We start from the raw sequence: 144179 nt of genomic DNA, 5'->3' as shown, positions 1-144179 counted from the left end.
GTTTGTCTGTATGTGATTTACCGGGCTCCTAACAGAGATAAGAAGGACCTCAAAAGAGAAAATTTGTTTTTCTTAGTTGCTATAAGGGATAAACAGCTAAAATTAATGCTCTTTTTAGTGCCAATAAAAGGGGGATAAATTTAAAAAACTTTAGCCCGAAACAACCCGACTGACGTCATTTGAGATCATTATTCTTATATGACGTCATTCAGGATAAATCGGCCAAAAGTTTTTAATTTATCCCTTTTTTAAAGGCACTATAAAGAACTTCTTTCAATATGTTTCTAGAACACTGAGCATCTACTTGACAACTTACTTTGTCTGTGTGATTAATCACTCTACATATGGATAAGGTTATCCTTGTTGTTAATACTCTGTCAGTACAATACCATTACTAATTGTATCTTATAAGCTTAATAGTGTAAACAAGTATGTTAAGATGCGACATGAGGTCTTTATTTGGAAGAAGATTAAAGTCCCTTAACAGATTTTGACGTCAAACGATAAAATAACTAATGAGAGGCCAGCATGAATTTTACCATTGGTCAATTACAGTGTATACTGGCCTCTCATTGGCTATTCTATCGTATGGTGTCATAATCTGTTGAGGGACTTTAATCATCTTCTTTATTTGATTACATGCTCGCTCTTCTAACTTCTTTAATTATCTGTCTTTCAGTTCAACAATAACGCTTACTATTACTGATAATTACTTAACAGAGCTGGATCTTTAAATCATTTCAATGGTGCGCCAAATCGGGGTGCGCTGAATTTCAGTTAATCACAGCGCGGCATTTCGTAAAATGCTGTGCTCTCATTGGTGGAAAGTTGGCTCACCCCGATTTGGCGCACCATTGAAATGATTTAAAGATCCAGCTCTGTGTAAAGTCCAAAATTAGCTAAACATCCCTTAACTCCCCCCCCCCTTTGATGTCATTGAGGTTTAGAGTTTTATTTCTCTTAAAGTAACTGTAGAGCACTGGAACCCTCGCCCCTTATTTGTAGAACAAAATTGAATACAATGCAATGGGGGAAATATTTTCCCCCTAGGCCTAACCTTAGAGTGGGACCCTAACCCTGCGAGGCCTATGCCTGCAGGGCCATAAAGAAATAAACAGACAAAGGGTAAACTACTCATCTATATTTTCAATTTACTAAAAAAAGGTAGATTTATTAATCGCTCAACAGTCACTTTCATGGAATACACCACTTTTTTTCTAATTTTGGCAATAGATAAAAATAGGAAGACTAAATAAATCTATTTATTTTTTTATCTTCTTTTTATATTTGATGTACCTGTGTAATTCCATAATCTTGTATTAATCTAATTATTTGTCTGTTGGTAAATACACAATAATCATTTATCGCATTGTATTAGAGACAGTTTTCTGCGGATATTAAAATTAAAAATAAAAACTAGCATTAATTTAATGATTTTTATTTTGATATTCGTGAAAAATTGTCTGAAATTCAATTCTATACATGATTTTTCAGTATGGCTGAGAACCGGTTTGAATTCATACTTGAAATCTATTTATTTTACTTTATCTTCTTTTTACATTTGATGTACTTATGCGTAAATTCTTAATCTTGTAATATTAATCTAATTATTTGTCTGTACATATAAATACATAAATGTATTTCAAGTAACAAATGTTAGTAACATGCAACTAATTGATCATATTTTTTATGTAAATATGTTTACAACAAGAACAAACAAATCAGAAACAAGATAAAACATTATTTTTTTATAGATTTGCAGTGATTTTCATATTTTTAGTTGCTTCTCTTTGATGTCATGGGAACTGAAAATTCAATATTTTTGATAATTTTTAAAGACTTGCTATGATTTTAATGTTATACCTTACAGTTTCAGGTTATGTTTTTTAATACTAGGAATCTTTTAACATAATATTTATATACAGCATCGTGCTATAGGCAGCATTCTGCGGATATTAAGATAAAAAATATAAGATCCTAAACCAATTATGTCACAAAACTGATATTAATTTTAAGATTTTATTTTAACATTCATGGAAATTTGTGTGTAATATGAGGCTATACAGGATTTTTCAGTATGGCTGAGAACTGGTTCAGAGGATATTAATGGAAAATGATTTCAAAGTTCTAATAATAATTTTAGAAAATTGTGTGTATTAAATAAAATAAAAGTAATGCAACACAGTCTGGTTGACACTCTATTTGAGGCCTTTTTTTACAGGTATCGTCAGCTGCAGCCACTAAAACCAACAAACCATTGAAGTCTTCACTTCATACATCGAAGTGTAGACTAGGGTTGGGCCGGATATCCGGCCATTTTCAATATCCGGCCGGATACCGGATATTGAAACTATCCGGCCGGATATCCGGCGATATAATATTTTATATTTTACAACAAACATTTCTGCTTTTTTAATTATAAATGGCTGTAATTTTCTCATTATTGAAGATAGAAGAACAATTTTTTCTGAATATGTTTATCTTTATGTAAATTTTATATTAGAAATCTCAAAACAAAAATTTTGGTGGGGGCAGCAGTACTTGGCAGCTGCCAGCTGCAAACTGGCGGTCAGCAGGTAAACAGCAACGGATTTTTATGAAATTGTAATATGTCATGAAGACATATAAAAAGCCTAAGTTTAAAATTTGAAGTCTTCAAGTCAAAAATTGCTGTCACAGGAACCGTTTAAAGATTTCTGGAGACCTGGAGGTTCAGGACTTGCAGGACTATACCTGGAACCTGAAATCGACTTGAACACCTATATTTCACATGAGGATGTACGACTATAGAATATTTAAGTATTTGATAACATGAAATGATGAAATGCTTTGTTTAAGTAAAAAAAATGTTTTTACTTTTTATCTGAATGACCTTGCCAGGTTTGCTGTCATCCTGTGCCCGCCAGGAAGGAGGTATTCAAAAAATTCCAACTGTCAGTTATGTGTCATACCCATATTTCAAAAGTCACTTAGTTATAGCCCTCGAACTTTTATACACAGAAAATGCACAGGGGGGGGGGGGGGCATCCTCCAACAGGGGTTAATATTACAGATTTGGGGTAGTAATATTTTATTAGATTAATTGCTTAGAAGAAAGATCATTTAATAGTTACATAATTTTTAAGTTTTAACCTAAATCCTTATAATAAAGTAATAGGATGTCTATCTGTTTGTCTGTACTGAAGGATCTTGCTAACTGCTGAACCGATTGGGTACTCCTTTACAGGGTAGCTTCTCATAGGCCCTGGGAAGGTTTATAACTATTTTGGGGGAGGGTACCACCACTCCCCAAGAGAAATCGCCCCTATAAAAAAATACCCCCTCAAAAAAAATATTTTTATTTAATTTTTCAACTAAATAAAAATATTTGCCGGTTATCCGGCGTTGGCCGGATATCCGGTATCCGGCCAAAAAACTATCCGGCCCAACCCTAGACTGTAGACTCATATTTAAGAATGTCTTAGATAGTCCAAAATGTATAAAATCTACATTTTACTGAAAAGGTTAGATTTTGATAACATGATCTCAATGGCGTTCCATGGTAGCCATAGAAATCTATGAGTAGTATTGCTTAGTATTTATAATAATGTCAATCTAAATGTTAATGAGGTAAACTATTTTATGGTCAGTTCGTTCGGCAAGTAGGGGGGAGGGGGGATATTGTTGTTTTAGCCCGCTACAAGATTCACTTTATTGGAGTACATGATAATCTGGTGTAAGATCCATGTAATAATAAATCTATATATCCAACGATCCCTTCTGAGTTTTAAAGATATTGGAAAATAAAGTTGACATAAATGTGTCTAACCTTCAATCCAGCAGTCTAGTCTGGAAGATGGTTAAAGTCCCTTCTTAGATTATGATGTCATACGATAGAATAACTAATGAGAGGCCAGCATAAATTTTACCATTGGTCAATTACATTGTATACTGGTCTCTCATTGGCTATTCTATCGTATGACGTCATAATTTGTGGAGGGACTTTAATCATCTTCCTGGTCTGGGCCAAGGCCCACTGAGAATAAAACATTTCAATATAAAAACTAATATATTTTTAGAACTGTTACACAGGGAGGGAAGAGTTACATCGGTACCCAAAGTTATATAACCACATTGGGCCCAAAAACTACGAGTACTTAAATTTTGATTGATTTTGTCAAAACTAGCAGTGTCCAAACTTTTCTAACAATTTTTAAATCTATAGAATGGGTAATTAGGCTATCTATCATCAAAGGGGATGAATATCAAATTATCGTTCATTGTCTTACACCTTAGAACCCCTCACTGTTTTTGGTATACAAAATGTTTGAAAGCGAGCCTTCATTATAATTAGGGTCAGTACGTCCGTAACAGTTAGCTCTTTTCGTCAATTTCAACAGGTTAGAATTGTAATATCTATTTCAAACTTTGCATAATAATTCATTAAACAGTTAGGTATGATTTAAAAAGCAACTATATAATCGTTACCAGAAAGTTAGTCCATTTGAAACTTGGTGATTTTTTACTTTTTTGACAACAAATTTTTGTATGTTAGAATTATCCGATTCATCTGATTTTTTGAATACTGATTCGGGATTCCTATTACAACAAGGTACAAAATCATAAGCAAAGCATCTCTATTATCAAGTCCTAAAAATGTAAGTATGTCCTTAAACATTATCTTGTATTTAAGTATTTTTTCAACAAATTTACTTACAATTTTGTTTCTACTTTTATACATTTATATTCTGATTATATAGTTAAGAGCTTCACGTTTATTGTCCTCCTTGTTGGTATAAAAATTTTCCTACTATTTTCCATTAGTTTGCTAAAATAAACACTTTTACGATTTTTTGCTGAGAAAAGTTTTAAAATCTGCAAATTTCTTTTTGCAAACATTAAACTTAATGTGAATCCTTTCTTCACTTAAAATTATCATATTTTTCAAAATATAATTTTGTCAGTAAAAAGAAAACAAATAGAAATGATATGAAACATTTTGAAACACGATAGCTTAACCCATTCGTACCCGCACGTCAATAAAACTACGTTAAAGTAGCCTCTGTTTAGATGGCTGTAAAAACTGACTGGGATGATATATTTAAAAAATGAAAATAGATGTTGAAAGATTATTGCTATCACTTTCATTTTAAAAAGTAAAAATATTAAAATAATAAAAAACTAATTAAAATTTTAATGTTTTAATGAAGGGCTATATCAAAAATTGAAAATTGAGAGGGTAATAATTTTCATAGCCATAAATCAACCAAAAGATATGGTGTTTTTACAAATTTTCTTAAATATTCCATTTATTAATAATTAAAACTTGTAGCTTTTTAAAAAAATAGTAAGGGATTCTTAAAATTTTACGGAGAAAAAAGTGTTTGAAAAAGTTACGTAAGTATTATTTCGCATGGCTTAATAGTAGTAGTAATATGCATAGTAAATATATAAATCCCCCAGAAATTATGCCCTAAAATCATGTTAAGGGTGTTTGGTCAGTTCTTAAATATTTATCATTTTTAAAATGGTAACTCATCTTTTTAAAATAATTTCATCTAAAAAATATTCTTTAATGCAAATACATTTAAAAAAATGTAGATTATTAATTTTTACTATCATGTTTTTTATAATACTTCACCATCAAAAAAATAAGTTTGATTTAAAAAATCGAACCTTCAATTGTAAAATAGTTAGAAAGAGGGTCAAAGTGAAGAACAATGATGACAATATTCATAAGCAGCGAAGACAAACAAATCATACAGTGACAAACAGACAATGTGAGAAAGTTTATCATGTTCAGTATTCATAAAAACATGAAAAGAGAAGGAAAAAATTTAAAAAAACAGATAGAAAGATGATGGAAACTTTAAGAATTACAGTTTCTTAATGATAGACGAACGGACATATATAATTATAGAGTAGCTGCACCACTATTTATATAGTAGCTATGCTTCGCTAGTAATAAAACAGGAAGGACAGACATAGTGATAAGTTGGAAAAAGGGATAGTTAAATGACCTAGTCTCATGATATTAATCTAAAAAAAAAACATAATAAGACTAATATAAAGAATATAAATAATATATTTCTATGAAGTTAGAAAACAACTTTCCTTCATATACCTGATACCTAAAAGTTATAATTGTTTTTTACAAAAAAAAATCCAACACTCCAAACCATTTTATGTGTACACCATTTAGATTTATAGATATTTTCATGCTATACTGAGCTCTATGTCAATGATTTTCCGGATAAATAATTTTTCTCAAAAACATATCTCTTTATCCCTAGATAAACAGGAAATAGGATTGGTCAAGTTAAGATATAGTTTTACAGAGATGTGATAAATTAATTGGATGTATAATGGTGTGGGGGGGGGGGCGGTTTTTTTTCATAAAAGGATTAATTTTATGGTCAAGGATATAATGGGAGGGGTCATATATAAGCTGATAAAACAAAATGACCGGAAGTGCATAGTTGGGCGTTCTTTGACATCTTGAATACTCTGGGTGAAAATTTAGGGCAGGACATCAAACAAACTTATTTCTGATTGGTTGAAATCATTGTCATATGTTCTGGTAAAATCCTCGCGCATTTGTGAAACCGTGTGATAGGAAAGGATTTAGTAATGTGTTCTATATTTTGTAAATTGAATAGGGTATAAGAGAAGTAATTAATAAGCCTTACTAATTTGTATATGTTTTGGCAGGAAATAAAGGTATTGATCAGAATATTTTTTTATTAGACATAGAAAGATAAAAACATTGTACAGAAACAAGGGAATACTTTAAGAAGAAAAAAATTTGGGTGGTTTTGGGCTACTTTTCTACCACCTTCCTATCCTGTTAGAGACAGAGTCCTAGATGCTAGGGGCGAAATCGTTAGTAATCTAATAAGAAATAATATTTGAAAGCATTTTCATATTTTGTTATATATATAATTTAAGTAAAATAACTTTTCTTTTGAATTAAGAAAAACAAATAAAGTTTTCTATCAATTTTAGTACCTAAAGTCAGTTATTTCCTATCATCTGATAATGGGGTAGGGTGTGGCCAAACGTAAATTTATTGACGTGGTCATATTTTCTGTCATAGTGGTCATAATAAAAAAATTTCTTTTGATTTGTATCCAAATCATCCATAGTAAGTAGGGTATTTCAAAAAAAGTTTTAATTTTCAATTAAAACGTGGGGTGGATATTAATGGGAATAATTGAAGTGAAAATAGGGGGAAATGGGATTTTTTGTTGTTTCTTACTTTATGTCAGAATTGTTTATATTAGATACTGGGTAGCCCTGGTGGTATAGGCTCCGCAGGAGTAACGCCAATGGAGGGGTCGGGAAAAAACTAAGCCTTTCTCTATTTTCAATTTATTATCAGTTTTGATGCCCGACAGGGACTTTGTTGAAAATACTTATTTTTAGAATAACTTCCCTAGTTTGCATTAAACCATACTTACTTTTTTGTATTAGCATAAAATCATTTAGACTGAAGAGGGTGCCATGTTCACTGAAATATATTTCATATTATTAATTATTAAAAAAGGTGTTTAATTTGGAACAAAATTATTATATTTTATATGGGATCCTTCAGTTTAATAGTATTATTTTCAGTTTTTGCAGTAATCAACTTCGCTTTCATTAAATTTGAACATTCTTGTTTATAATGTAACATAAATTGTAAATGTCTCAAGTTAGATGGCAGAGAAGAAAAGTTTAAGAAATTTTGTTTTAAACTGTCAATAGAGTTGACATGTTAATGTTTCCTTTTAAAGTTGCGAATACAAAATTTATTTGGGATCATTTTATAAACTTATACTGTACAAATAAGTTTAAGAGATATGGAGAATGGGGGGGGGGGCGGGGGAGGTGGTGTAGGGTATGTAATCCATCTCCCCCCTCTATAACTCTCTTGGACCTAAAAACAATAAAAGAATAACTTCAATTTTTAAAAACCCAATAGAAAATGGATACCCCCCTCTTAAAAAAAACTCTTCAACATTTCATAAAAAGTAAAAAGAATTATATATAAATCCCTTAATTTTAATAAATCAGGTATACTATGACCTTTTAAATCCCATATCTAAGATATATGTTTGCTAATTGGATAATTTTAGAGTAGTTGAGTTCCTTATTCGAAGGGCGTGCATTCCACTCTAGGCTAGGGACGAAACCAGGGGCGTCCAAGCTTTTTTTTTTGGGGGGGGGTAAAATTTTTTAAGGGGGGGGGGGGTAATTTGTTTTGGTGGGGGGGGGGGGGGTAAAATGGCGCGCGAAACGCGCCACAAATTTTTTTACCCCACCCAAAATTTTTACCCCCATGGTAGGGGTAAATTAAATGGGGGGGGGGGGGTAATCCCCACTTTACCCCCCCCCCTTGGACGTCTATGGACGGAACCACACTAATGTATATGAATTGTAATGAAACTACTTGAGAAATTGCCACTATAAAATATCTTACATTACATTATTGTTTAATCTTTATTTAAAGTTAAACAATTTAGAAATTAATTTTAAATTGAAAGGAACTGTGGCATACCCTTGGGAGGATGTAGGGAAAGGCATACATGTACTCTCCAATAGATGTAGAATATACCTGTATAATATATTATGATCGGGTAAAAATGTAGTCAATTTAGCTTGATTGTTATCTATTGGTCAATTTGTTCATTCAGTAGGATGAGAATTTATTATCTTTGGAGGGGAGGGGATGGAAGTGAGAAAACTTTATCTTAGCCCGCTGTGTGTTTCACTTTATTAGAGAATAGAATATCTGATGTAAGATCCAAGTAATACTTTATTTTAAAATTCTAATTTAATAAATTCAAAAAGATTTTAATTTATTTTAGGTTCGTATTCTAATATATAAAGTAGTAAGATATTTTTTGTTTGTAGCTTAAGATTTTAAAAACTACTGAACTGATCGAGTTGTCCATTTTAGGAAGCTTCACCTATTTCTGGGCTGGTCTTAAGCTATTTTTATGCGAATTTCTACTCTTAGAATACAGAGCCTTATTGTTTTTTAAAGCATTGGGTAGCGGAGGCTTATGTGATGGTTAAATAATGGGCGTGGCTGAGGAAGCTACGCGGCTAAATTGCATTTGTTGGCAGTGGCTTCGTGGTTGATTTATGAGGCTTCCAAGGACGTCACCGAAACTGTCCCAATTTTGTATAACTTTTGCGGAACAAGTTCCAATTACGTCATATTTTTCTTTCCCGAAAAAGGGAGGGGGGGAAGAAAATCTCTTCAAAAGAGATGGGGAAAACCCCCTTTTCTCCCATCTCTTTTTTCTTCCCCACTTCCCTTTTTTTTCTTTCCCCCTTCTCTTTTTCGGGAAAGAAAAATATGACGTAATTGGAACTTGTTCCGCAAAAGTTATACAAAATTGGGACAGTTTCGGTGACGTCCTTCCAAGCCCTGCAGCATAGCATCCATAATCTTCTGGTTTAGTTATGTGTTACCTGGAACTTTTTGTCTGCTAGTTTTTATTGATTAATTTTAGTAAGTTTAGATTGATATAGTAGTAAATAGTTAACAGCATTTATGTACCTCTGCACCAAAAAAATGAAATTTTAAAGTTGCGTTGGTTCTCCTCAATACCAAAGACAACTAAAAATATGTAGTGTACCTCTACCAATTAGAAATTAATTATTACAAAGCGGAATAAATGTCTCTATACCATGGCTCAAGGGGGGGACAGATTAAAAGATATAAGATACGCTTTCAGTGTTTCTACTAAGTTATATAGAACTCACATTGTGTGAGGTGAAGTTATAAGCTGAGAGTAGGGACAACAATATTCTTCTTACAGCGAAGCTCAGAGCTCCTATGTGTTTCTACTCGGATTCTTACACAGCCTCCACACACACACACACACACACACACACACACACTCACACACACACACACACAAGAGGAAAGGAAATAGAGAAAAATATAGAAGTGGTGTAAGGGATTATATTGGTTGAGGAAGTGAGAGAGAGAGATAGAGAGTGAAAGAGAGAGAAAGAAAGAGAGAGAGAGAGAGAGAGAGAGAGAGAGAGAGAGAGTGAGAGATAGAGAGAGAGAGAGAGAGGAAGTGAATTATTGTATAGTATAGTATTGACCCGTGATTCAACCACACCTCTGTGTAACATACAAAAAACATTTTCATCAACAGTTTTTACATTATAAAAATCATCTGATTTTTCAAAAAGATTTCAGGTAAAAGATTTTTATGACATAGTTTTAGAATAGTAATATAAAATTTTATAAAAGTAAAGCATATGGCTTTAATATAAAATAATTTGTCAAGTAAGAAACTACTATCATGTGCTTGTTATAGTATTTTTTTCCTCATACATGAACAAAGTTTTTTTTTCTTCCCAAGTACACCAAGTTAGTTGCACTCTAGTGTCATAAATTTGATAGATACTATCATACTTATACTTGATGCCATTTGCAATGCAATGCTGAAATGCTTCCAGTAAAGTTATACTTAGAAATTCAATATTGCATTGGGTTTGGTCAAACTTGAGGGGTTTTAGTCAAATTTCATAATCAATTTCATGTGATTTCATAATTTGACATTCAAACTAATTATTAATAATAAAAATTTTAAGTAAAGTGTTGATTAAAAAAGAAAAAATATTAATTTATTCTATAGGGATTTAAAATTATTACAGCTAGTTAAAGTAATTATTTTATAAATTAAATTGTATGATTAGAGAATTAAATATATTTTATTCCTTATTATAAAAGAACACATCCTGAAATCCTGTAAAAATGTTGACCAATTTGGTTGTGATTTTTAGAAACGCTTCATACATGAAATACGATTTTTAAAGCATTTATAAACCCAACAGTTCAAATGTCGAACTTGAAAAGGGTAGGGGTTATTGTACAAGTATTCTTTCTTCAAATTAAAGTAAAACTCCAACCTTAATAACTTTATTTCTCTTTATGAGATTGTAAAGAATAATTTTTGTTGTTTATATGTTTCAACTTTAATAATGACAAAGAAACTTTATATAATATCTTTCCTAGCTAAGCAAGATTAATATTTATTTATAACATAAAACAACAGTAATATTAAAAAACTTTTTAGACCAAGCATTAATCCTCAAAAACTTTTTATTGTATTTTTTTCTAGTTTTCTTAACCAATATATAATATATTTTTTGAAGAATTGATAAATAGTCTAATTTCATGCTTAAAGAAACATACATAAAACAGACGAACTATCTTTGGAGCTATCCGTTACTAATACGAACACATTCCTAATTATAGAATTTTGAATTTTAAAATATAAATACTCCTTAATGAGTCACACAATAATAAAACCATTTCCTATTATATAAAGTAGTAAGTTTTTTTGTCTGAAGCTAAAGATCACAGGTTTATACTTTTCAGGGAAATTTATAAATTTCTTAGGGTGGTTTTAAGCTATTTTCTTTATCTCGTCCTTCCTTAAAGGATAAGAGCAAAGCAACTAGTATCTTCTTATAGAACAAGCCTAAATAATGAATATTTATAAATATGTATGTAAAGTTTTAACCTTGGAATTGTGGAATTGTATCTTTTATTGAAGACTTTCATATAATAGGAAAGTTGCATGTTTTTACCAGACCAAGAATGATCATGATAAAAGTGATTGGTAAAAAGTATTACTTGGACTCCCAAATTTTCTTGCTGGAAAAAAAATCAATGAAAAAGGGATTAGTAGCTTTCGCGTAAGATTCCAGTCAAATGCGCTTATCATGTCAAACTGTTTTTAAATATGCGCTCAATTATACTATGCAGCTTTTGGTAACATTAGGAACAGTTAGACTTAATAAGCGCATTTGACTCGAAGCTTGCTAAAGCTACTATTCCCTATTTGCTGAATGTTGTAAAATGCTGTTGTTCTATATTTATTGACAGACCAGCACATCTCTGTCCTGGATTATCATTTGTTAAAAGCATATGGAGAACTCGATCGGTCCAGTAGTATAGATACATTAAGCTACAGACAAAAAAATGACCACTTAACATATACAATAAGATGATATCAGTTGTCTCAATTTATTTTTCACATTATTGTTTCTTAAAATAATGCAATTGAAATTATCTCGTTTACTATATAAATCAAATACATATAATGTATGTAATTGGTTTTCTTTTCATATTTGCGTGTTATGACCGTATAAAGTATTTTTTAAAGCGAAGCTTTTCCATAATTAGGGTCGGTCCGTCCGTCAGTCCAGAACGGAAAGTCTTCTTTGTTACTTTAGGCATTTTAGAATTGTCATATCGATTTCAAACTTTGCATGGTGATTCCTGTAGTAGTTAGGTCCTTAAATATTATTCTGTTTTTAGTCAGTTTTTCAACAAATTTACTCTTAATTTTGTACATTAATATTCTGATTATTCAGTTATGATACTCTACAAGTGTTAATGTTCGTTTGTCCTACCGTTCGCTTCGATTTATGGATGTTGTCATCCTTGTTTCTCTAACCATTATTAAATATAATGTAAAGTAATCCATTATGTTTGGAAAGGAAATTAATTAGAAATATTAGAACATAATTATGACAGTTCAATTGAATTATTTTTAATTAAAAGTTAATATATATTGAAAAGAGTTTAAAAGAATATAATTCATTTTCTTTTTGTGTCAATGTTATTATCATTAATTAAAATGAATTGATTTTTTTTCATTTTAAATTAGAAAAGTCTTAATAAATTTTGATAAACTAAAGGTTTGTGTACTTGCAATATATTCATCTAAATTTCCGAAAATCTATATAGATGTCTCTGAAAAGCATAAACTAATTAAAAATATTTAAAATAGAAATATATAATCTCACGATTATATAGACACCTTCCTTTAAAACATGAGTTCAAATACTAACAACTCATCAAATAAAAATACTTTCAATGAAATAAAAAAAATGTCTAAATATATATTGCAATACACCCAGACATTTAAAAGAGATTTTTCTTTTCAATTTAACAAATCTCAAAAAATCTAGTTTTAAAAGAACTTAAAAGATACATTTATGCAACTTACTTCATTGCTTTAGAATCGTAGCTACTCTATGATTTTGGACAGAAGTTTTAAAAGAATTGAAATTTTTTGTCTTCAAAATTACTAAACAAATACTACCAATTTTAAAACATGTCTAAACTTATATATTTCACTTGTTGTAATGTATAAGTGTACCGAAATTGTGGCGTTGCTACAAAAGACCAACGCCTACAAAAGACCAACTCTACAAAAGACCAACGCCTACAAAAGACCAAGACTACAAAAGACCAACGCCTACAAAAGACCAACAAATGTATATTGTTATATAAACATCAAATAAAGGTCATGGCCGCAGCGCTCGGCCGGCCCCCTGGCCTGCCTAGCCGCGGGCGCTCGGCCCCCTAGCCTATAACCTAACCTAACATAACATAAAAATAGTAAAAACAATAATAAAAATTGTAAAAATCTTCCAACCACTTTTTGTAAAATCCACGAAACTCTAAACCACCTATGTATTAACAGTTGAGGATATTTTTCTTAAATAAATGTCCTGGGGCTAACATAGGTTAGGTTAGGTTATAGGCTAGGGGGCCGAGCGTCCGCGGCTAGGCAGGTCAGGTACACCATTTGCAGTAATAGACCTTTCAGCTCTACGATTTTTTGTAGGCGTTGGTCTTTTGTAGGCGTTGGTCTTTTGTAGAACCGACTAGTTGGTCTTTTGTGGCAACGCCGAAATTGTTGTGAGCGTTTTAATTTTGATCTTCTGATCAAAATTTTACTTGTTATAAAAGATAATAATGGTATATCAGTATCGCTTCGAAACCGATTAATATCCGGTGGATTAGAATTGGTTCTCAGCCATACTGAAAAATGCTGTATAGCATCGTATTATATCTAGTTTTTCTACGAATCTAAAAATGTACTATCATACTGTTTAATCTTATAATTGTTCATTTTTTATATCCGCGGAAAGCTGTTTATAATACGATGCAATAAATAATTAATAAATTATTAGAAATTGCTAATTACTCGAAACTTAAGTTGTTTGGCATAATTTTGAATTTATATTTCAGGAAAATCTACCAAACATGACGTCATAAATCCACCAATCAATAGATAAACGTGTGCGTGCGCGTGACAGCGTGTGTTATGGTTGTTCCAGCTGCCGCCGCCAGGGGTCAGCAGTGCATAGAATTGTGATGACCGGTCTAGTGGCCGGTCGCAGAGCAAGAACTCCTGAAGTTGATATCCTGGAGAGGTAGGTTATACACAATTTTTAAAAGCGAAGCTTTTCTATAGTTAGGGTCGGTCCGTACGTCCGTCACCGAGAGATAGCTTTTTTCGTTAATTTAGGCATGTTAGAATTGTCCTATCGACAGTTATTCAGTTCTAAAACTATATTAGTGTTAATGTTCGTTTGTCCTACTGTTTCAGTGCTTCGCTTTTATGGATGTTGTCATCCTTGTTATATTAAAGGACACAGCATAAAGTGGCACCAAAAAATGACGTCATACGATAAAACAACCTATCAGATGCCAGTATAAATTTTACTATTGTGCAATTACAGTGTATACTGGCCTCTCATTGGTCAATTTTATAGAATGACGTCATTTTTTTGGGGTAAGGGGGTCTGTGCTTGCTTGTCCCTTTAAAGGAAATCGGCGAACTTTTTACTTGGTTATTTAATCTGCAAAAAAACCGTTATTTTTAATTCTTTAAAGTATAAAAATGATTATCTTTAGAGTAAAAATAAGAATAATTCGCATTATTTAATTCCTAATAAATCCCTAATTAAGTTTTATAAGTAGTTGTTAAATAACATAAAACGTACTGTACACAAAAACGCAAAAAAAAAAATAGTTTTTGTCAGACTAATAAATCTTACTGTATTTTGTTATTAGATTTTTTTATTTAAAGTTATATTTATAAGCTGGAAAGGTTTAACTTGTAATATTTAAAAATAGAAATTATCTCTTTCAGCAAAGCTACTCTGCAAGTCTTTGGTGCTTGTTTCACTATTCTTAAACTTATCTATTTAGTATTTTATTTTATTTATTAATGGAAGGAAGGAAACCAGGCTTCTAAAAAAAGTAAGTATTAGTAGATTGTTCCAAAGGGAAAACTGGAGAAATCTAAAAAATCAAATAGACCTTATTATATTTTAGCATTGTTTAAAAATCTTTGTTGTACTTACAACCATTTTGATGTATACTATTGAAATGGATAATAGAATACGTGGATATATATTGGCAGGGGAAAATTTGTCGTCAATTTGAGTTGCTAATATGGATCTCACTTATTGATCAGTTCCTACAATCAGTAGAAGGGGAGGGGATGGGTAGAGAGGGTGGATGGGGAGCATCATTATTTTAGCCAGCTGCAAGTATTACTTTATTAGAGTACATGTAAATCTAGGGTTGCATCCTAGAAATTATCATTTTTTTCATACAATATCTTTACATGAAAATGATCAAATAAGCAACAATTAGAACAAATAAGAAAAAGATAAATCTAGAAACTGGATAAAATAGATTGTATAGTCTGCAGATAAAAAGAAAAGTGGCCAAAACATTCATTGGAAATCGAAGTAATATTGCACAAGCTCATATCACAGACATGGATCATATATTAAATTTTCTTCAATTCTTGTGCGTGATATTATTGCTTTGATTGCTTAAAAAGGTTGAAGGTAAGGGAATCGTAGTTGTCTATAGTGCCCTAGCAAAATGAGGATAAATGTCACTGTTTTTGGCCTACCTGTTCAATTGACGTCAGGAAATACCCCATACCCCATCTCTTTTCTAGAGGATTTCTTTCTCCTTCACTTTCTCTTTCCCTCTACTAAGACATCAATAGAATAGGTAGGCCAAAAAAACGGTGACATCTATCCCAAAGAAATCGATCTAAATTGTAATTCGCCTTAGATTTTGATCAATTTAATCTTCTTAGGCTTGTATTCAATTTTAACCTTTTCTCACCTTATTTACACATCAATTCTTAAGTGGTGTCTAAAAATGAATTCTTAAAAACTATAGAAACATATCATGATTGAGATAAATTCTAACTGCTGATAATATTTCCATGTACCTTGTTTGATATATTGATATAAGCTCTGTCTGACTCAAAATATATAATAGTGTGTATTTTATAATGGTTCACTAATGTATTCTAGTAATTACTAAAATTATAACCATTTGCTTATTTCTATTTCTTAAGAGATGGTTAGTTAACAGTATACTTTAATTAAAGATAGAAACGTTTCTTTTTTCACTTGTCGCGTGTCTATTATCAACCAAATAGGGTATAGTCCTTTTCGTGGCAACGCCTCATAAGGGGCGTATTTTCACAGTAGCTTTGGAGAGGTTATATTAGGTTAGGTTAGGTTAAGTGATTGCCCGCAGGGGCTAGAAATAGGAGAAAAACTACTGTTAAAATACGACGAAACGCCCCTTAAGAGGCGTTGCCACGAAGTTTACTATACCCAACAAAACTTGTAGATCAAAAGATTTTAGAGTAAATTTTAGGATATACAATTGACTATTTTGACTTAACTCTTTGCCCTTTCTAACTGAAAATAAAACTGAATAAACATTTTATAATTGTTCAGGTTTCTCCGAGTAACTGGTTGGACGGGGGAGGAGGATGCTCCACAGGGGAGTTATCAGGGCGAGGACTTTTCACCACAGCATGGCGACCATGACCGAGGCTTCTCCTCACACTACCATGTCGACCATGAATTCAACAAATATTCACATCTTCCATCATCATCATCTCACAATCTGCAGCGGGCCGGCAGCCTGCGGCAAGATTACCGGCCAGACGCGACAAGCCAGGTAGCCCGGCTAGTCGGGGCCGCCAGGCTGGACCGTCAGAGCTTACGGTGTACCCGGCGGAAGGATCGAGAAAGTGTTCGCCAAGAATTAGCAACAATTGACCAGGAAGACCTTCAGCTTTGTTTTGTCAATGAGATTGCCTCCGATGATGAGGGTGGGGAGGAATCAAGTTCTGGTGCTAGCAGCCATCATCATGATGACATCAGCCTGGTGGGGGAGCAGATTGCTCGCATGAATATTTCTGAGAAGGCTGGCCAAATCATAGTGCCTATTTATGGGAAGAGGATTGAACTGGATGAATGGTCTATAGGTCAGTATTATCTGCATATTTTTATAAATGGATGTAGAATATACGTTTATAGTATAACAGGTGTATGATGTCGTCAATTTAGGTTGCTAACATGGACGTATTGGTCAGTTCGTTCATCCAGTAGGCGAAAGGGGATGGGGGGTTTCATTATTTTAGCCAGCAAAAATCTTCAACACCAACATACAGAAAAACAATATATTTTGTTTCAATAATGATCATACATTTTGTTCTAATTTTGTACTTCTATTCAGTCCAAATATGTCTTATACATAAACGTCTTAGGTGAAATCAAAAGCATTGCCTACCGCGTCTAATTTTCTGTCAATTCTAATGTCGTCTTTGATATTTAGGTGGTCACTCCTCTGGACAAAGTAGTGATATACAATCTCCATACTCGTCTTCTGGCGAGAGTTTGGGCTCTGATGGCGGACCTGAACAAGTCTTTAGAGATAATCTTATGTCTTACCAGGTTGGATTTTGTTTTATAGCGTCACATCGGCTTATATGATTCCTGGGGCAATTGAGGCAGAGAGGGAGGGGGGAAGTCGACCCTCACTTTCAATTTTAGTTTAAAATAGAAAATTTAAATCTAAAAAAAAACATCTTTGGACATGTAAATCACACTGCACTGCAAAAGGTAACCATATCTTCCCAGCGGTTATCAAGATCTTAACAAATAAACTTGATAGTAACAGAATAGCTACTCTTCAAGTTAATAATGGGTCGGTTGTCTTAAAGTTGGTTTCAATCAGATGTCCACAGGGATAGTTAGTTTGATTTTTCTTAAAGATTATTTTAAGTATTTTCTGAAGAAATATTTATCATGATAATGATGTCATATTCTTAATTTTTAAATGCCAAGTATTCATGAAGAAAGTTCATCATTACATCATGCATCATGTCTCATTGAAAGAGACAATGCCCGATAAATTAATGTACATCCCCAATGATGATAATAAAATTACCCCTTCTGTATTAAAATCAATGGTTGAAACGTTTGAATACTTAACGTGATAAACAAACCAATGAATATTCTTTGCAGTCCCCAAAGTTGTCAACCAATAAGAAACGTCGGTATAAAACTTTGGGGACTAGTGTAATAAACAGCTCATTGTCTCCTCTCTCTCTGACTGATCATATCTAGAATTTTGACTTGAGCAACTTTTCAAATAAACAATTAACAAGGATCAATTGTGACCAATTTTGACAAAGCTCTCAATAAGAAATAAAAGTAGTTTCTCAATGCTACGCTCTTTTTGCTTAATTTTTCAGTAATTGAGTGTTACCAATCGTGTCTCCTTGTGGACAAAGACCAAATTGCTGCAAAATTGTGTCAAAAATCATCCATGTGACGTCATAAAAATAAGGGATTTTCCATCTATTTTTAAGGGGTTTTCTTTCCCAGTTCTCCTCTAATCTCCCTCATTTTTATGACGTTACGTGGATGATTTTTGACACAATTTTGCAGCAATATGGTCTTTGTCTTCTTGTGAACTACTTATATTATGTTATATAATAGAATAAAAAAATTTTAAAATGTATGTACTATGTCCATCTGTATTCAGGACAAAACACAATGATGCAAAGAAATTTCACATAAAGTACCTAATTGAGCACTGATACCCTCCTCTTCTTTCTTAGTTTTTCTTCCTTGTTTATTACTTAAGAACAGGTTAGGCTAGGTAATATTTGGTACTAAGTAGTCCTGCAGGGTTCAGGCAACACAGGATTGGGCCAAGTAGGGTTAGGTATAAAAAAAAATTTTTTCTTCTCTTTATTATCAATTTAATTCAAAAGAAGGAGAGGGGGGGGAGGAGTATCAGTTATCAGTGTTCAGGACAGAAATTTCGGGAATAGTCCTTTTCGTGGCAACACCCCTTAATAATGAATACATAGATACAGACGATTTACGTAAGTAATAATTCAATTAAATTTAATAAAAATTCTTATCTAATATTCCAAATAGTTTAAAGAGAAAAGTTCTCTAGATTTATTATCTAAATACCAAAGAAAAATTTAACTAGTAAGAAATTATTGGATTCTAAGGAATAATTAGTTTTAAATTTTAAACTAGATTAAAGAAGTTGTTTCTTGATATTAATATAATTAATGTTTTTATTATATTGTCTTCAAAACCGTAGTTTTTTTTGTATGGTTGGCTGGTTACTAAGAGAAATCTAATCAAAAATCTTTTACACTAAAGTTCCTTTTTAAGTCTATATCCAAATTTGTATTTAAATATTGTGATTTTATACTTTTTTTTGTGTAAAACTGCAATAAAAACTAAGCTTTCTGGATTAATTGGATTTAAAAAGGTACTTTAAATTTAATTTGGTAACAATTGAGAATTTCCAAAAATTGTTTAACGAGAAGTGTTTGACTTTTGAAAATGTTGACATTTTATTAAAAAGTTTCAAAAAAATTTCACTAGGAAAAAATATTCTTATCCTGCTATTTTTTCTTCAAACTGATAAAAATGAAAACAACAAGGCAAACTCTTTTTAAATAAAAATTCAAATTTTGCTTACCTAAAACTGTTTTTTTTGTTCAGCGAGACGCCCGCAGGGGTCTGATGGAGGCCAAGCTATTAGCCAAACAGAAAATGAGGAACGAGAGAACCCCAAAGATATTAAATGACAACCTACTCTCGTTGGTTGGTCTAAAGGTAAGATTTCGTAAAAATTTAAATATTTGTACAAATATAATTTTTTGATAAGGAGATGAATTGAGCCGATAGGAGGTTGAATTCTTTGAAACCATTTTAGAGATATTTCGCTTCAAGCTAATTAACTTACTTCTTTTTATAATTGACTTTCACCTTTCCCATCAACTAATTGGGACGGTTTCGTCCCTCCCTCAAAAATAGCCTTAAACCAACTATTATTGTCTATAAAAAGATTAAATTCATTCGGTTCGTTCCCAGAGATCTAAAGGGATAAAACAATGACCGATAAATTAATGGACATCCCCAATAATTATGCACAAAACTACATACTCCTTATGTAGATTAAAATTAGTCGTTGAAACGTGTGAACACTTAACTGAATTTAGCAACCAATAAAAATTCCCCCCAAAAGTCCCCAAAGTTGTTAAGCCAACGAATAAGAAAAAACTTTTGGGACCAGTTTAATAAACATCCCATTGCCCCCTTTCTCTTTAGTTCGTCCCACTTTCTTTTGATTATGAAAAATAATACCCTGCCTATTAATCATCTAGCATATTCTTAATTCTATCAAACGCTTTGTTTTATTCCAACTGTTACTAATGTTGCTATTGTCTGGATACTTGCAAGTTTTATTCTATTTTCAAAACAAAAACTTGGAAAACAAAAAGAGATCATTAAACAACTTGAACCATGAAAAGGAATTGTTTAAACAATTTCTACAGCTAGCCTCAACTAGGGTTGGGCCGGATATCTGGTCAACGTTCGATATCCGGAAATTTACCGGATATTATGCCGGATATCCGGAATCCGGATAGTTTCAATATCCGGTATCCGGATAGTTTCAATATCCGGTATCTGGATAGTTTCAATATCCGGTATCCGGATAGTTTCAATATCCGGTATCCGGATAGATTCAATATCAGGTATCCGGCCAGATATTGAAAATGGCCGGATATCCGGCAAAACCCTAGCCTTAACACAAAAGAGGGAATTTGTGCGATGATAAATCACATAAAAACATTCAACAGGCGTCGAACAAAATCAAATATTTCATAAAAAGGATAATTTATTATAGATTTATTTAATATTTTCGTGAGTAAAAAAAATACTTTTTACTTGAAAAAATGCATTTTTTTGCTTAAATACCATTTGCGTCATTAAATATAAAATTTTAAAGTATCTTTAAGTATTATTAATGATCTTTACGACTAAAACTAATAATTTAAAAGATTTCTTAAGCTTAACTACTTTTATTTGATTCTATTATAATTGTTACATTTCATAAAAGCCCTTTTTTTCCCAAATTGATGCGGCCTTTCTAAAATGCAACCTCCATCTCGCCTTGCAGAATTATTGATATCATAAATTTAATATACTGCATTTCATAGATATATATTGATGAATTAATCTTCTTATTTTTTCAACATTTTTTTACAAACAAAATATGTTATACACTTTGTTCGATTACGTCATATACAAAATATTTTAAAGTCTAAACAAACTCAAAGCTAATCCTAATAATAAAGATGCTGGTCTGTACCGAAAGATCTCGCTAACCGCTGAACCAATCGAGGTTTCCTTAACAGGGTAGCTTCTCCTAGGTCCCGGGAAGGTTTTTAACTATTTTGAGGAAGAGTACCACCACCCTCCCCAGAAAAATCGACAAAAATAGAAAAAATAAAATAATGCCGCCCTGCGGACATTTTTGCAGTTAGCTTGAAACACCAACATTTACCTAACCTAAAATAACATACCAAAAGCTAGTTTAAAAAACGATGAAAACCTTTACTTCGTTTTCTTTCCATGATCTACATTTTATACTTTTGAAAATATCAACAATAAAAAACTGAACTTTTCAAAAAAAAATTATATATCTTTTTTACTGAGCCACCCTGTACTTTGGTTTGTTGAAAAGTGCACTCTTCCACTCTCCTATATTATTATTATACACACTTGAACAGCAGTGATGCAATAGGATAACACATAAACCTTGGAAGGGATTTATTTTAGTGTGCTTACAACAGATATATAGTATAGATGTATATACAGACAACTACCTCTCTTCCTTTTTCAAAGACCTCTTTCGTCTGCTTCTAAACAATTTATTGCTACTTGGCTGTGTTAAAATAAGCAATACCATTATTTCCAATGACCCAATAGAAAGGTTGCACAAGGTGGTTGCGATGGAGAGATACAGTTATTTAACCCTTTCTCCCTCTAGTGTTTTACTCTAATGTGCCTACACAGATATTTAGTAGACAGATATATCATAAATGTCAATTATATTATGTAATATTGTTCAACTAAAAAGTTTTATATTACATTAGTAAAATAAATTTATATCCTATAATATAAAGTAGTAAGTTTTTTTGTCTGTAACATAAGATTTCGACAACTACTAAACCGAGTTTTGTATTTTAGGGAAGCTTGACGTAGGTCCTGGTGTAGTTTTAGGCTATTTTAATTCTAGATTTAAGTTTTAGATATTTTTTTATGAATAGTTACAATTTAATTAGTAGAACAAATAAGAATGGAAGATTGAATCAATAAGCTACTTTAACGCTTACCTTAAAGCTAGACTTGCAATATCATATCAAACAAATGTAAACAAATTTTATTTAATAGAATGCTTTCAAATCTAATCTATTATCTAAAATTCGCCCCTTGCACTTCCCCCCTTAAACTTTTTACAAACAATCCACGTGTATAGAGAAGCTTTGCTTAAAACAACAATAAAAGTCCTCCTAAACTTAGAGTCTAAAAACTTTTCTAATAAATTATATTTTGTCTTTTTTGTCTAATCATATCTGTGCAGCTAAAGTCTACATAAAATGATTGATCGGTAGATTAAATAGTGACAAATTATACTTTGAAAACCTTGCTCTAATAGTGCAGCAAATAGTGTTTCTTAAAATCATATACAAATAAATAAATTTTTGATTATATAACAGATATCAGAATGAAAGAATAAAGGGAAGTTACACTTTCTATTATTGATTAAAATTAAATAATTTTGTATCTTATTATCTATTTTAATTCTGTTTGTTGTATATCTGGGATCCTTAAGAATATAATATAATGTGATTACTAAAAAAAATATCACTTTTTTTTTAAAATTTATTAATGAAGATAATTTTGAATCAAAGGCAGAATGTAACACTCTAAAACCTGGTTCTGTGAAATTGGTCTTGACTTTATCGTTTTGCACCAGGTTAGCAAAGAAATAAGGACATTAAATCAGAAAAATTACCCAGAAACACTTAGAAAGATTTTTCTCGTATTCATTCGAAACCGAGGACGATATCCGGTGGATTAGAACCGGTTCTCTTCCATACGAAAAAACTATGTCTAGCATCGTATTATATCTAATTTTCTACGAATATAAAAATGTACAATCATAAGATTAAAACCATTTTTTTAGCCCGTGTCTTTGGCATCTCGGGGCTAAAAAACTGGTTTTATTCTTATAATTGTACATTTTATATCCGCGGAAAGCCGTTTATAATAAGATGCGGGAAATAAGAACAGCTGATAGGCACGTGATTTATAGACATACTTCAGCTGAAAGCCAAACACGCAGCCTTCTAGATTTTTTTTAGCCGCTAGTAGGTCAAAACTTAAAAAAAATATTTTTAACCATTTTTCAATAACACGAAACCAAGCCAATAAAAAACCTATATTTTAATAATTTAGTTAACTAAAACATTACATGATACAAATGTATTTAAAGTCAATCTCTGTCCCGGGACTATAGCAGGCCAGGGCTGTACTAGCTCTACACAGATTTTAAATATATTTTACTGCATTAAACTGAAGGCCATTTTATTACATGCAGTCTTACAAATTCAGGGTTGGGATTTGGCGCTAAACGAATAAGTAATTTGCCTCCAACTTTTCTTCAAAAAATAATATTTTCTGCAATACAAAAAGAAATGCAGTTATGTTATGATCATTTTTGACTACAAAGAAAGTTTGATGAAAAATATTATTACAGGAGAAAATTGTCGTCAATTTAGGTTGCAATTTCCATTTGCATTTATTGGTCGGGCCGTTTATCCAGTAGGAGGGGAGGGGATGGGGTAAGGAAGGGGGATGGGGGAGATCGTTATTTCAGCCCGCTACAGAGTTTACTTTATTATTATAATGAAATGGTGTAAGATAATAAATCCATTCCTATATTCCTGTCTTTCCTATCTTTACAAATACATTGTTGTAAACATTTTGTTTTTTTTATATCATTTTATTTGGAGAAAAGCTTCTCATTAATTTTTTTTGTCATTAGGTCATTCAATTTTGTAAATCTTTTTAAAAATCGTTAAAAGCAAAAGATTGTAAAATAGCTTAACCATACCAAATGTAATAAAATACCATGTTTAGACATGAAATTATTCTTTAGGGCTCGGCAGTGACGCGTCAGCTGCCTTTAAGTCACAGGGAAATCAACCTTTTTTTAATTTAAAAAAAAAGCTGGAAGTCAAAACTTGACTTTAATATAGCAATTTTTAAAATTTTATACGGCTATAAATTAAAGACTTAATTGCGGCTGTAGCGTGGGTGCCGAGCCCTATTGTTCTTATTCCAACAAATCTAACGGGATCTCTTTTTTCAGGTGACATCCAAGTTGAACCGGCGGATCCTGACAGGCCTGACAACTGGACAACTCAACGTTATTCTAAATGACTTTCTAGGCAATTTTACCAAATCTTTTATTTTAAATGGATGACACTTTATCAGAAAACTGCGAAGCTTATACACATTTTTACTTTCGTCATAATCGTCTATTTTCTTTCTTTGTATTGAAAAGAATTAATATTATCTGAAAGTCGTATAAACTCATTTCAAATAAGGTATTACTACCCTAAAATTTAGCATAAAACACCATTTATAAGACAATGGCCGATAGATTTATGTACATCTTCAGTGTTAAAACACAAAATTACCCCTTCTGTACATTACAATTATTGAAGAAACGTTTGGACACTCAACTTAATATTAAAAACGTTACCTCAGGTAAAAATAATTTCACATAAAGTCTTGATAATGTCATAGCAATGAAATGTATGTACTATTTTATCCCAATGTATTATATAATTGAATTATTTAGTGCATTGTTCATACTTTTATTTTATGGGAAAAAAGTGCTTAGCTGTCAATATTTAAGCTTATTATATCCTTAAAAAGATATAAAAGTATACATGCGATTCTTCTGGTAAATTTAGCATAAATTGTTTTTGAAAAACATTTATTATTTGGCCTCAACACGAAATTTGTAATGGCCATGTCCTTGATTTTAGTTTTGCAGTTTTAATTTTAGCAAAGAACTATAAACAGAAATAAATACATAATTCAATAGAAATCAAATATTGGAAAAATACACAAATTGCAATTGGGGCCATATTGAAAACAAAAAGCACTAAAAGATGGATTTTAATCTTTAATAATGTTTTACTCTGACCACACCAAAAGAGAAGTTAAAAATGGTACCTGCTGCTGTTGTGTTAGGCGCTTGACAATAAAAATAGGTATATGGGGAATGCCTTGGTTCGTAAAAAGGTGCAACTCATTACAATGCACAGTTATGATTTTTAGACAAAGGTCGTATAATTAAAGGGTTGGTTGTTTGATTGATTTTAAACAACATAACATCCTTTATTGGGCGTTAGAGTTTCGCATCCCATTACGAGTAGATGTCTTAAAATCGTAGTAGAAGCCCGCCTCAACAAGTATTGCAGTAGGTACCAAGATTTTGGAATTTATAATTTACAATAACAGAGAATTTTATGTTTTTAACCTTGCCCTATCGTGGTACATACTACATACAAAATAATATTACGTTTAAAAAATAAATTGGATTTATTTTACAGAATAAGCTTAAATTTTGCACCAATAAAAGGAATTTGTCCAATTAAATGGTGTATATTCAAAATTTAAAATTTATCCTGCTTTTTACCTTTTTAATTTAAAATCTAAGATTTAAATTTTTAGTATTTGAATACTTTAATTACGAAATGTAAAATATTTTAGATTTTATCTAAATTAAACTGGACGAATTAACCATTTATTTGAAACTTTGATAAGTTTTAAAACTTTGATCAGCGATCCATAATTTGGGAGACAGATTTGCTGAAAGTTTAAATAGGTTACTCTAAAACAAGGATGACAACATCCATAAAAGCGAAGCTCTGAAACGGTAGGACAAACGAACATTAACACTGAGTGTCAGAACTGAAAAATTAAAATATAAATGTAGGAAATTCAAACAAAATTGTGGGTAAATTTCTTGAAAAATTGCACAAACACAGGATAATGTTAAAAGACATACTTATATTCTTAGGACTTGATTATAGAGATGCTTCGCTAATATCATTGTATTTTGTTGTCTTAGGAATCATTATTCCAAAAATCAGTTTAACCGGATCATTAGATCACATTAAAATTTGTTGTTAAAAAGTTAAAACCAACATGTCTAAAATGGACGTAAGGATATTCTGGTAACGATTATAGAGTTGTTATGCTTTCTAAATCGTACCTAACTGTTATAGGAATCACCATGCACAGTTTGAAATCGATAGGACGATAAACATTACAGCTATTCGTTACAGATGTACGGACAAATGAACCGACCTTGATTATAGAAAAGCTTCGTTTAAAAAAAAAACATTAAAGGACAAATCAATTTTGAAGAAAATCTGTGAAACCTAAATAGCTGTTGTTCGATATTGCATTACGATTCCAGACCAAATTAGACCAAGGACAAATCCATTAACACTTTACACAACAAAACATTACAGCCACTGCACAGTGGGGCAGAGTTAAGGATAAAAATCATTTCGCGAATTGCCGCCAGGTTGAATTTGTTCAGTTTCCAAAGACATATTTTTATAGCCAGTTTCCTGATTAAGAATTGGAAAACATGACAAATCCGTTAAAGTAAGTTTGAATTGAACAGATACTTATCATCATACAATAGCTAGAAATCCCTTTATGTTCATATTAAGTTATTTTTGAGAGTCCTTGAAGATCCTTTGAGGTTTAAGTTAAAATATTTCCTTGGCCCTAAAAAACTTTTTATACTATAATGAACACTTAAATAAATAAATTCTACAGTTTTTTTTAATTTGCCCCACTGTGCAGAGTATAGTATAGCCACTTCAACACAACACGGCCAATTTTCTTCTTTTTAACAACTTATTTACCAGCCAATCATTAGCTTTACCACGACATAAAATAGTTTGGTGTTCCAACAAATAGTTTTCTTTGTTGTTATGGGATAATTATTGTATTCTTTCACTTACTTTGTTTTTATTTTAAAATCAGAAATTATCTGTATGTATTGAAATATCTATGTATAGAATTTTATAAAATAGATTGGTATATCTGGTCATTGTCCTGGAAAGGAACCGAAGTAGCGGGTTTCGTCGTATTTTCACATTAGCTTTTTAAGGTTATTTTAGGTAAGGTAAATGTTAATGATTGCCCCGCAGTGTTAGAGCCCCCCACAGATGCTAGAAATAGGAGGAAAGCTACTGTGAAAATACGATGAAACCCGCTACTTCGTTTTCTTTCCATGATCCGAACCATTTAGTCCATAAAATAAATGAAAATTTTATTTGTTTATTGAAACATAAAACCAATAATTGTTTTATTATAGAGTTCCGCAGTTAAAGGCAGCACATGAAGCTTTCAACGGGTGAGGCTCCCTGGTATGAATCCTTTTATTAGAAATAAAAATCTAATGCATTTTATATATCATATTACAGCAATTCATTTTTATTCTAAGTAAAATAACCATCATAAAAACTCTAACTTTTGCTGTAAAAATATTGTATTGTGTGATTCGTGCCAACTAAAACTATATTGGAAACTTTTATTAAAAGCAAAGCTTTTCTATAATTAGAGATGGTCCCTCCGGCACGGATAGCTTTTTTTCGTTAATCTAGGCATGTTAGAATTATCCTATCGATTTCACACTTTGCATGTTGATTCCTGTTGTAGATGAGTACGATTTAGAAAGCGTAGCAACTCTATAATCATTACCAGAATGTCCGTACGTCCATTTTAAACATGTTGATTCTTTTACTTCTTTAACAACAAATTTTTATATAATCCAATTATCCGATTGATCTGATTTGGTATATTGATTCCTTGGTCAACAAAGTAAAATATTATAAGCGAAGCAACTTAATATCAAGTCCTAAAAATGTAAGTATATCCATAAACATTATCCTGTATCAAGCAATTTTTCAACAAATTTACTTACAATTTTGCTTTGACTCTAATACAATTATAATCTGATTATTCAGTTCTGACACTATACAGTTGTTAATTTTGTTCTACCATTTCAGTACTTTTATGGATGGTGTCATCCTTGTTTTATATTCATGATAGAAATAAAACGAGGAAAACTGATAAAATATCCAATAATAACGGATCTCATTTAACTAAAAACACTTTTTTTCTCACTTATTTAAAAGAATTTCATAATTAATTGCTCTTTGCTAACAAGACAAAGCCCAAATTGTGTCAAAAGTCATCCATTAGACGTCATAAAAATGACGGATTATCCATCTCTTTTTGGGAGGTTTTCTTTCCCACTTCTCCTCTCATCTCCATCATTTTTATGACGTCACATGGATCATTTTTGGCACAATTTTGACACAATTTGGGCTTTGTCTGCTAACAAGCTTGATAATTGTTTGATACAGTGAATGGCAACCTTACACAACCTTTTAATGTTTAGCCTCGCTTCAATAAAAAATGCTTATGCAACAAAATATAAGAAAGAGTATAGAGAGTTAAGAATACCAATAGCTTTTTATAAAAATATATTTCTTCGGTCTATTCTAAGATTTACATTTAAAATATATTAGATCAAACAAAAATATAATAAATTGCAGTTTTAGTACTTTTTTTCTTGTAAAATTGTTACAACTTAGCTGGACAAAGTGTCTCAAAAATGAACCATGTGACGTCATAAAAATGAGGGAAATGAGAGGAAAAGTGGGAAAGAAAACCCCTGAAAAAAGATGGATAATCCCTCATTTTGATGACGTCACAAGGTTGATTTTTTGAGGGAATTTGTCCAGCTACGTTACAACACTTCAATAACATTTTGAGCAGACAAGTAAAAGGCAGTTCTATTCCAACTACTTTTGTACCTTAAGAGCGTTACAAATTTTACACAAAAAATTTAAATTTCTTTTGCCTAAAATGACAGTTTTCAATTCTTAAGCTTTATTCTACGGACAAAGTTTTATCTGATTTATCACCTAAAAAATCTTCAATAGCTATCATTATAATTGCAAATATAAAATTATTCAGTTTATTTGATATTATCCTTTTCGACCGGCGGAAAACTTAGGAAAAAATAATATATTACGGATGATCTACCCCTTACATCCCTTGTGTAAAGTAACTGTTCTCTGTTTGTTTTTGTTAAAAGTTTACTTTTTACTAGGGTTAGGCCGGATATCCGGCCATTTTCAATATCCGGATACCGGATATCCAGTAATTTGCCAGATATCGAAGGTTGTCCAGAAATCCGGCCGGATACCGGACATCCGGTATAAGAAATCAGTAGGATATCCGGTACCCGTAATAAAAGTATCTGGCTCAACCCTACTTTTTACCTGGATTGCTACTACCAAACACATTACTTTTTATTTCATAAATTTTCTTTTACCAACTTTTGCAAAACATTTTTTGTAGCAAATCATTTCTATAATTTAGTCATATTAGTATCGTCAAATCAATTTAAATTTTAATAAAAATTTAAGCTAATTTTACAATGCTAATGAGAAGATCAACTATATAAGAAAGAATTTGAAGACAGACAGACTGACAGACAGACAGACAGACAGACATACAGACAGACGGACAGACTGATAGACGGATAGACGGACAAACAGACAAACAGACCGTTAGACAGACAAACAGACAGACAGTCATGATTCTACTTTGTATCATAGATATAAAAACGGCTTTAAAAAACTCATCTGATTAATTCTAAATTTTCCCTTAAACTTAACTTTCTTTGCTTTAAGGAGACAAAGCCCAAATTGTGTCAAAATTGTGACAAAAATAATCCACGTGACGTCATAAAAATAAGGGATTATCCATCTCTTTTTCAGTGGTTTTCTTTCCTACTTCTCCTCGTATCTCCCTCATTTTTATGACGTCACGTGGCTGATTTTTTAATGACTTTTGAGATAAGAGGAGAAGTGGGAAAAAAAACCCTAAAAAGGAGATGGATAAACCCTGATTTTTATGACGTCACATGGATGTTTTTTTGACACAAGTTGGGCTATGTCCTTTAGGGATGTTGTCAACCTTGCTTTGTTATTAAAAAGAGTTTTAAAAGTTTTATAAATTATGTATGTATTTAAGCTTCATAATATAACAACAAGTAAAAGAATTTTAATAATTCAATTTTTTTTGCTTCATATGCAGGAATAGGACATTGAAAAATAATTCCCCTCCCCCCTCAAATTCTGACTTATATCATGCAGGTATAGCCATACAGTTTGGCTTCTAATCCAGTTTTTGTCCAATGGATATGAGCTGGTTCTGAGCCTTAATAACAAATCATGTATCGTTTTGTATTATATTGATTTTCCACGAATAACAAAATAATGATTATGAAATTAACACGATTTTCGTTTTAATTTTTCATTTTACAATCCGCGAAAAGCTGTCTGTAATATACTTAAATGAATATTGTGTAACAGCTCTGCAGAAGCAGACTATCTTATATAATGTACAATAAGAGATATAAGTTTTCCGGAATTTTAATGTAGGGAGTAGATTTGAAATCTGCATCAAATTTTAAGGATTTTTTATAAAATTCGTTTTTTGTAAAATTCTTTATCTAAAAGCGAAAATACATTTTAAGTTAATTAATTTTGACCAATAGGATAGGTGGATTTTAAACTACCTGCGCTCTAATTGGTTGAATGATGTACGACATCCAATCAGAGCGCAGATTTTTTAAATCCACCAATCACAGATGCCAAAATTAATTAACTTAATTTGTATTTCCGCTTTTAGATAAAGAATTATACAAAAAACGAATTTTATAAAAAATCCTCAAAATTTGATGCAGATTTCAAATCTACTCCCTACATTACAATTCCGGAAAACTTATATCTCTTAATGTACAAAGATAATTAATTATAAGAAATAATAATATATTAGCTAAATATATTAGGATATACAGACTTTTACACACATTTGGAGAATGGCTTTGAAACCGATTAATATCCGTTGGATTAGAACCGGTTCTCAATTATTCTGAAAAATCATGTATAGCATCAAATTACAGACAATGTTCTACGAATATTAAAATAAAAATTATAAAATATTATTTTTGTTAACCCTTACAAAAATGGTTGTAATCTTATAATTTTTCATTTTAATATCCACGGAAAACTGTCTATGATACTCTGCTATAAATAACTATTACTGTATGCTGTCAGACCAAATTATTATCTTTCCTAAGAGATTACATTTTCTATGTATGTGTGTATATTCTTTAGTCTGACATTGATGAATAACAGACAAGACACAAGCATGCCATATTACGGGGATCGTCAGTCGCCACATTCGATATATAAGGGATCGCTAACCAATTATTTTTGTCTTACTTTTAAAACTTTTTACAAATGCGGTCGAAAATGATCTATGTGACGTCATAAAAATGAAGGATATTTATTGTCTGTATATACATCTATACTATAGATCTGTTATATGTTCCTTTATGATTGGCAATAGTTACAATTAAAAAATATCTTCAAAAATTGTATTATTTATGAAACTTTTGTACATAAAAAAATGCTTAATATTTTTACAATCGCAGCTTCTCTATGACTAGGATTTGATCTTGGATCCGTCCGTCAAATATATTCAAGTTAAAGGAGAATCTTTCTTCGTTAATTTTGACTGTTTTTTTTAAATACATCCGCTGTAACCCGTGGTCGGATCACCTTCCTTTCTAGATCAGAAAATAAATGTAAAAGTATAGATATATAATCTAGACAACTACCTGGCCCAAGAGGTTGAGATCCTTTTCATCTGCTAGTAGATTACTTTCTGCTTGGCTGTGTTTATATTAAATTTCCGATGATATTAGTTGAATTGCTGATGCCCCCTCTAATATTTTACGTTAATGATCAGAACACAAACACAGACATACACGCTTACAGTAGCTTTGCTTTTGTCTCACTAATTCAAATTAATCTTTCATTGACTAAAAATGTAAAATTTTCGACAACTTTTTTGCTCCGCTACTCAAGACATACTTTTTCTTTCTCATCTAATAGGATTTATTTATTTGACATTCCATATCTCTAATCAACAATAACATTCCATATAAAATATTTGGATCTACTGCAGTTCACGGTAAAATATTGCTGGTAACGAATATTTATGATTTTTAAAGGCTGCTAGCTGCCAAACGGCTGAACGTAAAGATCATGCCCGCACACTGTTTTAAGCAGCATAAGAAGGCCTACAAATAATCTGTTATAGCCATAAATCAATAATGCATAATTATCTCGCAGTGCAGTGAAATGCTCGAAAAAAGGCCTATTTTACGCGTTTTTTCTTCAGTGAAGATTTCCCTGTGCATCATTGGATCTTGGCTATTCCAGATTATTTGTAGGCCTTCTTATACCGCTTAAAATGGTGTGCGGGTATGATCTGTACGTTCAGCTGTTTGGCAGCTAGCAGCTTTTAAAATTCATAGATTTTTGGCAATATTCGTTACCAGCAATATTTTACCGTGAACTGCAGTAGATCCAAATATTTATTACGAATCTTATTATGCTGACTTTTTTTTATTATTTTAGAGAATTAAGTAAATCTTGAAAGCTGTAATATAAAGTATTTACATATTTTCATACACTTTGATATTATCAAAGCGTTTAATATGTACCTACTTTTATTTAACATGAAAATATTCTGATTCTATGGAACGATTTATGTTATACTCTTATAATATTAAATGGTGCTATCTTACAATTTGGCTGTCGAACACTGTACCATGGATTATTTTTGACACAATTTTAACACAATTTGGGCTTTGTCTAAAAAAACAGCTACTTTATGATTTATAATATGTGGTGTGTACACAATAAAATATCAAGTCACAGCTAGATCAATATTTGCTCATTTTCTAGCTATTCAAATAAATATATCATCAACACTTATTCATGCAATTGGCGCATAAAAGATATTACTAATATATTGGTGTATGTGTATTATGATACATTATCTCAAATAAATACCATAAATATACATAATATATTATTTTATAAATAGGCGAAATGAAAGGTTTCGTGACCACCGATATAAACAAGGAAAGTTTTGTCCGTATCCAGAGTGATTTAATGAGATTTCATGAGTTTTAATAGAAATTTAGAATTGTCCTAGGGCAGGTTTTCAGCTAATTAGCTACTTTACAAAAAGTAATGGTTTAAGTTGAAATTTAATTAATATTTATTAAAATAGTCAAAGTAAATATTGTCAAATGATTTGGTTTAAAATACTATTTCGATATTATGGCAGCAACGATTACTTTAATCAAAGCCATAAAGTCGACATAAACTTTTAAATATCGATATAATGCTAACAGTTGTTCTGACTGTGTCCCTAGTACACCATCTAAAAATTATAGATTACAAATGGATTTATTATTACTTGGATCTTACACCAGATTATCATGAATTCTAATTAGTGAAACTTATAGCTGGCTAATACAAGGATACCCGTCCACCCACTCCTCTCGTACTGGATGAAAGAACAGACCAATAAATTAAGTCCATGTTAGCAACCTAAATTAACGAAATTTTTTCCCCTGTCATAATATTCACGTGAATTCTACATCCATTAGATTACACAAAGCAGTTAATTGGTAACATAACACATACAAGAGTTACAAAAATACGTTCAATTATTTTATATTTTTCCATCCAATTACTAGAATTACAAGATTTGGTAATTTGTTCAGCTCAAATTGAGAATCTAAATGAAACACTAATGAAAGAATTGCTTCTCAGGTTAGAGTTTTTTTTTTATATTTTCCAGTATGTCTCCGAAACCAATTATTTCCGCTTTAAAAATTATGTATCGTATCGTATTATATCCAGTTTTCTACAAATATAAAAATGTACAATCATAATGTTAAAACCAGTTTTGTTAGTCCGCGCTTTCGGCATCTCAGCGCTAACAAAATTAGTTTTGATTTTTAATTGTTAATTTTTCATCCGCGGAAAGCTGTTTATATATAATTATAATCTTTCAAAAATTAATTAATCGTTTTCTTCATAAAATGCAATTTAAAAAAAAAAGATTTACATAGTTACATATATTGTTTAAGATTTAGTAAGTGAGAGCAAACTTTATAAAACACATTTTGCGTGTCAAAGAAACGGGAATGATTTTGGGGCAAGAAACCTCCGAAATTACCATTCTATTATAAAGTAGTAAGCTTTTTTTGTCTGTAGAAAAGGAACTCGCCAACGAATCTTCGTACAGGTCCAGGGAAGGTTTTAAAGTATTTTGGGGAAGGTTATCACTACCCTGCCAATAAAAAATTTTCACTCCCCCACCCCCCTCAAACAAAACTCAAACTGAAAAGTGTGGTAGTTCGAATATCCCTTCTCACCTTAAGTACCCCTTCAAGCTTCTAGGGGCGTGGCAGCTAGTAATAAATATTTTAATAAAATCTTTTTTTCTTTTAGAGATGAAAGACTTATGGAACAAGATGCAATGCTGACAGATATTCAAGATCTAGCAGAGTTCACAAAGCTGTAGGGACCAAGGAATACGACATTCAACCAAAATTGGAACAATACTGCAGACATTTGAATTATACCATAGTAGGAAAAGAATATCAGGACATTTCTGGTATAATTCAAGGAAATCTAGATGAAGTGAGTTGAAAAAGAACATACATTTCAGAATCTAATCTCAAAAAGTATTATTCAATAAATTAAAGTGCTTTTTATTTTTAAATTTTCAGCTTTTAAATAATGAAAATTTTAGAAACATTTCTTGATAAGTTTTTAGGAAAATATTAAAAATAAAATATAGATATTCAAATAACAGATTTACTCAAAATATTATGTAATATACAAAGTAAAATGTTCTTCTATAAAATCTAGAATATTTGATAAATTCTCATCTTCTCATATTTAAATATTTTACACAATACACAGAAATAAAAAATAAAATCATTTTCATATAAATTAGTTTTAACACTTTTTAATGTCAACTATAATGTTCCCTTTTTTTGAGATTTTAGTCTTTACTTTCATTTGTTATTTGTATCACTATGATTTGTCTAGAAAATAATGGATATAGAATACGTGGATAGTGTGATGATTTCTAACTTCCAGCTGGCTAATAAAACAATAACATCTAACCACCCCATAAATTTATCCTTATCCCTCCTACGGGAGGAACTAACTGACCAATATATGAGGACTATCAAAGCAACATAAATTAATGAAATGATTTCCCCTGTCATAATATCAACGTTTTCTATATCCATTTAGTCAATTTAAGATTACTATTTTCCACTGGCCATATAGATAAATCTGAGACGGCGAAAAATGGCATTAAAAAAAATACCAATGAGAGGCGAGTATAGATCTTTCCGTCGTTGGTCAATTACAATTTACACTTGCCTCTCATTGGACAACTTTATTTAATGACGTCATTTTTTTGGGTGCCATTTTGCTGATAAAAGTTTCGTTGACACTTTAAGTAAAAAAGTAAAACAACTAGCATTTATACCATAAAATCCATTTCAATTGGATTATGCACTAATTGTCCATCTTTAAGTGTCAATTTTTATTTCTAAATCTGAAATTGCCAAGATGATATCTATACTAAAAGAAGGGATCATGGAAAGAAAACGAAGTTGCTGGTTTCAAAGTAGCTTTCCTCCTATTTCTAGCCCCTGCGCGGGGGGCTCTAGTCCTGCGAGGCAATTTTTAACATTCACTTAAACTAACCTAACCTAAAAATAGGCTTTCAAAAGCTAGTGTGAAAATACGATGAAACCCACAACTTCGTTTTCTTTTCATGACCCAAAGAAGAAAAGTTGTTTTAAGGAAAAAAGTATTTTCAACTTTGATTTATTTTGTAAATTGGACCAAAAATTAATATTTAATTTCAAATTCTAACTAGCAACTCAATCTAAAAATATCTTAAAGTTTTGTTATGTTGTACAGAAGCTCTTTATAGTGCCTATAAAAATAAAGTCATTACCAAATGACCTATGATAGGCTAATACACAGATTAAATTACCAATGGCAGGCCAATATGCATTCTCATTGACCAATGGTAGGCCAGTATGACGTCATTTTTACAGGCACTAAAAAAGATTCTATTGTAAAATTTTTCTTTCTTTTTTGATTGTCATCATTATACTCCGTGGATGTAATATTTTAATTACATCATGATGTGATAAAAATTCTCACTTAATCTAAATATGTGTATTCTTCATCATATATTTATGCATTATAAAGCTATCTTTAATTTTTTACCAAATTTTCGAAATTTAAAGAAAATAATTCTTGTTGAAATTTTAGCATATACAAGTTATAGGATAATAAAATCCATGGGTAGCGAAGAATAAAGCAAATAATGTGATAAAATATAGAATACTATAAAACAGTGGCGTGAACAGGGTTTAAACAGACAAGAAGTGGTGTGTATTTATAATGCCACGGGGTGTTTATCCATCCCTTTAACTTTGCAAAGGAGGTTAGATATTACCCCTTTTTACCCTCTCGCACACCTCTCATATGGAAGCTTATTATGGTACTTTAATTATTCAGAAATGTTCTCGAAATTAAAAAAAAAACCACCCCACTAATTCCGTTGACTTACGTCATTTAAAATAATGTCTTTACCGATCTACAGACCAGTAAAACTATAAAGATTATAGAGTAGATTTGCTAAATATGTTGCTCAAAAGAATACATTTAATATCATTTCATGCAACTAAAAAAAAAAGTAAAATTTTGGGACATTTTTTATGAAAGTAAAAGACGCAACTTTTATTAATGAAAGAATGCTTATATTATGTTATTTATAAAGTCTATAAAATATATTTATTGAAATTAATAAAACTATTCTCCATAAAAATTGTTCTGCTATCAAGTTTACTATAAATAAATGTGCCATAGAGTTCATTTCTTCTTATTTTCTGTACTAAGCTTTTTTGGATGTTTTCAAAGTCCCCCCCCCCCTTCCTTATTTTTTAATTAAGGGGAGGGGGGCGTGTTTTTTCTCCCATATTCCTGACCCTTTGGACTCTTTAACCCGGCGGTACGGTGCTAAGTTTTAAATTGGCACGCGAAGCGCGTAGATTTTTTGAAAAATATATTTCAGTCTATAATAACTAGGGGGCTAAAAAATTGTTCATGTCCCCTGTCTGATAAAGAATTTCCGGCTAAAAGTAAGTCAAAGTTATATTTGGCCTGGATGACCCTTCCAGGTTTGCCCGCCAGAATGGAGATATTAAAAAAATTTAAATTCTAGTAATGTTTCATACCTATATGTTAAAAAGGCACATATTTACAGCCCCCTATCTTTCACGCACAAAATATGAGAACCGCCACCACTCCGCTCCGCCGACCGCTACGGGTTGAAAAACAGATCTATAGTATAGATGTATATACAACTACCTCCCTTCCTTTTTCAAAGAACTCTTATGTCTGCTTTTTAATTATTTCCTGTTTCTTGGCTGTGTTAATATAAGCGACACCATTGTTTGATTTTCAATGACCCAATAGAAAGGTTGCACAATGCGGTTGCGATGGGGAGATACAGTTATTTAAACTTTGCTCCCTCTAGTGTTTTACTCTAATTTGTAAACAATTACTCTATGCAAACTGTTAACGTTTTTCCTTTAACCCTTTATCTAGATGGTCCATCTTCCACAATAGACGTACTATATCTAGATGGTCCATCTGTTTCCACAATAGACATACTATATCTAGATGGTCCATATAACTTCCACAATAGACGTATTATATCTAGATGGTCCATCTGTTTCCACAATAGACATACTATATCTAGATGGTCCATCTTCCACAATAGACGTACTATATCTAGATGGTCCATCTGTTTCCACAATAGACATACTATATCTAGATGTTCCATCTGTTCCACAATAGACATACTATATCTAGATGGTCCATCTTCCACAATAGACATACTATATCTATGTAGTTGGTCCATCTTCCACAATAGACATACTATATCTAGATGGTCCATCTTCCACTATAGACATACTATATCTAGTTGTTCCATTTTATCCTTCAACAATAGAGATACTATATCTAGATGTTCTATCTTATCCTTCCACAATAGACATACTATATCTAGATGGTCCATCTGTTCCACAATAGACATACTATATCTAGATGGTCCATCTGTTCCACAATAGACATACTATATCTAGATGGTCCGTCTGTTTCCACAATAGACATACTATATCTAGATGGTCCATCTAACTCAATTATAATCATCAAACTTAAAGAAATTCGAAAGCTCTATCCTTTGAAATTTAACTATTTATAGCTGACTTAAAATACATGTTTTTTATCGAGAAATTGATATAATTTAACCTAGCAAAGCTTTATTATGAGTGATGCAACTATATAGCTGACTCATTATGTAAACAAAACGAAAAAAAAACTGCCATTTCTCACTAAAATCTGTAGACTTTCTATCCAACAGTTGTACCTCCATTAGAGTAAAACACTAGAGGGAGAAAGGTTTAAATAACTGTATCTCCCTATCGCAACCACCTTGTGCAACCTTTCTATTGGATAATTGAAAATCAAACAATGGTGTCGCTTATATTAACACAGCCAAGTAGTAGAAAATAATTTAGAAGCAGATGAAGAAGGTCTTTGAAAAAATAAGGGAGGTAGTTGTCTGTTACATCTATACTATAGATATGTTGTCCTCCACAGTTATGTGTCTATATATTATATCTACTCTTTCCACATAGACAATCTACGATCAACTGAAAATTGATTGCCCATTTGTTCCCTAATTTCCGAAGTTGTACGACAGATAACCCAACTATTGCCAAAGCTATTTTCAGCTACTCCGGTCAAAGCGATGTAACGTACAAACGATTTATACATTATACATTTAAATTTAAATTTTTCAAATTTTGATTTTTTTTAGTTTGAAGTTTTTTAGTCAGTAGTAAATATTGAGATAGGATGAGGAAACACCGAGGAAACTTGTGTACACAATCGGCAACTCAAATTCAACTGACCGACAATCTACATCAAATACTTTTAGTGGATGAACTGAAATTAGTTTCCGAATGTGAACACATTTTCCTAGGTGTTTCCCAAACCTATCTTAATATTTGCTACTAGCTAAAAAACCTTCAAACTTCAAAAAAAAATCAAAATTTGAATGTATTAACGATTTATACATTATACATTCAAAGTTTTAATTTTTCAAATTTTGATTTTTTTTTGGAAGTTTAAAGGTTTTTTAGCTAGTAGCAAATATTGAGATAGGATTGGGAAACACCTAGGAAAATGTGTTCACATTCGGAAACTAATTTCAGTTCACCTTTTAGTGGATTTAGAGACCACGAATATACAAATGTATAGGGATTCAGCATCTGATGAAAAAAAGGTAAAAAAGAATTTTACCATCGGTCAATATAAATGAATACTGGCCTATCATTGGTCATTTGTATTGAATGACGTCATTTTTCATAAGCTGCTTTTATATTTGATTAAGACCTCTGAGGAAGGTTGACACGAATACATTTTTAGAAGGCTGACAACAAATCCTTTGATTTAACTACCTTTGTTTTACAGCCCTTCTTTTCATGTAATAGGTTGCGTCAACTTGTGCTCAGTTAATTTCCTTTCTTGATTAAAAACGATTATTAAAGTATTAATAGTACTTTTATATACTAGACAAACCACTTAAGAAAAAGAATATACGGCAGTGAGATCCTGTGCCGACTTTCAATTGGTTCTTTGAATATCAACCAATGGCGTCAGAAATATAAACACAGCTAAGCAATTCGTAAGCCCACGAAAAAGGTCCTCACCACTTGGGCCAGGTAGTTGTCTGGGTTGTACATTTATTGACAACTTTCAAACAACATCTTAACAACTAGAAGACACATTACACATTAAACCAATTTAACAAGAATATTAAAAACTCATATAAATACCTATCCCTTTACCCATGGCACAAATATATGTAACAAGTTCATATTTTTATCCCTTTATCCCTGCCACAAATATATGTAACAAGGTCATATTTTTATCCCTTTATCCCTGGCACAAATATATGTAACAAGGTCATATTTTTATCCCTTTATCCCTGGCACAAATATATGTAACAAGGTCATATTTTTATCCCTTTATCCCTGGCACAAATATATGTAACAAGGTCATATTTTTATCCCTTTATCCCTGGCACAAATATATGTAACAAGGTCATATTTTTATTCTGCTCATGAATATAAAATTGTGAAAACAACATCTCACACAGAGAGTCACAACTCAAAAGATTATTTTTTTTGTGATGTAGAGTTAATTAGAACAAGAATAGATACATACATAAACTCTGTGAAATTGTACGTAACTTTAATAACCTGGCCAAACGCCTTACAGACAACCAATCCTTTTGTTTGCAAGACTTTTGTCTGGAAGTCTTACAATGAGTTTATAGCTAAGGCATTTCCCATACTCTTACTATTAATATCACGCACCTAAGATAGCAGCAGTAGGAACCCTGATTAACGTCCTCGGTTTCGGGCCGAGAATAAAACATCTTTACCCAGGCCGTTCAATGTGGGGCTAAAGGGGGGATTAGCCCCCCCCCCCCAATGAAAAAAATGAATTTAGGGGGAAATATTTTTCATAATTAACTAAGAAGTATCAGAGACTTTTTCACTCAGTGAATTTATGATACATAGATAGATTAAACTTTAACTTTGTTTGTTCTCTTCAAATGTCAATTAAGATTGGTATTTGTACTTTTGTGAGATTCTATTATGTATGTACTAAGTATCTGTATTGTCTTTAGAAAATAAAATAAAAACTGAGACATCTCTGTATCGGGTTTTTATTCATTCATCCTGGAAAACAAAAAAGTAAATTGGAGAAGAAAATAACTACATACAAATATAATACATATTTATTTTTTTAAGCAAAAAATCTCCTGGACGGTTTTCTGAATATTTTTTAAGAGGCTATGTAGTCGCGATGTAGAAAGTGTAAGTTGATAATAAGGTATTTCTATCATGCATACATTTTACTTTATATAGTTTTAAAAAGAAAAAAGTAACACAAAATAGTATTTGGGGGGGGGGGGGGTTCCAGTGGTGATCTCTCTTGGGAGTGTGAAGGTGCCCAGACCAAAATATTTCTAAACCTTTCCAGGATCAATGAGAAGCTTCACTGTAAAGAAAACAATATATCAGTCTAGGACACCATGGAAACTGTCCCAATTTTGTATAACTTTTGCGGAACATGTTCCAGTTACGTCATATTTTTCTTTCCCGAAAAAGGGAAGGGGGGAAGAAAATCTCTTCAAAAGAGATGGGGAAAACTCTCTTTTCTCCCATCTCTTTTTTCTTCCCCCCTTCCCTTTTTTTCTTTCCCCCTTCTCTTTTTCGGGAAAGAAAAATATGACGTAACTGGAACATGTTCCGCAAAAGTTATACAAAATTGGGACAGTTTCCATGGTGTCTCAGTCTAGCGGTTAGCGAGATACTTAGGTACACATATATTTTGTTTTATAAAAGGACAATAAGCAATGTAATACACAAGCTGCTGTAACTTGTTGAGAGAGAGAGAGAGAGAGAGAGAGAGAGAGAGAGAGAGAGAGAGAGAGAGAGAGAGAGAGAGAGAGAGAGAGAGAGAGAGAGAGAGAGAGAGAGAGAGAGAGAGAGAGAGAGAGAGAGAGAGAGAGAGAGAGGAGAGAGAGAGAGAGAGAGAGAGAGAGAGAGAGAAGGAAGAGGGAGAAAAAAGGGATGTGAAGAGTTTTTAAAAGTTTAACAGGTCAAGTCGTAGAAATAATGTGATGTGGCTATTTACATTATATACCACCTTCTTCAATAGTAAACTTTCTTCAGTTTCCATGTTAACTGACTTTGGACCTCCTAATCAAATAACTACAGACAAAATCCTTAAAGCTTAGGTTTGGGGTTCCCCAAGCCTTACATATATTTGAGATTAAGGAAAACTTAACTATACATATAATTTTAATGATTTTAGCAGGTAAAAGAGGAAGTTTGTCTGATATTTACGGGGACATTTTTGTTAAGAATTGAAATATCTATTATTTAACGCTATTCTGATAATAATATTATAATTATACACTATTGTTGAGTAGTTTTGTATATGGATTGCCAAATGTTTTAATCTAATAAGGTATTTCTATCATGCATACATTTTAACAATCAAGAGAAAGTCAATTGCAGAAATTAAGGGGGGGGGGCAGGATTCAAAGTACTAATTAAGTTAAGTGGGAAAATGCGAATATGTAGAAAGGGGAATTTAATATTTACACTATTGTAGTAGTAGTACTGCCTTAATAATATTGATTATACAAATTTCATCAAATTTTTAGTATTTAGATCATTACTACATAGTAAAGGTGACCATAAATATGTGAAAATTGATAAAAAAAAGACTATTATATTAAATAAAATTATTCTTATAATATGTGAATTGTTTTCAGTTATATAGTATTTGATCCTAATTATAACTGTTTTTTAAGATAATTAGTTGTAAATATGTTATTTTTTAAAAGCGAAGCTTTTCTATAATTAGGGTCGGTCCGTCCGTCCGTCCGTCACGGTTAGCTCTTTTCGTTAATTTAGACATGTTAGAATTATCCTATCGAGTTCAAACTTTGCATGGTGATTCCTGTAGTAGTTAGGTACTATTTAGAAAGCGTAGCAAATCTAGTCATTACAAGGTACAATGTTATAAGCGAAGCATCTCTATAATCAAGTCCTAAAAATTTAAGTATGTCCTTAGACAATATTATGTATTTAGGCAGTTTTGCATCAAATTTACTTACTCATACTTATGCAATAATAATCTGCTTATTCAGTTCTGAAACTCTAATAGTGTTAATGTTCGTTTGTTCTTCAATTTCAGAGCTTCGCTTTTATGGATGTGGTCATCCTTGTTTTTCTCATAGTTTTGAACTAATAATACAGATTAATGTGTGCACAGAAATTTGCCAAAAAGACCCCACTACCGTTCTAAACTGGAAGATGTCTTTACTTATATACCACTGTTTTTTCTTGCGAAGTGACTTGATAATTGTTTTTTCCTCCATCCTTGTACCATGCAGTACATCCTTGTACTGTACATGCAGTACATCCTTGTACTGTACATGCAGTACATCCTTGTACCGTACATACCGTACATCCTTGTACCGTACATGCAGTACATCCTTGTACCATACATGCAGTACATCTGTGTTCTGTACATGCAGTACAACCTTGTATCATACATGCAGTACATCCTTGATCTGTACATACCGTACATCCTTGTACCGTACATGCAGTACATCCTTGTACCATACATGCAGTACATCCTTGTACCATACATACCGTACATCCTTGTACCGTACATGCAGTACATCCTTGTACTTACATGCAGTACATCCGTGTTCTGTACATGCAGTACAACCTTGTATCATACATGCAGTACATCCTTGATCTGTACATGCAGTACATCCTTGATCTGTACATGCAGTACATCCTTGATCTGTACATGCAGTACATCATTTAATATATGAATGAAAAACAGTGGTAGTAATATTGTCATATTTGAAGTCTAGTGTTTGTAAATATTTATACATTAAAGTGGAAAATTTAAATATGTAGATATGATATTGAGAAGGGATCGAATGGGATAAAACAATGGCTGATAAATCTATGTATATCCCCAATTAAGATACACAAAATTACTTTTGTAGATTACAATTAGTAAATAAAACGTTTGGACACTCAACTTAATAAACCAACCAACAAAATTCAAGCCCCAAAAGTTTTAAGCCAACGAATAAGAAAACGTTATTATAATACTTTGGGAACTAGTGAAATAAACAGCCCAATGTCCCCTGCCTTTCTGGGAGAGAATGTATTCAAGGATTACTTGCTTATGCAAATATTTTGATCATAGCGAAGCTTAGATATATGTTGTTCTTATTATTGTTCCTAACACACGGCTGTCGCGTAAAACTTAGGTTAGGTAGGCGATAGGTTCAAATCTCGGCCCAAACCGCGTTATAACTATAGACGTTAAAATTTGTATTGAATGCTGCTATGACAGATGTGCGACATTAATATTAAGATTAGGGAATGCCTAATGAACAATTGGGACTTGCACACTAAGAATGAAAGAACTAATTGTCTGCCTTTGGACACTAAAACAATCTAATATTTCTCCCTGACCCCCGATTTTGAACGCTGTAAAAGTGACTGAATTGGGATAAATGACCATACCTAGGTTCTTTTATAGTGTTTTAAATTGGATTCTAATTAGCTAGATGTGTTCTAAAGGTATCTTTTATACAATGGATTCAACTTATTTTTAGAAGTTGTAACAGTTACAAAAGGAAAAAATGTATATTTTGAACTGTTAATTTTATTGATGTCATGGGTGTTGTTATTCTCGTTATTATTATCTTTGCATAAAAAAAAGTTATGTACTATGAAGCATAAAAATTCAATTTAAAGGGGTTTCATCCTAATTTTAAAAATCAAAGGCACTGATGTTAGATTGACTGTGGTTTACTTAGTATCCCTAGTTGTTCACTCTTAAACTTGATTATTATAATTGCATAATGCATGGAAAATCACCATTAGAAAATCTCTATAGTAATCAAGTTAGGAGTATTTCTAACGTATAAACTGTTAGGTAGTTGACTTTAGAAGAAAAAACTTCTATAAAAAAATCTTTAGATTCCTTAAAAGAATCAAATATTTAAAACAAAAATTAAAAATTACTTTTGGTTTTTGATATAAAAATAGTTAACTTTTGATGTTCTAATAACCTTAGTTTTGTCTGAACTTCTTAACAGGGAAAAATGGAAAAAAAGATTAGCAGGGATCCAAATATTTCAATAGGGTCAAGAAATTTGAATATGCAATCATTAATAACACATGCTTGAGTGTTTCCCAAAAACTGCAGTAGAAATTGTTTTTTAACTTATTGAAATAAATAAACAAAGAAATGTACACAAGGACATCCCCAAAATGAATAAATTTTTTTAGATAATTTAATACGATGGAATAATGGATATTAATAATTCTTTTTTTGTGAGCAAGGATATTTATTATGATAATATGAGTGGTTAGTCAACTGTAACTGTGGAAATTCTAATCATCTGAACTTAAGCATCTTTCTCAAAATTAATTATAATTTTTTTGTGTTATCATCACAAAGAATTAATATGATGTTCACAGTAACTTTAGTTACTTTTTTCTATTTTAATTTTTTTATTACATTACAGAGCAACCCCACGCCTGCATATTTGTTTACATATACTATTTATAGATTTGTAGTATCTTCATATGTATATGCAGGGATCTTAAGGGATAAGACAATGAACATCCTTAATGAGAATAACAAAAATACTCCATTGTATTTTAAAATTATTGACTAAAAAAATTAATACTGTCAATGAGAGAGCCAAATAATAAAACTTTAGGTACCATAATAATTTATATATCAATACCCCCCATTCCCTGAACATTAACTTCTTATTACTACAGTCTAAAGATGCTAGAGGGTGTGTGTGTGTGTGTGTGCGCTTGGGGGGAGGGGTGGGCCAGTTGACCTATTGGTAAACTAACTACCCCTTTTTAAAAGCGAAGCTTTTCTATAATTAGGGTCGGTCCGTCTGTACGTCCGTCCGTACGTCCGTACGTCCGTCCGTAACGGATAGCTTTTTTCGTTAATTTAGGCATGTTAGAATTGTCCTATCGATTTCAAATTTTGCATGGTGATTCCTTTAATAGTTAGGTACGATTTAGAAAGCGTAGCAACTCTATAATCATTACCAAAATGTCCGTACGTCCATTTTAAACATGTTGATTTTTTTACTTTTTTAACAACAAATTTTTATGTGATCTAATCATCCGATTGATCTGATTTTTGGTATATTGATTCCTGGGACAACAAAGTATAATGTAATAAGCGAAGCAACTCTATAATCAAGTCCTAAAAATGTTAGTATGTCCATAAACATTATCCTGAATCAAGCAGTTTTTCAACAAATTTACTTACAATTTTGCTTTGACTCTTATACATTTATATTATGATTATTCAGTTCTGACACTGTACAAGTGTTAATGTCCGTTTGTACTACCGTTTCAGTGCTTCGCTTTTATGGATGTTGTCATCCTTGTTTTTACTACACCTACGGACGCATTTATTATATTTCCAATGTGTGGTGTTCTTAAAAAACTTTGAATTAAAAAAGTAATTATTTAGGGATGGTCAGTCTAGTTGATGTAAACTGACTTTTTCTACAACAAATGCTAAGTATGGGGTTTACTCTCTCTTTAGACAAATAATATTTTTTGTTTATGTTATCATCAAACTAACAACTGAACTGAATACATTTTTTGGGAAGCTTCACAGCCTCTAAGAGGTATGTGGACTGATTAAAGTGATTAAAATATTACTAATTTTTCTGATAAATTTTATTTGGGATATTAAAGAAAAGATAAATTCTTTTATACAATTTCATGGTAAATATAGTATTTGCTCTCCAATAATTTGCTTCTTTAGAAAAACACTTTAACCCTTTGTGTGAATATTTAGGCGGGCGCTGTAAGTTTAGTTTATTGTTAGACATGAAAGGTTAAAGAAGAATGCATTCAAGATTTACATAGAAACAAACAAAGAAAAAAGAAACTCTTTAAACTTGTTCAAAAGTCTGAACAGTGTAAATTTATTTCCTTATACATATGTAATTATTAGGATAAAATTTATAATTGTTCATGCTTTTGAATCTCTACAATTCTGCACATTTTTCTGATATACGTTAATAAAAACAAAAACCAATAAAAAACTTGAACATTTCCTTATTATAGAACTTGTGTATGTTCTGAAATAAGTATCTGTTTATTATCATCTTTATTGGTAATAAATTAACTATATTAGAGTGAAAATGAAACTATTAAACAAACATAGCTGTTTAAAATAAATATTATAGCTCAAAAAATAACTTCAATGATGTCAATCAAAATTAAGAATTCCAATTGTTTCTGATAGTACATGTTAATGTTTTTTGTTGTTGTTAATTATTATTGCTAAAACTTTATTTTTATGAAATTTACATCTTTATTAAAATAATTCTTAAATAAATTTTTGTTGAAAGATATTCTTTTTTAAAGGTGGAGTAGGAGGAAAAGGGAGAGGGTAAGCTTATAAAAGGGGTTAAATATAAAATGAAAAAGAGGGAACCAAAGGCAAGATGACAAACAGAAGCGTGCATAGATTGGTTAGGGGTAGGTGAGCTTTTAGGAGGCGTTCATGTCATTGGGGGGGGGGGCAGGGGGGCGGGGGTGTCACCAATGCAGTTAATCAGGATAAAGGAGGGGGAACATTTTCCTGAGAAAAAGGGATGATTTATGAAGGGAGATTAGTAGGGGGGAGAAGAAAAAGAAAAGGAAAAATAAGGTGGGGGGATTGCAAGGGTAAAAATTAGGTGCAAGCAAAATGGAAGGGGTGAATTTTTGTCTGGGGAGGAAACTTATATTACTATTATAAAATTTTGGCATAAAGAAAGTAAATAGAAATTTGAGAACACTATGTTTATAATAAAATGCAATGATATTCCCTTTAATAGACTGACATTGGGGATATTTGGCACCCTGCTGATCTCTGAATTAAACGTCTTATACTACATCGGGGTAATATTATAAAAAATGACTAGTAAATTTCTGAAACTTGATGACTATTTTCATCTTTAAAGATTATTGTTAAAGTATTCTACTAAATTTCTAAATTCAAATGAGTAGGGATCTTTTAAACAGAATCCTAGGTTATAAATTACATAAAAAATTAATAAACACAATTTTCAGATATTACACATTTGTAACTAGGAATATAACTGTAGGAGGGAGGGTGGCTAATTTGTAATTTGGGTCTGGCCACTACGAAAATGTTGGAACGAGATTTGAAGAATGTTCCGTACCCTGACAGGTGTACCAGTGCACAACTACCACCCACAGATTTAGGTACACATATGTATAGAAGCTCTTTATAGTGCCTATAAAAAATATGACGTCATACAATACAAATGACCAGTGATAGGCCAATACACGAACTAAATTACCAATGACAGGCCAGTATACATTTTAATTGACCAATGGTAGGCCAGTATGGCGTCATTTTTTATAGGCACTATAAAAAGCTTTGAGAATAAAGCTCCAGTTCAGTTCATAGTTCACTTTATTTGCAGATTCTATTTCTATTTACTATTAGTTTCGCCCCTAGATTCTACAATGGGAAATAAAACAGCCTAAAACCAACCTACGATGTATATGTGTCTTATCTGAAGAGTATAACTTAACCGCACCAGCCATTTCTGAGATCCCTCAAAAAAAATCTTTCAATCTTTCTGTATACCGAATATATAGGAAATTTTATTTTTTGGTAGAAAAACTTATTTCATCAGTTCAAATTGCACTTTTTTAAATTTCTCTTTTTTTACTAGAGACCTCATGTATTCCGCCTGCAAGAGAACTTAGGGAACTTCATAAGGTAATATTTTAAGTATAAGTAGGTAGCTGCACAAACTGTCTCAAAAATCAGCTGTATGACGTCATAAAAATGAGGAAGATGAGAGGAGAAGTGGGAAAGAAAACCCCCAAAAATGAAATGGATAATCCCTCATTTTTATGACGTCACAAGGCTGAGACACTTTGTCCAGCTACATAAGTAGCGTAGCAATTCTATATTTAGAGTTACCATTACCTACAAAAACTTCTCGGGGTCGATTTTGTCACCTTGAATCATATTCCACTTTTCAGAATTTATTACTCTTAGGTGCGTCCTTTTTTTGTTTAGTTTTAATCTTTATACTGTCTTTTTTTAAAGCGAAGCTTTTCTATATTTAGGGTCTGTCCGTACGTCTGTACGTAACGGATAGCTCTTTTAGTTAATTTAGGCATGTTATGATTGTCCTATTGATTTCAAACTTTGCATGGTGATTCCTGTAGTAGTTAGGTATATTTAGAAAGCGTAGCATATCTAATCGTTACCATAATGTCCGTACTTTCATTTTATACATGCTGAATTTTACTTTTTTGTCAACAAATTTTTGTATGTTAGAATTATTCGATTCATCTGAGTTTTGGTATACTGATTCCTATTACAACAAGGTACAGTGTACTAAGCGAGGCATCTCTATAATCAAGTCCTAACAAAGTATCTTGTATTTAAGTTGTTTCAGAGCTTTGCTTTTATGGATGTTGTCATCCTTTAAATTTTAGATCCAGACATTTTATATTGAACAGGATTAGCAACGGATAAAACTATATTCAAACCAGAGCTATACAAAATTTGGTTTCAAAGTTTTAGGAATTATTTGCAAAGTATTGTGTTATTTTCAGGAAAACACAAATGAATAAATCATAAAATGATAAAGAATAACAAAAATAAATTATCCTCTTGATATAATTTTCTATTCTGTAGTGAAGTTGTGTGTAACTAGAGTATGTCTGTTTGTCCCTTCCACCAACCGTATAAAAAAAAAAAATAGTTAATAACGGGAACACAACGTCCATGAATAGTAGATGTTTATAAATCAAAATAAAAAAAAAACAAAATCACGAAACCTTTTACACATATTCTTTAAATATTTATAAAATTTTGTCCCATGACAGACCGACGGACAATTTATACCCTAAATTGAATTCTTATTGGTAAAGGTAATCTTCACAAGAAAATTTGGCTTCTATCATTTTGACACCTCCCTTACGATATCTGACAACCCCCTATAACCCAAATTCGAGGGGGTTGTCAGCTTCAGAGGGGTGTACAACCCACTTTGTTGTTTTAGGGGGGTGTATCAGGGGTGTATGTAGACCCATATCAAGTAGTGGTGAACCTAAGGGGGTTGTAACCTCCCCCCCTCTGCATACCTCTGATGTTATGCATATATATGTCTGATAGTGAGTGTGTGTGTGTTCAGAAACAATATTTTGCCTCAACAAATAAAAAAGATAATCCTATTCCTTTCTCATTGCTGCGAAACTTATGGAGTATATTGTCCTTGATCACACGAGCAAAATATATTTTAGTAGCGAAGCTACTCTATAATTAAATATTCCTTATGTATGTCCCTCTGAAACGTTTAGAAGGAGACAGGACTCTTTCGGCTCCTATTCAAGATAGACAGCTAAAAATTTTATGTCAATATTCATTATAGAGCATATTTATGTAAATACAAAACATCCAAGCGGTTGAACTTTTTTCAGATTTATAAGCATCTACTGTTTATGTTTCTTTTGTCGTATCTTTATCATTTTTATGCTTTGCTGCTGATTTATCTTTTTATCCTTGTTTTATTTATCATAAATCATGCTAAAAATATAAAACACACAATTAAAGAAATCCTCAGAAACATCTTGGAATATTTAGCATTTTGGTTAATAGCGAAACTAATACTTTCTGGCGTCTGACTGTATCTGTATCATATTAAAATATATTATCTTTTATTTTCTCTTTTTTTCCTTTTGCTGAATAAAAAGAATTAAAAACAGGGTTAAATAGTCTGAAACCAAATTGAACGTCATAATTATGAAATTAAATAGCCTAAAACAATCCCAGGGGCTATATTCAGTGGAGAACTCGATTGGTTGAATAATCTTAGCGACAGACAAAAAAAAAAACTATATAAAAATGGATAATTTTAGTGTCAACATAATATGAAAAGTGCTCTAAAAACTTATAACATAATCGTCTTTATAACTTAACATTAAAAAGAAAATAAATATCTTATTATTTCAGGTAGAAAAGAAACATTTGAAACATTCAAAGAATGGAAGTAAAATGTTTTTATAGTCTAACTTTAACAAAATATTTCCTAACAAAACAACTTAACTCAAAGTAGACAACGTCACAAATAAAGTCAAAACCTAAACTTCTAAAACCACGGTTCCTTTGTATTATTTTAATTTTAATTCTTAATATATGATTTTTAGCACGGATCAGAACCTTTTTATTTAGCGAAAGTGGATCGGATTCGAAACCGAGATTGGATAAATGCCACTAGCAAAAAAGTATAATTCATATTTACATTTCCGCGGACAATCTCTATAAATCCATTCTTGATAAGGCACAAAACCGGTTTTTATTCAGTAAGATTGAAACGGATTCAGACCTGCAAAGATAAATTCAAATATTTTTATTTTCATTTTACAATAGTATAAAACAAAAACCAATTTTTAGCTGTTGTGAAGAAGAAAAAAACAATTTATTCTCAAAATTGACTTTATTTGTTTTATGGAAAACAAAGAAGAACTTTTTATTTAAAAAATCAATAAAAAAGCTATTTCTATAAAAAGCAGAATTGACAAATTTTGTAATTTTTTGAACCAGTAATCAAGAAAATTGGATCTATTTGATTTTTAAAACTTTAAAAACAGAAATAACCATGTTTGAAATGAATAGGACAATTCTAACATGATAAGATCAATGATATGAAGAATCAGTTAGGACAGATTAACAGACCATACTGTAGAAAAACTGTTTATCAATTGTGTCGTAATATTTAATTTACGACGTTGTCTACGAAAATCTTCCTACTAAAAATAGAAAAAAATAAAAATAATATTTGTTGTTTTTCCACCAAAAGTGGTCTAACCCACACTTTGCTGTTAGGAAAAAAACAAAAATTATCTTATCTCTTTCTTTATTTTTATTTTTATAATTAAGGTCGGTCCTTACGTCCGTCCGTCCGTACGTAACGGATAGCTTTTATCGTTAATTTGGGTATGTTAGAATTATCCTATCGATTTCAGTAGTGATTCCAGTAGTAGTTAGGTACTATTTAGAAAGCGTAGCATCTATATATAATTGTTACCAGATTGTCCGTACGTCCATTTTAAACATGTTAATTTTTTAAAAACTTTTTAACAACAATTTTTTATTTGATATAATCATCTGATATAATTCTGTATTTAAGAAGTTTTGCAACAAATTTACGTATAATTTTGTCAAAACTTGTATATTTATATTTGTACATTCGGTTTTGACACTCTTCAAGGTAATGTTCGTCTGTCATACCGTTTCAGAGCTTCGCTTTTATGGATGTTTTCATCCTTGTTTTAGTAAGATTCAAGAAGTTTAACACTTATTGTTCTCCTAGTCTTGGCATTTTATTTCAGTGCTTCGCTACTCTTACACGTAATCTTCCTTGTTTTTTCTCTCTTTCTTAAGTACTAGCGGCTTCGCCCCTAGACTCTAGGGGCTTTGCCCCAAATTTAAAAAAAATTAGGTACCTCGGGGGGGTTGGGGGTGTCCCAAGCCCTAAAATAAAAGCCTAAAACCACCACAGGACCAGTAGGTATATTCCCTGAAGGGTAGAATCCGGGCGGTTCAGTGGTTACCGAGATCTATGGGACAAACGGACAGACGGACAAACATTATCCTACTTTGTATTATCGATGGTAAATTCTATTTGACCTAAAAGCTATAAATATGTATGATATTGTATGTATTACTTATAAAGAGAATTTCTTGTCTAGACTTCGCCAATTTAGATAAATTTATACCAATAATAAGTTTAATCTAACATATATGATCAACTTTCTAGTTGTATACCAAAATAAGTTTTATAGAATTTAAAGTATTGAATTAAAGGTCAGTGATGAATGGAAATGATGGTTTTTGATTGTAAATTGGCTTCGTCCCATAAGAGGAAAAATCAAGGAAAGTTTTACCATATATTATGCCATAGTGTTTTAAAAATATTAAGAGATAGGGGGTGGAGTTTTTAAACCATAAAGTTTTACCATATATTATGCCATAGTGTTTTAAAAAATATTAAGAGATAGGGGGTGGAGTTTTTAAACTATAACAGTATTACCATATATTATGCCATAGTGTTTTAAAAAATATTAAGAGATAGGGGGTGGAGTTTTTAAACCATAACAGTATTACCATATATTATGCCATAGTGTTTTAAAAAATATTAAGAGATAGGGGGTGGAGTTTTTAAACCATAACAGTATTACCATATATTATGCCATATTTTTTTAAAAAATATTAAGAGATAGGGGGTGGAGTTTTTAAACCATAACAGTATTACCATATATTATGCCATAGTGTTTTAAAAAATATTAAGAGATAGGGGGTGGAGTTTTTAAACCATAACAGTATTACCATATATTATGCCATAGTGTTTTAAAAAATATTAAGAGATAGGGGGTGGAGTTTTTAAACCATAACAGTATTACCATATATTATGCCATAGTGTTTTAAAAAATATTAAGAGATAGGGGGTGGAGTTTTTAAACCATAACAGTATTACCATATATTATGCCATAGTGTTTTAAAAAATATTAAGAGATAGGGGGTGGAGTTTTTAAACCATAACAGTATTACCATATATTATGCCATAGTGTTTTAAAAAATATTAAGAGATAGGGGGTGGAGTTTTTAAACCATAACAGTATTACCATATATTATGCCATAGTGTTTTAAAAAATATTAAGAGATAGGGGGTTGAGTTTTTAAACCATAACAGTATTACCATATATTATGCCATAGTGTTTTAAAAAATATTAAGAGATAGGGGGTGGAGTTTTTAAACCATAACAGTATTACCATATATTATGCCATAGTGTTTTAAAAAATATTAAGAGATAGGGGGTGGAGTTTTTAAACCATAACAGTATTACCATATATTATGCCATAGTGTTTTAAAAAATATTAAGAGATAGGGGGTGGAGTTTTTAAACCATAACAGTATTACCATATATTATGCCATAGTGTTTTAAAAAATATTAAGAGATAGGGGGTGGAGTTTTTAAACCATAACAGTATTACCATATATTATGCCATAGTGTTTTAAAAAATATTAAGAGATAGGGGGTGGAGTTTTTAAACCATAACAGTATTACCATATATTATGCCATAGTGTTTTAAAAAATATTAAGAGATAGGGGGTGGAGTTTTTAAACCATAACAGTATTACCATATATTATGCCATAGTGTTTTAAAAAATATTAAGAGATAGGGGGTGGAGTTTTTAAACCATAACAGTATTACCATATATTATGCCATAGTGTTTTAAAAAATATTAAGAGATAGGGGGTGGAGTTTTTAAACCATAACAGTATTACCATATATTATGCCATAGTGTTTTAAAAAATATTAAGAGATAGGGGGTGGAGTTTTTAAACCATAACAGTATTACCATATATTATGCCATAGTGTTTTAAAAAATATTAAGAGATAGGGGGTGGAGTTTTTAAACCATAACAGTATTACCATATATTATGCCATAGTGTTTTAAAAAATATTAAGAGATAGGGGGTGGAGTTTTTAAACCATAACAGTATTACCAAGATCTCGAGCTAGAGACAGAGAGACGGACCGACAGAAGGACAAACATTGTTCTTCTTTGTATCATAGACTAGTTATTTCGCCCCTTGTCTCTATGGGAAGGAGCGTCAGGAAAATAGTATAAAACCACCCCAAGACATTAAAAGGGCTTTCTTGCATGTACAACCTGTTCGGACTAACAAGGTATCCAATCCTTTTGGAAAATACCATAAAACCATCACAGGACAGTTAGGTAGCTGAAAACTTAATGGGCGAACGAACGGACGGACATCCTATTACCTAGTATTTTATGTGATGTACATATTTAGGATTATTGGATGAAATTTGGTCGAGAGGAGGCCGCCACAATCAGAAGACTCTCCTTGCTACAACAAAAATTAAGGTAAAGAGAAGAGGCCGCCACAATCAGGAGACTCTCCTTGCTACAACAAAAATTAAGGTAAAGAGGCCGCCACAATCAGGAGACTCTCCTTGCTACAACAAAAATTAAGGTAAAGAGAAGAGGCCGCCACAATCAGGAGACTCTCCTTGCTACAACAAAAATTAAGGTAAAGAGGCCGCCACAATCAGGAGACTCTCCTTGCTACAACAAAAATTAAGGTAAAGTTTTAATCATTTTTTAAAACCCATACTTTAAACGTTTTTAGGCTTGTAAGCATCGTGCTATTAACTTAAAACAATGCATTGCATGAGATACGTCTATTCAAACATATCAATGTTTAGCTGGGAAAACTTAAAGTTAGACCGGATACTTTTTTGGCCGGATACAGAATATACGAAATCCAGCCAGATATCTGGCCTACGCCGGATATGCGGCAAATTACAGAATATCTTGCCGGATAACGAAGAAATTTTTAAGATAACCGGCAAATTACCGGATATCCGACAACATAAATCATCGTTATTTGTTTAATTTATTTTTGTCGATTTCTCTGGGGAGGTTAGTGGTACCCTTCCCCAAAATAGTTATAAACCTTCCCGGGACCTATTGAGAAGCTACCCTGTTATGAAGAACCCGATCGATTCAGCGGTTAGCGAGATCCTTCGATAAAAACAAACAAACAAACATCCTGTTACTTTATTATAAGGAAACGATTATATTTCTATGTTTAAAGCATTCATCCAGCATAAAAAAGAAGTCAAAGCAGTAAATATAATAACGAGCGTAAGTCTTGAAAAGAAAGAAAAAATAACATTGAGCCATTGATGTAAAAAATGATATATTTACTTATTTAGTAGAAAATGGCAGGGATAAAAGTATAGGTCAATGAAAGATTAATCTTTACTCGAATCAAAAGTAAAAGGATCTCTGTATGTCTGTGTGTACCAAAGGATCACGCAAACCGCTGAACCGATATGGTTTACCTTTAAAGGGTAGCTTCTCATAGGTTCTGGGATGGTTTACAACTATTTTGCGGCAGGGTACCACCACCTTTCAAAGAGAAATCGCCTCTAGCAGAAAAAGCCCCCTACCCCCCTCAAGTGCCTCTAGAGGCCACTAGGGGGCGTAGCCGCTAGTAATTGAAATATTTATTTGGTTGAAAGATTAACTTATCATCCATTTATCTATCCCTGTATTACTGGGGGTAAAGTCTGGAAAGTCTTGGTTTATCCTTTGCTATTGACAGTAAATCTGTAAAATATTTTACCTTTCAAAGAAACTGAGATATTGACAGCTGTTGGCTTTTAAAAGAAACATGGATTTCAACATCCATAAAAGCGAAGCTCTAAAACGGTAGGACAGACAAACATTAACTCTTATAGAGTGTCAGAACTGAATTTACAAAATAAAAATATAAAAGTCGTGACAAAATTATACGTATATTTGTTGCAAAACTTCTTGAAATACAGAATTCTGTTTAAGGACTTCATTGTGGAGATGCTTCGCTTGTAATCTTGTACCTTATTGTAATAGGAATCAGTATTCCAAAAAGCAGATCAATCGGATGATTATAATATATCACATAAAAATTTGATGTTAAAAATTTAAAAAGCTACATGTTTAAAATGGACGTACGGACATTCTGGTAATGTTTAAAATGTTACTACTGTTTCGGACAGACGGACGGACGGGCCAACCCAAATTATAGAAAAGCTTCGCTTTTCAAAAGAAAAACTGTTATATAGATAAAAATTAAGTTAAAAATCTTTTTAAATAAACTAATTGTTTTTTTTAATAAATTTGTATTGGGTGTCTTTATTGAGTTTCTGAATAATAATTTTCATATTTTTACTACTATCTCATCTCTGAAATTGTTTGAGTTTATCATTTTTCAAAACAGAGTGGTATGCTAGGCAATGTTTATTGATACTAGCGGCTTCGCCCATAGCCATCTTGGGGCTTTGCCCCAAGAGGTAATTTTAAAAAAGTGCTGCGACCACACATTTTAAATTAACTGTCTAAATAAAAAATATTTTTTTTTGGGGGGGTGGGGGGTTGTGGGTGGATGTCTCATCCCCCAAGAAAATAGCTTAAAACTACCACAGGACCAGTAGATACATTCCCTGAAGAGTATAATTCGATCAGTTCAGTGGTTACCAAGATCTTAAGGGACAGACGGACAGACAGACAGACATCGTTCTACTTTGTATTTATAGATATATAACTTAAGCTAGACATAACATCATGCCATTTACATTTTAGAATTATAGATCAATTTCATGTTAAAATTTTTAGCAAAATATATTTTCCGGTATATCTTCGAAACCGATTAAACTCCACTGGATTAGAACCGGTTCTCAGCCATAATGAAAAATTTTCTCTCAATATCAAAATGAAAATCATAATATTAATACCAATTTTGTTAGCCCGGATCTTTAACCCCTCGAAGATGCTAACAAAGCTGGCTATAATACGATGCTATGAATAACTATTTAGAGACCAGCAGGGAGCCCTGAATGATATAATGGGAGGACACCAGGGAGGCCACTATCCTGTGCATCCTGTCAAGCTAGACAGGCTCAAGTTTCTTACGAGGTAACTTTTTAAATGCGAAGCTTTTCTATAATTAGGGTAGATCCGTACGTCCGTAAGTACGTAACGGATAGATTTTACCGTTAAATTAATCAGGTTAGAATTGCATGATGATTCCAATAGGAGTTAAGTTTGAGTCAGAAAGCAAAGCCACTCTATAATCGTTACCTTAAAGTCCGTACGTCCATTTACACATGTTGCTCTTAAACTTTCTTAACAACAAATTTTTATGTGATAAAATTATCCGATTGGTCTGATTTTTAGAATACAATATTATAAGCGAAGCATCTCTATAATCAAGTCCTAAAAATGTAAGTATGTCCTTAAACATTATCCTGTATTTAAGTTTTTTAACTAATTTACTTAAAATTTTGATTCGACATTTTTACATTTATGTTCTGATTTTTCACTCATCCTTGTTTGTATAAGAAAGTTATTTTTGAGGTCTTTGGGTTTGTATTTGTAAAAGTGACCGAATACTTTGTACACAATATATGAGTAAATAACTATGTAATGCACTTGAGATACCTCATCTTGTTTGTATATGGTAATAGAGGCATCCTACTACAATATACCTAAATTTTGAGTTACTAGCGGTTTCGCCCCTAGCCTCTAGGGGCTTTGCTTCATGAGGTGATCAAAATATTTTGGCGAAATTCAAAAAATGACCAAGGAAATCTTCAGCAAAAAAAATGGGGGGGATTTTTTTGTTTTTGGGGGGTAGGGGGTGTTCTACCCCCCAAGAAAATAGCCTGAAACCACCACATGACCAGTGGGTTTATTCCCTGAAGAGTAGAATCCGATCGGTTTAGTGGTTACTGAGATCTTAAGGGACGGACAGACAGACGGACAAACATCGTTTTACTTTGTATTATAGATAGAGTAGCTGCTCTACTAAAGTGATATGTTGTGTGTAAGATTTGAAGCTTTCTAATAATCCTTATGATAAAGTAACAGGATCTACTTCTACTTGTGGCAGTGAGTATCACACTAACTACTGAACCGATATGGTTCTCCTTTACATGGTAGCTTCTCAAAGGACCTGGTAAGGTTTAAAAGTATTTTGAGGGAGAGCACCACCACCAGCCCAGGAGAAATCACCCCTAGAAAATAATAAACCCCTCACCATTAAAGAAAATTTTTAAAACTTTTTCTTTAAAAAACTTTAATTGAAAGGGGGTTTCAACTTCCCCCGAACCCAAGGGCCCCATATGTTGATTATGTTGGCTATAGAAAATAAAAAAATGTAAATAAACCTAATATAACCTTTCCCACAAAGTTAGCCTTGAGAAAGAATAATAATAAAGACAAGTGCTTGGATTCTATTATGCCTGCCTGTGCCTGGCTCTGCCTGGCTCTGCCTCAATACCTGGCCATATGGAATAAATACAACTGTCAAAATACCCAGCACAAATAATTATTATTCATTCATTTACAATATAGGGACAGGTACACGCTTTAAGAAGGTTTTTGAGAGTATGCCTCCATAACATAATTAGAATATTATAACAAGCAATTTCTGCTTTTACTAAATATCATATAGCCAAAGTATATAAGGGTAATGATGTTTTTCCCACTTTATTTTAAATCATATAGTTTAAACAAATAAATGACATTTCTTTTATAAAGAAGAAAGGCTTTTTAATAGATCAGTAGGAATTATAATCCATATACTTATCTACATATGGGTGTTCTTATATCCAAATTTGCTATGTTTATTGTTTATAAACATTACAACTTATAACTTCATAGAAAGGTAAATAATATTTTAGAAACATAGTAAGGTTTTTTTGCATGCAGCTTTTAAGATGGTTTTGGGATGGTTTTTTATAATTTTTCTATTCTTAGATCCCTCCCCCTTCGTATACAGAGCCCCTATTTGCTAGGGGAAAGTTACTCGTAATAAAATATATAGGATTTAACTTAGTATAATGTATCTGATGAACCCAGGCTTAAAATGTCAAGAGAACAATCATATTTACCAAGAAGCAAACACAATTATACAACTAGAGTTACATAACATACCAAATATATTTTAAATTGGATTAGCTATATTTAATTATTTCAAATTTTACTCATATACTAAAACGTGATATAAATTTTGTTTTGTTAATTTTAATTATTTTGTAATTTGTCTGGAAAATTTGAAAGGAACAAGTAGAATATAATATTAGATACAGTTACCTAACATTTAAAAAGGAAATAAGAATTAAGATTTTATATTTTAAAATCCTTTAATTTGTGTTATCTTATTTTATATTTTTATCTGATATTTTACACAGCTTTTAGAGTATTTAAAAGTTTCAACCCTCTTTAAGGCTAACGCAAGCAGAATGAGTTGATACACTGTTGTGGTCCTGTCAATTGTCCCCTACCTTCCGTCACATATTTCGTATGAATGATTTAGTTTGACAGATTATCTGAAAAAATTGCTTAGCAATATTAAAAAAAGTAAAATGCCAAAATTTTTGTCTACCATTGGTCATTTGTATTGTATGACGTCAGTTTGTGTAGTCACTATAAAAATCTTCCTAAATATTTGTAGAGAAGAAAAATGTTTAAAGGCCTGCCATCAGTAATTTAGTCTGTTTATTGGCCTACTTTTGGTCATTTGTATAGTATGACGTCTTTTTTGTAGACACTATAAAAAGCTTCCTAAATATTTGTAGAGAAGTCAAATATTTACAGGCCTGCCATTGGTAATTAGATTGTGTATTGGCCTACCATTGGTCATTTTTATTGTATGACGTCAGTATGAAAAGCTTCTGAAATATTTGTAGAGAAGTGCAGTCCGCCTTGAAGAAGACTAAAGCCTGGAATTGTGGCCAACTAACAGGACTGGACAGGAATCAGGTCCAGCTGGATGATGAACTAGAGGTATATATTTTAGTTCTAATTTACTCCACCAGATGGTTTTAATTATTTTAATTATTAATAAACTTGCAAGGAAACTCATTTAAAGGTGTAATGCGTAGCGGGACAAAGTGTCTCAAAACTATGATTCCCGCTACTGTAATGCTATAAACCCATGCTAAATAGAGTAAAATGCCTATTTATCTGTATATGTTAATGTCATCCTTGGCCCCAAACAGGTGCAACTCATTACCATGCACAGTGAGGATCTCCATTCAAAGATCGAGCAATCAAAGGGTTGGTTGTCTGCTATGTATTGTACCACGTGTATGAGGTGATTGACCAAGAGTCTAGCCCTGACTTGATAAGTTGACTGTTCATTCCAGGTGCCAACACCCATACGACATATCATTATTCATATTTAATGTCATCGTTGTTAGGTTTAAATTTAATATAATTCACGAATATTTTATGAATTTACAAATTAAAGCTGCAATTACATCAATTAAAACAATTTTCCTCAACTTTGTTTAAAATAATTAAACTTGCATAGTTAAAATAATTACTTTTTTCTTTTCTTAATCTTAGTTTCAAAATTTCAACTATTTCTTGCTAAATAAATTGAGCTAAGGAAAGTTTTTAATGAGATTATGAATTTTAATAAGCTAGAGCATACATACTTTAACATACTCACAGATGAAAAGTAAACAAATATAGATGAAATGAATATGGTTGGGTATACCTAGTACAATTACCTCATACGGGCGAGGCTGCAGACCATTACAACCCAGGCTAACCAAGAGGAGCCAAATATATCTTTATTTTTCCAAACACCTGGGGTATTAGGTTAGGTAACAACCATATTGCTAGACTAGCTAGCCTGAAAGTACTAAATTATCGTAGTAATGAGTTGTGCCTGTTTTGGGCCAAAGCAGTCACAATATTTCATCTATTAATGTCGCGCACCTGAAATAGCAGCAGTAGGAATCATTTTTAACGTCTCTAGTTATGCCGCGGTGTATACTTTACGGTTAGACGGAAATAGAGACACATAATTTAGACCAGCTTCGCTTTTAAAAATTGTAATATCATTATGTAAATTCTTTTTGTTTGCAGTTTTTTCTGTCTAAAAAATTATATATAAAAACAGCTAACTAGTATGTTTTATTCATTTTGAAATTCAAAAAAAATCTTTTAATTTAATGATGTCACAAGCTAAAGTGGATTTAATTTCATATACAGTCAAAATAACCTTGACTCATATACTTCAATTGAATAGATAATAACTTTAAATCTTTTTACATGCTAAATGAAGTACAAAAAAGAGAATTTAATTATTTTCTGTCAAAATATCAAAAATCTCAAAAAGCAAATATTCTTAACTGCTGTAAATGGATATAAGTGGCTCATCCTCTATCATAAAAATAGTAGGTTTTTGTCTGTAACTTAAGATTACTGAACTGATTGAGTTCTCCTTTTAAGGGAAGCTTTACATTGGTCTATAGCTTGTTTTATTCTATTTTATTATTAGATATAATTCTTTGGATGATTTTAGGCTGTTTTTCTCTCCTTCCATAAAAAGCCCCTAGATTCTAGTATTATATATTTTAGGAGGCATCAAAATATTTTGTTTTCAGAAGCTTAATCACATTTCTCGGACATATAGAGCCGCTGTTAAGTTTCCCAAGCTTTAATTTAGCTTATGAATAGAATATACATCATGTTTATATTAATAACAAGGATGACAACATCCATAAAAGCGAAGCTCTGAAACGGTATGACAGACGAACATTAACTCTTGTAGAATTTCAGAACTGAATAAAATTAATATTAAGTCTATATATACAAAGTTGTAAGTAAATTTTTATTAAATACACAATTAAATACAGAATACTGTTAAATTACATACTGCCATTTTTAGGACTTGACGATAGTGATCCTTCACTTATAATATTGTACCTTATTGTAATAGGAATCAGTACTCCAAAAATTAGATCAATCGGATGATTAAAAAATTTAAAAATCAACAAGTTTAAAATGGACATTCGGAAATTCTGGTAACGGTTATAGAGTTGCTACGCTTTCTAAATCGTACCTACCTACTACAGGAATAATCATGCAAAGTTGGAAATCGATATGACAATTCTAACATTCCTTAAGCTATCCGTTACAGACGGACGGACGGACCCTAATTATAGAAAAGCTTCGCTTATAATAATTACTGAGAAAGGCACATTTTGGGAATTATTTCAGTTATATTTCTGTTTTGTTTTGGACGTAAAAATTTATATGGAAAAAAGATTAATGGACGAAATTTTGAATATTGATTATAAGGTTTAATCGATTTAATTATTATTAAGTTAATCTAATGTCCATGGGGATAGAACACAAACAGGTCTCAATAATAATAAGAGGGGTGTTTTCACTGGTCTCAAAGTAGTTTTGAGTGAAAGCACTAGACAATTAAGTTTGTAGACGTTAGACATTCCCATGTTGACTAAATTCAGGGTTGCAGAGCTACAAAATAGAAAAAGGTTTTATTTAATATTAATTAATGACACCTTGGTTTTAACAAAGCATTTGATACATTTTAAAAACTTCTTCAATTTGAAAAGTTTACATATTTTATTTTAAATTTTTCAATCTATCATACAAAGTAGAACGATATCTGTTTGTCTAAAGATAAATATCTCGGTAACCGCTTAAACAATTGGGCTAAACTCTTCAGGGAAATATAACTATTGGTTCTGCGGTGGATTTGAGCTATGTTCTAGTTTCCAAAACCCAAAAAATGGAATAGTGTCCCCCCACCCAAAAAAAAAATTCTAAAAAGAAACAAAAAAATAAGGGGGTAGTGGGGGACCCAAACCACACCACGGGGCGATGCCCCCCCCCCCCCTCCAGTTCCCCCTCGAGTTCAAGTACATAGCATAAAGTTTACAGGGTTGTTTTTGGCTTTTTATTTTTTGGGGGCGCAGCCACTAGCAATAAAATATTGTGTTATACAGAAACTGTACAAAAACATTGCATTTATGACATTAGCAAACATAAATGTAAGATGATCATAAATTTTGTTATCTACAGTATACAAAGGTCTAGCAATGTCCACGTGGAGTAACACGCAAATAGAAATATAAAGATATTAGTATTTAAGGATATGAATTGTTTTACCATCGCTTTAAACTAAATTTAAAAAAATGTCAAATCTTTTATTTTCAAATTTCAAAGGATGAGTCTGAAATCCAGGGCATTTAAATTTGATGCTTAAGCAGAATCAAAACTCAATAGTGGGCTGGCTAATTCGACATTAGGGGGGTGATGATTGTATGTTTGTTAGTCTCTTTGACTGATTTGTTTCGCATTGTAGTATGGATTTTTGTCGTTCTTGTTTTACTTTGGATTATATTTAGATTTTACATTATGATATTAATAAATGATTATGTTTAGAACCTTGAGAATCAAATATCCAAGATTAAAATAGAGCCAGAGGTGGACATATCTAGAGAGTTTATATTCTGATATTAATAAATAATTATGTTTAGAACCTTGAGAATCAAATATCCAAGATTAAGATAGAGCCAGAGGTGGACATATCAAGAGAGTTTATATTCTGATATTAATAAATAATTATGTTTAGAACCTTGAGAATCAAATATCCAAGATTAAGATAGAGCCAGAGGTGGACATATCAAGAGAGTTTATATTCTGATATTAATAAATAATTATGTTTAGAACCTTGAGAATCAAATATCCAAGATTAAAATAGAGCCAGAGGTGGACATATCAAGAGAGTTTATATTCTGATATTAATAAATAATTATGTTTAGAACCTTGAGAATCAAATATCCAAGATTAAGATAGAGCCAGAGGTGGACATATCTAGAGAGTTTATATTCTGATATTTATAAATAATTATGTTTAGAACCTTGAGAATCAAATATCCAAGATTAAAATAGAGCCAGAGGTGGACATATAAAAAGAGTTTATATTCTGGATATTAATAAATAATTATGTTTAGAACCTTGAGAATCAAATATCCAAGATTAAAATAGAGCCAGAGGTGGACATATTAAGAGAGTTTATATTCTGATATTAATAAATAATTATGTTTAGAACCTTGAGAATCAAATATCCAAGATTAAAATAGAGCCAGAGGTGGACATATAAAAAGAGTTTATATTCTGGATATTAATAAATAATTATGTTTAGAACCTTGAGAATCAAATATCCAAGATTAAAATAGAGCCAGAGGTGGACATATTAAGAGAGTTTATATTCTGATATTAATAAATAATTATGTTTAGAACCTTGAGAATCAAATATCCAAGATTAAAATAGAGCCAGAGGTGGACATATTAAGAGAGTTTATATTCTGATATTAATAAATAATTATGTTTAGAACCTTGAGAATCAAATATCCAAGATTAAAATAGAGCCAGAGGTGGATATATCAAGAGAGTTTATATTCTGATATTAATAAATAATTATGTTTAGAACCTTGAGAATCAAATATCCAAGATTAAAATAGAGCCAGAGGTGGATATATCAAGAGAGTTTATATTCTGATATTAATAAATAATTATGTTTAGAACCTTGAGAATCAAATATCCAAGATTAAAATAGAGCCAGAGGTGGACATATTAAGAGAGTTTATATTCTGATATTAATAAATAATTATGTTTAGAACCTTGAGAATCAAATATCCAAGATTAAAATAGAGCCAGAGGTGGACATATTAAGAGAGTTTATATTCTGATATTAATAAATAATTATGTTTAGAACCTTGAGAATCAAATATCCAAGATTAAAATAGAGCCAGAGGTATACATATCAAGAGAGTTATGATATTAATAAATAATTATGTTTAGAACCTTGAGAATCAAATATCCAAGATTATAATAGAGCCAGAGGTGGACATATCAAGAGAGTTTATATTCTGATATTAATAAATAATTATGTTTAGAACCTTGAGAATCAAATATCCAAGATTAAAATAGAGCCAGAGGTGGACATATTAAGAGAGTTTATATTCTGATATTAATAAATAATTATGTTTAGAACCTTGAGAATCAAATATCCAAGATTATAATAGAGCCAGAGGTGGATATATCAAGAGAGTTTATATTCTGATATTAATAAATAATTATGTTTAGAACCTTGAGAATCAAATATCCAAGATTAAAATAGAGCCAGAGGTGGACATATCAAGAGAGTTTATATTCTGATATTAATAAATAATTATGTTTAGAACCTTGAGAATCAAATATCCAAGATTATAATAGAGCCAGAGGTGGATATATCAAGAGAGTTTATATTCTGATATTAATAAATAATTATGTTTAGAACCTTGAGAATCAAATATCCAAGATTAAAATAGAGCCAGAGGTGGATATATCAAGAGAGTTTATATTCTGATATTAATAAATAATTATGTTTAGAACCTTGAGAATCAAATATCCAAGATTAAAATAGAGCCAGAGGTGGATATATCAAGAGAGTTTATATTCTGATATTAATAAATAATTATGTTTAGAACCTTGAGAATCAAATATCCAAGATTAAAATAGAGCCAGAGGTGGATATATCAAGAGAGTTTATATTCTGATATTAATAAATAATTATGTTTAGAACCTTGAGAATCAAATATCCAAGATTAAAATAGAGCCAGAGGTGGACAGATCGAGAGATTTTATGGTCAATGAATGTAATCAAAATCAGGTTAGGAATACAAATAAGGGAAAAGGCACAGTACGATAAATTGATGTAAATCCCCAATTACGATAAACCAAATCACCCACTTCTACTGTAGTTTTAATTGTTAGCGGAAAAATTTTGACACTCAATGTTTGTGCAACCTAATAAGTTTTCATCATGAAAACGAATAAAAAACTTTGGGTACCGGTATGATTAACAGTGAAGTGTACCCTTTCTCCCTGATAATTTAAAATTCCGATAATTTCTTATAGTTGTTTATGAAACCAGAACGAATGGTCATTTTTTTTTACCAAAACAAAAAAGCAAGTCTGCTATATAGTAATCCTGACCATTATTTAGTTATACAATCATTTTAATCTGTAACAAATATATTATTATCAGGTTTTATAAACTAACAAGCGGCTGCGCCACTATCATATAGGGGATCTATATTCTATATTCTTTGAAACATCCCAAGACCTAATTCTGAAAATGAAATTGCTTAAAACCATCATGGGACATATTTAAAGCTTACCTAAAATAAAGAACCCAATCAGTTCAGTAGTTATTGAGATCTTAAGCTTCAGACAAAAAACCTTTACTATTTTATATAATATCCATAGACACAGTGTTTCGCCTATTTAGGGCTCATCAGTATGGCTCAATTCATCAGAGTTAATTTTGCATGTGGCGGGGCTTGAACCGGGAACCCTAAGATTACCAGGCCAACACCCTACCCATTGTGCTATTACCCCATGACGAGTAAGGATTGAATTTTCGAATGATTTTATGATGAGTTAAACTACAAAACCTATTCTCTGTTAATGTATAGGAAGGATGTGAGGGTTTGAATGATGAGGAGCAGGAAAGTTTACGTGAGCCGGATATAAACTTTCATGACTGGATTGCCAAACATAAAGGTAAATATTAGGGTTGGACCGGATATCCGGACATTTTCATTATCCGGCCGGATACTGGATATTAAAACTATCTGGATACCAGATATCCGGCTGATTTCTAATTCCGGATATCCGGTAATTTGTCGGTTATCGAACTTTGGCCAGATATCCGGCCAGATACCGGATATTGAAACTATCCGGATACTGGATATCCGGCTGATTTATAATTCCAGATATCCGATAATTTGCCGGATATCGAACGTTGGCCCAATATATGGCAAATATCCTTTCATATCCTTTTTTATAGGGTGGGTGTAAAATCCTTCATTTTAGGTGTTAAATGACAAAAAATGCATTATCAAAAAAAGGGTTACAGCAAATATTAATTAAATTTAATTTGGTTTTCTTTTGCCAGAAGTTCATTTTCGCGTGAAAGTCCGTAAATCGGGTGGCTAAGATAAGTCCAAATATTTAAATTATGAAATTAAGAATTTTAGTTTTTGTTAACATAACATGTTTTTTGTTTGTGAAATCAAATTAGAGAAGTACAATAAAGTAACCTATATTTATAAATAAATCATTTCATTCAGAGTTCTAACAACAAGCAAAACGTTTTATATTATTGATATAAACTTAATATCTTTCGATTAAACAAAAGCATTTGACTAATTCTTCTTTAACTTTTTATATTTAACTAAAAGCTTTGATATATTTATTTTAAGACTTAAGTAACAAAAAGATTACATTAATTTAGTGTCAGTACACACTTACAAATTTTCATTCATGTTTCTTATACAATTATTAATGTATATACATTGTTTAGATCTTGTAATAAGGTAATGAGTATAATTATTAGATGATAATATATTATACAAAATATTCATTCATTCATATTATTTTCTTATAGCATAATATCCATTCATAATTTTTCGTCCCATATTTAGAATTTAAAATATGAAAAAAGAACTCTATTCTTATCAAAAAATAACTTTTAGATAATTTGGGAGCATTAGATCAAAAAAAATATTTAAAATATAAATTTATTGTTACAAAAAAGTTATATTATACAAGTGCACAGCTAAAACGTAATTTCTTGCAGAAAAAAAGGCAATATAAATAAAGCGGCTATATGGATATGACTTTGGATATATTTTTACAGAAACTGTTGCACTTGAAAATATTTTTTTTTATCGCATCGTTTTATAGACAACTTTCCGCGGATAGTACAATGAAAATTAAAAGCTTAAAACCAGTTTTATGATTTGTATTTTCTTTTGGAAAACTGTTTGTAATACAATGCTATGCAGGATTTTTCAGTACGGCTGAGAACCGGTTCTAATCCAGCGGCTATTAATCGGTTTTGATGCCATACTGAAAAATATTACGGCTAAAGGCATTAGATTTCATAAGAGCATTGCCACCATTTCTCCAGTCACGGCATTCCCTTAATTTAGGATTGTCTGGGGGCTGGACACAGGAAGATCATCTCATTGTTGTAAAGTTAACTCACAGGTAACTAAAATATAGCGCTAGAAATGACAATAAAAGTATAAGTAAAGATGTATAACCAAGACAACTACCAGGTCCCAGTGGTGTGATCCTTTATTCGTCTGCTAGCAAATTGCTTTCTGCACTGTTGTAGCAACATGGCTTAGTTAATATTTCCAACGCTATTGGCTGAATTTCAAAGACCTAATTGAAAGTAGGCATAGCGTTCCCACCAAGAGAACAGAAAGATATTAAACCCTTGGCCGCTCTATACTTTTACTTTAATGAAATGACAGCCGCTACAGAAAGTACACATGTTGTAAAATGTATATTGGCCTATCATTGGTCATTCATATTGAATGGTGTCATTTTTTTATAGGCACTATATAATGCTTCTTTCTAGCCGACTTAAAACCTTTATCATATTTATTTTAGATAATAAAAATAGAATTGCAACATAATTTACTAAAAGCCATTAAATAGGGTAAGTTTTGTTGATTTTAATTTGTATTATATTTAGGTAGTGGTAAATGTTTCAAAGGTGTTAAAATAAATATAGTTGCTTTAATGCAAGCAATAAATGGAAACTCAATTTTAATTAATGTACTATTTTTTTCTTTTAGGTCAGTTACTTATTTTTCTTTTGTTAATTCTTATTAAAACTATTCACAAATTTAATTTCTTCTTAATTTATTTCTAAAGCAATATAACATGTCCTAATATATGTGCAAATACTAAATTTATTGTAAATTTATGGCCCCTTAAATTTATTCTGCCAATTGAATTCTATTTCTGACAGAATAAATGTGCAAAATTACATTTACCATAATTGAACAGAGTTGAATAAAGTTATTTTCCCCTCACCATATCTTGAAGCAGGGACAGATATTCATAAATATTTCATGCTATCCATTATTTTGTTTTAATCAAATTTTATTTTAAAAAATTTAAAATACTGTATTTTTTTGTAATGTCTTTTGCCTAAGAAAATTACTTAATACCTGATCCCTGTTCTTACCATCACATACCTATTTAAGATACAAAGTAGAACGATGTCTGTCTGTCTGTTTGTTTGTAACAGGATCTAGCTAACCGCTGAATCGATCAGGTTCTCCTTAACAGGGTATAAACTCTCATAGGTCCCGGTAAGGTTTATAACTATTTTGGGGAAGGGTACCACCTCCTTCCCCAAAGAAATCGACAAAAATAAAAATATAAAGTAGCAAATAATGCTTTTCTAGTAAATAAATTAGAGCTTTAGTTTTATTATGATATAATAAATGGACTAAAGTTCCACAAGAATACATTATGCATTACTAGCGGCTACACCCTTAGAGGCCTCTAGGGGCACGTAATATGTTTTCTTTTCAATCTAAGCATGTTTTGCGATTTCTCTTGAGAAGGTGGTCGTACCCTCCCCCAGAATAGTTATAAACCTTCCCGGGCCCTATGAGAAGCTACCCTGTAAAGGATAATCATATCGGTTCAATGGTTTGTGAGATCCTTCGGTTCAGACAGATAGACAGAGATCCTGTTACTTTATTAAAACTCCTAGTTTTGAGTTAAACCTGTTCCTAACCGAAGCTAGGTGTGTTCCATACATTATCAAAAGCGAAGCTTTTCTATAATTAGAGTCGGTCCGTACGTCACGGACATTTAGCTCTTTTCTTTAATTTAAACATGTTAGAATTGTCCTATCGATTCCAAACTTTCCATGGTGATTCCTGTAGTAGTTAGTTACGATTTAAAAATTTTAGCAACTCTATATTCGTTACCAGAATGTCCGTACGTCCATTTAAACATGTTTATTTTTAACTTTTTTTAACAACAATTTTTTATGAGATATTATTATCCGATTGATCTGATTTTTGAAGTACCAATTTCTATTACAATAAGGTATAATGTTATAAGCGAAGCATCTCTAATCAAGTCCTAAAAATGTTAGTATGTCCTAAAGCAATATCCTTTATTTAAGCAGTTTTTCAGTAAATTTAATTACACTTTGTTTCGATTTTATACACTTATATTCCGATTATTCAGTTCTGACACTCTACAAGTGTTAATGTTCGTTTGTGTACTAATTCAGAGCTTTGGTTTTATGAATGTTCTCATCCTTGTGTAGAATGTGTTGAGAGTAGGAAATTAAATGTGATAAAATGTATTGTAATGTAAATGAAACTGTTCAGATATGCAAACTCTCTAATGTTCAGATATACAAACTCTCTAATGTTCAGATATGCAAACTCTCTAATGTTCAGATATGCAAACTGGCGAAGAAAACCTGAGAAATTTCTGGAGGAGGTTTGGTCACAAGTCAAATCTGTTTCTTCAAGGAATAACATTCTTTTTAAGAAATACTAGAGGATGCGCCCTTTGCATGTAGGGGCTCTTTGTCCAAAAAGGCATAAAAGGTGCAGAAAAATATAATAGCCTAAAACCATTTTGGGACCTATGTTAAGTTTCCCTAAAAATAAAAAACAGTTAGTTTTGTGTAAAGACGTTAAAAGCAAACTAGCTATAAGGATATATTTAAATCAAAGAACAAATATTTTAACTCACAGAAATAAGAGCTTTCTAGAAGACTTTTGCTTTATCATCACGAAACAGAAGACTAATTACTATTAGTAATCTCCTACTTTAAATAAAAATTAAATAAAAAAGTAGCTACTCTAAACCATAATGTATTATGAAAACATTATAGGTAAATCCCTTCGGCGAAACTCTAAGTATTTGTTTTCTTTAACTTGGTATACATGGGCTAATAAGTTACTTGATTACATACTCTGTATGTTAATTAGGTCTGTGTAATAGCATTCATCATTCATACTCAACAAAATAAAACTTAATTAAAATCAAAAGTAAATTATTTTCTACTATGGCTTTTAAGCCATTAGATTCGAGCCAGTTCTCAGCCATACTGAAAAATCATATTCATCATCGTATTACAGACAATTTTCCATGCATATTAAAATACAAATAATATAATGCATACCAGTTTTAATTTTAAAATTATTTATTTTAATCTCTGCGGAAAGCTGTCTTTCATTCGATGCAATGAATAACTATTATCAAATCAGCATTCCTTATTCAACGAATTAGTTACCATCGTTTTTCCCGTGTAAACTGGAAGCATTTGGCATACATGCATTTTTAGTAATTTAATCCAATAATAATCCAATATATATTGCTTTATAATTAGACCCTAACCTTTTAATTTACTCAAGACTTTATATTTCTATCAAGTATGCAAATGTGTTTGTTTCAAGACTAACCAACCAATTTTAAATGTAAATATACCGAACCTTGGAGAATAGTTATTTCTCGCATCCTATTATAAACAGCTTTCCGCGGATATAAAATTTACAATTATAAGATTAAAACCAGTTTTTAGCCCCGAGATGCCTAAGGCACACGTTAAAAAACTGGTTTTAAGCTTATGATTGTAAATTTTTATATTTGTATAATACGATGCAAAATAAAAAATTTTCGTATGGATGAGAACCGGTTCTAACCCAGCGGATATTAATCGGTTTTGAACGATACGAGAAAAAAGTTAATTTTTGTTTAGCGGAAGATTGTAAATATGTATGTCAAAGTCATGCATAATTAATAACAATGTTATTTATATTCCCTCCTTCTATTATTCATTATATCCTCACAAAATTCTTTTTTTTATAAAAGTTCATTTATTGGAAGTTTTAGTGTTTTTTTTAGTGATATGAAAACATTTTTTTCAAAAAATGGGCATAAAATATTTAAACTTATTCAACACATTTCATATTTCTGCACATTAAGTATATAAACCAGTCTTCATATCTTCATTTAAATAAAAAGCAGAGTGGGAGGGGACATATGGCTATTTATAACACTTGTCCCCCAAAACGTACCCCTAATTATCATCAACATAAGGGGGTTATTTTGTGTATCATCATCATTAGGGCTTAATATCAATTCATCGGCCATTGTCTTATCCCTTTAGATCCTTGATATAAAGTGTTTACCTTCTAACATTTATATTGAAAAAAAAACTCCACCTATCTCTTAGAGCTCTATAGAAGTTTCTATATGATAAGCCGTCCTTTTTTCATCAAGTTGCAGCTGAGATTTATTGTTGCAGCCCAAGTTGCATAACATAAAGCGGCTATATCTGGGAATTCGAACCACCATTAAATCTGTAACCTTAGCCGCCAGTAAGTCAATAATCCACAATTGAAGCCAAATTAAATTTTTTTTTTGAATGTATGTCTTAAATCCAATTCTACTAAGATTCTAAAAATCACTGGATTAACCTTTATTAAATAATTATAATATTCATTTTGACCTTATTTATAAAAAAAATTAAGTGAGTAATTAAAAGTCTCTCTTCTCTCTATTTTAAAATTACATAAAATTAAAATAAAAATGACTACATCATTAAATATAAGCTGGAAGTTAGTTATATAGCTATGAATGGCCATACTTTTGAAAATAGGAATAATCCTGTTGAAATTTAAAATGTTACAAAAAAATTCAAATTCTGTTTTATAAATCTTAAAAAAGGACGCTAGAAATTATGGTGCCTTAACAAATTATGTTGTCATTTAATTTAATATAAAAAGTTCAATATTTGTAGAGACTAGCTTATAAAAAAATGTTATGACAGGGAAGAAGTTTCCAAGCATGTTGATTGGTACAGAGAATACTGTCTCAGGTGAGTTGCGGCTGCGGATAAAGCGAACATAATGCGGCGGCAAGTCCTGCTAAAATTTTTGATTCATTAATTAAGCTTCTTAAATGCATTCAACAATGCCAGAAATTATTTTCTTTAAATATTTTAAAATTCAAATTAAAAAATTTCATAATCAAATTTTTATCAAATTGAAAATTGTACAAAATTTAAAACATTTTAAAATGAAATTAAATGCATTTATTATATATGTGATAATACAATGAAGAAGTAATCAATTGTATTAAAATAATTTTTTTTTTTTCAGGCGAGATAAACAAAAAGAATTGATAGACTCCTGGCGACAGAATAAACTGAAAAGACAAAGATTTCAAAGGTATGTTGAGAAGTTATTACTTATTAGACAAACTATTTTTAGTTGTTTGGTCGTAAGATACACAGGTTGAGAAATTTCATTAACGTGAAAATTATTAGACCCCCTTTATAATCAAAATCAAGCTTTAGAGGAATGTATTACAGACAACAAGTCTTATTGAAATATTTGTCTGAATATTTTTAGCAAAACGTGGCAAGGCAGCAAACCATTTTTTAGAAGCAAGTGATTCCAAGGCATAAGACTTACAACCAGTCCATGTTTGCATTCATTTTAAATAGTTTTTCAATAAGCTTCATAACTAATGGGTCAAAGTATCCTTGTTATTCCAAAGAAACTGTATAAATGTAGTAAAACCAGGGAGGGAGTGGACATTGGACTGTTTATTATACTAGTCCCGAAAGTCATCTAATATAGTTTTCTTATTTGTTGGTTTGACAACCTTTGTGACTTGAATTTCTATTGGTTCATCTAGTTTAGTGTCCAAACGTTTCAACCACTAATTTTAATTTAAAGAAGGGGTAATTTTGTGTATCATCATTGGTGATGTACATTAATTTAACGGTATTGCTGATGTAGTAAGAATGAATGAATAGGTAGTTAATGTATTCAATTTTTGTTCACGCAATAGTAAATAACAAGGATGACAACATCCATAAGTAGCGAAGCTCAAAAATCATGGATGGATATCTGGAAAAAATGAACCATAGAGCAGTTTCATAAAATAACATTAAACTGAAAAATCACGAAACCTTGTAAGATTCATAACGTGATAATCTAGGAATCGATCTAGCACCTCAACCTATAAGCAAATATCAATAAAACTTTGTGGGGATATGTAAAATGTGAACTTATTTAATCCCTAAAAATAGCAGTCGTGTATCTTGAATAGGAGTAAAAAAAATCACGAAAACTTAAAAATCTTGGAATCGATCTAGCACTCATAATAGCAGATAGATGGACAAAACAATGTATATATTGGATGAGCATAAGTCATAGGAATCTTCACTAAAATTTTTAGCTGTCTATCTTGAATAGGATCCGAGAAAATCACGTTTACCCCATAGCGTTACGGACTGACAGACGGACAAAGTGAATTATATAGTAGCTTTACACTACTAAAAAGTCTCCACTTAAAGTTGTAAACATCAGAAAAATATCCTTTTATTGGTAAAATTGTTGTATCAAAAGTATATCCAATAGAGTATAATGTTTTTTATAGGACATGTAGTTTTTTTAAAAAAATATGAAAGCTTTTAATTGGTCCATGACCATCAAAAGCTTCTAATTTAAGAACAACACAAAATTTTTTTTTCTGAAAACTTGTCTGTTAAGATTATATGAACTTTCTTCTAACTACATGGCAAATCTTCCTATTAACAGAGTCAAAGTAAAGAAATAACTTTAAAAATTGAGTATTAGCCATTTATTAGCTGTATTGAATTCACTGTAAAATCATCTTAATAATTATAGAAAAGCTTCGCTTTTAAAAAGTTTAAAAACTGTGTATAGTAGAAGGCCTAGTCGGTACGGTTGATAATCATAAATAATCAACGTCCAAGAAATATTTTTTATTTTAATTTATTTATTTAACACCAATAAAACCTATAAAGTTTGAAAAGTACACACATTTTTTAAAAATTTGGTTTTGTAATCATAGGCGTCCAAGGGGGGGGGGGGTAATGGGCCATTTGGCACCCCCAAAATTTTTTGAACAATACCCCCCCCCAAAATAAAATTACCCCTACCTTGGGGGTGCCGTAGGCACCCCCAACGATTTTGGGGGGGGTAATTACCCCCCCCAAAATAAATGTTCTTTAATGTCCGTCTGTCCGTCTTAGTTTGGGGGAAACGTGATTTTCTCGGCTCCTATAAAAGATAAAAGGCTGAATTTTTTTGACAACATTCCCATTATTAAGGAGCACAATTAACTATAAAACATCAATGGCGGTCAGGCCGCTTTTTAGCAGGTTTTAGGCTATTTTTGTATTTTTCACATTTTTCTCCATATCTTTGGTGTTTATGGTCCGATTTTCAAAATTTTTTCAGTTATTGTATCAAAATTAAATTTCCTGTCGTTTCAAGAAAACAACTATGACGGTCAGACTGCCTTTAAGCAGGTTTTAGGCTATTTTTGTATTTTTCACATTTTTCTCCATACCTTTGGTGTTTATGGCCCGATTTCCAAAGTTTTTCAGTTAAAGATATCAAAATTAAATTTTCAGTCGTTTCAAGAAAACATCAATGGCGGTCAGACTGACTTTTTGCAGGTTTTTGGCTATTTTCATATTTTTCACACTTTTCCTCATATCTTTGGTGTTTATGGTCCATTTTTTAAAATTTTTGTAGTTAGAAATATCAAAATTAAATTTCCCGTTGTTTATAGCATCCAGTATGCAATTTACTTTGACCGTCAGTCTGTTAGTCATAGTACTGAAATATAAATATTAAGAAATTTTAAAAACAAATGTTGAAAAGTTTTCGTGATTCTTTTCCTAATATACATGCTTTTGACAACTAATATCTAATTTCTTATTAAATTGTTTGTGCTTTGCTACTTATGGATGTTGTCATCCTTGTTATGTTCTAAAGAATGAGATACTACTATATATTTGAATAGTAGTGGCGCCCTTAGCATCTAAGAACTCGTGTTTTCTAAAGGGTAAAAAGGGAGGAGAAAAATAGCCTAAAACCACTCAAAGGATTGACCTATAATAGTGTGGAACCGTCATGGGATCTATGTGAAGCTTTCCTAAAAAGGAGAACTCAGTATTAAAAGTAATGAAATCTGAAGCTATAGTCAAATAAACCTTACTTACTACTTTATGTTATAGGATAGTACTTATTAACTTAATAGATTAGGTAGGTGCTTTTTTTACATAATTAAATTACCCCCCCCAAAAATTTTACCCCCGGGGTAAATTAGTTTGGGGGGGGGGTAATTACCGCCCCCCCAACAGATTTAAGGGGAGTATTTACCCCCCCCCCCCAACAGACTTTAGGGGGGGTAATTACCCCCCCCAATCAAATTTTACCCCCGGGGTAAAAATTTTGGGGGGGGGGTAAAAAAAAATTTCGGCGCCCTTCGCGCGCCATTTTACCCCCCCCAAACACGAATTACCCCCCCCCAAAAAAAAAGCTTGGACGCCCCTGTTTGTAATAAATAAAGAATCCTGTAGCTGTTGATCAGTATTCTCAATTTTGTGAGCGTTGAATGCTAATTTTTCCTTAAATCTAGTCATTTGTATGCCAACTCAGTATCCGACACTACGACAACACTTGGAACAATCCATTTATTTGTAAGTGGTTCACATATTACTCTGTCTAGTTTACATAAATAGGGGAAAGAGGGGATAGAGAATATAGAAAGAAGGATAATAGTTATTTATTGCATCATATTATAAACAGCTTTTCGCTGATAGAAAAATGTACAATTATAAGATTAAAACTTTGTTTTGTTAGCCACGAGATGCCAAGGCTAGGGCTAACAAAACTAATTCTGATATTTTGATTGTATATTTTTATTTTCGTAGCAAACTGGATATAATTAATACGATACATGATGATTTAGTATGGCTTAGAACCGGTTCTAATCCAGCGGATATTAATCGGTTTCGAAGTCATACTGGAAATATCTATATCTTAGCAAGTTTTTTTGAGGGTGCTTTCCCCCCAAAAAAATAAAATTACCAAAAGGGGAGGAGGGTGGTATTAATCCAAGTATGAAAATTGGTCTTTGTTTTTAAAGAAATGTTGGGAAACTTTTTAAAAAGTCATTCTTTAATAAAGTTATATATTCATCTTATCAACAGTATTATATGTATGATTTTTACACTAGTGATTTTTATTAGAATCATTGTTTTACTTTCCTATTTTTTTTTGTCTGAAGCTTAAGATATCAATAACTACTGAACCGATTAAGTTTTCCCTTTGGGGGAATCTTCACTTAGTTTTAGGCTATATTTATACCAAATCTATATATATTTGCATACAGATCCCCAAGATTCTAGAGGCACAGCAACTAGTAAGCTTATAAAGATTCAAACTTTATTTTTACCAATGTACTTTTTTCCAATAGATATAAGTAAAATCTGTATTCAACTTGTGTATTCATATTTCTATCAACCTATGTTTACAAATAATATTGATACATTTTCCTGTTTTAAAATACATCAGATAGACAACTGAAAGTTTCAATACTTTATATGCAAGTTTTAGCTACATAGTGAAACTTAAAGTTTGTGAATACTAGATGGTGAAATATAAAGTTGCTACCCTTTTCTAAAGTATTTGTTTCAACTTTTCCTTAGCAAAACTTAGAATTCACATTTTATTTGACAGTCAGCTATACAATTAATTTCAAATATGCAGAAATTACATATCTATAAAGAAATGTCCTGTACGGATAACCCTAATTTTGTCTAAAATGTTATTACCAATGTTTTTTTGGCAGTGAAGCTTCTCTATAATTCTAAATGTTGACCTAATGCAACATGTTTTTCTAGACTCCTAAAATAAAATTTTCCGTAGTTCTGAGCATCCAGTAAGTAATTTCTTTGACCGTCAGTCATCATACAAAATATGAATATTAAAAAAAAATATGTGACAAAAGTATTATGATTTTTTCTCCAATAAATCTATTCTGTATTTTAACAAATGCTCTTAAAATCTTTTAATCTCTTTGTCTGTATTCTTATCAAGAAGAGGAAGAAAGTCCCTCAAAAATCAGCATGTTACGTCATAAAAACGAGGGATTATTCATATCTTTAAGAGGGGTTTACTTTCCCTCTCCTCCTTTTTTTATGACGTCATTGAGGTACTTTCTTAGTTTTCCAAAACTATCTTTGGTTGTGGCCTACTGATTTAAAAAATATATAATTACTGACCTAGGCTTATAAAGACTATAAACATATGTACCTTTTCAGTGCAAGTGAGCCAAACAGTCCGGTGAAAACAGCCAGATGCAGGTCCAGGTCCAGTGATTGGGTTAACAATAACAAGGACAGGCTCAAAAAACTGGAGGAATGGAGGAAAATGAAACAGGTAAACAAACACAGGGGTGTATTTTCTGCAAAAGATTAATTTTTTCCCTGGCTAAAAATATTCCTACCCTCCCCCCCCCCCCCTAGTTTTTTCTTCAAGCAGAGGGGAAAAATGAAATTAAGTTAATTAAAGTTTCTTTCTTTATTAAATACATTACAAATATAGCTCAATTTACTCTTTATTTTTTTTCATTTTTATTTACCATTCCCCCCCATATCAGCAGGGGATCCCATGCAGAATCTACACACCCCTGTGTGGGTAAATAGCTAATATTAATAACAGGTTTGATAAATAAGCTTTTACATCTCATTTGCTTTACTATCTCTATTTTGATATTTCTGATGTTCAAATACAAGAAGTTGGGACAAAATACCTAATTTAAAAATGCCTAATTTTACAAATGTCTAATGTGACAAAACACCTAATTCACAAATATCTAATTATGAAAATGCCTAATGTGACAAAACACCTAATTTAAGAATGCCTAATTTCATAAACACCTAACTATAAATTCTTAAGTTTAAAAATACCTAATTTTAAAATACCTTATTTAAAAAACCTAATTTTAAGCATATCTTATAACTGTTGTTAAATATATTAAACTGGCAACTAAGGGGCAATTGCAGTGTATATACTTGCAGTGGTGCAACCATTTTCTTTATTATTGTGTACCTAATCTGTTCATGTTACCTCTCATTTAAACAAAATATTTTTTTTGGACATATATATACCTAAATGTTGGACATACCGAGATAAACTTATCAACATTTAATATTTGTAGAGAAAATTTGCTTTATCATTTGAAAGGTGTTAATATAGAAACTATCCGGCCGGATACCGTATATTGAAACTTTCTGGTTATCTGGTAATTTGCTGGCCAAAAAAGTATCCGGCTCAACTCTATTTTCAAACTTCACTCTGATTATTGCACTTAAAAATTAAAATAAATTGGAATTTGGAAGTTTTATTAAATTTTTTCTTCCAAAATTCCAGAACTATTCAGGATAAAAATTCTTTAACAGATTCACATTTTTTAATAAAGATTATCAAATATCTTGGTGAAAAGTTTTAAAATATGCCAACTTGAATTCTTGGAATAGTTTCAATTTTTGTGCTAGGTAAAGAAGGAGTTGGCAGAAACAGAACAGCTTCTGAGAATCGCAGAGAAGAAGGTGAGATATTATCAGTACCGTAACTACATTATAACAACTCTATTTCTCAATAATTGTGAAAACAAAATAGTAACTAAGATAAAAAATAGAAAATGGTAGAACTAACAGGGGACGATTACATCCAATTGTAGCGAAGCAGTTTAATATCATAAGTAAAATATTCAGCAAATCACAACAGTGTCAGGGGAAGAAAAAAGAAAAAGTTATCAAATAATCAATAAGATGCAAAAAAACGATATAACATTATAACATGTTTTCTATGTATATATGTAAATTCATACAAAACATATTTGTGTTCTAAGAAAAATAAAGAAACCAGACAGATACAGAACAATGAAATATTTGGCTTGTCCTTATCATGTTTAATATACATTCATAGAGCTTCTGGTACTTTTAACGCTCATTTCACAGTGGTTAATATTAAAAAAGGACATACCAATAATCACTGTAAGAAAGACTCAAACTGCTTTAGATTATCTTCCCTACTGCAAATATTCTTTATATTTCTTGTTTGTTTGATATCATTTTTGCCAAGTGTTACTGGTAAAAGTTGTGCCAAATATATAATCAGGGATACAGAGATAGCATAGTGATGTATAAATAAAATTTTCTTGATTAAAAAGTATAAAATCTTAACACTTTGGAAGCATAAATTTTAAATTTTATAAAACTTTAAAACCTTACCTTAAGAAAAGCTATATTAAAATATTTCTAAAATAAGATAACATATGTCATCCAATACAATAGATTTATTATTACTTGGATCTTACAACAGATTATCATGTACTCTAATAATGTAAACTTTGTGGCTGGCTAAAATAGCGATCCATCCCCTCCCTTCCTGCTGGATAAAAAAACTGACCAATAAATGATGTCTATGTAAGTAACATAAAACATTTCTATTTTGTCGACACAAACTATTAAATCTAATAAATGTCTTTAGAATTCTTCAAAAAATTTACAGGGGAGGAAAAGAAAAACCCTAAGAGAGTAATTAAAATCATAGATTATTATAGAAAAACTTAATTATTTAGAATCCATTGCATTGTTCTTTTAGGAATTAGAGTAAAACACTAGAGGGAGAAGGGGGTAAATAACTGTATCTCCCCATCGCAACCGCCTAGTGCAACCTTTCTATTGGGTCTTTGAAAATCAACCAATTGTGTCGCTTATATTAACACAGCCAAGTGGCAGAAAATAATTCAGAAGCAGACGAAAGAGGTCTTTGAAAAATGAAGGGAGGTAGATGTATATACATCTATAGATCTGTTTTTTTTAGGATATTAAATTCAAGTCCTACTACCCTATCCCTGTTACACTCTGCAAAATCCTGCAACTCTTTTATGACCTTCCCTCATGCATTCACAAATGCTGAGAATTACTTAAGAGTAATTACAAAGAGTATAATTACTGTCATTACAATTGTAAAATACTTTACAACACAGAGAATCATCTTAATTTTCATGCAATATTAATTTTTTTTAAAACATCATTAATTTTCAAATCTTTATTGTAGATTAGCTTATACTTTTCCCCTATTTCTAGCCACAGCGGGGGGCTCTAACTCTGCGGGGCAATCACCTAAACTAACTTAACCTAACCTAAAATAACCTAACGAAACTTACTGTGAGAATACGACAAAACGCCAATTAAGAGGCGTTGACTTAAGTGACTTTACCCAAAATGTTCCATCTTTTCTAACTTCTCCGTGCAAAATTATATAAAATTATGCATTTTCTATAAGTTTGAGAGATATTTCAGATATGATGATATTAAAATTCCAACTTGTCTTCAGTTCAGCCAAGTAGAAATTACTTAAGAAGTATAAATTATTCTATAATCATATTTGAATATTTTTCGGTTTTCTAACCTACTAAAATTGTAAATCTAATTCTTTAGTCTTACTTTATAAAGGGAGAAGTAGTAAGTTAGATTTATTCGAAAACGATTATTAAGTCTAATTGTTATTAAATATGCGTTGAGTTATACTTTGCGTTTTGTCAATATTAAGAAAACTTAGACTTAATAATCGCTTTTGACTGAAGCTTACTCACGGATTTTACGCAATACAAGCACAAACTACTTCTCCGTTTATACAAAGTGAAATAATACATAGATAAAACAAAAACAATTAGTTTACAAATGTCTATTACTGTCCCATTTTATTTAATTTACAGTATGATTGTAAAAAGGGTAAAGTGTATTTGTCTAGTCTAAAATTAATAAACATTTTACAACAGCTAAAAAGCCAAAAAAAAAAACTTTTTCATCTACAAGTATAAATAAATACCAATTCACAAAATAATTTTCTTTCAGTAAATGTGACCCTTAGGGACGAATTTTATCCCATTGGATTCTTCAGTTACTAATCCCTAAATCCCTGCATGTATATGTTTGATTGAGTTAGTGGTATGAGAATCAGGGCTCGGCAAGTCGCTTGTAAGCCTCAGTGAAATCCTCATTTTATAACTTCAAAATTCAGCTGGATGTCTTAACCTATTCCTAAACAGACAATCCATTTTTTCAGAATTTCATGTTTTTTGCACACAAACGAGTTTAAACTTGAGGCTTATGCGTGGCGGCTGAGCGCGGCTGCCGAGCCCTGGAAGTAATGCTCTCAAATTGGAAGGATTAAAAGGCTTCTGTTGCTACCTTCAAATTGTATTGTATTGAGCTAGCATGAATATACTCAATTGTTTTAATGTTGTTATGGAATTGAAGGGCTTTTGTAATATTTTAATATTTTACATAACTCAAATTCTACAGAGAAAATTTAACAATACATAGTCTAATATCCTATTTATACATTTAAAAAATATTCATTTCTGAAACTCTAATTACCAATTAAGAGGTGATAGGTTAAAATCTCAACACTGCGTCATAACTAAAGACGTTAAATATAGTTCCTACTGCTGCTGTATCAGGTGCGCGACATTAATAATTAGGGGAATGCCTTGGCCCAAAATAGGCTCAATTTCTTATATTGCACAGTTAAGACATCCCGGAAAAGATAGTGCAATCAAATAGATGGTTGTATGATGGGTGTTACCATACCTTAATATCAGAAAAGGAGAAAATTGGCTCCCCTTAGTTATCCTGCTGGGTTGTTACACCTGATCTTAGAGTCATGGACAGCAGCTTAACCCGTAAGTAGTAATTGATAGGTACTATTTAACATATTCGTCGAAGTAACACGACTATTAAACGCCTTGTTAAACTTTAAATGTTTATGATTCTAGGCAAAAATCGAGGAGCGTATGGAAAGAAGAAACAGAGAAATAAAGGAACTTTTGAAGGAGAGAGATAGAAGAAGGTAAAATGAATATTTTTTGGTAAAAACAAGGATGACAACATCCATAAAAGCGAAGCTCTGAAACGGTGGGACAAACGAACATTAACATTTGTAGAGTGTCAGAACGAATAATCAGAATATAAATGTACAACAGTCGAAGCAAAATTGTAAGTAAATTTGTTCAAAAACTGCTTAAAAACAGGACAATGCATAGGATATATTTACGTTTTTAGGACTTGATTAAAGAGATGCTTTGCCTTTAACATTATACTTTATTGTTCTTAGAATCAGTATTAAAAAAATCAGATCAATCGGATAATTTTATCTGATAAAATTTGTTGTTAAAAAATTAAATTAAAACAACATATGTAAAGTTAATAAAACAATATATGCTATACAAATTATGAATGTTATTTGTCCTGGTTTAATTAAACGTTCTAGACAAGGCAATATTAATTTTCCAACCTCTAATTATGTACAACATTAAACACTAATGTGTCGGGTTGGCTAAAATGTTCTATTAGATTTCAAATTAAATGTTAACAAGGATGACATTATACATGTAAACCTTTAAATTATACGGTAGGACAAACTAATATTTACACTTGTAAAGTGTTAAAACTTAATAAGCAGAATACAAATTTCCATAAACAAAATTATCCTATAATATAAAGTACTAAGCTTTTTTGTTTGTAGCGATGGATCTCGCTAACTACTCAGCCGATATAGTTCTCCTTAAGAGGGAAGCTCGTATAGGCCCTGAGATGGATTAAGGCTATTTCATTTTTATACATAAGTCGGGCTTCTGCCCTTCCATACCCCTACGAATATAGAGCCCATAGATGTTAGGGGCGAATCCGCTAGTACATATATAAAGTTATTACAAATTTTCTTGAATTCAGAACCAAAACTAAACTTGCCTGAAAATTTTTAAAATCAAAATGGTTAACTTTACAAAGTGTCCCAAAAACAAGTTATGTGACGTCATAAAAATGAGGGAGATGAGAGGAGAAGTGAGAAAGAAAACCCCTTAAAAAGAGATGGATAATCCCCCATTTTCATGCTGATTTTTGATACACTGCACTGTAAAGTTACTCAAAATCGAAATCTATCCAGAAAGTGCTAATTATCAGAATATTGTTTCAGGAGAGAAGAAAGGGAGCGGGAGTATGAGAACAAGATGATTAAAGAAATGGAGATCAAACAAAAAAGAGAAATGAACAGGTAATGAATGCAATCATATTTTTAAAATCAATATTTTTCTATATTTAGGCAAGGTCCGTCCGGAATGGATAGCTTTTTTGTGTAAATTTAGGCATGCTAAAATTGTACTTTTGATTTCAACTTAGCATGGTGATTCATTTAGTAATTAGGTACGATTTAAGAAGCGTAGCAACTCTTAAACGTTAACAGAATGTCCGTACGCCAATTTAAAACGTGTTGATTTTTAACCTTTTCGTCAATTATTTTTATGTAATATAATTATCCACTTCATCTGTGTTTTTAAAAGCGTAGCTTTTCTATAATTAGGGTCGGTTCATCCGTACGTCTGGAACGGATAGCTTTATTTTAACCTTTTCGTCAATTATTTTTATGTAATATAATTATCCACTTCATCTGTGTTTTTAAAAGCGTAGCTTTTCTATAATTAGGGTCGGTTCGTCCGTACGTCTGGAACAGATAGCTTTATTCGTTAATTTAGGCATGTGATAATTGTCCTATCGATTTCAAACTTAGCATGGTGATTACTGTAGTAGTTAGGTACGATTTAGAAAGCGCAGCAACTCTATAATCGTTACCAAAATGTCCGTACGTCCATTTTAATTATGTTGATTTTTAACTTTTTTAACAACAATTTTTTTTCAGATAAAATTATCCGATTGATCTGATTTTTTAAATACCAATTCATAGGATAACAAAGCACAATGTTCTGACACTCTACAAGCGTTAATGTTCGTTTGTCCTACCGTTTCAGATCTATCATTGTCCTATCTCTGAATGTTGTAAGAGTACACGCTCTTCAGAGCTTCGCTTTTATGTATGTTGTCATCCTTGTTAAAAATATTAATCAGAAAACTTTTTGAAGTTGTTGATTGAGTTGCGTAATACTGAAGAGATAGAAACTTAATATGAATTCTTTCCCAGATTTTATAACAATTATATAAGATAGGTTATATATGATCCAATATTTTAGAAGGTAACTTATCGTATAGAACACTAGCGGCTGCTCCTAGCATCTATGATCTCAAGGCTCTTTGTTAGAAGTGATGTGGAAGGGAAATAGCCTAAAGCCATACCCAGACTTATTTATAAAAGTTAAATAGCCTAAAACAATCTCAGGACCTTTACTGTAAAGGAGAAACATATAGGTTCAGCGGTTACGAGATCCTACGCTACAGAAAAATGTAAATCATCGCTCGAAGTGTTTGAAACTTTTGGGGGTGTTTACTGTTTACCCCCCCCCCCCTACCCTTAACAAAAAAAATCGTATAGGAAGGGGTTAAAAACCCCTTTTTTCCTCTACCCCCATGGGCGTCCTTGCCCGCGTCAACGTTTTTTATTGAAAATTTTCTTCTTAAAATGCAGTTTGAAATCGCACACTTACAAAGTGTTGGGTTATTACCAAATGTATTTTTGTATTTTTCCTATATGAATTCCTAATAGTATGTTCTTACTTAGCAGTTTACATTATAAGATTAAAGAAACTTTTCTATTATACCCATTCTTTTGAATTAACAATAAAATTAATACGCCACATTAAACATTTCAATTAAAATGTGAAACAAATTAAAATTGCTAGTTAATTGAATATGAATTAATTGTTTGAAAATATAGTGCATTTTAATCAAGTAAATCAATGAATTATATTTTTTATTCTATTTCTCTTTTAGAAACTTTTTGAATTTTTATCCTAGCCCATGCAGAGTGGTTCAAACTACTGCTTGTGGCTAACCTAACTATAATACAAACCTTGGGATACCTAATATAAACAAATATGCGTATAAATTTAAACAAAATTGTAAGTAAATTTGTTGCAAAAATGTTTGATTAAAGAATACTGTTTAAGGACATACTTACATTTTTCGGACTTGATTAAAGAGATGCTTAACTGAAAAACCTTATTGAAATATGAATCTGTATTCTAAATATCAGATGAATAGGATAATTATATCACATAAAAATTTGTTGTCAAAATGATTAAAAAATCAATGTTTTAAATGGACGTACGGACAGTCTGGTAACGATTATAGAGTTGCTACGCTTTCTAACATGGCCATATTGAGAAAAAGAGCTAACCGTTCTGTTTCGGACGGACCCTAAACATAGAAAAGCTTCGCTTTTAAAAAGAATATAATTAAAGAAAATCTTGGAAAATATAATAATGTTGAGTGATGTGAGAGGTAAAATTTGCTGTGTAATCGGAGACCTTTCAAAATTAGATTTTCATTTTACCAAGTTTTAAATCTCAAAAATATATTTGGAGAAATTTGATATAACTTGCTGTGATGTGGGGTGATACAATAATATACTTGAATCATTTAAAACAAAAGCCAATTAATAAAGAAACAAAATGAGTTTTCTAAATGCATCAAATGCTTTGTTAAGTTCAAACTTACACTATTTCTAACTTACGTTAAAAATATTCACCAAAAAATAAAAATGTATAGCTGCTTTAGACATTATACTTTTATTACAATTTTTGGATCATGGAAATAAAAAGAAGTAGCGGGTTTCGCCTATGTCTGGCCACTGCGGGGCCTATTACCTAACCCTGCGCGGTACTAACATAACTTAAAATAACCTATCAAAAGCTACTGAGAGTATGCGACGAAACCCCTCTACTCGTTTTCTTTCCATGATCCTAATTTTATTTCTTAGATCTGGTACTATATTAACTTTATTGGTTGTTTTTAATACCTAATGCTTCACCTCATAACACGAAAACAAGTGTTGGAAGTTATTTAAAAACTGAAAAATTTCTTAATTTCTAACTCTTAGGTTTTTATTGGCTCAATACCACGAGAAAGACATGGAAAGGCTACAATCAAAATTAAAGGCAAAGCAGGTATTTTTAATTCAACCAACGTAATCTAGCAATGGCATTTTTCCTTCCTGGGTATTAACGTCTTGGGACACATTTTATATGTTCAAATGGAGAAACCCAAATAGTTAGTAATGTCTTAAAATTATATACTTTTAACTTTCCTAAAGGATTTTGTTAGTTATCCTTATAATAAAGTAACAGGATGTTTGTGTGTTTGTATGTTTTTTCCGAAGGATCTCGCTAACAGCTGAACCGATCGGGTTCTCCTTAACCAAATAGCATCTAATAGGTCCCGAGAAGGTTTATAACTATTTTGAGGGAGTGTACCACCACCCTCCCAGGAGAAATCACAAAAAATCGAAATTTTTAAAAATAATCTAGATTTTATGTAGAGACTTGAACGCAACATAGACATATTTGTAATAAAAAGAAAAACATTTAAATGCCACTATTACAGTATATAGTAGGGTTTTCCTCAGATGCATTAAAATTATACGATTAAATCCTTTTTCAACCTAATCTAACTTTGCTAAAAATTAAATTATATTTGGATAAAAAATACTCAAGACGCTAATTTTAGACTAATAATTAACAACCCGAATCCGCTATTAAAATAAGGGATTGCGGATTCGGATTCAAAAACTGTCCAAAATTTGGACGGATTCCGGATTCGGATTGCCAACCCTAATATTTTCATAATTGTTAGGATGAACAAGTAAAACGAGAAGAACGAAGAAGGGAAGAAATAGAAAAGGTAAACTATTTGATTTTTTCAGACAAAGTACCTTTTAAGCACTAACAACCCTCCTAATTATTTATGAAATTAATTTTAAAAAAGGGAGAATGGGGTAGTTTATTTTTCCTTTGACTAACCTCTGAGTGGGGCCCTAACCATGCGGAGGTTAGGAGGACTATATAACCTCACTTAAAGTAATAAACAAACAAACCAAAAAAGTACTATTTTTTAAAACTAAGATGGGGGAAGGGGGGTTAGTGATTAACAAAGTATTTTGTGTGAAAGAACCAAAATTTTGTTAACCAAAGCAAATGTCAGGCATTAAAATTATATTCTATTTTAAAATTTCAAATGCAGTACTTATTTTTTTTGTGACCCAAATAAAGAAAATTATTAAGAATTAACTAAGGAATAGGGAAAAAATTTAGGAAATATACAATTTTTCAATGTCGTAATTTTTTTCTTCATTATTTTACAAATAGAGTTTTAAACATTTTCACGCAAAATTCGACTTTTCGATATTTCGACTTTTATTTGATTAAAATAAACCCCAAAACTAAAAAACGAAAAAGTATTTTTATGAGAACGAAAAAAGTGAATAAATGTATCAACTCTTTTCTTTATATCAAATATAAAATTTCAGTAACCTTCACAGAAATCAGTTATCGAATATTTTAACTTGTTAAAATATTCGATAACACGAACACATAAAAGATCGCAGTTGAATTCAGTACAAGCCATAGAAGTAACATCAAATAACGTTCACAAAGCCGCTGGCAATATAAACTATTTAACTAGAAAGAAAACGAATTTAACATTGATTAGTTTAAGTAATAGGATATTATAACTTATATAACTAATTTTTATTTTCTTGGTTATTTAATGATATAAATATTTGTATCTTTCATATTGAGTTTTCAAGTAGACACTTGAAAACTTCAAATTTGACTCACGTGAACCTTTTGAGATTTAAAATTTTAAGATGAATAATATATACCTTTAATTAAGGTTAATTTGTAAATACTTCAAAAACATGTTTCTGCCTATTATTGACAAAATGATGGGTTTGGTTTGGACTAATTAAGTTTAATTAACTTCTATTAACTTATTTTTACAAAACAAATGAGACAATTGAGTATTAAGATAATCATTTTTTCGCATAATTCCGTAAAGTTGGGTGTTTTGTTATACACTGTTAAAAATAAAAAAATTTTAGCATCAGATAATACTATATATTCATTTCATACTGTATAGCATCATCCCATACGTTCTAGCAAAAAAACCTTATTACGATATAAGGAAGATTCCAATACTTTATTGAGTATTACTTAGTGTTCTATGGAGTAATATGTATTACTAAATAAAGAATGTGCATTTTATAGTATTATCTAATACTCTCTATGGAATACAATTCAATACTCTAGAAGGAAGTTTTTAATACTCTGGTTCGTAATTTTTGTTACTCTATAGGGTAAAAATTGATACTAAAAACGTAATATCTCTGTAGTTATTACGGTATATAGTACTACAAGGTGTTATATATTCATTTTGTTAATACAGCACACTTACAGGTCCAGGTCTAATACAACCCCAGCGTATCAATTGATACTAAATGAAAAAATTATTTTTTACAGTGTAGTCAAATGCTCTTATTAAGTCAAGCTGTACTTAATTATGGACCTTTTCAAAAAATATATTTGGTTATAATTAAGAACACTTTGACTTAATAAGAGCATTTGACTACAACCCAACACCCAACATTGCGGAATTACGTGAAAAAATGATCCTCTTTGTAATGTGTCGTTTAAACTCTGCATGATTTACTAGTGGCTTTGAATTTATGTTGGGAGGGAGGATGCAGAATTATATCCTAAAACTATCCCAAGATATAATTTTTAAAAAAAGCCTTAAACTATCCCGGGACCTATGTGAACCTTCCCAAAAAAACAAATAGTTCTCTCGGTTCATTTGCTAGAGGGATCTTAAATGACAAACAAATTAACTCTTAGAGATAGCTGGTTGCTTTGCCTTTACTCTAGGGCGTGAGATCCGTCCAACCACCCCAAAGTACAAACAATTTGGAACAGCATTTTTAGATATCCTCAAACAAATAAAAACCTTACTACTTTATATAATAAGGTGTCTTTTACCCTAAAACCACCCCAAGACATTTATGAAAAGTTCAATCAATTTGGACCAGCATTTTCGAGAACTTTAAATATGTAAAAATCTTACTACTTTATATTATACTAGCGGCTTTGCCCCTAGCCTCTAGGGGCTTTGCCCCAAGAAGTGATCAAGAAAAATTAAGGCGAAATTCGTAAAAGGACCAGGGAAATCTTCAGCAAAAAAAAGACACCAAGGAAATGTTCTGCAAAAAAAACAAAAGCTACTTTGTATTATAGAAGATGTATTTTACTCTTTGGTATACTGTCAACTTAGTTGACACAGGACTATAGATTATACAACTGTTTTTTTCTCTCATTTTTGTCTGTCTACCGGGAATCAAAAGAAATGTTATATATAATATAATTAAAATATGGATTAGGGACAGTTGTTATGAAGTTTACTTTATTTGTTTCATGTTTGTGTATACTTATTTATTATTCTCGAATCAAGGGCGTATAAGAGGGGCTATGTAAAATACTAGCGGTTACGCCCCTAGAGGCCTCTAGTTGCATTCTTAATGTTATCTTTTTTATATTTCAAACACTGACAAACTATGCTTCCCCTGTGAAGTGAAAAAGGGCTTGTTACTGTTTAATATGCTGAATTATGAACTATGTGAGTTCTCCACATAGGCCATTTGATGGTTTTAGGCTATTTTCAGATTTAGTTCTTAGGATGGTTTTAAGCTATTTTTCTAGCCCGTCCCTCCTTTTGAATACATAGCCCCTTCGTATCATAATCAATAAACTTTAGAAACTAAAATCTAAATAGAATTCGATGATCTTTAATTAAAATAATATCTAGGTTATGACATTTTAACCATAATGTCAAACATTAGCAAATTCAGTTTTTAACCTTTAGGAAAAAGAAATAAATATTTTATCTATTGGTACAAAATCTTAGGTTTCGTGATTTTTAAACATTTTTCTTTCTGTTTTCATTGTGTTGTAGATAACACGACCGGTGATTGCTCGAAGAGAATTTGATTCCATAATGAGAAATACAAAATCTGTTGAAGAAAAATGCAGAGCTAACAGGTACTATTTCCATTTTGACCAACTGAAAAAAAAAGATTTGTTCTATTGAAAAAGGGCTGTGGAAGCCAAAAAATATCCTAAATCCATCCGAAGACTCAATCGAAAAATTTATTATATATAAATTATTTGTAAATAACTTTATGTCCGGTTAGGTCATATTGGGAACAGAAAAGCCCTACAGGGTTAGGGCAACACAGATATAAGCCCCGCAGAGGTTATGCATAAGTGGAAAAACTCAACCGGCACTTTGTGTAAACTACCTCTTAAACCATCAATAGCTAGGTACCTATTTTATCCATAGACATGTTTAATTTACTTGACCTAATTTTTGATTTGCTATTAGGGAGAGAATAAACTTGATGTATCCAAGTCCAGACAAGGAGAGAACTAGAAGAAGATCTATTGACTCAGCTGATATCTATCATTTAGGAAAATTATTCACAATTTCTTTTAAGCAGTCTTTTCTTCAAAAGAACATCTAACTTTTATGATTTTATTTTAGCCCATTCGTAACGAGCTCTAAAAGTTCAAAGTTTTGATTCAACAGGGTTTAACAAAATAGTTTTCAATAATTACTCAACAAAATTTAAAAAGTAAGGGGTCAAATTAAAGATCTTACTATTTTTGTTTAAAATGGCAATTTTCTTCTTTTTTTTGTAGAGTTTTAGTACCTTAAAACCAACTTAATTAAAAAAAAACTTAAATTACTTCAAAAATACCTGAGGTTTACAAAAAAAAACGATTGCATATCTTAATTCAATGGATCGTTTTCCATCTACTTACTAAAAGCAACGACTAGCTATTTTTTTTAAATCACAAAAGTTAGGACACGTTCTTTGGATATTTTGTCTGCGTTAACTACGGGTTAAAAAGGTTTTTGAGGTATGAGAGAACCTTCAGTAAACACAGACAGACTTCCTATTACTTTTATAAAAGGACCAGTGGCTCACCCCATAGAGGCCTCTAGTGCACTTAAGGATAAGGGTTGAATTTGAACCTCCGCATAAATTTCAGTTTTGGGCGTTTTTTCTCTTGGGAGGGTGGAGAATCCCCTATTATAATATTTATGAATTTATGTCCAAACCTACAGGAAGCTTCAACATAAAGGAGACCCATATCGGTTTAGCGATTAGCGTGATCAATCGCTAGAAAAGGACATACATCCTGTTACTTTTATATAAGGACAATTCATAATGCTTGAAAATAAATGTGAATAAATAATTTTTAGATAATTTACCGAAGCTTGCTGTTCCGACGTGGAGAACCTTAGTTTAGAATTTGGACCGATTTTCACAATATTTCAATAGACGGGTATAGTACCTTTCGTGGCAACGCCTCTTAAGGGGTGTTTCGTCGTGTTCTAACAGTAGCTTTTCTCCTATTTCTTGCTCCTGCGAGGGGTTCTCACCCTGCGGGGAAATCACCTAATAATCTAACCTATCAAAAGCTACTGTGAAATTACGACAAAACCCCTATTAAGAGGCGTTGCCACGAAAGGGTCTATACCCCAATAGGCTTCTATCAATTTATGTAGCTTAGAATAAAATAATTTACCTAACAAGTTTAAAATTTCTATTATAAACCCAGACAAGTAAAATATTAACAAAACTTCATCTAACATGTCAAAATGTTAAATCTTGTGGTTTATAATGATTATATGACGTTTCCATATAAATAAGTTATGTATTAGATGTTGTTGTTTTTAAATTGTACTTTTAAAAATTATATAATGGAACTGCCATATAATCTAGAGATGCGAAGCCGTTTGATTTTCAGAGGCGGCTCCGGCTCCGACCTAAAAACAAGAAAAAGTCAACAAATTTTTTTTCCAAGTCTATTTTTGACTTTTGAAGGTTTTAAAAGTTCAATTTTTGAGAAAAATGGATTGAAAAACTTAAATGGGTTTCCAAATTATAAAATTTAAACATTAAGTATAATTAATCAAGGTATAAATTTTTTTGTCCAGGTATTTTTTTAGCTATCCACGGAGCCGCTCTGTAATATAGGCTCCGGCAAAATATGGCGGCTCCGAATCCCTGCCATATATATTTTACATAGTAAAATGAAAACTAAAAGTTGTACTTGATCATATAAAACCTGGATCCTACCAGTCTAAATAAATGGAACTGTCAAATATTGTGAAATATATGAATATTGTAACCTTAATTCTTTTATACTTAATGCTATAGTAAAATTTATATAATATAATGTTTTAAAAATGTGTTAAAAACATGGGACGGTATAAGAAATACAAGATTAGTTTTCATGAGAACGGATGCCTTTTCGAAATGGAAAAGGATTACTGTCCTTGCCAAAGTTAGAGTTGTTATAATACTAAAAAAATTGTGACGGACAAAAATCGAGGGACAAACAGACATTTCTTTTAGGATTACTGTTTTGGAGGTCCCAAAGGGGTATAAAAATGACGAGAAATCGTTAAAACACATTAAGAGTCGGTGGAAAAAGTGAAAACTATAGGTATGCCTTTTTTTCAAAAAGCATAATAAATCTTGTCATCTTATATCCTTTTAATGGTACAAAAGATTCTTAAAATTCAAATGAAGATAGTTTATGTCATCCAACATTATTTCATATTTATCTGTAATTTAGAAGATATTATATACCTATTAAATTCATGTTTAAACCTGGTGTAAATAATAATAGTTTGTAATAAAGTTAATAAAAATGTAATACCCATTACTTAAATATTCCTAATAAATATCACTTCTTACATGTGTGTTATTTGCTTAACATTCATATTTTTTTGAAGATAAAATTCATACTTGGAGAGACATTTAGGCAGGAAAAAGGGAATGTGATTCTGACAAACAATTTTAAAGGAAAATTTCCCCACAAGTCCCGTTTCCTCTCCTTCTTACCCACCCCTCTTCAATTACATAAAAAATATACTTCCACCTTACTTTAAAAGGTTTCGTGATTTTTTTTTGTAGAATTGATTGTTAGAATAGCTACCCCTGCATTTAGGGCAGTATAAAATTATTATCTTATGAACTTAAATTACCTAGGTATTTTAGAAAATCACCGGTCTAAATGATTTATTTCCAAAACTATTCTTTATAACGAAGCTACTCTACAAATACAAACATATTTTTGGCGATTAGACGGATGTCGAGCGTTAAAGATTAGGCGCACTTTACTAACATCGTTCGCCAATTAAACTTTTACATTAACAATCTTTTAGAGTTTTAGATTTCATAAAAAAAAATTATACTTTGAGTTTTCTATATTTAAAACTCCAACAAAGGAACAGGCATTTAAATTAAGATAATAAAAAAACACTGATAAATTTTTATCATAAGTTTATTTTTTTTCATTTAATCTTTCAATAACACTTAAATTAATTGGTATATTATCTAGTGTATAATAATAATAATAATTATATAGTAACTTCATGATTTCGAGCACAAGTTGTAGAAAAAATAATATATAATGACAACAAATATCATAATGCACACATTTTATGCGAGACCATTTTTGTTATGCCATGTTGTTTGTAAGCTAATATCAACATTTAAAGTGTTTGAGTTAAAAAAAAATAACAAAAATTACATAAAATATATCTTTTTGTACTGAGATTATAAAAAGTAGGTAGGTATATAATAAAAAAAATTAAGTTACATCCTTTAAAAAATTCTGTTGATAAAACGTATTTTTGGATAAGTATTTAATAAATTATTGGCACAAATAAGAAGTAATATAATTTCATTATTGTTCTAGGTATTGCTTTCTTTTTTTAAAGTTAGGTATAGAAATAAGAAAAATGAGAAAAGAAAATCGAAGATAAATCGTATCCCTTAATATACATAAAAAAGATAAAATAATTTTTTGGGGGATTCATATTAACCAGTGAATTCCCGAAAAAGAAAATTTTCTTTAAAAAAAAAACAATAGTACTGACATAAAAATTGCTTGGAACCGAATTAATATCACATAATGTAAAATAAACTAAGACAAGTTATGGCTAAAGTTATTCATTGAGCAAACTATAAAATTCATATTCAAATATAAAACTAAAGAACCAAAAGTACATTGGTTAATTATGATATGCTGTTTCACATTAATTAAGTTCAGATCATGCATATATTATAATTAATTACACATCAACAAATGAAAGAACATTTAATATTATTTATTATTATGCTTTTCAAAGTAAAATACATTAAAATGCCACTTTGTGCTAAACGCCTGCATCTAATTATTATATTGAGTCTATTAATAATATTACCTACTTATTTACAATTTTTTTGGCACCTTGAAATTACAGCAAAGGGGACTATGCACGAACGAGAGCAAGTGATTTTAAGCACCTTCCAGCAGTGATTCTAAATGTTATTTAGGTTAACGGTTCAAATAAAATAACACGCCAAAACATAATCAAATACTGTAAATTACGAAAGTACACTAATAAAACTGTTTACAATATTACAATTTACCATCCTTTTCTCTAAATTAACATTTTTCATTCGAAAAAATTACTTTTGTGTCACAGAAGATTGAGCTCAACAATACATTCGATGATATATAGTAAAAAATTCATAACATTTTAAAGCTTTTTTTAAAACCATGGTAAAACTTATTTTTAAATTGATATAACAATATATTAATCATAACTCTAGTATATTCACAAAAAAAAAACATTTAGAATCACTGCTGGAAGGTGCTTAGAATTACTTGCTCTCGTTCGTGGATAGTCCCCTTTACTTTGTGTATAGTGAATGTTTATAATAGTTTGGTTAAGATTAAGTAGTGGTTATATTTAATTTGATTATATGTAGAAACAAAGCCAATGATTCTGATAAAAATAGTAAAGAAAGGACGAATAACGATTGTGTAATTCAAATTCAGTCAAATAAAAGTTCAACAAAGAATATTCAAACAAAAGCTAAAAAGAAATAAAAGATTTAAGAACTTTTGTTTCACATAAAAAATTATTAAACGCAAAATATGTAAAGTTATTTAATGAAAAGATATAGATTACTTTTTTATCAGAATAAATGACTACGTTGCTTTAACTATACTGTTATCAAAAACAAGCGACACATATCTTAGAATATGATTGTAAAAAAGCCTATAAAAAATCTTGTATAGATTTGACAGCTGCATCTAGGCTAGGATCCTGATCAGTTGCTCCTACACCCTCCTCCCTTGCTTCCTCTTCCTCCATAGAGTCAAGCAACCCAGTTAGGTTGTTTAGATCATCAGGAGTCTGTATTCCGCCACAGTCCTGCATGTCCAGTATGGAATTAACAACGTTCTGCACAGAATCAGTATCTCCCTGGTCGGATATAGGAGTGCCACGCGAAGAACCATGGTGCAGCACATCACTCCCAAAAGTAATGCTTTGTCTGGAGTAAAGACGGTATCCAGAATCAACACCAAGTACTTCATCCTCTCCATTATCATGATCATTATCATCATGGTCAGTTCTGGAAAGCATACTCTGAACAGTGTCACCGCCACGAACACCAGACAAGCAAAAGTCATCATCACTGTCTGAATCGAAATGCGGCGAATCCGTCCGGGTTTTCTTCCACTCCGGCTGCTGACTTGGAGACTCTATGTCAAGTTCAAGATCACGTTTTAATGATGTTGACCAACGACCTGAGGTTGACCGGGCAAATTTGAGTCCAACAAAACCTGCTGGCTCTGGCGAAGAAAGGTCTGCTACGCTGTGTGGACGAGATGTTGAACTTTGTATGCTTCCAGTTTCAATTAGCTCCTTCTTTAAATGTGGAGCACTCATTATGTTTGTTAGGCTTATGCGTATTTCCTTTTTAATGGATGATATAGAACCCTGCTCAGATTTAAATGATTCCAGACTTGTCTGAGAACTGTTGCGGGATCTTATTGAGGTTTTAATATCAGGCGGGTGTTGGTATAATCTTTCATCTTGTAACACAGGCATTTCTACATTGTCAAGCTCTTTCTTAACTTCTAAATCTTGGATCGGTGTCAAGGGTTGCATTTTCTCCATTGTTTCAGAAAGTACTTTCGTTGTTATCTCCTCTTTAATAACCTTTACTGATTTGACTGATTCATATGGCTTTCCCACAACCTCTTCATATCTTGAATGCCAGTGATCAGGTATTTCTGGCATTTCAGGTTCATGTTCTTCCAGCAAAGCATCAAGTTCTTCCTTGTCTTCTTGGGTCATACTAGGTTTAGATTCAAGATAATTTAGCCTAGAATTTCTTTTAAAGTAATCTTCCTTTTCTTTAGCCAGTGCTGCACGTTCATCTGCCTCCCATTGTCTGGCCAACATAACCTCTTCAGAGCTGGAGCACATTCTGGTGCTTTCCTGTAACAACAGGATGTGATATTTGCTAAGCATTGAATCATATTTATTTAATAGCTGCTGAGACTTGATACTAAATTCTTCTTCTGACTGTTCCCATTCTTCTATGCTCATACTCGGCTCGTCAAAAACATGATAGCGTAATAATCTTTTACATGCATCATCTTTGCTGAAAAATGGGGTTTTGTAGCTTGGATTCACAGCCTCGTGTTGATCTTTTTTAAGTTGAGATTCGACCCAGGCAATCTTTTTGGCCTTGTTGATGTTGGCCAGTGGTGGCGCAACAACCTTTTGCATGTTATTCTGAGGGGTTATAATAATTTGAGCATTTGTACTGGTTGAAGGTCCTCCTATTTGTTGGATATCCGGCTGAATAATAGTTGTTGCAGGCTTTACTATAATTTGCTGAACCGGTCCGGGCAGGTCAGGTTGCATGCCGGGCCTAGGACCAACTTGTGGCTGGCCAATAACTTCAACATTTTGCACCACACCACCACCCGGCCTTACAACCACCTGTTGTGGTGCCCCTCGGCCTGCACCTTGTAAGGTTCTTAATTGAGTTGGCTGAAAATTAAGCTGTTTTAACAAATTGGCTTTGTTTGCAGCTATCACTGCTTGCTGTTGGTCAGGTGGTATATTTGCAATTTTCGCCTTAAATTCAGCAATAATTTTCTGTTGTGCTTCAGTCAACTGCGGTATTGTTGTAGGTTGTGGAGGCTGCGCTTGAAGCATTGACTTCGGCAGAGGTCCGGCTGTGGCCGCAATCTGACCACCGGGCATGGACATCAGGGCAGGATTGGTCACCAGTGGCTGAGTTCCCAGATACTTTACTTCTTGATCTTGTGGTTGACTATTTGTGGTTGTTGTTAGTGTAGTGGCTGTCGTTTTGCTGTAGGAAGCAGGTATCGGAACACGAGGATCCTGAAATAAAAGATTTTAAAATAAAAGCTAATGGTATATTTCCATGAATTTCGTTATTGAGCAACATCAAAATATGTAGTTGATTGTAAAAGTTAATTTTTGAAGAAAATATTAGATTTATTGTTATTGTTATTTGTAAAAATTTGGTGAATCATCTTGAAAAAAACCCCAATTTTTTTTCATTCATTTAACGAAGTACAAACCTTTGCCTATATTTTATTGCAAAATATTTTTAAGGTAAATAACAGGGCCAAAAAAGAAGTACACAATGAAGGAATGTGTTTGTAAACATTGTAAAATGTCACTCTCAGCTGCATAGCAACTACTGAGGTGGATTCTTAAAAAAAATAAGGGTCGCTGGTGAGGCAAAATTGTTTTTTTTTTGTGAAAAATCCTTTAAAATCACATAAAAAATCTACAAAATTGAAATAAAATCATAGAAAAGTTATTAACATAAGATTTTATTTAATTTTTGTAGATTTTTATGTAATTTTTGAGGATTTTTCACACAAAAACAATTTTGCCTTACCAGTGATGCAGAGACCCTAATTCTTTTTAAGAATCCACCTCTGTTGTCCAAGTATTTATGCAAGTTATCATAAATAAAAAAAATAGGTAAACATTGCAATTTTGAATTATAAAAATAAAAACTTTTTTTCTTCCAAAAAAAAACGTTTAAAACAAGAGGAGTAAAATATTTAAATTTTGAAGACGATGTAAATATTAAATAATGTGTTTTTTATTCTGTAAGTTGACAAGATTTATTTACAATTACACCTAGATGATCAACTAGGAAATTGACAATAAATGTTTAAAAAAAAAGGGTGGGGAAGTTTTCTCCAACAAAAGAAAAAGTAATTTAGGTGCTTACACACAAAGTACCTTGTTGGGCACTGTTCCCCACTCATTATCTATTTAAAATTAGACTGATAATAAAAGAGAGGTGGTAGTTTTTTTTCTTCGTTAATTTGTTACATAATTGCTTTAGGACAGATTATTTTGTCCTGGGGGGGGGGGGGGGGGTAGCCTCAACGGGTTTCGGGCAGCGAAGGTTTATGCCCCGTAAAGGTAAAACATAGGAAAAAACTACCTATCCATAATCTAAATTCTTTACTTTAAAAATAAAGGTCGTCGGGAGTTATCAGTGCTCTTAAGACAGTTTGTGTAAAATCACGAAGAATTAAACATTATCTTACCGGAACAAATCTCTGTCTGATATCAGGCAGAGCAGGATTAATCATATGACTGCCAGAACTGGGAGTGAAATTCTGCAGCTCACTTTGTGGAACAGGTTTGAGTCCCGACACTGATAGTATACCAGGCTGCTTCATCTGACCGCCAAGCATACCGCCAACAATCTGAACCTGAGGCCCATTATTGTCGATAACTCCCGGTGGCAAGGGAAGGGAACCAGGCGGCAATCCTGAATTTGTTTGCTGCCCAGAATTATTACCATTTCCTCGTGTGTTATTTTGAGGGTTTACTGGTCTTATGATAGAGCTTGGACCAGCTGGGGCTGTTGACATTATGACCTGGCCGCTTTTCAGATTATTGGCTAGTATTGATGGCGACTGACTAGGACCGGAACTCATACTCACAACAGAACTCTGTTGGCTTCTTTGAAAGTTAGGCTGACTCACCCCGGACTGGGCTGAAGTTACTAAAACCTGTGGAATATTTACAGGCTGTTGCATAACTGTGACTGGTCGTCCTGTTGATAGAATCTGGTGCTGTTTGGCTTGGAGAGAGGCCAGCTCGGCCTCGTCTTGTGCAGTTTTCATTGTCTTACTTTCTATTTCAGAGATTCGTTGTTCAACTTTCTTATATGCCTAAATTAAAATAAAATTAGACCATGGAATGTTTAATGAAGATAAAACTTATAAAACCAAAAATAATATTTAACCAAAACTATACCTAGTGTCTAAGGTGTCTAAGAGTTGGGGAAAACATATTAAAAAGGGTGGGTAAAGAAATAAAATGCAATTATGAGTATGGAAAAAATTTGCACTGATAATTTTGAACATTTAAAACAAGAATAAAGACTTACCCGCTGCATTTCATGAGTTAGTTCAATAGTTTGTACTTTTTGAGCAGTAACCTGTCCATTAGGTCCTCTTACAAGCCTCGTATTTGGTGGCGCGTGCTGCATCGCCCGAATTTGGGAACCAGCTCCGCCCAAACTAATACTGGAAGGTGCCGAAGAGAGGCTGGTTGTCTGTATGGATATACTTGTTGGCATTCCTGATTCAGTCTTCAGCATAGTTGGTTCAAACCTTGGGTTTTGGTGTATCACAGATGCTGGCTTGGCATGTTGTGGCTGCTGATTATCCTGTTGTGCCAATCCCGATTCTACAGTGACAGGAGGTGATAGCAGAGGCATCCTGCCGCCAGGACTATGGATTGGGCCGCTTGAGGTGCGGCCACGAGATTTCTTGTCAGGTATCTGGCTCTTGGCCAAGCTGTCCAGGTACGAATTTTGAAAACTAGATTCATGGATTCTCGTTGATGAATTTGGTATTGTGCTGCTAGTGTTAACAGAAGATATTGAAGTGAAAGACCCGGCCATGCTGCTGCCACTGGCTTGCTCTGTCACTGGAACCTGGGGCACCAGAACTGGCATCGACGGCGAATGAGCATTCTCGGCAAATATACTTGACTTGACAACAGTATGTGGCATAGAGTTTATCACAGGAGGTTCAGGAGATTTCAAGTTGGGTGTGGTTGCGCTGGTCGACCTAAATAGTTGCCTGCCGCCAGGAAGACTGTTAGAATTAATGCCAGATGAAGTCATTATGATTTCATTTGATTCTATCTCTTGTTTGATAGGTACAGGTTGTTGGTGTAATCTTTTTAGCAAGTTTGAAATAGTTTCATCAGCATCTTGATAGGATGATGTTTGTGGTTGCTCCTGCCGTGTGGGGATATTGCCTGGTTGGGGCTTTAGCTCTAAAGTGGGCGGGGCACTGGGCAGGTCAAGTGCCGGAGGTGAGGTTAATGCTGATTGGGGCAACGGCTCTTGGATATTTTGAAGTAGATTGTTTCTGAAAGTAAAAGATTATAAGTAAAAAATTCAGGGGTAAATATTTTGCTAAAGGGGGTAATAAAAAATATATGTGATTGGGGGTAAAAAAAATGTACAAAATAAGATAACTGAAAACATTTTTTTGTGAAAAAAAACTACAAAAATATTTGGAAGGGGGGATAATATGATTAAAATAAAGAGTCCTGAAAATATTTTTCCATTTTTCCCTTCCTTGCTGGAAAAAAAACTAGGAGGGGAAAAAACAAAAATTTTGCAGCAGAGGAAAAATTAATCTTATGTAGAATTTAATACACCCCTGTAAAAACTATTAGGTACCTAACTGCTTAAAATTAGATTTATTTATAAACATATCTAAAATAGTTTTTAATAATTTGCTTTTTAAGTTTTTAAGATGTAGGAATTGACGATAATTTTGTTTTGGTTGTAACCAAATAGGTATACATTTTATTTAATTCGATTTTTTTGGCTATAATCTTGAAAACTAAAGAACAGGACATTGTTCTTTCTATTATTTTAAACACCATCAATGCAAATATCTTACCTAGTATTCAAGCCCTGAGTGCCTGCAGTTTCCAAAGCTCTAGCAGCAGCCACACTTGCCATCCCGGACACCTCCAACTTCTTCATCAACTCTGACTCTGGAGAGATGGCAGGCTGGCCGCTGCTGCGTCCAGGTACAATAGAGGATGTGCTGCTGGAGCCTGAGCCACCAATAATAGTTGGAACCGGGTTCAATTGTAGAGTGGGTGTATTACTTGTGGTTGTTATTATGGATCCACTTGGAGTTACAGGTGCAAAATTGCTGGTTGTAGCTATTTGTAACTGGAAACCAGCAGGCAGACCGGGCACAGTTGTTATCACCTGCAAATAATAAAATTCAATCATGCTTAAATAAAAACAGTTGTTTCCCGCTTTTGCATATAGGGGGAGGGAGGGGGCGAGGAGGTAAGCAAAATCGCTTGATGGACTCCCAAGACATTTGTAAAGCTTCCCTGAGAAGTACAACCAATTTGGACCAGTAATTGTAATTGTAATTGGATTGTTTTTACCTAAAGTTTTTAAACACGATCTCTCTATTGTTGGCTAAAAAACTTTGGGTACTTTAATAAATTTTATTTGTTTCTTAAAACTAGCAGTGTAAAAACTTCAATCAATAATATACAGAAGGGGTAAAATTTGTTTATCCTCATTAGGAATGTACAGCGATTTTACATCTATTGTCTTATCCCTTTAAATTTCCGAAGTATATGTATTTCTGACCTGTGGTTGAGATGTAGGTGTGGTAGTTGGAATTGAAACCACAACAGGCACAGGCTGTTGGAATCTTCTCTGAGGTGTCACAAGACCAGTGTTACCACCACCAGGTGGTGGCTTGCTTACAGGGGTTGTTGGGCCAACAACACCTCCCTAGAAATATAAAGAAATCATTACAAGTAAATCCTATTATATAAAGTAGTAAGGTTTTTTCTCTGTTGCTTAAGATATCGATAATCGCTAAACTGAAATTGTTCTGCTTTACAGTGAAGCTTCTAATAGGTCCAGGAAAGGTATATAACTACTTTTGGGGAGGATATCCCCGCCTTCCTAAGAGAAATCATCCCAAAAAAAAAAACTCCACCCCACCCCCGCAAAAAAAGCACTTCCTCGCTGTTAAACTAAAATTGAGAGTGAAGGGTCGACTTATCCCACTTCACATTGCCTTGAGTTTCCCCAGAAGCCTCTAGGGGCGTATTCGCTAGTATCAAAATAATTTTATCCTTGTTCAATTAATGAAGTAATTTTTTATGCAGACGAAATCAAAGTAATTTTATGTAATTTGATCAAATTCTTATCATTTTATGAGAAGCCTCATAGCTAATAAAAAAAAAATTTCTTAATATCTAAAGGAAAATCTTTGTTTTATATAAACGCTATAACACTTCTAAGAAATACCTACCTAATCAATATAATTTCCATATATTCTTCACAATAAAGTGATTTTTTTCACATCTTTAACATAGTACTTTTTGCTTTTTAGTAGAAAATATTCAATTTTTCTTATGATCTATAATTCCAATTAAGCAAGGTCTATTATAAATAAATTTTTGCGGATTATTATGAATTATAACCAAGGAACTTAACATTTTAATACTTGACAAATACTATTAAAATTACATAAATAAATTTTACTTTATATCTTGAAAATTCTTATCTTTCTTTTCTTATCAGAGCAAAAAGTAATCTTTAACTGTTTCTTTATCATTTTTATATAATCCAAATAAAAAATTGTACCTAATGAAAGAAACAAAGAATTATAAAACAAATTGTCATCAGTAGACTAATAAAGAAATCTGAATTGTTTGTAGAGCAAACATTAGATGAAATTTTCCACATTGTTTGTCCAGCAGGCAGTACAAGTTAATATCAGGGGCCGTGATACAGCAAATTCCATTTGAAATTGCTGGAAATTTTTAATTTATTTGGCATAATGTTGGTGTAAAACTTGTTTTGTTCTGTAACTAAAGGGAAGTAGCTAGGTAAGAAGGTAAAGGAGATTTTCACCTAGAATTTTTTGTCAGAATCCTGGTTCCTTTTCCCTGGTTAATATAAACTTAATTACCTAAGGTTTACTGACCACAATTTAAAACAGAAAAATGAACTTAATAATTATAACCAGTGCAGTGTTTATTTTAAAAAAAACCCTTTATTAAATTCAAGAAATTAATACTTAGTTATTTCTCGCATACTGACATTTTTAGTACTTGATTATAAAGATGCTTCGCTTATAATATTGTACCTAATTGTAATAGGATCAGTACTCCAAAATCAGATAAATTTTTAGGTATCAAAAAAATTTAAAAACCAACATGTTTAAAATGGACGTACGAACATTATGACAACAATTTAGAGTTGCTACGCTTTCTTAATCGTACCTAACTACTACAGGAATCATAATACAAAGTTTGAAATCGATAGAACAATTCTACATGGCTAAAAAAAAACTAATCCACGATTGAATATGAGAAAGAATTTACCTTGGTATTATTTCTGCCAAATGTTGAGAAATCAAAGTCATCCGGGTTCAGTGATGTTTCACCGGTCTTCTCAAAGAAAGCTTTCAACTCATTCCTTGATCTGAACCGTTTTCCGCTCGGGCCAATAATAAAAACTTCATATCTGCCAGCCGAAGCGCCACTTTTCCGCTGCGAAACCTTTCTGTGCCAACCATGGGGTAATGTATCATCTTCCATGAGTGGTGTGCGGTTAGGATCAGTTGGCTGGCGGCTGCGTTGTGTTGCCCGGGGCGAGGATCTTGGAGGCGTGGCTGTGACTAAGGGAGTGCTCGGCTGTTGTTGCTGTTGTATGACAGGTTCAGGTATTATGTTGCTAGATGTGGTTACAACAGCTGGTTGTGTGTCAGGACCCGGAGCTGTCTGCAGGATGTACTGTCCATCTGGGCCCTAAAAATATCACAATTAGAATAAAGTTTTCACGAGTAAATATACTAGGTAGAATTTTCATAGATATTTTTAATAACAAAGAAAGACAAAATGCCTTTTTAAAAATTTGACTTAAAAATCTCAAAATATTTAAAATGATATTCTAATTTCCAAAAATCAATGAAAACGAGAATGGTAAAATTTTTAAGGAACAACAAAAAACTACACTTACCCTCATTAGTTGAAACGAAGAGCCTGGCGGAAATGCAGAAGTTGACAAAGTAGCAGTTGCTATACCACCACTTCCCTGGATAAGCTGTCCACCGCTTGGCGTTAGGGTAATACCCTGCGGCCCATTGTTAGCTGTGAGAGTAATGCCTTGCTGCTGGGAGATCATTTGATGAGTGGGGGGACCAGTTGACGAGGTGACCACAACATGTTGACCACCACTTGTCATCATAGCGTTCACATTGGTCATCTGGCTGTCATGGTGTAACAGGTTACTTTGTACTGAGGATGCTTGGCTCACAACCTGGCCGCCAAGTTCTGGTAAAGATACAGGTATACTTGAAATTTGAGATCCACCCTGAATAAATGCACCCGCCTGCATGCTGTATGCCAGGCCGGTGGTGTTTGTTGTCAACATTTGACTTCCATTGTCACCGATAATTTGTATTGACTGGTTGCCAAGAAGTTGACCCGATTGTTGTTGCTGGTGACTTTGTTGCTGTCCTGATGTAAGAAAACTACTATCATGTCCAATACTAATAATTTGGCCAGAATTTTGGGTTGACATTTGCATGGGCTGCTGTTGACTAAACTGCATTTGACTGTTTGAGCTTGAAACAATTTGCTGGCTGTTCATACTATTATCCTGTTGAATCATATCATATGAGTTGCTCTGTGAAAATATTGGCAAGTTAGAATCATCTGATTGGCTTATAGTGTGGGAGGTGCTGAATCCCAGATCCATTTGGGAACCCCCGCCTGAGCCTTGATCCATGCTGAATGAATCAAAGTCGTCAATGTCCAGTCCAGCATCCTTCATTAATGCACCTAAATAAAAAAATAACATAGTTAGGTAGATTGATTTAGAGCAAACCTAAATTATTAGGATTAGATTTTTTTACAACCTAATCATTTTGATTTGCTTAAAAAATATATTTAATGCGCCAACTAGAAATAAAAAGATATGTTTGAAAATTAACTTAAAAACAAACACTGCCCTATCTTTTAAATTCATTAAAGATCCACATTAAAAAATTGAATTCAGTCCTTTATATGCAAGAAAATTTATAAAATAAAACTTTATAATATTTTGTCATTTAGCTTTTTAAAAGTTTTTCTAGGTATCTAATATTTGAAATAAATAGGTAGGTATAAATAATAAAGTCTTTAAAAAAAAATATTTAAATCTCATCTTTTGAAGAAATAAAGTCATATTTCTGAAAAATGTTGAATAAGTGAAAAACTATTTTAAGAATATTACCTAAATCAAAAGTTTTCTGAGCAGCTGTGGTTGTTGGTGGCGGCTGAGATGTTATCACTTGCGGCGACGGAACCTCCTCAATATCTTTTTTCTTCTTCTTTGACTTCTTTTTCTTTGGTGACAATGAACTTTTATCAAAGAATTTATTCTGCTGTATGACTGAGTCAGCAGTTATGTTGGTACTAGTAGAGGAGCTGCCTGCAGACGTTAACACACCGCCGCCAGCCATTTGGGGTTGGTACATTGTAGTTGTCACCATGTGTGCAGTTGAGCCTATATTTGACATCACATTCGACTGACTACTGGAGAAGGTTAATCCTGAGGGAGTGGCTTGGAGCGTGGCAAGACCTTGGTTCTGATACGTGCTTGACTGTATGGCTGCTGGTCCCTGCTGGAGAGTGAACCCGCCTCCAGTCGTGGCTGTACCAGCTATCACAGATGAGTTGGAAAGATTAATGTTTGGCGGATTGGCTTGTAGCTGTATAGAACCTGGGTTCAGCTGGATGCCTGAGCTGCTTGTGGCAATAAGATTTTGTCCTGGCAACAATGTTTGGCCCATGGGAAGTGCAATTAATTTTGGGCCGTTTGGCGTTTGAATTTGCTGCATTTGAACTTGATTTTGAGGAATAATTTTGACTTGTTGATTTGGTGCAAGGACACCGCGTTGCTGGCCACCTTGTTGAACAATAAACTGGCCGGGTTGAGCTGCTATTGGCACTAAAGTAGGCGTTGTTTGTAAAGGAGCATTGGGTCGTAACAACAACATAGGGCCACCACCACCCTGCTGTTGAATTATCATGGGAGTGCCAGCTGTCCCACCTCCCGACTGAGCCACCATTTGTCCCATTATAATTGGAGTGCCTCCAGGCTGAACACTACTAAGCACACCATTGGAATTAATAATTATGGAATGCTGAGTTTGACCGGCGGATACGTTTGTTACAGGTGCCTGGTTTTGTGTGGTAACCATCGAGTTTAAGGTACTGGTAAGTCTTGTTCTGTCCTGGGGGCTGATTCCGGACACACCAACCGTCTGAGAATTAATATTTGATATTGGTTTCGGTAACAAATGGGGTTGCTTGTTGCCCTTGACAGGTGACGTGCTTTGTGGAGGATGATATTTAGATGCAGTGGTATTGGTAACTATTGCTTGCCCTACACCAGTATTAGGTTGTAGTTGAATTTGAAAAACCTGACCCCCACTATTAACTAAAGTGCCGCTAGAACTAAATTGCAGTGGTTGCATTCCAGAAATTACATTTCCAGGTACAAAAGAGGCACCAGGTGGCAGGACAGTAGCTCCACCACCTGGCCCTGAAGGTGCAAGTATAACAGAGTTTTGGGGCAGGGATACAGACTGAGGGGATAACACAGAATGGGGAACACTTCCGCCACGTGGAGATTTTGGGGCACTCACGCTTCCAGGAGATTTTACAGAGTAGTGCTTGTTTAGAGGTGATGAAGGTGGTATACTGCTGGCTGGAGATTGGGGTGGAAGCAAGTTGGCAGGAGATGGCTGGGGTGTCATGTTGCTGACTGGAGACGGCGGCGGCGGGAAGGCGGCTGGTGATTTCATAGGAAGATACGTCACCGGTGAAGGAGGCTGGGCAGGAGACGGCGTGGCAAACTGGTGGGTAGCTGGGGACGGCGGTACACTTGCAGGAGATTGCATTTGGTGTGGGGATTGAGGCACAGGAGCTGGTGACGCATGCATGCTAGGGTGAGGAGAACAGCCAGGTTGACTGCTGCTGGATCTATGTGAGGAGGGGAGGCCCATGGGTTGGTTAAGCATTGGGCCACCAGGCGAGGGAAGGCTGCTGTACATAGGCACATGACGGGGCGTCACGTCAGCACTCTCAAAAATATCTTCATTTAGAACATCAAGGTCTGATGTATCATGCCCTCCCTGTCCCAGAACTCCAGTGTCCAAATCCTAGGTGAAAAATATGTGTTCATGCAAGGTGAAGATTATTATGACAAACTTACTATTTAAGCAAGACTATACTAAATAATTAAAGCAGTATTACCTATCAATCTAAAATATTTAACATCATAAATACTTTTTATATCCCTAAATTACCCATTTGAAATATTTCACTGGCAATTAGTTTAAAATTTTTTAATCTGAGAAGGAATTCAGACTTATATATTTTAAAAGATTAATAATTCGGGGTCTCTGTAATTGCCATAAGTAATTAGAATTAAATGACTCATCACTTGTCCGCAAACGTTTTAATTATAATACATTTGTGAAAAAAGTCCAGAATATAAGTGCAAAACACAAGGACAAAAATGAAGATTCTAGAAAAGAAATATCAACAAAAATATTTATGCACAGATGATAACCTATTTATTTCATTGTCCTTTTGGTAGCTCTTTAAACTTTTACATTAGGGTGGGTCGAATTTGGATATTTTTATCTAAAACCAAAGTGGGAACTTGGACATGATTTTTATAAGAATAATATACCTCAATGGTTAAAAAATTGTCTGAAGTCTAAAACCTTTGGCTACTACAGATAGATTTCTATAGACATTTTTTGAATGGTTCAATTCTTATTCAATAAATTTTTGACTCCTATTAAAAAATAGCCAACGGTTTTTAGACTTAAAATAAATCTTAAATCATACAGAGGTGTATTATATTTGTAAAAATAATGTGCAAGTTCCCGCTTTGGTCTCAGAAAAAAATGTCCAAAATTGACCCACCCTATTTTATATCCCTTTCAAATAAAACAAAATACAGTCTTTTTTGTTTGAATAATTGACTTTATACTTATTTCTACAATTATTTTAGTATTTTTATCTTTTGTTTTTGGACAGTAGTGAATTTAGTGAATCCTATCATATATCATAGAAGAGTGCATGTGTGTGTTAAGTGAGAGTTAAGTGTGGAAACGTGTAAGTTAATATCATTCCTTACGTTCAATTGATAATTCATATTTTCTGCATCCATTCTGTTCATTTCATACTAAGCCCTTTAGAATACAAATGGGTGTTAACTCAATACTTCACTTCTCATGAAATTTTATACCAACAAAAGGGGACTATACATAAAAGAATGCAAATGATCTTAAGCTCATGTGGTCAATATTCTAAATTTTTGTTAAATTTAGGTAAAAAAAAAATAAAAATTATATCAGTTTTTAAGAAATAATTTAATTTTATACGTTGCGGTGTCACAAATTCATATTCTAATGAAATCACTGAACATATATAAAGGGGGAGGTAGTTTGTTCCAAAATTTCGTAAAGGTGTGAGTTTTAAGGCTTAAAAACAGTAGTAGATCGATAATATTCACTAAATATTTTTTACTAATAATTTTGTCTATATATAGTTCTTTTCAATAAGGAATATCTACACATATTTAGTGAATATTATCGTTATGCTACTGTTTTTAAGCCATAAAACTCACACCTTTACGGAATTTTAGCACAACCTACCTTCCCTTTTCTTTATAGGACCTTGGTAGAACCGACTTTTGTTCTTTCCTTAATTAATATTTATTAGAAACCTATCTATACAGTGTATGAACAAAAAAGAAATTTACTGTTGCAAGGTGCTTTAATCTCTTGCTTTCATTCGTGCATTGTCCCCTTGTTTCTATTTATATATTTTGAAACCTAGCCAGTATCATTCATTTTTACTAGGCATTATAGCATGCATATTAGTTAATAAACAAGCAACTAGAAAATGTTTGATAAATAGTACCAGTAGAGTTTTGTTTAATTTAAATTAGCATTTTAAAAATGAAATGAGGTAAATAAAAACTAGAATCATTTTATCTGTAAGCATTAGAACAGTAGGAATATTGTTCTAAATAGACAAAGATCAAAGTACAGAAGTTCGATCAACATTTTTTAAGCTAGAAACGTAGAGTACGTATTTTTTAAACATTTGCCTCTGGTTGCTTAAAGGGAAGGTATGTTGTGCTAAAATTCCGTAAAGGTGTGAGTTTTAAGGCTTAAAAGCAGTAGTAGAATCAATATATTCACTAAATATTTTTCACTAGGTAATATTTTTGTCTACAGTTCTTATCAATAAGGAATACACATATTAAAAGAATATTATCTTTCTACTACTGTTTTTAAGCCTTAAAACTCACACCTTTACGGAATTTTAGCACAAACTACCTCCCCCTTTTAGTATCAATATATTTCAAGTTTTTAACCTTGTTCTATTTATCGTTATTCTTACCGGTAATTGGTCTGCAGCATTGTCGAGTAGAGATTCGAATTGTTCTTCGTTGAATTCATCGAGAAGAAAGCCATCATCCATCTGTTAGCCACCCACCAACTAAATATTTGATATCGAGAATTTTATAAGCCATAATCTAAAAGGGGTAGTTGCACGAAATGCATTTGAACTTGAAAGTAGTGAAGTGCATGTTTTTTCATGTTGAATAGTTTAAACTACATTTATAGAGCATATATTAAAAGAATTTCAATTTTCTTATTTTTAGTTTTAAAATATTAAACTGTTTTTAACCTATTTTTTTATCATATATCAAAAATATACTATGACACCAGTAGAATCAGACTGCAGAGCCCAAATTTGAATTAAGTCCCCAATAAACTTTTTTGGGGGATTTAAAAATCAATTTTATATGTTGCTGTGATCATTTTGATGGAAGCAAAAGCATTTTTTAGTTTGGGGTTAAATTGTTTCTTACAGAACAATTTGATGTGATTCAGATTATATCAATACAATAATAAAAACTCTACTCTGTTCGATGCAAATAATTTTTTTCTAAAACAATAATTTATATAGAAGAAATTTAACATTAAAATAAAACATATTATTCTAAAGTCTGAACCAATTAAAAGTCTTGTTTCATTTCAGTTTTTTACAATTCAAAAAAGAGTGTTTTCACAAAGTGACTTATTTCCAATGTAGTTAAATAATTTTTATTTAATTAAAATGAAAAGAATGAAAACTATACACATAAAAGATACATGCTTTTTAAAAATATTTAAAAAATAAGTTTGAATAACCTTATATTTTATCATATTTGTATATGTGACAAAAAAAAAATTGTTGTATTGCGTAAACGTTCGTTGTCATCATCTTTCACTATTTAACCCTTTACAGCCAATTTTTTTGTGTTTTAAATAAGTGATGGAAAACAAGCACGATAAAGTTAATTCATTGATATATTTTAAGTTTTTAATGAATTAATTTAGATGAAATCAAAAGGCCTAATTTAGTAATTTTACTCTATACCAGAATACTATATAAATGAAGCAAAACACTCTAAAAGCTACGAATTTTACCCAAATAAAAAAAGACCTTTTGCTCTGATCAAAAAAGACCACAGCAACAGTAAAATTAATTTTTAAATCCCCTCAAAAAAGTTTATTGGGGACTTAATTCAAATTTAGGCTCTGCAGTTTAATTCTACTGGTGTCATAGTATATTTTTGATATATGTTTTAAAAATAGGTTAAAAACAGTTTAAGACTTGAAAATTGTTTCCTTGTTATATATGCAATTTATATAGCTGGCTTATTTTCACAAAAAAAAGCATGACAATTAACTGTGGCGTCTGTCCGACTGTCTGTAGCTTAAGATCTCGGTAACAATAGAGACGATTGGATTCAAGGAATATATATACTGGTTCTGTGGTGGTTTTAAGCTATTTTCTTAGGGCAAAGCCCCTAGAGGCTACGGCGAAGCCGCTAGTAATGAATATAAGGTATCATTATTTTAGTTAACCTTAAAACAAACGAAATATTTGTTTTCCCTCTCCCAATATTAGGCTCTTTAAATACTTCGATTAATGGATAATTTACTAGGTAACCTTAATTATACAATACATAATTTTTAAGGGTTGTATAATTGACGTAATTTAAATCATGAAAATTGAAGCAAACTTTCATTTGTTTGCTTTAAAAATTTACTAGTGGATACGCCCACTAGAGGCCTATAGGGGCACTTGAGATGATGGGGGGTATTAGGGTTATTTTTCCAGGCGATTTCCCTTTCGAGGGTGAAGTTACCCTCCCCAAAAAAAAGTTTTAAACCTAAAAATGACCTAAGAGAAGCTACACTTGAAAGGAGAACCGTATCGGTTCTGAGGCTAGCCAGATCCTTCGCTACAGGCAAAATAAAACCACCTTACTACTTTATCTTGTAGGTTGTAAATGTACCTAGGGCAGGATTTCTAATCCCTGTGTATAAATGTTGGTGGTGGGGTAGTTCTAAGTTAATTTCATTTGTAGAATATATACTCCCGACCATCTAAAAATAAAATATCTATAATAAAAAATGCAAAATATTAATTTATGTCCTGTGCCAAGAAACGTTAATTTTTTGGGGGGCGGAAGAGGGGATGGTTTGAACCAAACTATCTTTGTAACACAATAGCATCAATTTTTTAAGGGCCAAACCATTAAATGGGTTTAGAAATACTGGGGGGCTAAATAAAATATCATATCACCCCCCCCCCCCCTCTATCTCCCACCTTTAAGAACAACATTAACCTTCTGAATTAAATGTCCGAAAGAAAATTTTGCCGCTAGAAAACAAGATGCCTTATGACTTAATGTGTTTTTGAGAAATCACTATTTAATAATATATTTAGATTTTGTTCAACGCAGGCGTAGTAGACAAAACAGTAAATGGCCAATCCCGTTCCCGAAGCCGCAATCCGCCAAGTGCGACAAATTCTGTCCAGCCAAAAAGAGTGGGGTAAATTCTATAGCCCTTCATACACACACACACACATGCACACAAATTAGGCATACATTAATACACAAACAAATATACAGACGCACAAGGGTTCCATAGAATCCATACACTCAAACACACTTTAGCTATAATCGGTGTTTCTAGGATTAGATAAATATAGAACAGCAAGCGCCGCTGAAAAAAAGAACGTCCACACTTCTACAAAAGAGCCAAGCTGTTAAACCTTTCCCCTCAAAATTTCAGTTTCCCCTCTCTTTATACTTATAAATAGCGGATAAAGCTGTAAGAAAGAGGAGAAATGGTGTAATTCTAGCAGAACAAAATTACTCCTTCTCAATCCCCCTCTTTATTATTTATTCTAAGCTCAGCACAGCACACATACATACAGCTACATGGCTGAGTTTTATAATCCTATAGGAAGAGTGTTGAAGGGAGGGAGGTGATTTTACCCATGTACTGGCAAGTTTAAGTTAAGTGCTTTTATCATCACAGTGCGCAAGGCAAACATTTGTAGGAATAAGAGAGAAAGAGAGAGAGAGGGTGGGTCATATAAAGAGCACACAGACAACAAGACAAGTGTGGGGCACTGCTGCTGCTAGCCTTACTCTATATAGAAGATGAAGTCAGATAATGTACGGGCCCGCCTTGCGCAAACAAATTTACACCGAAATAGGCCCGTCCTTCCTACTTTTATATATATATACAAACACACATTCACAGTTCCCCGCTTATATCCTATTCAGTGTAATATAACATTCATTACTACACACCATACAAATATATTACACAGTAAATTCAGATTAAAAATATCAGAAAATATCAAAGAAAAACGTCTGAAAAATGAATTTGTTTTAGTAGTGGCTGAATTTGCTCGAAGTTGAGTGACTATCTATATACATACACAAGCTTAGAGCTTACAGAGAATCTCTCCCCCCCACACCCCTCTCATCAACCCCCTCCTTCCAGTATATATGATATATACAAACTTCGCCGTACACAAAACACAAAAAATTAATAATCAGATCAAAATGACAATCAAAAATACACAAGGGATAGATCACTTGGGTCACTAGATGTTCATAAAACTTTTATGAAGGGCTGGAAAGGCCATTGTTACTTGGAAACACGAAAATTCGTCGGAAAAGTTAAGAGCGGAAAACTCACCCGTGACAGGAGTATGCTACTGGCCTGCAGAGGGAGGGGGGGAGAGGTGGGGGAAGACTTGCCGCGGGAGAAGAGAGAGAGATTACTCCATCAATAACGGGGGTCACATAGGATTTAGGGATGTAAAAGAGGAAGGTCTTGGATTATGACGGGGTTCACGGTGTCTATATTCAGGGATTCTAGATCTGTGTGACGTCACTGAGCACTCACAACAACAACAACTATTAAGGAAAGATTTTGCGGGGTATTAAAATACTTAGGGATTTACCACTTAGATTTTTATGTAAAGAGATAAGCTAAAACTTTACATAATGCTTTTCACTATTTTTATCATTATCTTTTAAAAACTTTGAATAAAAGGATAAAATGTTTTGCTTTAGCGCCCCATAAACGGCTTGAAGCCGTTGCCCGTTGCACTGAAACTAAAATGGGGAGGGGGTGGGGCAGAAGGGGATGTTTTTGTTTACATTGCGCATTGAATACCGCGTTATTGTTTTTATTTTGAGATAAGGAATTCGCGCAAAAATTGCAAAAGGTAATAAAATTATTTTGGGGCAATAAAATAATTTCAAATTAATGTTTTATTGCGGAATATTTCAAAAATTAGCTTTTGTTCCATAATTTGGATCGTAAATATTTTTTATGAGGCTTAATCATTATCTTGTTATTGCTGCGCTCGTAATTTTTGACATAATTAAATCTTTCATTAATTAAATAAGATATGGTATATACATAAGGATAAAAAAACACATATTAATTTAAAAAGATTTTATTGCAAAAATGATGTTAGACACTGATTAACATGTTAAGATTATTATTATTTAATATAGAATGTAAATGTTAAATTTTGAAAAACTAATAGCTCCGCCCCTAGTAAACTTAGTAGTTTCTTCTAAAGATGTGTGTGTGTGTGGGGGGGGGGGGGTTATTCTCTTAGAAGGGTGTATGACGCCAAAGGCAAATAGTTTAAAACCTGCCAAAACTTTTAAAACTTTATTTGTCTACTTGTTACGGAGTACAATGACATACAGTCAAAGATATATTCTTCTGTGAGACACACATCATGCTACTTTGGTATAATATTTAGTTTGAGAATGACCAAGATCCCATGTGTCCAATACAGTGTCCTTCATCATCAAATGTTGCCAGAGTCAATCTGAAATTAATAAATTGTAAATACTTTTATCAAAAGTTGTCCTATATTTAGGGTCTGTTCGTTTGTCCGTCAATATATAACGGATAGCTCTAAACGTCAAATCAGGCATGTTAATTGTTCAATGAAGATTTAAAGCCCTCAAGAGAATTCCTGTTCAGTATAATCTGAGAGCGAAGCAGCTCAATAATAATCACTACCAGTATGTACGTCCATTTAAAAAGTTTTGAATTTTTGTAAGATATAATTTTAACTAAGGATTCCTAGTTTCATATGCATACTGTTTTATGCGAAGCTTATCTACATATTAGGTCATCACAGTCATTGTGATTTAAAATACTCGATTGTCCAACTTAATGATTTGATCTTACTCTCACTTATGTATGTCGTCATTTACCTCACACGGGCAGAGATGCTGTCCATGACATGAAACGCCATGGTCCAACAACCCAGGGTTACACAAGGAGAGCCAATTGTCTCCTTTTCTTACCAAACACCCGGGGTATTAGGTTCAGTAACACCCATCAGATAACCAACACTTTGAATTCACGACCTTTGTCTGAGAAGTACTAACTGTGCATGGTAATGAGTTGCGCCTGTTTTGGGCCAAGGCATTTCCCCTACTCTAACTATTAATGTCGCGCACCTGACATAGTAGCAGTAGGAACAATTTTTAACGTCTTTAGTTATGACGCGGTGTCAAGCCGAGATTCGAGCCTATCACCTCCCCGACGACTTATTTATGTTGTCATACTTGTTCATTTAGAGGATGAAAAAGTTGACCTGTTTAGTTTGTTACTAAGACAGCTTTCTGGAATTCCTCTTCTGGATACGGTTGTCAGTGGTATCAAACAATCTACAAAATAAATTAATTGTTTTTAAAAAAATATCTGTTACTTGAAATTTAATAAGAAAAGTTATATTCGGTATGTTTGCATGTACTCTATCACTTGGGAAGGTACGTCCGTCTAATTTCATAAATAGAAAAAAAATCAGATGGGGTTTGCAAACAAAACAAGAAAATGAATTCATTTGAAAATTTCAGTTTTGATTAAGTTTTTTCGCTGTGCATTATTTTAAATAATAGTTAAAGATCATATTTTTAGAGATGCTTTGCATATCTATAATACAATGTAGAATGGTGTATGTGTCTGTTTGTTTGCACCGAAGGATCTAACCGCTGAACCGATCAAGTTCTCCTTAACAGGGTAGCTTCTCATAGGTCCCGGGAAGGTTTATAACTATTTTCGGGGAGGATACCACCACCCTCCCAAGAAAAATCGCTCCCAGAAAAAAATCCCCCTCCAAAAAATAAAAAAAAATTATTTTTTAAAAAGAACACAGTAATAGTGTCTGACTGATTATGACGTAACAAAAAAAGTTAGCCAATGAGAGGCCACTATAAATTTTACCATTGGTCAATAGCGGCCTCTCATTGGCTATTTTTTTTTGTTACGTCATAATCAGTCAGACACTATTACTGTGTTCTTTAAAAACAAAAATAAAAAATGGGGTGGGGGGAGGGCTTTACCATCCCCCCCCCCCCCCAACAAAAAAATATTTTACTTTAAAAAAATGGATTTGTGGATTTAACTCTCCAATCCTCAAGTTGTTAATATCTCACCATCTGTATCTGTAGCATTATCATTAAACATGCTTGCGTCATTGTCTTCAGAATAAAGAGCAGCTCTCTGCTTGATATCCTCAACAAATCCGCTGATCAGTGCATCCATCTGAACTGCTTGCCTGGAGAAAACCTACAACATAAATATATTCAAGATTGTTTAATATACTTTTAGGAAAATTAAAAACAAGGATGACAACATGCATATTATATAAGTAGCGAATCAAGGAAAAACTTTTAAACATAGGGCCTTGGCTTGTAATACAACCCAAGGCTCACTCTTTACTGATCCTTTGTTTCATAAGAAAATTTTAAAATCCAATATCAAAGAAAATTAGGCAGAGGTGATGCAATTTTCTCCATATAGTATAATAAATAGTTGTATCGTCAAAGAAAGTGCATATTGGCTAGGAGTGGGGAATTTTTATTTCATATAGTTTAATAAAAATGAAACATCAATATTTCTATCATTTTTACGTCGAAGCTTTATTAAAATGACGCACCTGAAGTATTTTGGAAACCCTTCTTCCATTTTCTATAGCGCAGAACTGCAGGAATAAGCAGGGCAGACAATCCTCATTATTTTCTTGAGAGGGCTTGGCATAATCCCAGGATAATTCATCAAACTTTAATCCAAGTAGAACAACCACTGCCACCTGAATATATCAATATTGTTTTCATTCATATTTGCCTCATTTGACAAACGCCTAGAATGCATTTAATGAAATTGAAAGGGCTTTGGAAAGGGAATGAAATATGTTGTTAAAAGTTAAAAGTATCATGCTTAAGCGTAATAAATACTTTGTTAATGAATGGCATAATAAAAAAAAGCTTATTTAATTTATCAATGTTTAGCATGTCGACATCCTCTTAACCACCCTTAAAAGTTATGCTTTTATTGAAAAATGACGTCATCGATATATTTAAACTTATTCTAAACTTTCATATGCATTAATATATTCATATCCATTCATTACAAGTGTAAATATATTAATGTCAAATTAAATAATCCAAAGGCTTTCCTAGTTTCACAAATATAATCTTTTGTCTTTGTAACAACCAAATAAAACACATAAAGAATAGGATTGCTTTTAATGGTTATTTTTTTTTCAAGCGGCTACGCCACTAGAGGCTTCTTGGGGTACTTAGGGAGGGGGTAAATGAATTCGATAGATAACCCATATTTTTTATTTTACTAAAAAAAAGTAAAATTTGATGGGGCGATTTCTCGTGGTACCCTCCCCAAAAATAGTTATAAACCTTCTCAGGAACTACGAGAAGCTAGCCTGTAAAGGAGAACCATATCGGTTCAGCGGTTAGTGAGATCCTTCGGTACATTAGACAGACATACAAAGATCCCGTTACTTCATTATAAGGATTTATATTTTTGTATAATTTGTTTGCAAATGTCTGTACAAAAATATAAAAATGATTACCGGATCCAGAACATAAATGCCAGAGCTGTTGATAGCTATAAGAATTTCTGTATCCTCATTGATGACCAGGCTGCTCAAGGATTTGGCGGGAGTTTCTATCTGACCTCTAGAATTAAAAATACATTGATGACCAGGCTGCTCAGTGATTTGGCGGGAGTTTCTATCTGACCTCTAGAATTATAAATACATTGATGACCAGGCTGCTCAGTGATTTGGCGGGAGTTTCTATCTGACCTCTAGAATTATAAATACATTGATGACTAGGCTGCTCAGTGATTTGGCGGGAGTTTCTATCTGACCTCTAGAATTATAAATACATTGATGACCAGGCTGCTCAGTGATTTGGCGGGAGTTTCTATCTGACCTCTAGAATTATAAATACATTGATGACCAGGCTGCTCAAGGATTTGGCGGGAGTTTCTATCTGACCTCTAGAATTATAAATACATTGATGACCAGGCTGCTCAGTGATTTGGCGGGAGTTTCTATCTGACCTCTAGAATTATAAATACATTGATGACAAGGCTGCTCAGTGATTTGGCGGGAGTTTCTATCTGACCTCTAGAATTATAAATACATTGATGACCAGGCTGCTCAGTGATTTGGCGGGAGTTTCTATCTGACCTCTAGAATTATAAATACATTGATGACCAGGCTGCTCAAGGATTTGGCGGGAGTTTCTATCTGACCTCTAGAATTATAAATACATTGATGACCAGGCTGCTCAGTGATTTGGCGGGAGTTTCTATCTGACCTCTAGAATTATGAATAAATGTAGTTCTCAAAATAATTCAAATTGTAAGTTTCATGTTTAGGGTAGTCATATAATTAGTTCAAGTATATGCATGACTCATCACAGACATGCACAGCAGTAAAATATAAAGATTTCAGAGAGCAGGTCAAGGGCAGTTCAAGATAAAATGTTCCTGGTAACGATTATCTCTTCTAACATCTACAAATAATCTGTAATAGTCATTAATCAATAATGCACATTTATTTTGCAGTACATTAAATGAGCAAAAAAGACTTAATTTACACGTTTTTTCTTCAGTGAAGCTTTTTGAGTGCATCATTGGATCTTGGCTATTCCAGATTATTTGTAGGCCTTCTTATGCTGCTTAAAACGGTTTTCAGTCATGATATGTACGTTCAGCCGTTTAGCAGCTGGCAGCCTTTAAATTCATATTTTTTTGAAGACAATCGTTACAAAGAACATTTAACCAGGAACTGTGCAATAGATAAAAGAAAACCATTGAATAGACAAACAGTGGTGCCTTCAAATCACAAGGACAAAAAGGTCGTTAAAAGATTATATTTTTTATAGAATACTAAAGCATTTCGCTGCTATTGGAGCTAACCGTTTTAAAAAAAATAAAAATCTTAAAAAATTAAAAATTTTGATGTGTTGTATACATTTGTATTTTGTGAGCGCCAGACATTAAGTGATGAATAATTAAACTGTGTGTAATCTGAATTTGTTATTCTAATTACACAGATGGAAGAGGGAGAGGTTCCCCATAGTAAAATATAGAAAGCTAATGCTTAGACTGCAGTGTTTCATTTTAATACTTAAAAATGCAGGAAATTAAACAATGGGAGCAATAATACAGGGATAGAACAATAGACGTACATTAAATTAAGTAGTTTTCGCTACAAATAGTTGAAATTCGATTATTGTTAATAATTTATTTACCATTGCCCTGGCATTAAACATAAGTTATACAGTGATATTAGAGAAATAGAAATATATAAATATATAATTTTGCAACATTAGCAGCAGTCATAAATTAATTGCTTTTAATATTTTATTACCCTTTAATATGCAATTAAACAAGGATGACAACATCCATAAAAGCAAAGCTCTGAAACGAATATTAACACTTGTAGAGTGTCAGAACTCATAATCAGAATATAAAAGTAAAAAAACTGTAAGTGAAATTGTTAAAAACTGCTGAAATACAGGATAATGTTTAAGGACATACTTACATTTTAAGGACTTGATTATAGAGATGCTCTTAAAAAGTTAAAAATCGACATATTTAAAATGGACGTACGGACATTTTGGTATTGATTACAGAGTTGCTACGCTTTCTAAATTGTAATTAATTACTACAGGAATTACCATGCAAAATTTGAAATTGATAGGACAACTCTAACATGCCTAAATTAACGAAAAGAGCAATCCGTTTCTGACGGACGGACGGACCGACCCTAATTATAGAAAAGCTTCGCTTTTAAAAGATAATAAAATCTATTTGCTTTGAATTACCTCTTAAAACCTATTATGACTCCTTTGTTTTTTCTTTATTTCAAAATAAGGGTTTATTAAGCTACATGCCTTTGTATCTAATAATTCTCAATGGAGTAAACCCATTTAGATAATGAAATTTTGAGAGCCATAGATTACAAGAATACACCATCAATCTCTGTACACAACACTTGAAAACACAGACTAACAAGGATGACAACATCCATAAAAGCGAGGCACTGAAACGGTAGAACAAACGGACATTAACACTTGTATAATGTCAGAACTGAATAATCTGAATATAAATGCAAATATAAAAGTCGAACGAAAAAACATTGTAAGTAGATCTGTCCTAAAAAAGTGAGTATGTCCATAACCATTATCCTGTATCAAATCGTTTTTAAACAAATTTACTCACAATTTTACTTTGACTCTTATTCATTTATATTCCGATTATTCAGTTCTGCCCTAGTCTTTTGAAATCACAAAGTTAGTATATTAATGTTAGAGTCATGTTTAAAGTTGATGATAGTCCTAAAGTTTCAGACAATTACTGTGCATAAATTGTCACAGGAATTATTTGTAATGTAAGACGCTTTTTTAAGAGAGTTAAAGAAAATATTAAAGGGGAATATGAATCTATTAATTGGAATATAATTTTTTTTTCAGATAAACAACTACATATTAAATAACATATTTCTGACCCCTGACCCAGAGATCAATCCCTTTTTAAAATCCCCTCTACCCTTTCTTTACATTGTTTTTCCCTTCCTTATGTGAATTTATCCTTTCTTTATAATAACCCCTTTACCCTACTTACCCACTCCTCTTTCTGGGTATTGCTCATCTTCCCTTTAATTTGAACCTCCCCCCTCCACTATATCCACCCTTCCCCACCCCCTTTATTAACCTATCCCCTCTTCTTTTTTCACCTCTCCTACTTAATCCACCCCCCCCCCTTTTAATGACCCTTTTTCCCCATCCCTCTATATGGTTCAATCACCTACCCTCTTTTTCACAGTTTCCCTTTTCTCTAATCCCTCCCCTTTCACTAAAAAATTCTCTAATCCTAACTACCTATCCCCCAAAGTGAAAAACACCCCTTCCCATTCTCCTGTAAATTGCCTCCTTTTATTTTCTTTTATCTATGCACAGGCCTGTATGACCTTCCCTTTTCTCCACGTATGTATATTGTTCCCCTTTTATTATCCTACTTTCCATCTTTACCAATCTTAAGTCAAATTAACTACAATCTATTTAAAGATAAAGATAAATAAACTTAATTTTGAAAAATACTGTATTACTATTCATAAATGAAATCTTCAATATTATAATTTTTTCTACTAAACATTATCATGAACACAAAAAAACTATAGGAATTCATAAATAATAGAACAAAACAAACAAAAATTTATGTATTTTTTAAAGGTTTAATTTCATATAGAAGCTTGGCATATCATCAAGTAGTTTTGTTTCTTTCATTTTTGATAATTAGTTTACCAATTATGAAGATACGATACAGATACTTATTATAAAACTTCAATTTAGTTGAATAATAAGGAAATGATCATTATTTTAATTGGATTTATTAACTATTCATAACTATCCTCATCAATTGTATATCACATACATGCCAAAAATAGTAGCAATTTAGAAGTATAAAACAAAAATAACTTTCATCTTAATTAGTATATTATTATTAAGAAGAAACCTATTTTGAGTTTCATACCCCTGGATAAATTTAATGATTAACTTTAATGCTGTTTGTTGTTAATTTCTTTGTTTGTTTCTAGTTCATTTTGTCAATTTGCACATGTCTTGTTGCCTTGAATATCTATAACTAACTGAACGGTCAACTAACTGACATTTATTCAGTGCAAAGCGTTTTTACAAGGCAACAAATGTTTGAATAGCAAAAACAAGTCTGAACTTAATATTATATGAATGAAGGGTTCTATCTTTGATAGCTGATGAGAAAATCTATTTTTTCTTACTCTATAATACAGACTGACAAACAATCAAACCGACCATAGCTATAGAGTGGCTGTGCTACATTTTTTTTAAAAATTGATCATCATAAATGTTAGACTTAGCTTTTTTTCTGTTAACAGCTGAGGCGAATGAGCTTTCCATATTAGAGAAGCATAATTTAGTGGTTTTTGGCCTTTTTTATCATCAAATTTAACTTTTTGCGTGGAATTGGGTTTAGGACTTATTAGTATTAGGCCTCCCCTAGATGCTTTGGCGAATCCACAGGTCCATAATTTGAATTAGTAATTATTAATTGTATTAAAGAAATACCTTTCATTAGTAATAAATGAGGAGGGGTAAAAAGAGGGGTTTGTTATTTCCCCTTTCTGTATGAAACTTTAAACATATTAGAAGATAGTTTTCAAGACTATAAATAGAATATGTAAACACATTTCAATCCATAAAGCGAAGCATTTCTTTAATTAGGGTAGGGCTGTCCGTAATGTATAGCTTTGTTCAATCGTTAATCTTAATATGTTGGAATTGTCCTCTTGATTTAAACATGCGATTTCTGAAACATTATATATTTTTTAAATGTTGGTACAAATTTTAAGAATGTACCTAACAATTTATAAACTTTATTAATAATTCAATTTGTACATATTAAACTTAGATGCTTTAGATATTAGGAATATAAATGTTTAGATTATGTAGATAGATGATTTAATAACAGGAATTTGCAATGTTTATTCCTATGGCTGTTAGGCACCCTATAATAATAATTTTCTCTTTAACTCATTCAAAAAAACATTGTTGCATAAAACATACCTATTTTGTATTTAATTTTTATGATAAATTTTTATAAATAATGTTTGTCAAGATTCGATTATCCACCTGTTTTGTTAAGCTTTACTTTTAAGGAACATGTTATCCTTGTTTATAGTTTATGCCTCCCATCCCATTTTCGATTTTGAGACAGTATGGTTGTTTGTACAATGTCTTTAAATAAAAGACTCAGAAAATAGTCAAATATATTTAAAAATATTTTTTTTTAATTTTGGGAAAACTCTAAAGTTAAATTGCATTTAGAATTTCTTTTTTAGTTAACATATAAAGCATTTCATTTCAATAAAAATTCTAGTACAGTTTTGAGGAAACACTTAAACAAATTTGATTAATGAATCTATGGTGACATTTCTTGACCCTATGTAAAAATTAGGAGACTTGATAAGACATTTTCCTATTTTCTCTAGTAAGAAGTTCAGACAAAAATAAGGTAATTATAACATCCAAAGTTCACTTTTTTTTATATCAAAAACCAAAAGTATTTTTAAATTTTTATTTTACACATTTTATTCGAGCAAGAAAACTAAAGACTTTTCTATTAAACATTTTTTTTTTAATGTCAGCCACTTTTAAGATTTTCCGTTTTTAATACTCTTAACCTGATTACTATGGGCAAATTCTAATAGCGATTTTCCATGTATTATGCAATTATAAACCTATGATTTCAGATTAAACAACTAGGGTGACACTATACAAGTGTCCGTTTGTCCTACCGTTTCAGAGCTTCGCTTTTAAGGATGTTGTAATCCTTGTAATGATATTACATTTCAAAGGAGTAAAAGATTAAAAGACATCTAATGTGAAGAATAAAATTTCTTTGACATGTAAAACGCAAAGGGATCGATTCCCGGCAAATTTCTGACTGAAATTTAGCAGCAGTGTTTCACTCAAAGCGAAGCTTTTCAACAAATTCAGTAAGTTCAACTATACAAGCTATTGACGTTGTTTCGGTCATATTAGAATAGTTCTATCGACCTCAAGCTTTGAATTTAAATTTCTGTAATAATGAGGTATAATTTTGAAAGCATTACAATTCTATGTTTAAGCATTAATAGATTGTCCTTTTTAGACATGTAAATTTAAAGCATCTCTATAACCAAGGGTTAAAAAGTAGGCATGTGGAAACAAACTGTAAAGTAAATTTGCAACAGTTTGAAATCGTATTTAAAATCAGCCCTTTTTTATAAGCTAAAGCTGCATGTTAAAACAGGCGGATGGCGATCCTTTTAACAATGAAAAATACCTGAAAAATGCACTTCCATAGTATGGAAGCGACCAACAGAATTCCAAATATTTCTTCACCAATCGTTTTGGAGATGCATTGTTAGGGATTGCCTTCAATAATAGAATTAATTTTGATTAAATTTTTTCATCTTTCAAGGGCCAAAGAAGAATTTCTTTTGATAGGAAATTTAAAGTGTACATCTTTTTAGCGTTGTTTAATTTTGAAAACTTGAAACAAAACTTTAGAGATAGATTTAGATTTGTGCTTTGCTACATATGGATGTTGTCATCCTTGTTTAAAATATAAACTTTACCGAAAATACACATTTGCATCGATCTATAGGGATAAGACAATTGCCTATAAGTTGATGTACATTACCAATTATGACACACAAAATTACCCCTTCTGTAGATTAAAATTAGTGGTTGAAACATTTGAACACTTATGTTAAACAAAACTATTCAAAAGTCCCCAAAGTTGTTAAGCCAACCAATAAGAAAACATTATTATAAAACTTTGGGGACTAGTGTAATAAACAGCCCATTGTCCCCTCTCTCTCTCTCTCTCTGGGAAAAATATGAATACATATATACCTTAAATTGATCAATAAGCCTAGCCTCTGTGGAAGATTTGCTTGTTGATGGCCAGGGTAGCCAGTTCATTAATCCCCTACCCTGCCTACAGGCGTGCTGAGGCAAGAATCTTTGCAGATTTTGTCTAAATAAATCCATTAGATCAAGTATAATTAATGAAAATGTACTTACACTGTTATCATTGAAAATTTTAAAAGCCTGTCAAGACTGCTTCGAAAATTTAATTTTACTGCTATTGGTGAACATACAGAAGAATGTGTTATAATTCTTTTCTGATTGATGGAAACTTCACCTGCCTATCTGATCCGATGAGCTAATCCAATTTCCAACGTAGCATTACAGACGTACCGACATCGTAAGTAATACGTTGCTGTCTATATTGCCCTAACAAAATGAGGATAGATGTTTGGCTTACGTTTTCTATTGACGTCATAGTAGATGGAAAGAGAAAGGGAAAGGGGTAAAGAATCACCCTAGAAAATAGATGGGGATATAGGGTATTTTATGACGTCAATAGAATAGGCACGTCAAAAGGAGTGACATCTTTCCCTATTTTGCTTTGGAAATATAGACATCTATGAGTGATACGCTTATTGAAGGGGGAAAGAGTCACTCAAAAATCAGCCTCGTGACGTCATAAAAACGAGGGATTATCCATCTCTTTTTTAGGGGATTTCTTTCCCCAATTCTCCTCTCATCTCCCTCATTTTTATTACGTATCGTGGCTGATTTTTGAGTGATTTTCTCCCCCTACCACTAACTGTGCTACTTGTCAATAAAGCTATAACCTGATAAATGCGGGAGTATGGATGGATACATCATAAGGGCCAAGCTCCAGCCTGGCTTGAATACCACCCAGCATAATATAGTCAGATATCTCACAGGGATATCTTCCAGTCAATATGTTATACTAAAAAAATAATTTGATTTGTTGTCAAATAGTTCTGTTTCTTTCACCTTTTCTTTGCATTGCAAAATTTTCCTTTTCACACATTGAAATACTTTTTGCATGTTAAAAAAGAATTTGTACGTGGATGAAAACTAGGGGCTGCGTACATGAAGGACTCTAGAGGCATTTTAGGTGAATAAATGTTTAGAAGTGGGGGGAGGACTTAATTTCTCTTGAGAGGGTGGTGGTACCCTTCCCCCAAAATAGTTATAAACCTTACCAAGACCTTTAATAAGATAAATTGTAAAGAAGAACCATATCGGTTCAGCGGTTAGCAATATTCTTGGGTACAGACAGACACAAAGAGATCTTGTTATTTTTATAATTTATTTACCTTTGCTTCTTCATAGAGCAATTCCAAAAGTTTGGGATCTTTGATCTGAAAAAAATAAAAAATATTACCAAATATATAAATCATATCAATTATCAAAAAATTATTCTTTGACAGCTTTCGAAAAGCAACATCTTTAAAAGCGAATCTTTTCTATAATAAGAATCGGTCCGTCCGTCCAAGACAGGCTCTCTTTTTAAATTAAAACAGGTTAGATCGATTTTAAACTTAGCATGATGATTCCTATTATTATTAATACGTACATCCATTTAAAACATACTGATTTTTTACTTTTTGACAACGAATTTTTGTATTTATGATTATCCTATTCATCTGATGATAAAATACTGGATTAGGTACAATGTTATAAGTCATAAACAAGTCCTAAAAATGTAAGTATGTACAGTATCCTGTTTTTAAGCAGTTTTGCAAAAATTTACTTACAATTTTGTTTAGACTTTTGAATTAATATTCTGCTTATCAGCTCTGCACTTTACAAGTGTTAATGTTCGTATGTCCTACCGTTTCAAGGCTTCGCTTTTATAGATGTTGTTATCATTGGTAAAATTAACTAAGCTACATAAATGCATATTGATTTAGCTAAAAACTAGAATATTTTTTCTAGTTGAAACCAAGTATAAAAGAGTAGGAACATAAGTCTAGTTGTAGAGGTGCTACAAGAAGCTTTTAATGGTGCCTATAAAAAATGACCTCATACTGGCCTACCTTTGGTCATATAAAATGTATACTGGCCTACAATTGGTAATTTAGTCTGCGTATTGGCCAATCATTGCTTATCTGTATTGCATGACGTCATATTTTTTATAGACACTTGTTAAATGCTTAGTGCTTCAAACTTAAATAGTTCACCTGAGATTCCTCTCTTCTTGTTACAAATACATTTCTTTGGAGTGACAATATTGGTTCATCACAAGCCTGGTAAAAATTAAATTTCAATATAATGATGCATTATCAAAATATATCCTATTATATAAAGTAGTAAGCCTTTTTGGCTGTGGCGAAGGATCTCTTTATTATTGCTTCTTATAGGCCCTAAGATGGTTTTAGGCTATTTTATTTGAAATAAATAAGTCTGTATATGGTTTATGGCTATTTTGCTGCCTTTCTATATCCCTTCGAATACAAAGCCCCTAGATGCTAGGGGTGCAGCCGAGTGTATAGATGTACAGTAAGACAGTAATCTATACAGAATTCTATAAAAGTCATGGCAATATAGATTTATTTATACACATAATTAACAGATATACCTAGTTCAAAAGCAGCAGTAAAACTGAATAACATTGAGTTAAGTAAGAAATATTTGAATAAATCAACCTTTTTATCCTGACTGGCTGAGCTGAATCTCTGTAGGAAATGATTCCATTCTCTTCTGATAAAGAATGGTTTATGATGCGGCTTCAGCTGAACTTCCAACAAGGGTGATACCATCCATAGGGATAACATTTCCTACAAAATTAGAATTAAATATCCAAGAAAAACAAAAACGATAACTTTTTTCAAAGTGACTTTTGATCTCTTTACAATAAGGTACAATATAATAAGTGAAGCATCTCCATAATCAAGTCATAAAAATATCTGTATGTCAAGTGTTAATGTTCTTTTGTCCTACCATTTCAGAGCTTCGCTTTTATGGATGTTGTCATCCTTGTTTTAATTTCAAATTAAACTTACTGATCCCGTTCTAGGGAGAGCTAACTCCTCTTCCCCCACCAAACTGTTTAGAATATCTGTAACTGTACTGTTGGCGCCCTCTTCTATCTCCATCTGTACGGCAACAGCTGACATTAGGTACACACAAACATCCAATTCTAGAAACATATACATTATTAAACGAAATAAGTATTGAAGCTATTTTTTTTACCCGCGACCGTGGCTCAACACGTAGCGCATCCGCTCGTCGCCTGGGAGGTGATAGGTTTAAATCTTGGGCCGAAACCGCGTCATAAAGTATCGCATCCCATTACACGCGGATGATTCTCTGGATTCTCTAGATGACACTTAAATCGAAGGAGAACCCTTGGTTTTTTGAGTTTTAAAACACAATTTTTATTGCCCTCTTTATGTGTAACTATTGGATTCTCCCCTTATCGGAAGGGGCTGTATTTAGACTAAATAGCATTAAACCATACCCAAGTAAAGCTTTTATAAAAGGAAGATCTCAATCGGTTCAAATATATAAAACCTTTATAAAGGGTGTGCAAAAAAATGCGGACTTTTTTAAAATTGAAATTGCGCGGTTTGTGTTAATAGTAGAAATATTTTATGCATATCGTTAGAACCGGTATGAACTCTAGTTTTTGGAAATATAAGAACAGATCCTGTGCTACGTATAGTTTAGGATCTACGTGGTGAAATGTCCCTATTGCCTTAAAACTTGAATTGCGAGTAAATTATCAAATATTGAAGTATAAAAAAGATTGAATAACAAGAACCAAAACGAAGAAGTAAATATTTAGAAAACTTAACCCTCTGGTCTTTTTGGGCATCATTTATTTTTTGGGATCTATATTTGTGGTACGGTTTAGCCTTTGTTGATTTTAGAATATTTCTAGCAGTAGAAACGCAAACACCTGTAGTGGCAGCAACTTTTCTTAATCCAGGTGTTTTTTATTCAATAACATTTTTTTACTCTTTTCTGTACACTCTCTGGTGTTTTCTTCCGCCCATTAAATCCTCTATGCTTTATCGACGAACCTGTTTCTTGGCATTTATTGTAATTTCTCACCAGGAATGAAAATCTTGTTTGTTTTGTAAGATTATTCCATACCTGGGATGCAGATCCACTTTTCAAAAATTTTCTAATCTCTTTTATGCTTGCTCCAGGGTACTTTTTCAAAAAAGTTTCAATCTCAAGTTTTATTTGATACCTTGTTGGAGGATCCATTGTAAAAGAATGATTTCAGTACAAATATTCGTAGATTTTTTCATATTCGAATAGAAGATTTTTATGACAAATAAATACAAATAATTAAAAAGCTTTAAGAATAGGTTTATTTTTTTTTAATTTTTCTGGTTTACTCGCAATTCAAGTTTTAAGGCAATAGGGACATTTCACCACGTAGCTCCTAAACCATACGTAGCACAGGATTCGTTCTTATATTTCCAAAAACTAGAGTTCATACCGGTTTTAACGATAAGCATAACATATTTCTACTATTAACACAAGCCGCGCAATTTCAATTTTAAAAAGTCCGCATTTTTTTGCACAACCTTTATAATAGGAATTAAAATTCCTTTATCAAATTAAGTTAATAATATAAACTTACTTTTTCTAAGTATAGTAGGATTTCTTGCTCTCTCTTGGCCAAGTTTTTCTGAAGAGAGATTTCTTCCAAGTCTTGTCTGTGTATTATATCTTCCATAATCTTGCTGAAATTAAAACAAAAAAGTTGGGGTATAGTCCCTTTCGTGGCAACGCTCTTTTCACAGTAGCTTTTCTCCTATTTCTAGCCCCTGCGGGAGGCTCTAGCCCTGTGGGGCAATCACCTAACCTAATATAACCTAACCTACCCTAAAATAACCTATCAAAAGCCATTTTAAAACTACAACGAATCGCCCCTTAAGGGGCTTTGCCACGAAAGGAACTATTCTCAAAAGTTAAATAGAGTAGATTCTAACTAAAATTGAAATAGCCTAAATCTAAGGCGTAAGGTTATGGTGAATTTGATTTTAATTGTAAACAATTGAAAACTGCAGTGTTAATAAAGGAGAGTAAATACAGGGATCTAAAGGGATAAGACAATGGCCGATAAATTGATTTACATCCCCAATGATGATACACAAATTACCCCTTCTGTAGACTATAGTGTTAAAAAAATATGGACAGTGACGCCCAACTTAATAAATTAAACAATCAAAGTTCAATAAAAGTCCCCAAAGTTGTTAATCCAACGAATAAGAAACCTTTATTATAAAACTTTGGGGACTAGTGTAATAAACAGCCCAATAACCCCTCTCTCCCTAAGAAAATAACTTTGTCACTATTCATAATTTGTGCATTCTTGACATAAGCAAAGCCTTTGACACACCTAAAAATCCACCACAAGGTATTATTTAAAATCCACCAAATTTATTGTGCACCTGAGCCAACCTTCCAGGCTGGGTTGTATTTTGAGATGATAAAGCTGCTCCGCGCGTCAAAAATTCGCCTCGCGGTCGATCTCGATAATATTCTCTAAAAAACAATCAATTTTGTTAAAATAAATTTGGTATGATTTATTTCTGGTTTAATGCTATAAGGGAAGTTTTAAAAGTTGCATATATATCAAAATTTAAATTTAAAAGGTGGATTTCTTTTTAGTAGCGAAGCTACTCTATAATTCGAAATGTCCGTCCGTCTGTCCGTCCGTCTGTCCGTCTGTCCGTCCGTCTGTCCGTCTGTCCGTCCGTCTGAGACAAAGTGGGGGAAACGTGATTTTCTCGGCTCCTATAAAAGATAGACAGCTGAAATTTTTAGTGAAGATTCTTATAACATATGCCCATCTAATCTATACATTGTTTTGTCCAACCGTCTGTCATTTGGGGTGCTAGATCGATTCCTACATTTTCATGTTTTTCTGATTTTCTCAACTTCTTTTTAAGATAATGGGCTGAAATTTTCTGGGATTGCTTAAATTTACATTTTACATATTTTCCTTAAGTTTTATTACGATTTTTTTATTAATAGGGGTGCTAGATCGATTCCTAGATTTTTAGGTTTTCTATTGTTTTCTCAATTCCTATTCAAAATTTACGGCTGAAATTATCAGGGATTGAATATGCTAATAGTCTACATATTTCCATCAAGTTTCATTAAGATTTGTGTAAATATTGTGGTGCTAGATTGATTCCTAGATTTTAAATTTTTCGTGATTTAAAGGTTGCGTGATTTTGAAGTTTTCGTCATTTCCCTATTTCATCAAATATATAGGATGACACTGGTATATGGTAAATATATTCATAATATACATTCATAATTTCTGAGCTTCGCTACTTATGGATGCTGTCATCCTTGTTCAACAGTAATTAGAAAATAAATTTGAGATAATCATTACAAAGCAAATATAAAAAGTTTGTATTATTAATTCAACAATCGTTAAATAGACATGGAACAATCAGCGCATAAATATTTTAGAGATATCTATAATACAAAGTAAAACGATGTCTGTCTGTCCATCTGTCTGTTTGTACCGAAGGATCTTGCCAACCGCTGAACCGATCGGGTTCTCCTTTACAGGGTAGCTTCTCATAGGTCCCGGGAAGGTTTATAACTATTTTTTTTTTTTTGGGTTGGGAGGGGTGGGACTTCCCAAACACCATAAAAATAAAAAATAAAAAATTGTTTTTAAAACTAAAATAAAGGAGTGGGGTCGACTAACCCCCCCCCCCCAAAAAAAAAATAATTATTCAATTATAAGCGTAGCTTTTCTTTATATGTTATCAGTTACCTGTAGTCACTATCTGCATCCATAGTGACCTGTGCCTGCTTGCTGATAATACAGTTATACTAGTTACCTGTAGTCACTATCTGCATCCATAGTGACCTGTGCCTGCTTGCTGATAATACGGTTATACTCCGCTACTCTCATATAAACTTCTCCTTGTTCATTAATACATACGGTTAAACATATTGATTTGCGAGAAGATTTTGAACATTGCAAATAGTAACTTATACTTTATATGTACCACGAAAAGTTAGAAATATAAAATAATATTAAACGCTTTTTTGTTTGCAGCGAAGGATCTTTCTAACTGCTGAACCGATATGGTTTTCCTTTATGGTTTCTTAAGTTTCTTAAAGGTTCAGACAAGATTTTAAAAACTATTTTGGGGGTGGGCATCTTTACCCTCACAATAAATAATGCCCCCCTCTTCCCAAATTTTTTTTAACTTTAAAAAAAACTCAAATTAAAAATTGAGGAGGGGGGTCGTTTTTTTCCCATAACATCTTTAGTGACCTATGTAAGCTACCCTGTAACGGATAAAGGAGAACCATGCCGGTTCAGTGGTTAGCGAGATCCTTTGGTACAGACAGACAGAAATACGTCCTGTTACTTTATATTAAGAATTTCTTATCTTTATTTGCTGAATGATGTTGTGCTGAATCAAAAATGGGTGCCGATTTGAATTATTGGCCGACATGCAAGCGCAGCAGCTGATAAACAATATGTTCTTATCCGTATGTCCTTGCCTTTGTCCGCCTGGAAATTATCCACCTCCCCCTGCACCAGTTGTAACTGGTCAACCTCCCCCTCGTCCTCAACCTCCTCCCCTTCCCTCTCCTCCCTGAAATAAAAGGAATAACAAGCATAGGCTAAAGTGTGTTAAAAATCAACCATGTTATGTCATAAAAATAAGAGGAGAAGTGGGAAAGAAAACCCCTAATGATTATCCTAAGAGATGGATAATCCCCCATTTTTATGACGTCACATTTGTGATTTTTGACACACTTTGGTCTTTGTCAATAATAAGGATGAATATGTACGATAGATGTAAATCTGTAAAGAGATATTATGTTGAATTAAAATTATCAGAGTAAATCTATTTAGCTATACGTCTTTTTTGCCTTTTACTTTTAAAACTAATTTTGGATCATGCATCGGAAAGAAGACGTAGTTGCGAGTTTCGTCGTATTTTCACAGTAGCTTTTCTCCTATTTCTAGACCATGCGGGGGGGGGGGGGGCTCTAGCATTAATATCTATTTAACCTAACCCAACATAAAAAAAACCTTCAAAAGCTACTATGAAAATACGACAAAACCCCTAATTTCTATTACGGTCATATGTGTTCTATGAATCATTTTTATGTAATAAAACATTAACGCAACTGTAATAATGTTCACTATTACCTTTGATTAGCCTTCACTAGATGCAGATTTTCTGTAACTAAAGAAATCTTTTCTAGTTGAGTTTTTATCAAAGCAGATTCTTCAAATGTCTGAAAAAGAAAACTTAACTTACAAAAAAAAAACAATATTTTAGAACCGTAAATTATAACCTTAAAATTGAACTTTTAATTTGTTAATTGATACTTTTATAATTTTTATATAATATGAAAAATTTAAAAAATTGTACAATTATAACATTGTACCTTGTTGTTATAGGAATCAAATGAATACGATAATCATATTACATAAAACACTGTTGTTAAAAAGTTGATGAACTTAATATTTGTAACAATTATAGGGTTGCTACGTTTTCTAAATCGTACACGGTACCTTACTGTTATAAAATCAACATACAAAGTTTTAAATCGATACAAAAATTCTTATACATCTAAATCAACAAAATGAGCTAACCGTTTCGGACGGATGTACCGGCCCTTATTATGGAAAAGCTTCACTTAAGACCTAAATATACATAAACTTGAAAATGCATTTTTTCTAATCACTTTTATAACAAAAAAATATAAATAAATAAAAATTTCCTTGTTTTTGTTGTTCTTGAGGTTATGTGCCAGCTGATACGAATATTGATCCTCCCCCTTGTAACCTTCACAGAGGCTCCCCCCATCACAGAGGTTACTCCCGCTACTCCCCTCGGAGCTCCCCTTCCCTCTGCTCCCCCCATCACTGAGGTTACTCCCGCTACTACTCCCCTCGGAGCTGCCCTCCCCTTTGAAGCCTAAAAAGAGAAAGCAAGGAAAGTTGATATTTTTACAGACAGAAAACTTATTAGATAAGATTCAAAATTCATATTTACAATTTATAATATAAATATCAGAGAGATATCTTTCTAAAAGCAAAGCTTTTCTATAATTTGGGTCGGTCCGTACGTCCGTACGTAACGGAAAGCTCTTTTCGGTAATTTAAGCATGTTAAAAATGCCATATAGATTTCAAACTTTGCATGATGAGTTGTTTTACAAGTTAAAAAGAGAAGCAACTCTATAATCATTACCAGAAAGTCCGTAGGTCCATTTTAAACATGTTGATTTTAACTTTTTTTAACATAAAATTTATATGTGATAAAATTATCCGATTGGTCTCATTTTTGGAATGCAACAAAGTACATTGTTATAAGCGAATCACCTCTATAATAAAGTCCTAAAAATATAAGTATGTCCTTAAACAATATCCTGTATTTAATCAGTTTTTCAACAGATTTACTAACAATTTTGTTTAATTCGACTTTTATACATTTATATTCTGATTATTCAGTTCTAATTATACAAGTGTTAATGTTCGTTTGTCTAACTGTTTCAGAGCTTCGCTTTTATGGATGTTGCCATCCTTGTTTTGTTTTGCCTTATAAAACCGTTTTCTTATAAGTTTAAAATAACTAATTTGAATTATATCAACGTTTAACTTACCATAATTTGTTTCACCTCTAATAGTCTCATAGATAGCAGAGTGGAAATATACACTATTTCCTAAAAAACAATTGTAGAATTATAAAAGTAACTGGATGTAAGAAAGTGTGTGTTGTAAATGTATGTATGCCCTTTGAATTTAAACTCTTTGCTGGTATTGGTCAAGTTTTAGGATATCAGTCAAAGAATAAGGTCAACCTGGACTATATAACAGATCTATAGTATAGATGTATATACAGACAACTGCCTCCCTTTTCAAAGACCTCTTTCGTCTGCTTCTAAATTATTTTCTGCTACTTGGCTGTGTTAATATAAGCCACACCATAGGTTGATTTTCAATGACCCAATAGAAGGGTTGCATAAGGTGGTTGCGATGGGGATATTATTTAACCCTTTCTCCCTCTAGTGTTTTAATCTAATGCCTATATCATAAATAAGAGTACAATAGTTTTTCAAAATTCTTTTGAACTACCAAGAGAAATATATTCATTTTCTGAGTCTGTTATTTCTTCACTGATATCAGAGAGATCCTTCCATTGTCGCCTAAAATATTTTGTTACATTAGTATATACGAGGGCTCGGCAGCCGCGCGCCAGTTAACTGTAAGTCACGGCTGTTGAGCCCTGGTATAAACTAGGCTAAAATCACAATACCAAATAACATCGGACTTTCAAAGGGATATTTTAATCTTTGGCTTGTTTACAGGGATTGATATTTCAACAAGGATGACAACATCCATAAAGGTGAAGTTCTGAAACTGTAGGACAAAAGGACATTAACACTTGTAGAGTGTCAGAACTGAATAACCAGAATATAAATGTATAAGAGTCAAAGCAAAATTGTGAGTAAATTTGTTGAAAAACTTCTTGATACTAGATAATGTTTATGGACATACTTACATTTTTAGGACTTGATAATAGAGTTGCGTCGCTTATAAAATTGGTAATGATTATAAAGTTACTACGCTTTTAAAAAGAACACTTACCAGTCATAAATTGGTTCTGGATTTATTTCTAAAAGCTCGCACGCTTTGGATCCTATGTATATAGTAAAAACCATATTAGCTTAGAAAAATTAGGAATTTTTTTTATTTTAAATACCTGAAATCATATCATACACTTATATAACAAAGTATATCTAAATTTAATATTAACTTCTAAAAGGTTTAATATAAACTAAACATGTGTCAATTAAATTCAATACATTATACATTTACAGAGATTAAATCTACTAATAACTGATATTAAACGTCCAAACAGGAAAAGATTTATTTAATTGGAACTCTTTAATAAAAGGAGACGCCTTTTGGATTTTTCTCTGTTAAAACAAAAAAATAATGCAGCAATATTTAAATCAAATAAAGAAAAATTTTAAGCTATTTTTAAAAGCGAAGCTTTTCTATAATTAGGGTCCGTCCGTAACAGATAGTTTTTTCCGTTAATTTAGGCATGTTAGAATTGTCCTACCGATTTCAAACTTTGCTTGCTGATTCCTCTAGTAGTTAGGTGCGATTTAAAAAGCGTAGCAACTCTATAATCATCACCAAAATGTCCGTACGTTCATTTTAAACATGTTGATTTTTTTTACTTTTTTAACAACAAATTTTTATGTGATTTAATTATCCGATTGATCTGATTTTTAGTATACTGATTCCTGGGACAATAAAGTACAATATTATAAGCGAAGCAACTCTATAATTAAGTCCTAAAAATGTAAGTATGCCCATAAACATTATTCTGTATCAAGCAGTTTTTCAACAAATTTACTTACAATTTTGCATCGACTCTTATACATTTATATTCTGATTATTCAGTTCTGACACTATATAAGTGTTTGTCCTACCGTTTCAGCGCTTCGCTTTTATGGATGTTGTCATCCTTGTTATAATAAAGTTTAAAGCTAATATAAGAAGCTAATATGATTCTTGTAGCATCTATTAAAAATATTTAGCATAAAACAATCACTTACATTTTTGTAATAATCCTATATGTTTTTTTTTTATAGAAAAATTAATAGATTTTCTTTTTAGTAACCATATTCATTAAAAAATATGGTTGCTTAAGGAAGCGTTGTGTAACAAAAAAAATCTTGGTTTACGAAGAAAATTTAAAATCGAAGTTAAAGAAACTAAAAATTATTGCTAAAAAGTAAATAATTCTAACAATAAATTGTCAATTTGTCATCCTTGTTATTTTAGACAAATTTATGAATCTTCCTAATCCTATCCCTCATAAATTCAATCTCTTAGACTTTTGGGTTTGTTGATGTGTGTGAACACCCAGGGCCTTAAAATAGCACCCCTCTAGTTGCCTGTAGTACATCCCCTTCGTTTTTGATTTAACCGATGTTTTAATATTTTTGTGTGCGCTTCGCACAACCCCTTGTCTAAACCTTGCCCCGCTCCTGATTTTAGCTTAATGTGTGTTACTACATTATACTTCTAGCGGCTACGCCTCTAGAGGCCTCTAGGGGCACTTGAGGAGGGTAAAGTTGAATTATATAACCCATTTTTAAAAGCGAAGCTTTTCTATAATTAGGGTCGGTCCGTCCGTCCGTCCGTACGTCCGTCCGTCCGTCCGTCCGTCACGGATAGCTTTTTTCGTTAATTTAGCCATGTTAGAATTGTCCTATCAACTTCAAATTTTTTATTATAGATTTAAACTAAAAAGTAAATTGTTACTTTATTTTGAGGATTATCAAAAGTCGTCTTCGGTGATAAGATTAATAGATTTTAATTTGTCTATGTTTATAAAGTAACATGATCTTTCTGTGTGTTTCATTACCGATATGGTTCTCCTTTACAGTGTAGTTTCAGATAGGCCCTCAGAAAGTTTATAGCTAAGAAATAACCCATAGAAAAGAAATAAAAATAAAAAGTCTCGCGATGCAATTCATTTTCTTTTAAAACTTTTTCTTTTTATAACTACAAATTAAATTTGATGGGTAAAGGGGGTTGACTTCCTCCACCCCCCTCCTTCAGTGCCCCTAGAGGCCTCTTGTGGCCTAGCCACTAGTTGTCTATACAGTAGGTGAAACGTCATAAGTCGGCGGAAGTAATATGTATTTAAGAGTACAAAAGTAATATTCAAATAGAGTTATAATATTTATTTGTAGATATAAGCATAAATATAGAGGTAGAAATAATCATCATATTTATGAGGTTTCTTTATATTACTATTGAGGTTCTTTAATTATTACTATTCAGGTTCTTTATCTTTCTTCTGAAGAGTTATAGGTCATATAAAACAAAATATACATCTTTTTGAATGTTATTTACATATTTGAAGAAAAAAAGAGGCATATTTTGTATTACTATTTGGGTCCTTGATTGTTACTTATGAGATTATTTAAATTACAAAAACACAAATAGATCTTCTAAAAATATATAAATTTTTACAATAAAAATGTTAAAGTACATAAGGTAACACTTGTATTTTGTATTTTTGATTAATCTTGATGAGGTTTTTTTTATTTTTGATTAATCTTAAGGATTTTGTATTTATGATTAATCTTGAGATTTTTTTATCTCTGTATTATTCATTCATTCTGAGGTTTTTTTTTCTGTATTTTTGATTAATCTTGAGGTTTTTTATTTTTGATTAATCTTGAGGAGTTTTTTCTGTATTTATGATTAAACTTGAGAATATTTTTCTCTGTATTATTCATTCATTCTGAGGTGTTTTTTTTTCTGTATTTTTGATTAATCTTGAGGATTTTTTTTCTGTATTTTTGATAAATCTTGAGGATTTTTTTCTGTATTTTTGATAAATCTTGAGGATTTTTTTCTGTATTTTTGATAAATCTTGAGGATTTTTTTCTGTATTTTTGATAAATCTTGATGATTTTTTTCTGTATTTTTGATAAATCTTGAGGATTTTTTTTCTGTATTTTTGATAAATTTTGAGGATTTTTTTCTGTATTTTTGATAAATTTTGAGGAGTTTTTTCTAACATGATCTTGGACATCTTAACCTTCTTCTAACAAACACCATAGAACAACATTTGCTTGAATTTCGAGGCTGAAAATAAACATTATTGTCTTTAAGATTTAAATTAAAAACAGGTGAAATTTTATAAAAGTGAATAAGATGGCCGATACCTATAAAGATTCCCTTTTCTTGTTTTTCTTTATTTAAAGTAACAGGATGTTTGTCTTTGTGTGTTTAGCTTAAGGTCTCACTAACCGCTGAACCGATACAATTCTCCCTTACAAAGAAACATAAGGCCAGGGAGAGTATTTTTTTTTTTTGGAAGGGTACTACCACACCCCAAAGACGATTCCCATAAAAATCTTTTTTTTTTAAATACTGAAATAGAAGTGGTAGTTCGTCTAAAATCATTCCGGGACCTTTTATGTCTGTAGCCAACCGCTGTATGGGAAAGATAACTCCCCCCTCCCAAAAAAGCGCCCTCCCTTCAAAATTTTATTTATTTCAGAATTTTATAAGAAAATAGGGGGGATGGGGTCTTCTAAGAGCATAGCCGCTACTTCTATAATATAATACAACTTTATATTATGTACTAGGTATATTTAACGAGTTTCCTTACCTTACACTGTCCTGGAGGACACATTCCGTTGGCAGCAAAGATACCTCCAATAGCGCCCACACCTACTGTTGGCGCTAAAATAAAACATAAAAATAAATTTTTTTATTACGGCTCGGTAGCGAATTTCTTTATGTAGGTATTTATATAAATAACATTACCTACTAATGAGGAACCTGCCAAACCAGATGCTAAGCCTATAACCGCTCCTCCTATCACAATGTAATTTGCATGAACACCCTAAAAAAGAATAAACCATATTTATTTTACATAATCATAAAAAATCATTTCTTAAAATATAAAAAAAAAAACATATTTGCATGGAAGTATTTACCTTGCAGTTATTTGCACAGGCAGCAAACGTTCCATTGGTATCCTTGCACTAGAATTATTTTAAAAATTAAATTCCATAGTGTTTCTGTACTTTTAATGTCTCGGGCATTCTTTTCAGAATTTTTGGTCCAACTGTAAAGGATATTTTATTTAAAATTAACAAGAACAGTTTTCATAAAAACTGATGCTTTTTTAAAATAAAAAAATACTGTTTTTTCATGTAATGACATATAGAAATTATATTGCCCTCTTTAATCACCAAAAACTAACAAAAAAGAATCATTCTTCTAGTCCTATTGGATTTTAGACATTATTCTTTCAAATTATAGATAAAGAAGTTGTATCAACTTTTTTTTTATAGCTAGCCGGTCCTTTTAGTAAGTAGTAGATGTAAAATTTTTCATAGAATTCAGATATGCAATCGGTTTTTTTGTAGACCTCTTATTTTTTAAGTAATTTAAGTTTAAAAAAAAAAATTAAGTCGATTTTAAGGTACTAAAATGCAACAAAAAAAAGAAAGAAAATAGCCATTATGAACAAAAATAGTAAGATCTTTAATTTGACACCTTACTTTTTCAATTCTGTCAGGTAATTATTGAAAAAATCGATTTTTTTAAACCCACGAGATTAAAACTTTGAACTCAATTTTATCATTTCACAAGTAAAAAAATATGGGTTCATATATACCTTTAGAATCAGAAAAATATTACGAATCCATTGTAAGCAAAATTGAAAAAAAAAGTTTACAATATAGTATATAAACTACAATAAAAGGAATTATATGAAAATATCATATTATATTGTACAGGCAACGTCTTAACTTTTGAATTGGGTATAAAAATGGGAAGAGGGTATAGAGGGGGTAAAGAGGGGGTAAAAAAGGGAAGACGATAGTGTTGCCAGAACAAAAAATACAATTGGCCATTTTTATATTTTTTTACTTTTTTTCAATTTTGCTTACAATGGATTCGTAATATTTTTCTGATTCTAAAGGTATATATGAACCCATGTTTTTTATGTCTGTTTGAGAAAATATTTAGGTCTAAAGTTTTTATTAAACCGAGGTTAAAAAAATAGATTTTTTCAATAATTACTCAACAGAATTTTAAAAGTAAGGTGTCAAATTAAAGATCTTACTATTTTTGTTCTTACTGGCCATTTTCTTCTTTTATTTTGTTGCGTTTTAGTACCTTAAAACCGACTTAATTATTTTTTTAAAAAACTTAAATTACTTTAAAAATAAGAGGTCTACAAAAAAACCGATTGCATATCTGAATTCTATGAAAAATTTTACATCTACTACTTACTAAAAGAACCGGCTAGCCATAAAAAAAAAGTTGATACACTTTCTTTGTGCAAAATATATTTGGTCATCTGACGATATAACCGCCTAAGTTAAAGAGGAAATTAAAGCTTCTTATTAGCTGAATTAAAGAGTTTGTCTCTAAATTATTTTTAGTAAAGTATAGTTTTTTTATTACCGTGACGAACGATTTTTTGATAACGAAGATACACAGTCACACACACTGACAAACTTTTTTGGTACCTATAAGTCCCCAAGGCAATAGAAATGAAAGAAAGCATTAAAAATTTTTTTTGAATTGGTGGAAGAACCGAACACTAGATAAAAAGATATTGCAAATATTAAACAATAAAAAAAATTTGAAATTTTACTAACCTGGAATATATTGTAGGAATAACCTTCATAAGCTACAAGCTTACATTCATTCCAATTCGGGTCTGATTCAAAATCACAATTTAATCCAGTGCTTGACTTACATGTTAAACTTTGTTCGTTTTTAATGTCTCCAACCTAATATAATAAATAAGGCAAAATTAATCCTCATTCGAATTCTTTGTTTGATAATACTAAAATTACAAAAAAACTTTTAAACAAACTGATTTTCTTACCTCGCCTGTCACACAATGAGCTGGTTTTACCCATCCTAACGGAGGCTGAAATAAAAACAAATTTCGACTTGCTGAGCTCAAAATGTTATAATATGTAAATATGTTTTGCATAGAGAAAATATGATGTTTTAACAATATTTAATTAATACAATGATTTTAACAATATTCAGCTTTCTATAGTTTTCAGCCAGAAAATCCCGTGATGTTTATTTAAGAATTGTAACTAGTCAATCACTAAAAATTGACAAATAGGGAAGCTCATCATAGAAAGTTAACGAATAGAATCGCTTGAAAAAAGGAGAGTTTTCATACAATATATACAAAAGATATTACAATAAAATAATAATACTTACATACTTTTGAATAAATGAGCAAAAATATTTTTTATATATAAACAAGGCAATATATTTATAAATTACTAAATATAATTATAAATATAAATATAAATTATAAATTATAAATAATATGATAAATTATAAATACTAAAATATCCTCTAGTAGTACATTACTATATGAAATTCAAATTGATTTCAGGTTCTATATATGATCCTGCAGGTCCTGATCCTTAAGATCTCCAGAAATCTTTAAAAGGCTCCTATGACATATGCCGTCGCCATAATTTATGTTTTGAAATTTCTAATATAACATTTACATAAAGATTAACATTTTCTGAAAAATTGTTCTTCTAGCTTAAAGGGAGTGTGAACGTAAAAATTTCTCATCTGATTATCAAATCTTAACATTTTCTAAGCACATTTCACTACACTGATGAACCAAAAACGTCCTATTAACAAAAAATATCCAGGAATAATGCCTTGATTTTATGGTATTTTGGGAGGAAAAAAGGAAAAAACAGAGAAAATCTGAACATTTATATTTCTTATAATGTTTGTAGGGATATTTAACGTGTCATATATAGTGGAAACAATTTACTTACTGTTAAGGATTTATTTTATGCTATAAAATTGCCAATTAGTTTTTTTTATAACGTAGTAATTAGGTAATAAAGACCTATTTTAAATTCGTATTATTGACAAAAAAATACCTCACTGTCTACAAAGGGTTGAATCTCATAGGTTATCTAAAATAATAATATCCTTTTTTATTGTGTTGGACAATAAATAACCCACTTTAGAGAATTAGTTTACACTTTTATCAGACTGTTCATAAAGAAATATTGCGTCTTTATTTTTTACAAATTTGTAATTAAAGGTGGGCGAGAGATGGGCCATCTAAAGTTAATTGGATAATAATAAAAAATCTGTTTCTGGCTTTGTTATTTTTATGGTTTTCAATAAAAAATATTGCTTATTTTATCAATTTCTAAGTAACTATACATTGTTTTAAAGCAAGGATTATGTTAAAAGTCACCTTAACCGTAAGGAAAAATCTAGAACTATGTGAAAAAGTTTAATTTTAGCTATAATGGGAGAAAAAAGCAATTTAATGCACATTTTATATAATACGGAAAATTTCTTCCTTTCCCTGTACCTTATAAAAATCGTTGGAAAAAGCCGTTTTTTAAGCAAACAAAAGCGCGTTTTGCTCAATCTGTGAGATATTATAAATGAGATGATGTTAAGATTTGATATTAAGATAAGAAAAATTTACGTTCACAGTCCCTTTAAAAAGTAAGAAAATTGCAGCTGTTTAGAGTCTGTTAAGTAAGGTTTTTAAATAAAATGGTGAAAAAAAAACGAAATTTGACTCTGACTAATTTATAGTTGGAAATTCTTTATTAAACATGCACAATTTTTTTTAACTTTCCATCCTTAATAGGAGATAAGATAATAGGGGGAGGGGGGCATTGAACGCTCTCCCCCCCCCCCTCGACAGATTTAGGTTTGAAAAAGGGTCCGACTTTTAAGAGCAAAATGCATTAGGGCTCAGATATCGGAAAAAATCCTGAATGAAGCCTTAAAATGCGAAATCGCTTTTGATTTGTGTATTTAAAGGAAGCCTGCAGTAAAGACAATGCTCTAACTGCTAAAAGACTGCCACAAGTAGACAAAATACCCCAAATTTGAAGCATCCAGCTTCAAATACAAAAAAAATTAAGAATCTTTAAATGACATTTTAGGGAGTTTTTTTGCCAGCCTTCATATAAGAGTATTGATATTAAAGTGATCGCGAATTTAATTTTTCAAAATGCATTTTCGTTTACCTTTTTTTATATTTTAAGTAAATTTCAAAGAATTATGCCTTAAAAGTTCAGTTAAGTTAGAAAAAAATCAGTTTAAAATGCAGAGAGTGTTTCCACATGAAAATAATGTTAAAATCTGGGCATCAATTAAACTAAGAGAAAATAAGTTATTTCTTCGCTTGCAGATAAAAACAAAAAAATTGATACTTAGAAAATATTTTTGTAATATATCTCTAATAATATTTATCTTTGAACTTTCTCTAAAATGTAATGAAAAAGTTTGGTTTATTTTATAAAATCATTAACAAAATACCGCTTTGTTTATGCAGGTATAGTGACAAAAGAAAAATTCTTTAAATCTGTGGAAAGCATGATATTTAAGAATTAAAATGTTTAAATAGAATAAACAAATATCATTTGCTGCAAATATATAGCATAAAATATAGCAGTCTTTCTATAGTATTTACATAAAAAAAAGCATTTTATCATCGTAAAATAATCTCGTAATGTGTCGAATTTAATTAACACACACACACACACACTCATTCACTTACCTTGGGCATTCATGTTTCCCTTTTCCAGTCTCCGTCCCCCTCCTTATCTTTTGTGGTACAAATGGTACCAACGGATTTTGTTAAGTTGAAGTATAGAAACCAAACATTACTAAATATTGTAAAAGTCGCAGT

At 31.9% G+C, this 144179-nt stretch overlaps 4 protein-coding genes and 4 long non-coding RNA genes across 9 annotated transcripts; 4 read left to right on the top strand and 4 right to left on the bottom strand.

Moving 5' to 3' along the window:
• The first annotated feature begins 10068 nt into the window (after positions 1 to 10068).
• On the top strand, positions 10069 to 36975 carry LOC145325722 (uncharacterized). Its single transcript, XM_080168676.1, has 8 exons — positions 10069 to 10183; positions 14042 to 14226; positions 16576 to 17111; positions 17462 to 17580; positions 19663 to 19776; positions 24386 to 24464; positions 33782 to 33830; positions 34515 to 36975. The coding sequence occupies exons 2-8, from the start codon at positions 14168 to 14170 to the stop codon at positions 34585 to 34587; spliced, it is 1029 nt and encodes a 342-aa protein (XP_080024802.1). The 5' UTR covers positions 10069 to 10183; positions 14042 to 14167; the 3' UTR covers positions 34588 to 36975.
• Positions 36976 to 47938: 10963 nt separating this feature from the next.
• On the top strand, positions 47939 to 54781 carry LOC145328329 (uncharacterized). The gene is made up of 3 exons (XR_013882422.1): positions 47939 to 48058; positions 48538 to 48584; positions 54704 to 54781. It is a non-coding gene; the product is annotated as an uncharacterized LOC145328329 (long non-coding RNA).
• Positions 54782 to 66746: 11965 nt separating this feature from the next.
• LOC145314814 (uncharacterized) lies at positions 66747 to 70633 on the top strand. The gene is made up of 3 exons (XR_013877880.1): positions 66747 to 66836; positions 68270 to 68327; positions 70562 to 70633. It is a non-coding gene; the product is annotated as an uncharacterized LOC145314814 (long non-coding RNA).
• Positions 70634 to 72913: 2280 nt separating this feature from the next.
• On the top strand, positions 72914 to 91318 carry LOC145328319 (uncharacterized). The gene is made up of 10 exons (XM_080171952.1): positions 72914 to 72993; positions 73277 to 73345; positions 78268 to 78385; positions 79504 to 79557; positions 82797 to 82870; positions 83996 to 84073; positions 86849 to 86915; positions 87601 to 87648; positions 90751 to 90836; positions 91180 to 91318. Exons 3-10 carry the CDS (start codon positions 78377 to 78379, stop codon positions 91316 to 91318), a joined length of 555 nt encoding a protein of 184 aa, XP_080028078.1. The 5' UTR covers positions 72914 to 72993; positions 73277 to 73345; positions 78268 to 78376.
• A 2825-nt stretch (positions 91319 to 94143) lies between these two features.
• LOC145325747 (uncharacterized) lies at positions 94144 to 95649 on the bottom strand. The gene is made up of 2 exons (XR_013881566.1): positions 95559 to 95649; positions 94144 to 95108 (listed from the first exon to the last, which is right to left on the bottom strand). It is a non-coding gene; the product is annotated as an uncharacterized LOC145325747 (long non-coding RNA).
• Positions 95650 to 95799: 150 nt separating this feature from the next.
• On the bottom strand, positions 95800 to 114297 carry LOC145325734 (uncharacterized). The gene is made up of 11 exons (XM_080168680.1): positions 113877 to 114297; positions 112172 to 112262; positions 110221 to 110319; positions 106025 to 107957; positions 104768 to 105591; positions 104131 to 104556; positions 102377 to 102523; positions 101658 to 101977; positions 100121 to 101114; positions 99270 to 99902; positions 95800 to 98073 (listed from the first exon to the last, which is right to left on the bottom strand). Exons 3-11 carry the CDS (start codon positions 110299 to 110301, stop codon positions 95926 to 95928), a joined length of 7506 nt encoding a protein of 2501 aa, XP_080024806.1. The 5' UTR covers positions 110302 to 110319; positions 112172 to 112262; positions 113877 to 114297; the 3' UTR covers positions 95800 to 95925.
• A 335-nt stretch (positions 114298 to 114632) lies between these two features.
• Bili (FERM domain-containing protein 8 Bili) lies at positions 114633 to 133675 on the bottom strand. 2 transcript variants are annotated; one of them, XM_080168660.1, is made up of 17 exons: positions 133101 to 133675; positions 132443 to 132537; positions 131767 to 131851; positions 130354 to 130447; positions 129540 to 129642; positions 127945 to 128081; positions 127588 to 127719; positions 127123 to 127188; positions 126256 to 126300; positions 125761 to 125882; positions 124973 to 125096; positions 124398 to 124489; positions 118090 to 118195; positions 117157 to 117309; positions 116654 to 116786; positions 115813 to 115885; positions 114633 to 115032 (listed from the first exon to the last, which is right to left on the bottom strand). In XM_080168660.1, the coding sequence occupies exons 3-17, from the start codon at positions 131838 to 131840 to the stop codon at positions 114960 to 114962; spliced, it is 1527 nt and encodes a 508-aa protein (XP_080024786.1). In that variant the 5' UTR covers positions 131841 to 131851; positions 132443 to 132537; positions 133101 to 133675; the 3' UTR covers positions 114633 to 114959. The 2 variants fall into 2 exon arrangements, with proteins under 2 accessions (XP_080024786.1, XP_080024794.1); XM_080168668.1 differs by lacking the exons at positions 132443 to 132537; positions 133101 to 133675 and having other exon boundaries at positions 131700 to 131829.
• Positions 133676 to 138223: 4548 nt separating this feature from the next.
• On the bottom strand, positions 138224 to 139548 carry LOC145328311 (uncharacterized). The gene is made up of 4 exons (XR_013882419.1): positions 139531 to 139548; positions 139268 to 139346; positions 139110 to 139183; positions 138224 to 138580 (listed from the first exon to the last, which is right to left on the bottom strand). It is a non-coding gene; the product is annotated as an uncharacterized LOC145328311 (long non-coding RNA).
• Between the last annotated feature and the right edge of the window lie 4631 nt (positions 139549 to 144179).

The sequence above is a fragment of the Acartia tonsa genome, chromosome 1, assembly GCF_053477335.1.
Source record: "Acartia tonsa isolate MP-2025a chromosome 1, ASM5347733v1, whole genome shotgun sequence".
NCBI lineage: Eukaryota > Metazoa > Arthropoda > Copepoda > Calanoida > Acartiidae > Acartia > Acartia tonsa.
The sequence above is the reverse complement of the archived record's forward strand: the minus strand, read 5'-3'. Positions and strand labels throughout refer to the sequence as shown.

Coding starts and splice junctions, on each gene's coding strand:
- LOC145325734 (XM_080168680.1), bottom strand. CDS start 110,301: ATGGATGATGGCTTTCTTCTCGATGAATTCAACGAAGAACAATTCGAA. Junction 102,524..104,130: donor TTGGCAGAAATAATACCAAG/GTAAATTCTTTC, acceptor TTATATTTCTAG/GGAGGTGTTGTTGGCCCAAC. Junction 101,978..102,376: donor CACCTACATCTCAACCACAG/GTCAGAAATACA, acceptor TATTATTTGCAG/GTGATAACAACTGTGCCCGG.
- Bili (XM_080168660.1), bottom strand. CDS start 131,840: ATGAGAGTAGCGGAGTATAACCGTATTATCAGCAAGCAGGCACAGGTC. Junction 128,082..129,539: donor TCCTACTATACTTAGAAAAA/GTAAGTTTATAT, acceptor ATATGTTTCTAG/AATTGGATGTTTGTGTGTAC. Junction 124,490..124,972: donor GGCTTATTGATCAATTTAAG/GTATATATGTAT, acceptor CTATTATTGAAG/GCAATCCCTAACAATGCATC.
- LOC145328319 (XM_080171952.1), top strand. Junction 84,074..86,848: donor CAAAAAAGAGAAATGAACAG/GTAATGAATGCA, acceptor TCTAACTCTTAG/GTTTTTATTGGCTCAATACC. Junction 90,837..91,179: donor GAAAAATGCAGAGCTAACAG/GTACTATTTCCA, acceptor ATTTGCTATTAG/GGAGAGAATAAACTTGATGT.
- LOC145325722 (XM_080168676.1), top strand. CDS start 14,168: ATGACCGGTCTAGTGGCCGGTCGCAGAGCAAGAACTCCTGAAGTTGAT. Junction 17,581..19,662: donor ATAATCTTATGTCTTACCAG/GTTGGATTTTGT, acceptor TTTTTTGTTCAG/CGAGACGCCCGCAGGGGTCT. Junction 19,777..24,385: donor TCTCGTTGGTTGGTCTAAAG/GTAAGATTTCGT, acceptor CTCTTTTTTCAG/GTGACATCCAAGTTGAACCG.